The sequence below is a fragment of the Cebidichthys violaceus genome, unplaced genomic scaffold (genome assembly GCF_023349555.1).
Source record: "Cebidichthys violaceus isolate CVI_PGR_0920_01 unplaced genomic scaffold, fCebVio1.0.p SCAF_24, whole genome shotgun sequence".
Classification (NCBI taxonomy): domain Eukaryota; kingdom Metazoa; phylum Chordata; class Actinopteri; order Perciformes; family Stichaeidae; genus Cebidichthys; species Cebidichthys violaceus.
The window spans coordinates 4,670,931-4,815,109 of record NW_027176417.1 but is presented as its reverse complement, the minus strand read 5'-3'; the positions used below and the strand labels follow the sequence as shown (position 1 = coordinate 4,815,109).

Genomic DNA, 144,179 nt, shown 5'->3' with positions numbered 1-144,179 from the left:
CCCCTGATTGAGCAGGTGGCAGATCTACAGCAGAAAAAAAAAATAGAAACACGCTTATGTTGTGCTATTCACATGACTTAACTGGAAATGTGACAGATTAACTAAAAGCACTGGACTGAAACGAAGGAACACAAAAGTCACTAGTCAGGTTTTTAACCTTTTTCACAAACTGCTGGTATCAATCAGCCCACACTTTTGAGAGATGTACGTATGATCTGCATCAATACTCATTCATCTCATCTTTTTATGTGTGTGTGTGTGTGTGTGTGTGTGTGTGTGTGTGTGTGTGTGTGTGTGTGTGTGTGTGTGTGTGTGTGTGTGTGTTAGTGAAATGTAATCCCCGTTAAACCCACTATAATCACCCACAACATTGTGGAATGTAGTTAGTGTGGGGAAAGCACACCTGTAGATTACAAAATGAATGATGGCTGAGTTTCATTAAGCTGCTTCAGCTTCAGGGTCGTGTTGTTGTGCATGTTGACTCACTGTCACACAGTCAAGGCTTACTGGAATAATTTAAGAGAACGGGGTCATAGGTAATATTCGTGACACGTGTGCTTTACCTGCCGTGGCAAAGTTAAAATGTCAAAACACCTCTTTTTCTTCTAATGTAATTCCGATAAAGTCAACTTGGATGTCCAAATGCCAAAAAAACACTGATGTGTTTCTTCTGTCTTGAATTTCTGTCTGTGATCATAGAATTAGAGTAACAATGTGGTACCATCACATTTAACGGTGTTCAGTACGCGCCGCTTTAATCAAGAATCAAAGTCTTTGTTGCCATCTAAGAAATGTTAAAACACAGACTGCAGATTCATATACCAACTGGCCAGATCTTAGAAAGGCTCCCAAGACTCTTTTTTTTCCCTATGAAAAAAAAATCTCATTGATGTCCCATGATTATAGAAATAGCTACGTTTCACCAGAAGATTATGTAAATCTAATAGCTGGACTGAGTCTGCCATAATAACGTGGATGACTTTGTGGTTAAATATGTGAGCCAAAAAAAGAAAAAAAATTCTCTTCCACACATGCAGTCCAAGTCTGTCTTTGCTATTGAATTCATTTCCCCAGACTCCTTCATTATCAGGGCAAAACTTTTATATTTGTGTTATTGTTCTCAAACTTCTCCCATTAAAACGACCGAGGTTTGTTGCAAAAACAAAACAAAATACATAATCAAGGGGGATTAATCATATATGCATCACCAGATAGGACAATCATGGGCACAACAACTGAAGGCTACTTTGTACTAATATAGGTTCTGCCTTTTATTATTCTGTTTATGGAGGTAATGATTGATGCCTGAGGCAAGTCAGCTGCTTGATACAGAATATTTATTTCCAAGGAGCAGAAGTACAATATAGCATGATCATGATTGATTATTTTATCGGCAAAACCTCCATCTGGCTGATGCGTTCATCATTTTAAGGCACTGGTGATCACGGCTGATATCGCAGCGCTAAGTGGCTCTGCATGTGTCGGGCATCGTGTTTTACAACTGCATGTTCCAAACCAATTTCTGGAAGTTGATGGTGCTTTTGATTCTGAGTCTCATCATATTTGCCTCTCAAATACCTATTTCTAGTGGGTGAAATATTGATTGTTTACAAAAACACATGGTTGCAAAGAAGCAGCACCTTTTTGAATCCTTAATTAGACATAGAAACCTGGATACTCGAGGAATGTTTTCAGCCCTTTGAAGTCAAACCACTCCGGGATAGAAAAAAATAAATTATGAAATATGAAAAAAAATAAAAATGGAGTGCTTCTCAGAGGAATATAATACATCAAGAGCACACATTCCTCTCACTCTCCCATGTTCTCATAAGCCATGGGGGACACGCTTAACAGTATATAATTACTTCAACCTGCAGCTTTGTGATGCCGTCTGAAAGGTAAACTTCCCAGAAATTCCCTGTGAGAGGCCACCTTACTTTTGTTCTTTGAAAACGGGAGTTCTTTGATGGTGGGAACGCCGTCATCTGCGCTGCAGGTATCCTGTTTTAGAAACTTCCTATCAATCACAATGGAAATACATGAAAGTTTGTCTCGAGGCGAAGCCAATGGGAACGTGTGTTTCTGGTTAAGTACAAAATTAGTATGGGATAATTGGAGTGCGACTCGTATAGGAGAGGAAAATCTTTTACTAGAATCTACTCCAGACACTTTCAAGTTTTCAAGTGTTGCTTTTGTATGTGGGACTTAGTTATTTCACAAAAATACTCTCCCAACACTGCACAGCCCACTAGTTAATCTCCTAGGAGCCTCTCCTTGGATCCTGGTTGTTTGAGTTTTGCTTTAGGAGCCCATTTTGCACCTTAATCTGGTGATGCAGCATTAAGCCCTGATCCATTGTCATTTTAAGTAGGAATGGTGGAGAAGAACTCTTGTTAGCACTCAACTTCTCCTCTGGGATCCTTGAGGACTCAGCTCTTGGCCCTGTGATTGTGTTTCTTCTGCCATGTACCATTTCTACGCTAACAACACTTTTTTTCCTCATTCACTGTGAGGTTGAGACCATCTCATCAAGACCGAGGTGGTCCTCCATGATTAAATGTATTTTTTTTTTTTTTCAAGTTATAAAGTACCCCAGGGGTCTGTTCTTGGCCCTATATCGTTTTGTGTATATATATATATATATATATATATATATATATATATATATATGCTACCATTTGGGCCTTTTAACTTATAACTTATATATTCTTTCACTTTTATGCGGGTTAGTTTTACGACTCTCAGCTACTTGTCCCTAAAACCTATCTCGGCCAACGAAGTGACCTAAATCCTGGAATCTACTAGAATAAAAAAAGTCCCAAAACTTCCTTCCTTTACTGGAGTTTTATTTTGATATGATAAAATTGTTTCAGCAGTACTCCAATGACATTGATATGCAAACACCTACAACCAAACTTTCACAACCAAACTTTCACAACCAAACTTTCACAACCAGATTTGTGACATAATAGTTTCCTGCTGAACTAACAAAACACATTTATATCACATCCTAACTTGCACCTCTTCCTGTCCCAGAAAATAGAAGCCGGTTTCACCTTCACCATCCCTAAATTGCTCCTTACATTCCTCCTGGCAGCCCAAGTCTGATTGTATCAAATTCAGATCTGTGAATCTGCACTGGCATGCCACTTCCAAGACCCAAACCCCCATGGTGCCTTTTTGCTCACACGCGCATCCTCTGCCACTCCTGGACACTTAGCACTCCCTCTCTCTGTGCTGACCTGTTCATTGAGCCAATCAGTCATGGCCCCACAGTCTCTTCGGGCTTTCTAGCGGTGGATTGACCCTCAAGACTTCAGTCAGCAGAGTCACTCACTTCTCAAGAAAGTCTTTCCATCAGCTCCTCCTCGCCAAATCACTCCCCCTCTCTCCTCTCCACACTCTAATTGCCCCCAAAAGTGTCTCCTATCCCTCTTCAGCTCGTTAAAGTTCATTTCCTACCAATCCTTGCTTAAATTCTGTGGTTGCATGAATATTGTCAAGATAGCATGGCTGTGAGCCTTGTTAATGTGCGTGTAATTTAGGTGAAGTGGGAGGTAATATCAGCAAATGTATTGTTGAATTTGTTGAAAATCTGTCTAATAAAAGCATTGTTCCGGATTTTCTTTAAAAAAACCTTTTCCCTGACCTAATGTTGCTGTATTATATTGCTTCCAATGCAAGGTAAGACTTTCGAACCTGCCATGGCATCGTGGAGTTAACTTCCATTCCGATTCCAAAGTATTAGCTTTGGAATAGTTTCATTTCATCACAGTCGCTGCAATATTCCCTCAGGGTTTTTGTCAGATGCCAAGGTTTGGTGCAAAGTTCCACATCAATATCAAGTAATAATGTAAAAGCTGTAATTAATTTACATCTCTGTGTCCCGGCAGGTCTTGGCACTTCTTTAAATCTTTGAGATGAAATGCATGAAGTTGCACTAATTTCCAAGGCAGTTGCATCATCATTTGGTCAAAGAAAGTCTGCAGGAAAAAAAAGGTGTTACCATGTTACTTCAGGGTTCGTTTGAAAAGCAGGTATATTGAAAATTTGAGATGGTTGTATTCAAACCTACACTGACATGTGGGAAGGAGAAGTAGGTGGTGCGCTGTGAAAAGGGGGTGAATGTGCTGGACAGACAACATAAAGGATTTGTAATCACAGCCTTCATGTTATATTTAATATGCAAACAATGGTCGACAGAGAGATAATTACAAGGACACCGCTTTCGCAGGTAATTGCAAGTTGACTAAAATGTTGATCTCAATGCTCATATGAATATTTAAAAATTAGCACAGCACACAAAATACTGCGTCCATGAGAACAGTGACTGCTGCTTAAAGGAAATGAATGCTTATTTATACAAAGACATAATAATCTGCTACAGGGCCCATTGGCGAAAACGGCACGTTTTCACTCCTCTTGGTCAATGGCCCTACTCTTCAAACTATGATGCTCTAGCTACCCCTGTGGTAACCGTTTTGTCAACAATTACTTGGATTCACACCGGACATGAACAGTGGTCTCATGGGTGAAAGTTTTGGGCCCGTTTGTCTGACTGTTATAATGGCGCATATATGTTTACATTGGAGTTAGTTGAAAACCCAGTGCGTTTCATACAGACGTTAAACAGTGCTTCGTGCCTGCGTCTGTATCAGAACGCCAAGGGCCACTGACCAAGCATTGGTATTTTGTTGGATTAAGTTAGTTTTGGGGGAACACATGTATTAAATTTGAGCACAATATCAATGGAAATGATGAAGGTTTTCACTTGTTTGGGGAGTTGTTTTTTAGTGTCTTAGATAAGTTCTTGCAGCAAGACATATTGCATGCATGTGCAGCATATTTTTAGCTTCCAAAATCAGTTTTCATGAAGTATACCAAAACACCGAAGGCCCCATAAATGCAGAGTAAAATGGGGACATATTCTCTAAAGCAGACATTGTGTGCAGTACAGTTGTAGACAAACACTTGCCCACAACAATAGTACTATTTAATTACTGTCATGAGAGAATGAAGTCGCAATGTGTCCACGCTGTAGTCCCACAACAGCCTCCCTATTTACATGCAAGCATTACATAAGTTGCGCATATGTTGGCCGCCAAGGTCTGGGCCAGAAAAACAAGTATTTGAGAATGTTTTGATGCTGCTGCAGTAGACTGGCTCACATTTGAGTCACATTTATACTCTTTAACATTTCATATATCTCTGAGAGGGGTAAAAACATCACTAACAAGTTTTTCGGCGAGCATCATTAGTGCAAAGGCCAAACAGACATTAAATAATACTTATTTAAATTTGAAGAAAGAAGTCGTATATTTTCCAATATGTTATTAATTGCGTTTATATTTTGTGAGCAGGGAGGACCATAGATCAATGGTCTGGAGCAAAAAGCTTACAGGGACTAATTTGGAGGGCATTCAATCTTATTGTGTAATTTAATAATTTTCGGGGCTTTTTGCAAGTTCATGCAACATATCTCTTGTAAACTGTTTTAGTTGAAGCAGAATGGAAAGTGACATTGCTACAGAGCAGTCTGCTTTCTTGTTCATTGTTTTTACCACCCAGAAGGACATTGTTAGACAGGAGTCAAAAGCTAATGTGAGCCATTGTGATTGCGGCAAAAAGGAAACGGGGAGAAAATATGGCGTTTAGCTGGATCTGTAGGGGCCAGTGTTTGAAAAATACAACAGCTCAACAATCTCTCAGCAGCAATGGAACCTCACAAAGTGTGCTCGGGGGGGTATCAAACGGATGAGGCTGCATTTAATTTTCTTTGAGGTGGCCCTGGCAATAAAGTGTGGCTCATGGTGATAAGCAGAGAGGAGCTCAAGCACATCATTTCAGTTATGTAAACCATTGGAGGGATACAGTGGGCATTCTCCTACAGTGTGTGTGTGTGTGTGTGTGTGTGTGTGTGTGTGTGTGTGTGTGTGTGTGTGTGTGTGTGTGTGTGCGCGCTCTCTCAGCAGGTGCAGCACATTTTTTCTTCATCTAAGCTATACAAAACATTTCTCTCTTCCAGCTAAATACTGTTAAAGAATTTTTACCAAAACAATTCCAATAAAAAAGCAGAAAGCCTCGGTGTCTTTTTAGAGCGTCTTCAAACGAAGCCAGGCGACATCACACCTGAGGGTTTTTAACCATTCAGGTCTGGAGGCGATGCCCTAGACCTGCCTTCCATCACCAGGCAAAACCTCCATCATCATGTCTGCATACAAGCGAGCGCTCAGCGCACAGTGTCCTGCCTCACCGCTGCTTGACCTTGATACCATAAAGTAACCAAGCCCTCCCAGAAGTCTGTTTTGTCAGTCACTCGTCATCCTCATCTCCATCCTTAATCTAGAGTAGCAGTTATTCCCCAAATCCCAACGCAGCCTTCAACCACAAGCCGCCAGCTCACAACACTGAGTCAAACGGAGACGAGATGTTTTCTGACAATGGGAGGAAAAGCAGGGGGAGGCCCGGCGCAAGTCGGAAGCTGTCAGCCAGCCATCAAGTGCAGTTCACATCAAATGCGTGTCCATGTGCTACAGCACCACTGTTATGTATTATCATAATGACAAAACAACATTTTTGTTTCAACGTAGTGCGTTATTTATTCATTTATTCAGAGTTCATGTGACAGATATGATGTCTTTGTTGCCCCACTTATACACTCGCCCATTAAATGTCAACAGTCCTGGCTAATATCTCCTCAATTAAGGCATCCCTGAATGTTTCAGTTTCAATAGCACATTTAATTGTGTTACCTTAAACGCGTGATGTGTTATTAATTTCCAGAGCAATTTTGCTAAGCGACGAACCATATCGGGAGCGCAGAGGCGTAGAAATAGGTCAGCGAAAGCTGATTTAGCGGGGCACAGAGATTAATCACGAGTTACATTTTAATAAGGTCCTAGGCGTTTGCTGTTATTTATTCATTTATTTTGCTTGAGCACATATGTGTGTATGTGCAGTACACTACACAACGCTTTACGTCAAAGTCAACGAATCACCAAAGTCATTGGGATTCATACCATGTCTGTCCACAATTAAAGGCAATACACCCAATAGTTTTCTAAAGATTTTGATAAAAGTACCCCAACACTGTGATCCCAAGAGCTTCTATCACAGCCAGCATGGTTAAAAAAAAGAAGATATATGATAATAAAGTGGACATTTCTGGAACCGCTTTGTCATCGATAAAGAAATACGGTGGCCTGAGTGCTCAGCAAGGTCTTAAACGCATGCAGTCATTTTCCTCCAAACTGATAAAGGTCATGATTTCGATTGTCTACAGAAGCCATTAGGTAATTCAACAGCAGTATTCTGCAAAGCGCATCATCCTGTGATGTAGACTGCAGTGAACATTGGTCCCCAGTCAACAGCATTAGAAATGATGCAGCACGATGGATTAAAATGTTGAAGGCTCTCACAAAGTCTCTGCTTTGGACGATCATATCTGGCCTCACCTCTTATGGAGGAGCAGCAGTATCTCCCCTTCACGCTGGATGAGGAATTTCCAGCAAGATGGATTTTCACGTATGTTATTCCTTTGAAGGTTCCAGGAGCTTGAAGGGGAGCTAAATGCACACTTGTTTGCACACACATGCATGCAGACATTGCATTTAGTATTTGAGGTTCTGAGTTGATGAAAATACTTGAGGAATGACTCTATTTAATTGGTTTGCGAGATTTCCCAAGCTTGGAGATTAATTAAAAATGAAAGAATGTGATGTGAAAGAGCAAGAAGAAAAAGCAAAACAGCTTCTGTGAGTTTTGCCGTCCACTATCCAAAGATATGAACCATTATATTTTCTTCTGTACCCACTGTGACATCATGTGATGTACATTTTCTGATTGTCTTCTACTCATTTTAAATAACCTTTGACTACAAGGAGGTTGATATTCATGCAATATTCATCTCGCTTGGTAACGTATTCTTCAGATGTACATCCCATAGAAGCTGCAACAAATGATATCGATAAATACAACACATAAAATGTAAGTACTGTAAATGAGTATGTTGTGTAGGCCGGGCTGACCCTTGAGGCAAATACCTTTTTTCTTTGTTATGTTCAACTGCAGATCCACATAGAATACGGATGCGTTGCCAAAGCCTGATTTACTATATTACTCTGTGCCATAGAGTTCCATTGTTGTCCAAAAACTACAGAAAGCTGTTTTATTTTCAGCCAATCCCACACACTTCGTCCTGCTGCCACAGTGTAAATACCCTCACATGTACCATATATGTGTTAATCCACGCCTAAAAATAGTTCCTATCCAAGTGCACTATTTACTCTTGTTTTAGCGTTGTTGCTAAAAACAACAGTGCCCACCTGTTTTGTGAAATTACATTGCAATTTTTAAAGAAAATATTTATTTGTGATTTATTATCTATATTCACATTTGCAGAATGGGCCTGGGGCAGGGTGCAACAAACGTGACATCAGAGGCTTGGTTTTGGTCTTTTCATGGGATTTGTTCAAAAGAAAAGTATGGAACAGCTCCACGCTTATCTTTTAAAAGACCAAATTGGTCCACTTAATATTGTTCTATTGCACACTGCCCCTGAGACACATCCGCTGAGTTGCCTTTTCCTCTTTGTCAGTCAAGTTAATGATCCCTTCCTACGGACACAATCGTGCCAAATTCTCTCACCATCCCTATCGCTACCATCTAGTCGGCAAACGCAAATACGTTGGCGTTGTTAATGTTGGCACAGCCAGGATCATAAGAGAGCAAACATTTTAAAATCTGGACCAGGGAGTGCAATTCAAGCACTGTAATATTTAGTATTTTCCTGCTTAGCCCTGCCTGTCCATTTGTATCCATTCCCATTTATCTTGCCAATCTACTGGGCAACCCACCAAGGAAGTGAGCACACCAGCTCGGGGTTTGCATGCTGGCACAACACGTGATATTTCCTCATCACTGGTTTAGTAAGGCAGCATCACCATGGAGGGTTATCTATCCGCTCACAGGGTTTCTAAATTGACCTCCTATTTATTTTGCGTAACACACCTTTTCTACTCTGATACTGTGCCGTTACCTCAAAGTCATTCATGTTTTGTTTCTATTTTTTTTTTTTTTAATTCCATAGGCCTCCGTGGGCATTAACATGTAATTTCAAGTTTTACCGTGCATGACATAAAGCTGTCAGATGTGCTCAAGGAAATTAATTACTCAATCAAAACCTAATGATGAAAGCTCATTCATTTCTGAAACGCAAAAAAATCAGATTGATTAATTGAGATCACTCAAAATAGCATCTTGTGAAGCGGGTCAGTCTCGATCGTCTTTTATATTTCAGCATTGAATAAATTGTTCCAAACCTTACCAAAAACCTTTGAGCATTAATGTGAAGCTCCAAAAAAAACATGGGCTGAGACCAATTAAGCTTCTTTGTTCCTTTCATTGTAATATTTCTCTTTTACATGACACTCTCTCTCTTCATTCCCCTTTCTGAGGCCCCTCAGCGTCTCCCCTCTCTCATTCATTTATTGGTTTACTTTAACCACCAGCACCAAACAGATGGGGTGACTGTGACAGCGACACACTGCTCGGGCAGCTGTGTAAGTGTGTAGACAAGAGTGTAATGAATTATCAGCCACCAGCCTCCAACTGCTTCATATTAATAGCTAGGTGTTCTAATTACATTTACCCAACTTGCTGGGTCTGCGGAACCAAAATGTGAGTCTGGTGGATAACAGAAGAATCGCAGTTACTTTATTTCCGATGGATTTTTCCAGCAGTGGAACACATTTAAAGAGAAGCCCTTTTAGGTTCTCAGTTTGAATCATTGACTTGCACATTCCAACTAATAAACATTAGAAATAAATTACACCACACTGAGGAAAATTGGATTATGCCACAGCATGTTTCGCGCTGTACTTTTTGTTTTCACAAGAGGCATAACAATATCAGACTAACATCCAAGTTAGTCCTATAGACTGTGATACAGTGTTCTTCAAGTCCGCCGCCTGCTTTTGACATGATTGTACTTGTCTCCACTTGGCACCGTGTCCAAGGCGCACAACAACCTTGACGTATTATGTCTCTGAAGGGTTGCGTTGCTTTCTCCCGCTTGTGCTGTAGCTCTGCAAAAAAAAAAAAAAAAAAAAAAATGTACTGCTGCTTATTGCTCTCACTTCTCCTCGCTGAACAGCTCAATAAATCTGGGCCCAGGTGTTGGATGATCCATCAGTGCAATTTATTTTGTACAAGTGTGGCCTATTTTACTTTGCAACGGAGAAACAACATTAAAAAAAACATGTGACCGTTTTTTTTCGGGGGACTACACTAAGATATGTTATCATGTATGGCAAGATATGTAATGTGGATTGTGATGGGCTCGCCTATTTTGTTGCACCCCATTATGTTGAAAATGCTTTAAAATGACTTCCTATTCCATAGTTTTTATTCACGTTTTATGGAATTCTGATGTCAATGAAGGTACAGCATGTAAAAGAGGTAATGTCTTAAGGTTAAAGGAAAAATTCACCCTAAAACTCACCAGTCACAAGGACTGTGCTCTATAAAGATAATGTCTACAAACTAACAGATGTCCCTGTGCAGGAAGTCAGTTATTGACCCACTCCGGCTGCTCCTAGACTGGCTTTTATGTGAATGCAGGGCTTCCAGCTGTGGATCAGAATGTGTCCCCGTGCACCAGTAACGTCGCCATGTCTGCTGTCAGAGCCGCAGCAGTTGCTCCGGGGTTTGCCTCTGGATGACATCATCACTACAGTCTATTGCAGCGCTATTCAGCTTGAAAAGGGAAGCTTGTTCAAAAAGCGCTACCCTGCTTGAGCTCGCGCTTTCCCCATAACTTTGGGTAATATTCTGTGCACAGCTCTTGTCTGAATGAAAGAAAGAAAAAAAATGATCGTGGAGTTGTGTGGAAGTCTCAGCAAGGGTATAGAAAGGTGCTCTTGAGATGGAAGCAAGTGGTGCCTATCTCTGTGACAAGAGGAGGGGATGAAGGGGTGAAGTGTAGCGAGATGACAGGCGGGCTGGAAAACGTCATGCATATGGATGTTACAGTAGAAGCAGATGGGACAGAGGCAGTGACATTGTCAAGGTAGGGAACACCTGTGCAGCGGCTCTCCAGGCCCCAGTAGTTTGTGATCAAAGTGCCTTGTCTGCATTTTTGATGAATGTGCATGAGGCGCTGACAGCATCATGACAAGTGCACTGAAAAAACACGGTCCGATGGGGGTTTCTGACCTGTGAGCTGTGGCGGGATTATATGGTAGAGATGGTGTAAACACGTCGTCGACGTACAACGCTTGCCGCCGATGTGCCGTGTCAATAAGCCAGAGAGAAAGTAAAGTTTATTAAGTAAAGTTTTTATGTTAGTGTAACAATGCTCTTGTCTTGACTCTTAATGCCCATAGGCAACAAATTACCCACTGAAATTAAACCTGCCAATACTGAATGGTGAAGGACCAGCTTGGACATTCAATAGTTGGAACCCGTGACCCTGCAAATCCCCCGCAGCTTCATCTTCACCCAAATGGCCCCATCAAATATGAAATCACCGATCTATATATTGTCTCCAGTAATGGACAGGAGTCAAATCTACCGATCTCCCGTGAGAAGCCTGTCATCTAGCGTCGAGGCAAATGCGGAAACATCCCAGTCACAAATGCTTGGTTTATTTCCCCAAGGATAGAGACGGGGCTGTTGCCCTCCTCCACCGCATTATTTCCTTGATAGACACAGCTGGGACGATGAGGTGGATATGCAGCCGAGGGTGAAAGAGGCAGAGACTTCTAATAGGCTCTTGGATGTACGGGGACGTTTAGCTCCAGAGGCCGAGGTCGTTTGTATCAATCCGTCTAACGTCTCCCTTTCTCTCTCTCTCTCTCTCTAGGGTGTTGCTCATTCACTTTGCCTCATCTGTGAATTCAAACAGGTGACCCTCCAGGAACAAGCTGCCTTTTCTAACATCCATGCCAAAAGGTACAAAAAGCAAAATCAATGTGCTTCACTGATTCTTTGCAAAGAAATATTTGTTTTTACTAAAAGGTTTGACACCAGTTAAACTGATTAAACAGACACAAAAAAAAAAAAAAAAAGATACCGGCGACACGCAGCTGTTGATTATAATTCATCCTGAGAAATATAGCGGGAAAAAACTATTGATTTCCATAGCTGGGTTCAAGCATGGCTTGAATTACACCACGGGGAAGAGAGACAACAGAAATCATTCGCAGATATCAACGTGGCACCGCTATTGTCGAGGATTGCTCAAACTCACCATCGTTATAGACTTGATACCACATCACATGTCAGTGGCTGGTCGGCATTGCGATTTATTCACAAAGAGAAGAATATCCCTGGGAGTCTGAGTGGTCATGTTTCATTGTTTCATCGCTTTCTGGTTTTTGAAAGTGAGGTGAACTTTAAAAAATGATTGTTTAAAATGTGTCATGCAGGGTTTTCTTGTAAATATATCACTGTGCAATTAGCACATCCTGTTGCAGCTGAAATAAGGCGTCTTTCACCTTCACGACCGGTGGAAGTGATCTGTTTTGTGCTTGGATTCAGGCCAGAATGAGAGTTGTCATGCTTGTTTTGTACTCCCTGTGGAGGCAGGAGACTGACACGACACAACCGATCTTTACATGGAGCTGCCATGTGAATTTTGACTCTCATCGGTCAGGATCAAAGACGGACGTGACATGTTTTGGAGCCGCAAAACCAAGTAGTTGGGAGGTCAGGGTGGAAGGATAGGTCAATAAATCGATGACTCTGGGAAGATTGTTTGATCCTCATTTCCCTGACGAGTGTAAATCAAATTTTCTTTGAAGCATTTTTACCATGGATCAAATAGTTTGAGGTTATAAGTCAAAGTCTCCTCCTCTTCCTGTTCTCTGGAAATCAACAACTGCAACAATTTTTTCTCTATTACCCTATAATTAATATTGGATTACATATTATATTTTCTTAGAAATTTCCAGGAAAATTACTATTTATTTCCCAACATGTGGCCAATAAAGAAAACGATAATATTGTACCACTTGACACATTAAAACATATTCAGTTTCTGTTATCTACATAATAAAAAGTAAAAAAAGGACTCACTGACCACTGAAGCAGAGCTCTCTAGTCCTTTCTGGAGGGAATAGGTGCTCACATACACTTCTAACTGAGACCCCAATTTACAATCAAATGTTTTGAGAGGTGAGTCATGAAGATGTTACTAATCACAAACATTGTCCAAACAATCAAACCCGATTGTTCTCTAGATCAATGTATGAGCTGAAATATTCAGGTAATTGTGGCTTTGGCATGATTATAGTCTGCATTCACTCTGAATACATTCAAATGGCAATCATGTGTCCCCTGCAGCCGTTTAGTGGATTCATGTATTTCATCCGTTTATATTCATTATTTAATTATACGGATAAAAGTGTGAATATCGCTGAAAATAAAAGGAGTTCATTATCTATTTGAGGAAAAAAGTTGTCAGACTAGAAGGAGGTAAAGTTCTTTTAAAGAAATGATGCATCTCAGATGAATCTGAAGATATCCACAACGACTTAATAACACAATTAACCTTGAATATATCATTTTAAATGCACACAGTCATGTCAAGGTGTTCTAAATAAAAACCTAATTTTCTTTCGAGGACTAATTTTGCTTTTTTATTAAAGACATCAGTCAGGCTTTTCAATAATAAACTACTGCAGACTTATAATGCTGATATGGTTCTGATGTCTCGGCCTTGGAAATAAATACAATAATATATTATATTAAGCTGATGGTACAATATGGAGTATGCACTTTTATGGATGTATGGATGGGTCAGACTTTCACTCAGGAGGCCGCTGAAATCGTCAAAATCAAGAGGTTACTTCCTTTTCAAAACATTTGCATTCACATCACATTTGACTCCAATCTGTCTCCTTTTCAAATATCTGACTTTTCAAACAAACCGTTGTGAGGAACTTCAGAGCAACTTTCCTTTTGGAAACCGTCGTCATAAACAGTGAGACGGCAGTGAGCCTCTGTTTGGTTGGGTGATTGTACGGATCTCGTCAGGATTAAATATACATATATGCCAGGGCAAACACATCATGAATATATGGAAATTACATTTTATCGGCAGGATTTGACTTTGCCTTTAGTCATGACCGGGAAGTTCAGTTTGTCGGGACTAGAAAGAGATGGCAAAGCCTAATTTGTTTTCCTGAAACCGTTTTCCTCTTTGTTGATTTTGCTTGCGTCAGTTTTGTGTATATTTGACATCTTTAAAATTACAGAGGGATAACGAGTGTAACAAAACGTCTCACTGTTTGCCTTGTGCATTTGTGATAAACAGCAGCTCCGTTTTCTAAATGGAGTGAAATCCATCTGAATGCAGATCTCCTCATGGGCGTCTGCCTTTCTCCCAGACCACCTTGTAAAGTCAATGTCATATTTCAACATACAAGTGTGATTTTTTTCCCACAGGGGTGTGTGTGTGTGTGTGTGTGTGTGTGTGTGTGTGTGTGTGTGTGTGTGTGTGTGTCTGCGTCCGTACGACGTGACCCGCTTGTTCAGGTTTCCTGAGCATCAGCAGGATGCATTCTGGGTCAGGAAAAGGCCACGGATGAAAACAAGGGTAGCTGACGATGACTCCTTCCATGTGCATGAAGGAAATTGGTAAATGTAAGCAAAAGCTGGTCTGATCAGTGTTGCATTGCCGTATTACTTCACAGGGGTTTGATCTTGCCTGTCACATGTAATTAGAAGTTGAACAATAAACAGCCAAGTGTGAAAATTCACACATTTACCAAGCTCAGCTGCATAAATTTGTAATAATCAAATAATCAGCACAAACGGATACAATATTTCCTGCCACTATGAAATAATTTTAAAATTTTGGCAAAAAAAGGTCCAAAAGAAACTAAATTAGAAGGGAAGCATTTAAAGATTCCAGCAACGTGTTTGCCTTGAAATCGCTTTTTTGAAGATCAAGGAGTGAACTTCAAATGCAATTCCTGTAGCGTTTTAAAGAGAAACATTTAAAAAAAAATTGCTGTGAACAGACCTGATATTTGGGTAGTTTTCTTGCCACGGTCGGCTCCGACACGTCTCAGATGTGCCGTGCCAAATGTCCTGCGGGTCTCGAAGGAGGAGCGGGGCTACCGGGTGACTCGCAGCTGTGCAAACAATCAATCACCGGCAATGGCAAGTGGATTACGACCCACTATCTTTGTTCATGTGCTTCTGGGACTGAGGAGGAACACGTTCCCCGGACATGGTGAAACAGACTAAGTGGTGCAGGAGAAGAAAGGCCACTGCAGTCTCACAGGAAGGACTCCATCAGAACATAGGATAACGCATTGCTGCTTTACTGCACAATCGTCCTGAGGGAAGCTATGTTTTATTGTTTCTGACACCGGAAAGTATCCCCCTCGGACTCCACCCTGACCGAGGCCAAACCTTTGATGTTGTGTTGTAAAATGCGCGCTGTGGAAAAGAAGGTGTCGAGCACAGTTGACGAATAATTAAGAGCTGAAGCAATATTCTGCAATGTTTTTTTTTTCGTCTTTTTATTATTTAAATATAAACACTTTGTTACCTTCTACCACAGGTTTAAATATCTGACGTCTTATCACAAGAAGCCTCTATGTGCTTGACATTTAATCACTCCCCACAGTCCATATGAGACGCACCCACTTGCGTCATCACTCATGTCCCCTTTGAAATGCACACAGCACATTAGCAACATGTAATAAAAGAATATGACAAAGGAAAAAGAAATCCGCCTGATGACTTGAAGGGTCAGAATGGCTTGTAATCAGCGAGCAGCAGGGAATAAATGTATTGCAGTGCCAATCTGTTAAAAGATGATTCTGTATTGCACTGGCTGTCTATACAAAGAGAGGTTATTGGCCAGTTACAGTGCCAAACTATAAATAAACTGGCCTGTGCAAAAGATGATTTTAATACCTCTGACTTATTCACTGCCCCCACATGCTGCCTTTTGAATGTTTGGCCTGGGTATAGGTGATGTGCAACAGCACCAATGGGAGAGCCCGTTCCTGAAAACTGCACATCAGGTTCTACTTAGCAACAATTATATCAAAACGAAGCGCCAAAAAACACTCACAGATGACAATATAAGCTTCTCATGATAATGTGGCTCTGTCTGTGAGCTTACAGGCAGCCTGCAGCCACATGTAGCGTTCATGCCGCTCTGTATCATGCCTAAGCATCATCTGTACGGTATGAGATGGGTGCAAAGACGCCTTTTCGGTGGATGTGAGGTACTCGATGTGCAGAAAATCACCATAAAGTTATTGCTACTCATTTATCTTTTGGGTTGTTTTTTTTTTAGTTATTGTCTTTCTTCTCTGTGGTGAGGATATGAGACAATCTCCTCTTGCCATGAATACTGCAAAAAAAACCAATAGCTCTGATGTTAGCAAATGAGCACTGTGGAGAAAGAGAGCGAGAGAGACGCAGCTCTAGGAGAGACTGATTATTGTTTGTGAGAGACAGTGCAGGGGAGACAGACAGGCAGAATCAAAGAACCTTGAGACAAAGAGAGATCACAACATTCACATGAATTAGCATTTAAACAAGAAAACACGATGGTATCATGATGGTTTAATAAGCTGTTTAGCTTTTTATCAAGCGCTTGAGAGCACAAACACGCACATGCATGGACAGTCAGCTTGGTAAAACGACGGATGGAAAGTTGAAAAAAGGAAATGTGCGCACGTGCCCACCTTTTGTTGGAATCTAAAATTAGTTTCACCTCCGATGCGTCCGACTAATGAGTTTTCATTGACTCTTTGTGACGAGCCCTGATAGATAGATATGCTCCAGTTACTGTAATTTCATGCGATCCTTAAAAGAAAAGAGAGGAAGAGGGTAAAGGAAGTGTTTTTTTCGGGGGTTGGTATCTGCTGCCAAACACACTGCCAAACACAGACAAAACTGGAGCAGAGCGGCTCACAGAGTGATGGGTCATGAAAGGAAGAGCCTACGCATTCTTTGTTTGTTATTAGGCCCAAACAATGCCTCTGATTGACTGACAGATTGAGACTAAAAATGCTGCATGCAAGTGGAATCTTAAAGGAATTACATCACCGTGCTGGAAACCGAGCAGAATACTAAAATTGAGAGATACAAAGATAACGTATTGTGGCACTTCTTTCCCAATGCTATTTTTAATACAGGAAGCATAATGGCCATTTACCAAAAGCCATTCTAATTAACCAAGACTATCTGCAACTAATTCAATCTAATAATCCATTATATTATTCAATTTGCTACAACACACATGTCTCCTTCCTTGGCTTGCAGAAGTGCATTTGATTTCCATCACATTTTTTTTCCTTTTATAAAAAGGTAACAGCCATTTTTTTTGCCTGCTTAGTCTGCTCTCCGTACCAAATTCAGTGTTTTCAATGTCATATTGTGGCCCATCTCAATGTCGGAATGGAACTAATTTGGTAGCAAGACTGCAAAGGTTGCATCGAGAAAGACACTGCCATGATGGAATTTGTGCGGCTTATTACAACTCCATCTCTGAGTGTTTTTACTTGCTGGAAGAAAACAATGGCAGCAAATTTGTCTGTTTTTCTTAAAATATTGTATTCATCCAGCGTATTTTTTATGGCTAAATGCATAAAACTGATATTACGTCCCAATCCCTTGGAGACGGCAAAATACGGTAATCTGAAAATGAAGAAAAAGTTTGGTGGAAGGCGGTAGTTTTTTTACCACGTCAGTACAGGAGAGGATTCTGAACGCACCACACTTCACCTCTGTCTTGGCTTCTCCAGCGCTACAGATTTGCATCGATCCTTCGGTGCTCGATCAATAATAATTAGAAAAGCATTTAATGACTTTGTGAACTCCTGACCCTAAATGTTACATAATTGCGCAGCGAGGTGAAGTTTGCTGGTTAAGTAGGTGAGTGTAAGCACAGTCTAATGGTGTCAAGTGTTTGTTGCAGATTTCAAGCGGCCTTTTAGGGGGAGATGAGAGGCAGTGGGGGATGCATATCTATCACTGATGCTGCTCCTCGGCAACGCAGCCATTACAAGATGTTTCTCGGAGGAAAATAATGTTCAAAAACATCTCAAAATTATGCTCTTTTGTTTTATACTGCACCTATTATTCTACATGTAGAGAATAAAATATTTAAAATATAAAATATACCTATTATTCTACATGTAGAGAATAAAATATTTGGAAAACCTTTATTGAGATAAACCGCTTTACACTACCTGATTATCTTAAAAGGGTTCTCACAATATGTGACCTTTAAAGTACAAACATTAGCCACCGGACGCTACTGGTCATACCAGACAAAGCAAGCAGCAGAACCATTGAGTATTTAATGAGCAATTTCAGCTTAATGTAATTACTGAATTTCAAATTGTAACCCTTGAAATAGTCATTACAGACTAGGCTTTACTGTGTTGCATTTCTTAGGACCTGGGATAAGTGATTAAATGACTTTAGAGATGGAATAATATGATACTCCATCATCTGGTACGCGCTGTCATTGCACGAGAGCCTTGTTTCCTTGAAACCAACCAGTCCCACAAATGAGCCGCCCGCAGTGAGTGCCTTGCAGATCTATGATAATTTCTTTCCAAGATCAATAAAGATATGCAGGGCTCGTTTGCATGAAATATATTAGGCTACAAAAAAATGGCCCGTGCCAAAGTTTGCCCTCAAAAGTGATATTTCACTTTGTTAGTGCATTTTCAGTCCGTGCCCTCATATACAGTATGTTAATACTGTGACAAGTTCTACTCTGGAAATCCATAGTCATTAGGCTCTTCTCATCAGATATTACAAACAGGCAAAATTAGTTAAGTTCTAAAAATCAATGCAATAACATTATCATCCTCTGCAGTGCAGTAGTTCAAATTGGCCCAAGAGTGAGAAGTTCATTTGCAAACGCGTCACATTCATAGACCAGAAATACATTGTCACTGATAATATGAGCCACTAATCTGTAAATGAAATCTGTTTGTCAGACATATTCTGTTAACTTTGTCCTACTACTTTTGCCCAAACTTCGTTCTAATCTCGTCATTCCTCGTCTGCTGCCGCGCTGGCATCCGATGAGGCCGATTTGGTGCTGAGCTTCAGATATTATTAAAACAAAACTCTTGGTTTCATTTGCCCGATTTGCTCGAGTGAGGAAGCAAATGCGCTCCGTTGCCAAAATGTTGGTGTTGGCAGCATGGATTGTGTTGCATGTTTCTGTCTGTCTCGACCACAGCTGATGGCTCTACTTATCCAACACTGCTGAGCTCTAATTCTCATGTGCTAAATGATTTCCAAGTGACTTTTTTTCTTCCCTTTCCTTGTTAGAAGGCTAAATATACAACTTGTAAGGATTACAGGTACTAGAACCCAAAAGCACAACTCTGAGATAAAATACAAGTAAAGTTCTTTATTTAGTTCAGGCAGGGTCAAAACCAGGAGGTCCGTCAAACAGACAAACAAATCCAATAAAGGGCAAAATCCAAGGTCGAATGACAGACTGATCAGGAACAATATCTAAGGTACGCTGGAGAGCTTGGCAATAGCACACAAGACAATCTGGCAGGGAACAAGTGCAAGTGAGGGGACCTAAATAGTGAGGGCTCATGAAGGAATGGGCTGCAGGTGAGATGGGGTGTGGAGGACCAGCTGAGGGGAACGAGAGGTGATTGGGTGTGAATGGTAGGATCTGAAATGACAGGAGAGTTAATTAAACAAGCAGACAGGATGAAAACAAACTAATATGAAGGGGAATTCGTGACACAACTATTACTTTAAAAAACATGGGGGAGGTAGTTACATTTGTAACTTTAGTTCAATGCGTTTTACTCAGACTTCGTTTGTTCTCTCAGTACATTTTATATCCCATGAAAATTGACGTAAAAAAGATCTGTGGATGCAAATTGGTACCTCAGGAGCCAACCTCCTGACATGTCACTGCTGCAGGCCACTAAGCAGTTCCATAATATTGATTGCCAGTGGGTGAATGTGAATAGTTTTACAACACCGTGCAGGTTCATTGAAACTGATTATCACTTCCTGTGCCATTGATATGATCCGGACCAGTGTTTTAAATCCTGACATTGTCATGTCGTGCAGTCATGTCATTCGTGCAGCCGTCGTTTATACAGATGGGCAACAAGACTGGCCACTCGGATGGAGGCCCAGGATGGAAATGCTCTTCAACTGTTTGATCAGCGAGTGGTTGAACTAATGCAGCTTGACACAGACAGAGAACACTGAAACGCTCCCGAATGTGCAACTCAAAAGCGGATGGCAAGCAAGCAATGTTCATGAAGTCAGTGCAGGAGCTGTTATTGCTTTATGACTGGGTTGCTGCCTCTCTATTGTGTCTTTTCACTGGTTGTAATTGAAGGTAATTTGCTCTGGGAGGGGAGATGCATTGTGTTTTTTTGGATTGCAAAAAGCCCATCTTAATGAACTTCCAAAAATGTTGCCACTCGGGTTGCCGAGGAGTTAAACCGAGAATATAATATGATACACATAGAATGTTAAGATACTATAATGTGAATGTGAACTATATATACCTAGGTGTCAGTAGACTAAAACAGAGCACTTTTAAGTGTATGTATATCCCCGGCAGTGACTGCTTTGGATATCTGGGGCATACATCCAAAAGGACACAGATGTCACACATTTGATGTGGCCCAGATGTTCCAGAGTTTGCACAGCCACTGAAACATTGGATGCATTTGGACAATAAAAGAGATTAGGATCCTACCCATCTGTGCACACAGTGCCCATCACACAACTGGCAGCTTTTTAGGTGTATGGAACAATGCATGTGTGCAGCTGATAAAAGCATTTACAGTGGGGAAGGCCACCATAATGATGGGTATTACTGTGGATGCATTCTTAGAAAAACAACTGTATAAAGCACAGGCGTCACTGTCTCACAAACCCACATATCTATTCATGTATTCATTCATCATGCATTGGAAGCACTGTGATTCAGGGCCTGGCATGATGGGAATATGTCAAGTAACATAATTTTTTTTTTTTTCAATCTTGTGGTTGAAATTGAGGCCCAGCAAAGAAGACTGAAACGTACAGTATGGCAAATGTGCCAGCTCCTATAACGTAGGTGATAAGCAAATATTAAACACGATGAAACAGAGCTCACTTTTCTAGTTCCGGAAAAAACATCCAACTGTGCTGATTCCATTCCCATTCCCAATAGAGCAACCAGAGAGAAACTCCAAGCCATGTCGGCAATGATAAAAAAAAATAATAATAATAATTTGAGTGACATTGCAAAGCAGAGACATGACACAAACAAAGATGGGTTTGAAATTTCACAGTCTGTCCCTTAATTTTCCACCCAAATCTTTAATGAAATGCAAACCAAACATTCCATGAATTTGATTAATCTCCGAGGGTGGCCGAGGCCTGCTGGCTTGAGCAGTGGGAGAGCCGTTGGCAGTGTTGTTCTGATTTACTCAGCTATTACTCTGCAATGATTAATTTATTTAATTGGGATGAACTTGAAGATTCTGTTTTTCTCCCTCCCCCCCTCGCTTTCCTTTTCGCACCCTCTGTTTCACACCCATAACCGTGCATAGACTTTGCTGGATGAGTTGTTTATCCTCATCAAAGAGGGGAAAGAAACTCGCTTGTCAGTACTCTTTACTCAGATCAGGGGCTCACCTTTGAGATGCTCATTGCACTCATTGAGTATCGGCTTTTCCACACATCAATGAGACAGTCGGATGGCTGATGTGCATCCATTGTCAATCATTCCCTTTTCTCTTCCCACTTAATCCCTCTCGGGTCATTGTGGGGCTAGAGCATATCCCAGCATGCACTGAGAGGGAGACAGTCTACAAGAGTTATGTTAATACCAAGCCAACAAAACCTGACATCCATTCTGTCAAGTGACAAAAATAATTACTTGTTTAATTTTTCATGTGTTTTTTTTGTTGATTCATTAAGGTCCACACCGTTTTGTCAGCAAGTCATGTTGTCAATGAAGGTGAAAGGGAACCAAGTCTCTGCCCTTGCGAAGTTATTTATGTGATGGACAAGTCTGTGCTCTTTGATGTAATTAAGGAGTCGCCCACAGTTCATTTTGTTAATGGTTTCTGAGTATGAGCACCTGATGGCAAAACGGCATCAACATCTGTCCATTTATTCCAATAGTATCAAGCACGTTCAGGGTCATTCTCAGTAATTACTTCTGATTAAAGTCTCACTTAAGGTGCACTGCATGTTTGCATTGACGTGTCTGAGACTTTCAGGCAATTTGGTGCCACCTTCTTGAATGACATTATTTTCAGATGCGTGCCATTGTTCAGAGATAAACTGGCAGTGTAGACACTCTCTGTTTACTTGACTTATACGTTGTGTACTCTTGGTAAAGTGAGTGAAATCTCAGAGGACTTTGGAATTCCCAGTGAAATCCACAGTTCTTACTGTCTTAGATGTAAGCCAAAGTGTAACAGCCGCCGTGTTTCCAATCAATTGTTGAGCAGATTGTTGAGCAAAAAAAGGAACGCAATGACCATCAACTGGTCAGAAGTTGCCTGTAATCAGCCAGTAAACAGAGTAGAAGAAGTAGAGGTTACGAACTGGAAAAAAAAACAAGTCGCCTCAGGGTGCATGTAGGATGTTTATAGACATCACACAATACGCACCCAGGAGCCCGATTGTCGCACAATCTGTCCGTGCGAGCTCCAGAGAGGTCCCCCGGAGCCCCGCAGCAGATGTGAAAGAGAAGCGCTCCTCGCACTAGAACCTGAAAGATATGATTGGTCGAACATATCGTATTACCATGATCTCTGCAAGAGTGCAAACAGCTGTACAGAATCGTTGCAAACGACAAAGCCAGGGGTCAGTGCAGGGAAGGTTGGAATTGTGTGATTTAGTGATCCTGCTGCGTTCTCTGTTAAGCCTTTCTAATTAAGAAAGCTCTGGAATCAAAGCCCAAGGTGTCATTAGGGATCAAGAGGTTACAGCTGAAGGATTACTTGAATTTTGGCACGATGAGGCACACACGAGAGACAGACGGGGGAAATAAAATGTATTACATTAGTATAATGTGAAGTGCTAATGAGTGAGGCCAGCACTTTGTGTGCTGACATTACCACAGACGGAGCAAGAGGACCATCACAGCCGGAGATGGTCAAGCAGGATGATTGAGGCCATGTTACAGCTATAGCGAGTTGGAGTTTTGAGATTGGATCTAGTGCCTTGGCCAGAGTGGAGTCCTTCTCCGCCCTGGCTGCTTCACAGTGAGAGCTATCATCTATAGATCCATCGTCTTCAGAAGTGGATACAGCTCAATAGCTGCTGCACCATCCGTGTTTCATGGAAATTCACAACCAGGCCAATTTTACCTCATCTAAAGCGGCCGCATGCTGTGTGGTAAAGTTTATGATAACAGTTCTAAAACTATGTATTTTGTGTGTCTCATGAAATACAAAGTGTTGAATGGGTTTTTTTCTCGCAACATTTCGGCTCAGACGCTTTGGCGTGTGTTTCACAGAGGCAGCAACAGGGAGGCAGATTATAATGAAACCTGCCAGTTGTGGAACATTTGGGGGTGAAAATAAATGTGTGTTCATGGTGTGCAAGATCTGGTCATTATTTTAAAAAAATCCAGCTATTATTTGACCACTCTGGAACCTAATGGAAACACAAACCAAACTAAACAACAGGCAGCCCTGGACCATGAGCCTACAGTACATTAAATGGAGATTTTTTTTTTTCGCTCCTCTTACACAGCCCTAACATATACTTTTCCAGTCCTGCTAAGAAAAATGTTTCCAAAAGCTGTATTTACAAATACTTGTGGAGTTTAATATGCCACTTTGAATAATGCTACAGCTTAACCTATTTCCAGTGAAGACTAGGGCAGATTCCTGATAAGTCTGGGAGGGCTTAGTGCTGTCCCACTGTGAAATTGGTGTGTGCTTGGTTGTTCTCTCGTGGTTTTATTGAGCTCTTTATGTACATTTTCTGTAAATTACTCACAATTCAGATCCCAGATCACTGAAAACAAAACAAAAATACCTGACAAGAAAAAATGGAAATGAAAATAGCAGGGAGGACAGTGTCACATGAAGGCAAAGCTGGGTTCACAGACATGAATAAAGGCACAAAGGCACTTACGGTGCATGGAAATCATTGGATGTCGTGCATCAAATTATCAGATGGATTTCATCGAAGTGGCAGTCCACACTCCACACAAGGTTTGCTCATGTTCTTATAGTGAAGGCTTTTTTTTTCTCTTTCTTGTCCTCTTCTCTCACTAAATCAAGCTACAGCAGCCAAATCCGTAAAAGCTCCGTTTTTTTCTTTATTCTGCCTGCTGTGCTTTTCTGTCATGCACACTTTAAAATCTATTTATTCTTTCAGTCTGACGGGTCGTGCTTAAACACCATCCTTTTGCTCTAAGCCAAAGGAACGGGGCCAAAGCGACAAAAGGCAAGTTCATCACAGTCAGCACCGAGATGCAAAGAAGAGATGACCAATGTTACTTTTGTAAAACAGCATCTTGTTTCAAATTGCTTTTCAAAGAACTGAAAAAAAAATTAATAAACGAATACAGTCTGAGCAAATGGATCGCAGATAAAAAAAAGAACATCTGGTTCTCCACGCAGACTGGAACGAAAGATCAGAGCATCAGGAGATTTGAAAAAGACTAATTCCAGATAAAACATTTGAAAGCTTTCTGGTTCTTTTTTTTTATTGTAACTACTTTCTATTGTTTAGCCTCACCAAAAGCATGGTTTAATGGATGGCAGTGGTTGGCTCACCAGTATGATCCAGACTGAAATATCATAACAACTACTGAATGAATTGTATTGAAATGTTGTACAGGCATGCATGTTCCCCAGAGGATTAACCATACTGACATTGGTGATCCACTGACTTTTCCCCTGGTGTCACTATGAAGTCAAAGTTTTCATTTATCATCTACAAGTTGGGAGAAATTCATGGTTTCCAGATGATATATCCTAACAACTGTGGTGCATTTTCATCTAGCACCACCACACATATTTAGATACTCCCTCAGTGATCATTTCATGAAGGACATGTTTTTTTCTGAAGTGCAGCCCTCAGGACAAAATTAACGTTGATGCTGGCAAGAGGGTAGACTCTTTCTGATATTAACAACCCATGGCCCTTCCTCTAGGGGCACCTCAAGCCTTAGAGTTGAGTTTAAAGATCATCGCAGCCTCTAGAGGCCACTAGCTGGCCTTTAGATTTCCACTGATGTTGTAATAATGGTCCCCAAGGGCAAAAAATGTCTAATCACTGGTTCTCTGTGTCAAGAAAGTCAAAGGTCAAGGTCAGCCAGTGGCAACTTCAGAGCGGTTACAGTTGCTTTGTGTTGCTCAAAGACACTTCATAATGGTGGATGATTTGTCATCACTGAAGACCGATTCCCTTTCTCCTAATTGCTATGCTACCCTGCCTCCCCGCTGTTTAAAGGAGGTGAATTATTTCAAAATGAAAACTCAAAGTACCTGTTGGGTCAATTTCAAAGTAACTTCATGTCCACCGTGTCAGTCATAAAAAGTCGCCACCCAATTAATTTTATTCCACAAAGTCAGTGTGTTTCTCATTTCAACCAACGCCACAATCGTTGCGTCCTTGTCACACTCACATTGTCATAGTTCGGCACGCACTAAGGTCTGATGTGCCCCTTCTGGATACTCACTGTGTCACTTCTCTTGCTCAAATTGCCAATCTGTCTCAGTGTTATTGACTTTTAAATGTTGGTGCCCCATCTCTTACATGTCAACACAGCAGAGTGAAATAAGGGCTGTCCATCACCGACTCAAAACCAACGGGAGGGAGAAACTTCGTCCCAACATGCCCAACACATTTGAATTGCATTAAAATTGCAGCGTGAGGTGGTGGGTGTGCGGGGTTAGGGCGGTGTATTATAGGGCTGAGGCAAGCTGTACATTGAGGTCAGTTGGGGTCAGTGGAATCCCAGTAGACGCTTGGGTAATCAATCGCCCTTTAGACCTCTGTGGACCACAGCAAAGAGATGGGCCCTCAACACCGCAGACCAAGAATTTTACACATTATCAGCTTGCAGCCCCCTTATGCTTTTCATCAGAAAACTAGTACTTCAAAAGCTTAAATCAATAGTTAATTATATGCTGCATAAATATAAATACAGTTGCAGTCGTTCACTGCGGAGGCACTGGACCAATGCGCTCTGCTTTGTTTCCCCCATACAAGTATTTTTCATCTTACTTTTATTAATCTTCAGAGCTCAACTTTGTGTCACTGTGAGTGAATGTGTGTGTGTGTGTGTGTGTGTTACTGTCTCACTGCCACTGTCTGGTTATGCGAGTGGAACACTGAATTCTAAGTGGTTCTACACACATCATGTCTCAGTAAGTGGAGTACCTGACCTTATCGTGTACAATGATAACATGCAACATTGGAAAATTAAGCACTGCGGTGCCTTTTAAAATCCTTCTCACAATGCCGTCCACATTCTAGACAAAATACTCTTCAAGCCAAATTCAAGTTAGAAACGTTTCTTTTACAGATGTAATTGTATGAAAGTAGTGAGTATTTAGCACCTTAAAACTGTGCTTCATAAGCCTCTTTGGCAGCGGCTGCCACTTCCAGTGTTTTTTGATGTCTCTGTATGAGCTTAGCATATGTAGATTTTTTGGATTGCGTCCCATCATTGTTTGCAGATTTGCTCAACCTATAATCTGCTATCTCAGAGTCACCACATTCAAGAAGCTTTCGCATTGTTCCGAAGCCACTGCAGTGTTGCTTTTTTTAGCTGTCAAAGGCCAACAACTGAGGTCTGTAGGTTTAAGGTTAAAGGTCTGTGTGGTTATTGGTACTCAATGGCTCATTCTTTAAGAATATATCTGACTTTGGCTCCACTTACTGTTCCCCCAGTCCCCCCGAGCGCTCACAGTCTGATGCTGCCTACCACCATGAAGATTTTTTTTTTCTAATTTATCAGATAACCGGATCTTTTGCGTCATGCTGTCAGGATTTGTCAAATCCATCCCAGACAAAGACCGACTTCTGTCCGTTCTCAAGAGTCCTTGTCACCTCTTTGTTGCAGTCTCTTGGTAGTTTTATACAGTTTTGTCCATGGTGGATTCGCTGTGGTAAAGTTTCCAGCCAACTGTCCTCCATGGATTTGAATATGGATTTGAATATGTTTCATTTGCAAGTCATGTCTCATCAGCTCCCAAGGACAAAGTCATTTGAATGCATCCATACTTTGAATTGTCTGTGTAAAAGGCTCCAATACTTACTCATGCAAAATGCAGAAAGAAATAAAGAGAAGCTGTGTTTCCATAACTACATGGCCCATATAGTGTGGGCTGGTTAAAGGACCCATTAGTGCAGAATATTCTTTGAATTAAATCACAAAATTGTAAGGCATAAGAGAACAGGGTTGACAGTGTTCTCTAGTTCCAATGCAAGTCTGCCTGTTAGGGATCCAGGGGTGAAATGATCATTGTTATATCTGTCCTGTGAATCTCTATCATGCTGTGACATTACTGAAGGTGACCTTTCAGAATCTAAGCCACAAAAAAGGGGTGATCGGGCCTTTTTCCATAATGCTCTTAGCTTGTAGACTGTCCTGCAGTTGTTTTTCAGTTTGCATCCAGATGGGAATTTAAAGTTTTGTATTGCTGCTAGGAAGCTGAATGCAAGTAAAGATTCTCCAGTGTCCAATCCAAAATTTCGTGGCACTGACGTGTTGTCATTTTGGTACAGAGGAAATATAGAGAGGCACTGCTGTGGATTTAAACTGTGAGCATTTAACAGTGCCCATCTGTTCTTTTTCAGCCACTCTTCGTTTTCAGATAAGATAAGATAAGATAAGAAAGAACTGTATTTACCTCCAGGGAAATCAGTGTGCTGTTGCAGTACAAAGTAGGAACCCAAAAGCTTTTCTCAGCTCCAGCGAGGGGTCAGAACAAAAACTCACCTGTCAATAAAGACCTAAAGCAAAGTCTGAAAATTTCTGGTGGTATATTTTCGCCCTCATAAAAGCTTCCTCATAGCCTTGTGTTTACCTGCTCAGCCAGCTGATGCCACGGCCTCCTGCTGCCTCTTTTTATTTGCTCCCAACCAACGCCCCAGCATCTCGCTGCGTACTCGCTTCTCTTTGATCCCCGAGGGAGGTTTGCAGCGATCACTCGCGGCACTCTTATCTGCTGCTCAATATGTTTTTACAAGGCGTGATAAGACGCAGAGCACTGATTCCAGAATAAATTGCAGTTTACCTTCTGGCGATAATAAATATATATATTTGTATTGTATTTGTATCATAGAAGTTGTCTGGTTTTAACTTTACTTTGTTTTCAACGTCATTGCACGACTGCCATTCATGCACCCAATTAGAAGTTAATGCCACAATCCTTTACCGTGCTTATGTTTATGTACTGTTAATTTAATAACAAAAATGTTTTAATGTGCCAGTAATAGGAAATCAATGGTACGACAAAACATAATGAAAGGGGCTTTCACTTGAGACACGTACATTTTGTGGAAAACTTCTCTGTGCAGGGATTTTTGACAAGGTATATTTTTCATAAAGACAAAAATCTGAAATCCTCCACACAGCAGTGCAGCTCAATAGGGAGCCGGTCGGACGCAAGCAATGCTAAAGAATCACGTACGAAGAAAGAGCTCAAGTAACAATGGGGATTATTGTTCCACGATACAAAATCAGAAATGTTGACGGTACGCATCCATGTTGTAGCCCAAAATTCACCTCGAGTGCTGCTTTTGCTTCAACATTATTAATTGTTAATGTAAAAGTTGCCTTTTCTCCCCAAAAGTCATACATTTTTATATTAAGCAAAAATGATTACTATTATTGGGTTGTATGGGTTTTCAGAAGGCCACATCCACCAGAGTTAATTTAATACTATTTTTAAACACCCACCCAGAGCCATATCAGCTCTCTGCAATCACACTGGTTAAATCCAAGTAAACATCACTGAAATACCAACACTTAGTCACCGTGGAGGATTATCTTTGAGCGCTATCACTCCTGAAATAGCTATTTCCCGCCCTTCTATTCGCCGCTGAAATCTACTCTGGTGTTATTTCTCTTGTCCCGCAGATTAGTCTCAGCGGGTGTACCGTTTTGCTGCCGTTGGGGAAGAAAGAACCGCCTCTCCAGATCTGATGGATCAAAGAGCTGCTGGGTTTCTGATCATCTGAGATCGCCGGCTGACGGCCTGGTGCGTGCAGGGCCTCGTGTCGGCGTGCGCAAGAAAGACGTCAATGCACCAGCATTGTAGCAGCCGGGAGATTATTTCACCCAGCGCCGGCTTGCGCACCTATGATGAATTATTCCCTGTGTTTGTGTCCGCCATTGTTGAGAGCACGCTGTTGCTTTCTTTGATGTGGATGAACTCTGCAAGATGCAGGAGCTCAAGCAGGGACAGACAGTCTTAATCCAACCCAGTCGTCAGATAAAAATGACGGCATGTTTCTGGATACGGTGAATGTCTTCACATGGCAGAAACGCACAATGCCCTTTCAAGAAAGGTGGCGGCATGTTACAAAAATCTAAAAGTTATTATCTTGTACGAGTTTCTTGCATACGATATGGAGGATCATAGAGACAAAGTAGTTGTCACCTTTTCTACCTTTTTGGACGTCTTTGAGCGTCGGTCAAAGACGAGTTGCTTAACATCTGCATGTATAAACATGAGCTGTACCCATTCTTTTGACGCATCTGCCCTCTCCAGTCTCACTTTCCTTATTTTTTTATGATGGGGCCGGTTTCATGCTAATCGTCTGCACCTGTTGAGAGGTGCTGCCCCTGCCACTCCCTATCCTTCTGCAGATGTCAACCACCCGCTGACTCTGTCCCAGGATAAATGTCATGCAGAAGGATAACGTGGGGGGACAATGAGCCCTTTCTGCTTGCATAACTTAGCAGAATAAAGACCAACTTTCAGCTTTTATCCGTTTCTTTTGCTCGCTTTCTGGAAAAGAAAGTGCTCACATTCGCAAACACTGATTGAGGCTACCGTAGCTTTAAAGGCTGCCAATGTTCAGCTCATCTTGTCCTGTTTTTTTGCTGTTCTCAATACAAATAACTGGTTCTGAAAAAATGGTTTTGTAGTTAAGGAATGCAGGAACATTACATTTGAGAGTCTAATACGGTTGTTACCATCATTAAAATCTGTTTACTCTCCACAAACCTCCAATCTTGGATTCTGCTCCAAATACAGATCCAGTTTTTTGGGGATGTTTTTTTTTCCCCTGAAAATAATGAGACATACCGCTAATGCGGTCCAGATGATGCACTTTGTTGTCTGTTTTTTGGTGTCGGGATCATCGGGGAAATGATTCTCTCCGTCTCTCGGATCACTCGAATGACCCATCTGTCATTTTGCCTGCTCTCCCGTCTTACGTAATTAGGGAGAAATTGCCAAGAAATCAGGATGTGCATGCTTCTTCATCAGATAATCAAAAGTCTTTTGAAATGTAATGAGGAGAAAACAATATCTGCGAAGCATTGAAGATCGTCTGGTATTTCTCTAGCAAGTCAAGGCCAAAATACATTGTCAGTATGAAGGTTCGGTGTACCCCGACGGCTTGGTTGGTGGCCCTACGCTTCAAACTAAGGCGCTCTAGCCTCAGTTTTAGAAGTGTCAGGGACAACATGTCAATCCAATCGTTACATACAAAGTGTCTATTCAAAATAAAGCCCTGTCTGCCGGCATAAAAATTAGGCACAAAAGTGGAATCTGAAAAAGAAGCAGAGAAAGAAGGCAAGGAAACAGCAGATTAAGAGGCGGAGTAACAGGAGAAAGAAAGAATAAGGAGTAGAATGAGAGGAAGAGGCAAAGAGAAACAAAACGAGACAGAAGAGAAGAAGAAGCAGACAGGAGATGGAAAAGAAGAGTTGTGGTAACGCGAAATACATCATTTTAGAAATAACAATAGTTATTAAAAGATAATCACAGTGGAATGAACTCTAAAACTATCAATTAACCAAAATGTGTAAAAAATGACATGGTGTACGAGTTTATAGGCAGATTATAGTAATTCTGTTGTTGTAATAAGGCCTTTTCCAACCATGTAAATTCCGTAAAATCCTAAAATATATTGTGTTTGTCAATGCATGAAGAATGGTTTGGACTGTGAGAAGTTGCCGCTATCTTCCATACAAATGGGCTGTCGAGATATGATGGAGACACTAATAGATTTCCAGTTTCCACTGAATGCACATGAATTATTGAATTCAAGTGTTCTTTCTATTTTTTTCCTTCAATCCAGCATATGATAAATATCGAACGCCATCAACCTCCATAATGATTCATCATTCATCACGTAGCACCAAGTCACCGTGTGTATTCTGTGAGATTATCAAAGTAAAACAAGCTGCTTTATTGTTTCCTGAGATAAGATTCCACGCCAGCGAGGCGAGATAAATCTGTTTTTTTTTTAACTAATAATAATAAGTAAACTGTTTCTTGCAGCCTCATCTCATCATTTTTCGCTGGAGATGACATCCCGCTGTTTACCATTTCTGCCCGTTATTTACAAGTCAGTGTTTGGACAATAAATTGTGCTTCTCCTGCCGCTCCCACTGACCTCCACACAAGATGAAAGAACCTTCAAGATTCTCCAGTTCGTGTCTGCGTGGGCACTCTGTCACACAGATACTTTTGTCATCATTACTGTTCGGCGGGATCACATCGGTCAGGAGCGGGGGAAACCCACACTTTTCACTGATCTGTCCGGGGTGGCAGCACAAGTCTGTCTCAATCAACGCGTGGACGTGGAGACTGCAAAAAAAAAACCTGTAGTAACCAGATAAAGGCAGGAATGCAATTAATTCACCAATAGTTTACTAAGTTGTGTTGAGTTTATAAGCAGTTTTTCCAGAAAATTTCCTCATAAAACTGCTCCATTTAAACTCATGTGCATATCAATTAACTTATCATTCACTATTGGAAACTTCCTTCCATGTATTATGTGTTGAATTATATGTTCGCCAAATGCAAAAGAAAAAAACCTGAAAAACATTTTTACATTTCTAGCTGACAGGCTGCGCACTGACTAACACATTCCGTAGGCTACAATCAGGGTAACTGGGAAAAATTATTTCATTCATTATTTTCTTTATTGTGAAAAATAATAATGACAGATTGCCCTCAGGGTGTTAAAATAGATGCAACATCAAACAAATAAGCATTACCATCTCAGAGACAGTGTTAGTTGACCAGCTATTCTGAACTGCAGCAATTAGAAGCAATATGTGGAATGCAGACGGAGACAGCGAGACAGTGTGAAAGCAGCAGTGTGCGCTGGAAATAAACCGTGGTAGAAAGCAGAAGAGAAACAAAACTATACCAGCTGGATAATCACACTGAATTGATATTTAATTTCCATTCCATATGCAGTGTGGAATCATGCTCGTCATATGTGTTTTCTGTGTAGACGTTGTTATTTTGCCCTAAGCAATCAGTATTGAATTATATATACATACATCCAGCTTCAAAATAACAGCTTTTAAAGAAGAAAATAACGCAGGGACTTTTATTATAAAGACTTAATTGGATCATGGGTTATGCATCACTGAATTAGCAGATCTTTGTTTGCGGCTATTCCTCAATAACACACGTCTACTTATACTGCAGGGAGGAAGAGTCAGCAGCAAAAATGACTTTATAGAATTTATAGCAAATGAAATGTGTCATCCACCGACATACAGACGCTCCTTTGACCACGAAATGTATGGGATCACTATCAGATCATACATGAATTATAGTTTTCAGTCGACCCAGAAGCTAGATAGCAGTTGCTTGGGATTGCTAGCCTCTCACAATAAAGACAACCTGCACATCTTTGTCATTACCGTCCATGCTTTTTCTTCACGGCAATTTTTCTGTCGCCATTCTGGTTACGTGACAAGACAATAACCCCATTCTTAATGTCGCCAACAAAGCTCTGATTGGCTCAGTTATTTCTCCAGTGCAGTACGTGCATTGCTGAAAAACAGAAGGGCACGTGTTTCAGAGGTGAAATTCATCCTGCCTACCTCTAATAAATCAGAACAAGGTGTAGTACAAATGGCACTGGCATCAAAAAAGTGCAGACAGGAACACTGCGCTGTGAAGTAGACAATGATTAATGGAAACATTTATTGAAGCCTTTGCCTACACAAGGACTCGCACCCTGGGCTCCTGCACTACAAAGTGCAGCTAAAGCTCTCCAGTTTGACTACAACAAACCAGCAATACACTAGACTGTGACCCCTTTTGAGGTTAAATATATATATATATATATATATATATTTATATAAAAAGCAGATCAGAGGCACGGAGTGTCAGAGTTTCAACATCTCAGAGCTGCACTCCACCCAGACAGAACCATATAATTTGGTGTTAAGATGTAAGTTCAATGATAGAGACTCCGAGGCTGACTGACTAGAGGAGCTTTTCTTCCACAGGACAATGACATCGCCTCACGTGGTGGGAGCTTGTGAAGCCATTACCTCGGGTTTTCTGTCTAATGAAAGCGTCAAGTGCAAGGGCATGAACGACGTTACGTTTCAAGTCAAGTATCATTGAATTCAGGGGGTTTTCCAGGTCAGAGGGATATATTTTGCGCATACATCATAGTTATGGTGGCTTTGTGCCGTCTTATCTAACAACTCCGGAGACAGATTTAAAATAGACTGAATTTGACCTCATGTGTTACATCTCTGGCATGAGACCAACCAGCCAAGCAGTATATGTGGGAGGATCACTGCAAGTATGGAACCTTTAACATGTTTAAATTAAACATTGTTTTGTGTAACACAAAGTATTTATAGTTGGACTGTTCTCTGCAGGTACAAAGGGTTGAAGATTGTCTGCTCTAGTCCTTGTGATGAACAGAAATTCCGGCAGCCCTGAACTAGTCAAGATTCGACTGAGACATAGGACAAGTCTGAATTGCCTCCTTTCTGAATCAATATATCAAGATTGAACACATCATCAAAAAGGATGAAACGAAGGGCCCTTCAGCGGAGACGCTTCTTTTGAGTGCATTTTGAGGACACAGCTGGAGTGTTTTTTGCAGTCTTTTGTGTCCCCAAAAGTGCCGGGGAACTTGTCATTGTGAGACCTACTAGCCGTAAGTTCATTCAAGTAACACCTTTTCAACAGCAGAACATCACAAAGTGCTTCACATTACACAAAGGCAAGCCCAAACAAGTGGCTCTTGAGCTGCTTTTTAAAAATGTCAACAGGTCTATCATTTTGTTTTTAAAGTTACTTTGTAGTAACTATAAGTACGTCACTGTGAGGACCTTTTGACTGGTTGTAAGACGGATGCCTCAATATGACCTACATCAGTCAGTGAGACGGTTGAAAGTTATTCTTAATACTCGTCATCGGTGCCACCAAGTCAGATCCGGCGCTAAATTATAGCAAATCATGCAGGTTCATCAGAAACTCCTTCAGCTCAGACATCGATGGGGTCTCCGTCAGCCACCAGCCCGCCACGGACAAACCCAGAATTAAAGTTCCTTGTGGTACCTTTAAGAGGTGGTTGAACAACAGCTCATTTGAAATTAGGCTGCCAACGAATTGTTCATCATAGAGAGCACACAAGGATGAATCTAGCAAATTATAATCTTAAATAGATTGTCATGAATGTCATGTGGCACTAAGAGAAGTTTTCACACTGAGAAGTCTTCCGAAGTCTTCACAAGGCTAGTCCTTCAAAGGAGACGGCCCCCGAAATGGGACACAACTAAAGTAGACCAAGTCTTGAGACTTTTTGAAAAGCAGCCTAGAGACCAGAATCAAACACTGCAGCCCTGGTTATAATTATACAACAGAAGATTGGGGGCATCAGTTACTCATTCAAGGCAAAATATCTCATGCAGACTAAAAAAAGAGATGACAGAGGTGACCGGTTCAGTTTCCCCAAACGGCAGGGAAAATGTGGACGGGGGAGGTTAATGAGAAACACGCTCAATTCCCGTTGAAACGTCCTTGAGAGCAACAATTAATCCCCACCAGCTCCGGAGGAATTCCTCTGAGGCTACTAGTTGAAGTCTGAGGTCGTGCCGGGCAGCTCCCAGGTGTGAATGTGTGTAAGTGTATAAAAGTGAAGCGGGGTCATTCTAAAAAAAAAAAAAAAAAAAGCATGCATGCTCAGTGATCCTTCCCGGCATAAGTGAAGGTCGGAAAAGTCTATTTAAGGTTTTTGACGAGGCAGTGAGCGGAACCAAAGTTACCGGGGCTACTGTAGGTCAGAGTCTGACAACAGAAAAGTCCACACAGCCCGTTCTGCCATTTCTATAAAGTTTCACAAAAAGGTGTAATTTCAAACGAACCTTGATTGTTTCAGGGTGAGAATTTGGATTGGATGACACTTCAAAGTTTAACTCACTTATTGTCTGTCTTTTGTGGTGTTATATTCAGTTTTTTACAAGGTCAATTCCATCCAGGCGCTGCACTGCATCCATTCGTTCAAAGGGAAGAGGCAAAAAATAAAGGGCTTCAGAATGACACAAGTTGTGATTTGGAGTGACACAGGAGTGGATTAGAAAAGCCGAAGGGCAAATAGATGACACACGCGACGTGAAACATACGTGTCAGCCGCAATCTGCTTCAACGTTCTATTTTTTTGTATCCAATAAAGAGTGTTTATTTAGAAACTTGGAGATGTAGTGAATCATAAAGTTGGGAAAAGCCTGTGTGAGTGCCAAATGCTTGAAAATGTTAGTGTTTAGATGGGAAAACTAATTACAACCAACAGAAAACATAAAACGATAATAAATCACTCAGGAGGGGGATTTTTGCTCCGGATACTGTTATTGATCAGAAACCCCATCAACAGCCATATCACATTACGGTGATTTTGTGCAATTACTTATCAGTGCTTTAATGGCAATTGGACCGTAACTCCACACGGCCTCAATACAAATGTTGTCTGTTTCAAGAGTTTCATTCCCCTCCCATCAATCTCAAATTGTTTACCGATCAAATATGCGCCGGATATCACCGCCATCAGATGGTTGTATCACAACTTTTTTCTCAGTTTTTTTGAGTGGCAGGGCCAAGATCCTTATTGACTGGCATGTCAGTGCTGTAGATCTGGCCAGTGGGCGGGTGCCGGCCTAATTAGTTCACAGTATAAATAGAATCAGCAAAGAAAGAAAAAAAAGAACTAAATTCATGTGCTTTTTGTACATATTGAAGTATTTCCTTAAAGGCCATGCTCTAAAGTATTCAGATTAAATCCGTAAGTGCTGTGTATAAAATCACGGAGGATTCAGCGCATTCTGGATTAAATGGTTGGAAAGAGGTTTGGGATAAATATTTACTTATTGCTGCCTAAAGGAGTTCACAGTACAAACCTTCACCCATAATGCATCTAGTTATTTCGCATTCTCTTGTCCGCAAAAGGAAGCAAACGGGGTCATTGACGCCACCCTTCCGCCACAGGGCATCGAAGCTAACTGTTCTACTAAAGCGAACCAGGTTCATGTTGTCCCTGAGCCACCACGGGAAACGTTCCACTCAGCACAAACCATCAATTTTAGCTCCTCTCAAAACTACAATTGACACATCCCTGATGCATCCCTGATGGCTGCCGTCCGCCATGCGGCGGCAGATGCGTGCTGGATGGCCGGCCGGCGTATCGCTCCCCGCAATGTGCCCGCTCCCTCTAATGTGCAGTAATGATTTTGTCGACTCATGCAAACAAAACATCAGCAAGGACCATTGCCCCCGACCCCGGTAGCCTGACTAAATGCCAAATTCCCTCCATCGCTCCTGGTTTCCCACCCCTTCCGTGTTATTGCAGTCACAGAATGAAAAATAATCAAAGCCTGGAAACCATTCAGGAATTTGTTGGCAGAGAAAGAGAAAAATGTAGATATGTATTTCCCCTCCTTTTTCTGTCTCTCTCCCCGTTTTCCCCCAGCAGGAAGACTAAAATTATAAATCATCTCCCCGCAGACAAAATTTCATGCTCGATGGGTGAACAACTCCAGCATCTGGTGGGGTCCTGTGATGAGGTGCGTTCCAAGTTTCTCCCTCTCCCAGCTTCCCCAGGGCTGATCCCGAGCGCTGTCAGCATCCTGCCAAACGTACGTATGCAGCTGAAATGATAAGACAAAAAAATACAAAATTTAAACTTAAAAAGGAGATTAATATTTAGCAGGTCTGTTCGCAGTCAACCTGCTCCGCGGGTCTGACGGCGTCGCAAACGAAATCTCCGTGGTGGATTCATGTCACATCACAAGGTGTGTGCACACCTTATGGAAATTCTCCTCGGTGAATGCACACGGGACCGCGGAGTGTGTCCAGACATACCTGTATCCCTGAACAACAAGCCTGGAGAAGATGGTTTGGCTTCCTGGGCTGACATGCATGATATCATTGACACCGCGGTGACTTCAGAGAGGGAGGAAATTAACTTGTTTTATTAAAAGACTTCAAATCCTGTCGGTGTGGAGAACATTTTGTCTCCAACGTCACATTAATGCGCCCAAATTACTGCTCAGGAACTCAGCAAATCATCCTGTGTGGTATTTTTAACCTGCCTGAGTTGTTAGCTTCTCACTGTGGTTCTGATTCAAAACAGTACACTCACAAAAGACTCCTTATGCAGGTCTTCTGCTTGTTCAGCGAGCTTTATCGGAGATGAGTGTGTAATGAATATCTGTCTAATGAAAAGCCATAAAAAAATGTTGATAAATAAATTAGCGAATTGCATATTATATTCATAAAGATGTGTTTGGATGAAAAATTCCCAATTGGCAAATACAATTTTTGGGGGTTAGATGAAAAAAGTGCTTTCATGAAGTTTTTTTTTTTTTTTTTGGCAACTCAAGCCCAATTTGTTGTGGTGTTTCAATTAGACATGTTTTCAGAACAATGGTCCTCATGCAACAACCACTCCTATGGACAGATTTAATAATTAAAAACGAGGCCTATTTGCAGGCCTCAGCTCGAATAAAGATAAGAAATACCTAATTAATTGTATAAAAAAAAAAAAAAAAAAAAAAAAAAAAAAGAAAATTTCATATATTTTTGAGATGAGAAAAATCATGGAACTATCAGAATACATGTTACTGGTTCACATAAGATAAGGATGGAACACAGCAGAACTTGGAAAACTCAAAAGCTCGATCTTGAAAAACAGCACTTTTAGGGTATTGTTTTTTGGAAAGTATGGGTATCCAAGACTTTTAATATGCTGGGCTCTTAGAACAACTGATATAGGCTCTATATACACAGCTATACATAGATACAGTGAAACATTTATGAAATATAGAGCATTTCAAATTAGAAAACTGATCAAATATTCCAATATTTGAATAAAAAAGTATTTTTTAAATTCAAAAACACTCTATATCACTTCTATGTATCACTCATGATGTTCATTGAATCAATAGACCGAAGATTGGACCTTTTTTGAGTGTTTTAAGCTCTTTCTATGCCCTTTTTAGTTATTTAGTTTAAGGTCAAATCCTGCTTCGACTCTCTGTTCAGGGCTGTATCTCAGCCCCCCCTTCTCCGATTTTCACCATTGAGACATCCTTCGAACCGTAGGAGCCAATAGAATTGCCTGGAATTGAAAGCTAGATGATTGACAGCACTATTAGCCAATAAAGCTCAAAAAGGTCCAGCTCTGAAATCTGATTTGCTGAGCTTCCAACCCTCTCAAGAATCCGAGGAGTGTCGGAGAGCCACGAATCGAACGGATTCACACGGAGCACCAGCAGCTGGACAAACATGCGTTGGAAGTACGGAGATATTCCATTTTTTCGCTGAGATTCGACCAAAAGTAAGTACAATATTCGATGAAAGCTGTGTGACTTTTTGTGTTCGAAGCTGAATATCTCTGCGATGGTTTACCGGGGAGAGAAATGGAAACTATGTCCGTAATCTCCGTCAGGCGCTCGTGCTTTTTCATGCTGCATGTTCGTAGGTAGCACGTTGCTAACGGAGTGTAGCAGCCGTTTTCTCCGGTCTGTCCCAGTCATATCGAGTATGATTTATGATATTTTGTTATTTGTTTGCTTGGCTGATGGGAGATGTGTTTGTCTCATGTAGAAGTGACCTAGTTCATGTTGTTCCCAGGACGCTGAGGTTTCTGCAGAACTATAACATCACTATATTCGTTCTTCGTGGGTTCTCTGCCAGTTACTTTTAACACAAAACTCTCTAAGTTTTGATGTACTCTGCGTCCAAATGGGGGACCTACGGGTGTATAAGGTTTTAAGTGGCATGTACGAGGGATTTAGAATTAAGGACATATGGGGCAGGACTCCAAGCCTTATATGGCATTTTTGAAGCATTAATTATGCAAATTTACAATTTTCATCAACGCGTCATTTAGGTGGCGTTCGTCAGGGTTCTGCTGGTGATTGACACCGTGAAGTTAGGAGCGTTTGCTGAATCTGATGTGGCACACGTCAAATACAATCCCTTCACACAAACTACAGTTACAATAGAGCATTCCCCGGAGTATTGAAATATCTGAATATGTCTCCTTAAAAGCACTTGCGGAGTTAAAGTGTACAACAGCTTTTGAGGTCAGGGTTACTTTCATGGTAACAATCATTTTTTGCAACACATCTAACCAAAAAGCAAATGATCCGTCATCATAAAGGTGACTTTGCCCACGCTAAGGCAAAACTGCAACCCACGACCTCACCTGTTGGAACAGTGGGTGTGATGGCAGACATCATTAAGCCCAGGGATCTTTGCTGCTATTTAGAAAAGCTTGTTAAAGGACCATCAGTCACTGGAGAAAGTGCTGCAATGCAGGAGGAATAATTTGGCTGCGAGTATACCCACACTGCAAGACCAACATTTTGGATAAATTAGCTTGCGTAAGCTTCACTGCTTTTGTATGTTGGCAGCGTAGGAACAGATGGCATATCTTACTGTTTTACCATCGGAGGAGTGTTGTTGATATCTAAATCTAAATAATTCTTTCAGATGGGGACTCTTTTTCCCTAAGTGGAAATGAAAAGCAGTCATTTAAAAAGAAAAAGTCTGCAAATTTTTTGTTTATTTAAAAACTTTGCTAAACCCGTATTGATGTGCGGGATTAATGCAGATGGGAAAAAAAAAAACTTCCGCTCAGTCTCTTTTTTGATTTTTTTTGCACACGCACCGTCCCAGATGTCCCGCGAATGAAGAGAGCAAACGCTGGCGACAATAAAGTAAACGAGTCCACCGGTGTAGCGGCAAACTTTTTGGCACGGACACATGCTCGGCTAACAGGGGAAACAGCTTTCCACAGAAGCACAAGCATATGGCCAGCTCCTGTTTCGACGACAAGATGCCGTGTCACCTTGCTGGCCACCTGTAGCCTGGTGACCAGCTGAGAGAGAGGCGGGGGGAGATTTAAGGTGATTCGCATACACAGGCCGACATACATATTTGCCTTCTATTATCCCAAAGGCCATATGCTTATCTTGTTGACCTTTGCGGTGTCCGACGGCATGTCACACACTCTGTCACCATGGCCAGGCAAGCGTGAAAGATAAGCCGGTTTGGGGGGGTCAAGAACCTAAAAGCTTTGGAGAAACATGGTCCTGAGCCTTTGCGCTTTTTTTTTTTTTTTCCTTGCTCTCTCCTGACATCTTTTCCGATGCTGAGCACGTCCCAACTAGCGACAGCGATTTGCATGATGTGATCGGCCTCTGCCTTCCTGCAGCTCTTTAGAAGTGTGTGTGTGTGTGTGTGTGTGTGTGTGTGTGTGTGTGTGTGTGTGTGTGCTGGTGTCTGCGTGCATCTGTATTTGAGTTTGTGCAGGCCGACTGCCAGCCAGCTGAAGCTGCAAGGGAAGGGTAAAAAAAGGGCCTTTGAGCCTATAGATATCTCACAGAGCAATCAGGGAAAATATGCTCAAATACGTGACAGGCGAAGTGCGTCACTTGGCATGCATCTTTAATTCTGTGTGAGGTCTTTTTTTTTGGGTGCTGTGTACTGTAGCATTGCTGAGTCAAGGTGAGTTGTTTGTCGGGATGAAACTAGGCCAGGTTTGGCTGGGTGCGGAGCGTGCGCACACACTTTCACACTTGACTCATCAAGTGCGGAGAGAGATCTAATCAGCAAAGCCGGTTTCCTCTGACGAACGTTCAAAAAAAAAAAACGTCCACAAAAAGTTATTCCTCCTCAAGTGTTCAAAGGATGTTTACCTCATGTGGCTATTTTTTTTCCCTCTCGCTCTCTCTCTGCTGTTATTGCTAAATTATGAAAGCAAGTGAGCTGAAACACACTCTCACATTTCTCTTTGGGAGTGATGAGAAATGTAATCATGAGCAAAAAGCCGCGTGTTTTCTTCCCTTTAAGTAAATTGCAATCGCAAAAGCTAGGGGCCAATTCCTGCTGTGATACATGGAGGACGCGGTACGTTAACAGCGCCACTACACGCCAGCAAGCGTGACGGAGATCTGGGTAATGAGAGCGAGATGATCAGCCGAGGTTCCGCTGGCGTTAATTAAACGGGTAGGAAATACGGCGTACGAGTCGCCGGGCAGAGCCGGGAAGACAACGCCGTAGGAGGTAATTTAGTGTGCACTAGTGAATGAGCATACATGCACCTTTTTGGAAGCCCCTCCCCCCACGTTTGTATTGATTAATAAGCAAATTAGGAGCATTTTCTAACCAGAGAATGAAATGACAATTGCTTGTTCTGCATTTACGATGATCACTTGAGCCAGGGGCCTTTTTTCGGTTATAATTCAAACATTGTACGTGATCCCTTGTTTGTGGCTTTGTTGATTTGTCACATTCGGCAGCGTAATGAGGGATTCCAGTCACAGGCAGCCGGCGAGGGCAGGATGCACTCTGACTGGGAAGGAGGAGGGACGGAAGAAGAAGGCGAGAGAGGGAAGGAGAGTGAGGAATAAGTGGAGCAGTATAGGAGGGTGAGGAAAAAAAACACAACATTTTGGACGGAGAGAGAGGGAGAAAATGGTGGAGAAACTTGTCGGGGGAGGGAGGGTGGAGGTTGGAAGAGGGGGCAGTGCGTTGGGTGAGGATGTGTGGGAGGGGGGCGGGCCTGAAGGAGGGTGTTGTGAGGTCAAGGAAGGTTCCAGTGGGTGGTGTGAGTCGGCGGCCAGCACGTGGCCACGGCACGTTGCAGCGCTCCGCGAGGCAGAGCTAACACTCTGGAAAAGGAGACTCGGCAGGGGGAAACAAAAAGACAGGGGGGGGAGACAAGAGTAGATCTACTGTAAAAGAGGAGTGTTGCTCGGAGTGAGGCTCCCGGCTCACTCTCTCTCTCTCTCTCTCTCTCTCTCTCTCTCTCTCTCTCTCTCTCTCTCTCTCTCTCTCTCTCTCTCCCCCCCCCCCGTCGCATCCCCAACTGGCTTCACAAAGTGCCAATAGCCCGGGTTCGTCCTCTGGCATCGACGCCTCCCTCACTCTAACGGCAAAGCAAAAGCAGACAGAGGGACCACACGGAGCGAGGACATACGACGTTAGCGAGTAATTAAGAAGATATCACATACATAGCGTTCATTCCTCTAATTGATTCACTGACTTAATTGATTCCCAGTGAATATATAATGACAGCAGCTGTCACATTTCCAGTTTAAATGAACTCTCGGAGCAGCTTTATCTGCGAGTCGGTACGGATGGCACTATTAGAATACTTCATTACATCACACACTGGAGTATTGTGACAGCAATGTAAAGCTAATCGTGTTTGCTAATGCCGTGTTTGCCATGGCTGTTGCACCGAGATAGACCATGAATAATGCATTGCTCCTGTTCGTTTCTACACACTTCTTGCTTTTGCTTTGCAGTTATTATTCAGTTTTGTTTGGCTGAGCGTTACTTTTCCGTACTGCGTTTGTCCCTCCAGTCCTCAACACTGACCGCCGTCTTCATGGTGCATCCGAGCATGCTCATTTGTTCGAGCGCGGTTTGATGACGATCATTTTGGCTTCATGTTTTGAGCTTTTTGGATGTGAAAGGCAAGGCCCTTAAAGCAAGTCATCTACATTAAAGTAAAAAAAAAAAAAGAACAGCCCATAATAATCAGCCTTTCAAAGATTCATATAAGGAGTCGAATTGCTAGACTCCTAGTCATCATTGCAAAGCCTCAACAACCCTTCATAGTCGATTTTGAGCCTCCTAAACCCACCAAAAAATGGACCAAAGGTTGTGTCAAGTGGGATTATTGGCTCAAAAAAGGGAAAAGAGAGCAAAAATGTGAATGTCATTTCAAAAGTAGGTTGAGCAAGTCAGAAATAGCTTCAAAGGCCTCCGACTTGAGAACAAAATCCCAAGAGTGCGTCTTCTGAGGTAAGGAGTAAAAAGAAGAAAAAAAGAGAACCCAATGGAGGCTTTTACGCGTTAAACATACCTAAAGCTCGCTTGGCAGCTTATTTATTAATACTGTATCAGTTTACAGTAAATAACAAAAGTGACTTGGTATTTATCAGAGAACAAAGGTAGTTGGTGTTTTGCATTCAAATCTATAGAATACAACATGATTCAGATTGGTATTTTTTATTAAAACAACTTTTTAAACTTCACCTTTTCAACTCTTTTCCCCTAAATGATGAAAATGTCTGTTTTTCAATGATTCGTGCCGCTAATAAATGAAATAAACCTTCACTGCTCGACTCGCTCTTTCTTGGACTTTCTTCCAGACACAAAAAAAAGTTGAAAAGCAACATCTCAAAATTTCTCTCTTCTATCGAGTGCTGCAGGACAGCAGTGCGTCTATGGCTCAGAGAGCCGCCCTCTAAGATCCCAACAACAGAGCAAGGAAAAGGGCAACGTAGAGCCTCCCTGTCCAGCCGCTCCACCACCTGGCCTTCTGGATGAGGGTTCCGGTGCAGCAGCGCCTGTGGTGCTTCCCTGAGCAGCGAAACACTCTGGACTGTGCTCTGCTAATGCCAGTACTTGAACTGAATGGCAATAAAAAAGATTTTAAAAACTATGGATGCTTTAACAAAAGTCATTGCGGTAATCACTGCAGTGCACCAATGCGTACGCCAGCTTCAAATAAAGGCCATAACAATTAACACCTGGAATGCATAACTATGCAAATTTATGAAGAAGACCATTACAATCCAACATTACTATTGTAAATGACTCTTAAGAGGTTCTGTTAGTAAGGTGAATATTTCCTACAACCCTTTTTCTTTGTTACCTAAGTTAATCACTTCCTGCTAGTTTTTATTTTGTAAGTGCCTTTTTACGTTTTGGCTCCTTTATTTTGAAGTCATTCTGGCGAAACCGGAAGCAGATACAAATCACGTCAGCGTATAGTAGCTTGACTTCGGATTTAGAAAAGATAATTGACGGTGTAGACTAAAAGAAAATTGTTATAAAATATTCCTCTGCAATAAGTGTTTATTAATTAACGGTTAAGCACCTAGCTGGAACGGGAACAAGGTATTGTGTGTTTATTGTGCGTTTGATGTATTAATGTTGCAACTAACGTTAGATGCTAATGTTAGCTTAGCAGATATAGCTAAATGACTAAGCTGAAATTTTAAGCTAATGCTAGATTTCGGTTTTTAGATGTGTTTTTGAGAAGTATATATGAGAGAAAATGTTTAATTAATGCTCCCATGTATATTTAAATGTAATTTAAGAAATGTTTAAACTGTTCTATCTATTCTGTAGCTCTTAAGGTGTTTGTGTTCATCAAAATAATGATGACGGTTGAGCATAATTAAAGGCCTCTGGAAACATCAGTACGCGTCACCATTGTCCGGCTGGGGTCCGCTACAACTATTTTTATTAGTCTTACATTTTTTACTATTTTAGTTAACTATATTTTGGGGATTTTTTTTTTCTTTACCACTTCAACTCCTTGTCCATTCTGCCTCTCTGTACCTCCCTCCAGCCACATTCCCACTTCCCCCAGTCATTGCCATTCTCTACCTGTCCACCAGATGGCCACCACCATACAGTTCTACCCCTCTGCACACCTGCTTCCACTTTCCCTCGTCAGGCCTGCAGTAACACTCCCCTCCAGTCCCAGTCACCTGACCTCTGCCGTGCACCTGCTTCCACTTTCCCTCGTCAGCCCTGCAGTACCTAACTGGCCCATTTGAGCTCATTCCCTGCTATTACTGTCAAAGTCGCATTGTTGTTTTATGCATTTGCTTTGGAGCCACATGAACCTGTATCTACATCTTGTACCACCAGAACCTGAACCTGAACCTAATCTGCATCTGCCTGCAAAACCGATCCTGCTTACCCATGCACTCCGTTACCTCTCTTTGGACTTCTCTTCCCATGCCAGTAAGCTGGTGTGTTATTATTATTTCTTGCTGCCTTTTGTGTAATTCTATAAATATAACATAACGTTTTGTTTTTTTCTCATTCTAGACCCATCATTATATCATCAACTTGCCAGCGCCATGCTGTCAGCATCTAAAGGTCAGCAAAACACTTAAACTTGCAAACTGTTTGTCGTCGTCTGCAGTTTGGCTCGCATGAATCGTCTGCGTATTCTCCTTGAATTGCTCAAGTATATGCTATTTGTCTTTTCCCCTTCTTAATTATTCATTCATTATACATTTAAAGGACCATGTACAATATATAAATGTTACCATTTGGTGTACGAGACTCAGCGTAAAGTTCAGTTTTGTCAGCCGCCACTTGGCAGGTCCCAATTAAAACATACACCACTGTGTGTATGTTTTAATTGGGACATAGAACACCACTAGACAAAGGTTATAATACAACATTACACACAAATTATTACACACACCATGTCAGCGACAAGTGTTAGTATGTTGGAAACTGATAGCAAGGATATTTCAGAAAAAAAGTGCCCATGAGACCCATGGGGGTTGTGTACCATCCCAAATATCATGTTGCCTTGAGAGCATCATCATTCCTCAATGGTTCGAGTGAGAGACATACCGTTTTGTTTGCGTTTCAATAGAACAGCGCTAACGTGCAATGCCCTGTTTGTCCATGTGAGGCGTTTGCTTCGGTCCCTAAAACAAATGTGTAAAGTTGCGGATGGGGGTGGTTAACCCTTTTGCGATACGTTTAGGGATGGATTCTCATCTTCCATCTTTGTTGTTGACGTATAGGACTCGCTGTTTTGTGTTTTGATTATTCTGAGAAGAGGAGAGAATTTGGTCTAAGTGCATTATAGCGACAAAAAATAAGATGCTAAGATACGGCTAGAAAGCAATTTAGACCAGAAAAAGACATCCCGATTTCTAAAATGCATCTTGAGAATCGAGGAGCAAGTAAGCTTGCGGAAAAAATGGAACGATAGACCGGTGTAACCGTTGTCTTTTCGCCACCAGTGACAAATAAGAGGCGTAACACACAGCTGGAATAATCTCAAACCATGGAGGGATTACTTTTGTAGTTATTTAAGAAGATCAGATGCCCGATCAAACTTTCTACCCTTTGTTGAATGTGTCTCTTCATATCACTTCTATCATTACAAGAACGTGTACCCAGATTTGTGTCAGTTAGTGGTTTGATTAAACCCCCGAGCGCGCGCGCACACACACACACACACACACACACACACACACACACACACACACACACACACACACACACACACACACACACACACACACACACACACAATCGCACCCTTCCCTGCATTGGCAAGCACACACATCTGAAACATTGCCTTCTCTCTGGATGTTTTTCTCTTGAAATAGTCCCTTGCATGCCTGCAAGTATGTTACACGTGATTCAACTAAAGGCCTTAGAGCTTCTTAATGGTTTCCTGTATAAACCCACTCCTGTTTAACGAATGTAAATGGGAATCGAGGGGCCCTGTAGACTGTGTTGGCACTCCCTTAGTTCTCACCTTCAGGAAGTGATGACAGCTCGTTGTGGCACTGGGTTGCTTCCTGACAGCAATGCCTCTTGATTAAACGTAGAAAGACCTAGAGATGAGGGGCGAGCTGCATGTCTTTGCCATTTCTATTCCATTTTTAAGGTTTTTGTCTAACTTAACAATGAAGACAAATTGGCCAGAATACAGCGCGGTTTTATATATGCATTAGGCAGAAATGAGTCACTTAAAGGCATTCTCACTTTTAAGACGGCTCAAAACCTCTGATTAATCAACTATTTTAGACCTCAGCTATGATTTTGGACGGCAATTGCGTTTAACATTAAAGCTCTTTAGCTTCATACCATTTATCTATTCATGTCACAAGGGTCACTCTGATTGTATGGATGAAAAGGTTGCCGAGGAAAGAGCTGCTCTCTTTGAGAGCAGCATTATTTAAAGGTGTAATCATTGCCTTTGTCAGCGTGATCAGTGTGAATTTCTTTTTTCTAATAATCTACCATACAGCATGTGAAAATACATAATTTGTTTTCAACTCTCACTATAATTATTGGTGTTGTTTTGAAATTACAGTAATCATCACAGTTCTGTCTCAAATACAATTCATATACACCCATGCTAAACTAGATCATCTATAGAAATCTACTGCTCGGACATTTAAAAGAAATACATGTTTACACAACTCTGTATTATTTTAGTAAGGTATACTGTGACCCTGCTGTTTTTGTAGGATTTTAAACTCCAAAAAAAGGCCATTGGCAGCAGCGCAGCTTCTTATTTAGCGTTGTTAGATTTATTTTTTTCCCCAACCGCACTATGCGAAGACCCGCTCCACTCCGCCTCTGATTGGCTAGTACCCCACTTCTCTTTTGCAGAATTTGTTAAGTTTATTGCTGATAAACAAGATTGGTTGGCAGGGTTAATGATTTCAACTCCGATGTGGACGTTTTTATACAATGGCAGCCTTCTTATATAGGGCTCTCATATAATTACAACTTTCTGACGATATGAGAATTGCATATGGATGGAGTAATATTACCATCCTTTAAAAAAAAAAAAAGGTTGCCAACCCCTGATCTAGACCTCTGCCACTGATTCCCACAATTTGCATCCAAAATCCCAAACCGACATGGTCAGCATATGAATAGAATCAGTGTGATTTACACTTCTTACTTACACAGTAATCATGTTTTTAAGTTTTCCTCAACATTGGCAGTTATCTGTTCTTCCTTGGGTACATTTCAAAGAGGACCTACTGACAGATAATTCGGCAAACTTTGTATGGTGCCATGTTTCCATGTTCCCAGTTGTCTCAATTTTTCCCGAGGGGACTTTGAAAACCCCTGATCTGTAGAATGCTGCAAGGCTGGGAATGGTTGCAAGAGACTACGTTTCCATCACTGATCAAAACTGACACCTGAATTTAATTTCTGCAAGTAGGGCAAATCCATGTCCATGTTTAGTTAGGTGAGTGGAATGCTCTGCACTCCTTAGGATCTGATAATTAACAAAAGGGCGCATCACAACCAGCCTTCTTATCATTTCACTCTTGCTAAAAGTAATTTGTGTATTATTGCATTCATCTTTTTGCAGATATTTCTCTGCTCATATCCCTGGGGTAACCTGTACTGCGTGATGTATTAAAGGTGTCTTTAGTTCTGTCTTCATGAAGGCATGGGAAAGTTTTTTTTTTTTTTTTTCTTTTACCAAAATCCTTCATTAAAACTACATTTCATAACCTCCAAACTCGAGGAGGGATTAAATGTCCTCATTTCTTTTCTACTCTTGCAGTCATTGAAAGTCGATCGGGATAAAAGTGTCAGCCAAATGCCTAAATGTAATATTAATGTATTCTTTTTTTCCTCCTTTTCAAAAAAAAAAAAAAACTACAGAGGAAGACTGCAGATCTAGTCCATCATCATAATTATTTTAGTATTATTCCTTTATTGGTAAATGAAGTTGGTTGAAATGACAGCCAAGTAAATGATGATTGGAGTTTAATCATCCTCATCAATCAAGCGAGTCAATCATTTTAATTCGGCCTCACCTCGGCTGTACATGTGAATTAATGCAGGAGGCCGGGCGAGGACATTGGGATTCAGCACATGGGTCCCGCATCGCCCTCTGGAAGTCAGGGCATGGTTCAGCAGACAACATATGTCATGTCACCAGTCTATTTGCTGTGCAGTGGTGGAAAGGCCATAAAAAAAAAAATAAAAAAAAAACTTTTAAAAGGAAGACATTTTTTGAGCCATCATTCTCAAAGTTGAAAAATAAAGAGAGAAACTGATTCTGGTTTCTGCTGGGTTTTTTTTTTGTGTGAAAAAGCAGTTGGCAGCGTCACTCACAGGGTGTTTTTATGAAGATGTCCTTTCATCTTCCCTCGAGTTAGGATTTGCATCAGCCTCATTGTAAATAAACACCCTCTGCTTCAGTTTAAAGAAACTCTAATTGACATGATGTAAATCTATAACCATACGTACGAGTTAAGGCCTCGGCATGCTTCAAACCAACCCTCTCTCTTCGAAATGACGCCTATACAAAACTAATTTACACCTGCAGAAAGCTATCGCTGCCTGGATTATCTTTTTCTTTTTTTATCAACATAATGAAATAACCGTTAATGACCGTTTCCTCATATCACAGCTACTACAGCACTGTGCACTTTTAATTGTTATGTCTAGGCAGTCACAGCATTTAAACGTAAGGTTAGGGAAAAGAAGTGGTCTCGGTTAAAGTCACAATGAGAGGTAATTGAACCACACCAGACACACGTTATCATTCCAAGCGGAGTATTTTTGTATGTCGCAAAACAGAAAAAGTAAAGGTGAAGTGTTAACTGTACATGTGTCTATAACCTTGACCAAAGCAGCCTGGTTAAAGTTGTGAAATGAGTTAAGTGAGATATGAAAGTTCTCTGAAGCTCTCTTTCTCAGTCGTTACATTTTGTGTGTGCGATGCCACGAATGGCGTCTGAGGAGACGATCTCCAAAAGGGATGCACGTCGTGATCCCCGTTTGTGTGATTAATTGTGTCATTACTACAAAGGCGCAAACGACTTGAGAAAGAGATCAGTAACATCACTTTTGCTTGTTCGGGGAGGTCAGAAGACACGTAGCATGTTTGAAGTATAATGAGGTCTTAAGACAGCTGACTTTAATATTTAGTCTTATTTTTTGGTGTTGTGAATAAAGTCAAATTCCTGTGAAACGTACTGACCAATAGCTACATGTCTTTTTTGTAAATTAATGAATTTGCTACAAGATGCAACTATTCTGTAATTATAGATTACAGAATAGTTGAAATCTCTCAAACTTAAATTGAAATGGCTGTAAAAACAAACTAATAAATAATAGAAAGGGACTAGAGACAAGTCAGATCACCATGTCACACAGGCCACACCGTTTAACAGTTTCTCACGCTGCTGACATGGTTGGTGGAGAATGGAAAGGAGGCAGCCAACTAAGCAGCAGCGCTTGTACCAGATGGATAAATTGAAAGCCTCGCTGTTCTAAGTGTGCGGTGACAGGCTGCCGCGGTGGGCGGTTGCAATTTCTGCTTTCTGCCTTGAGAACATGTGACGATAATCAGCGGGGCCCGGTCGAAAGACACGGCCGCATGGAGGGGCTGGGGGGTGGCCTCCCTGTTGCTACGACGATACGAAACAAGACGTGGGGGGGGGCGGTGATTTACCTGCTCACCATTCCTCCTCGTTAAAAAAAGAAATTGTCGGACTGGGGGCGACCTCTGGCTCACCCGGTACACCGAATACTCATCAGTGGTCTGGTTTGAATCCTTTGTTGTGCATCATCACCTCGTTCTCCGGCTGCTCTAAGATGGAGCCTGAAAAAAAATCAAAAGCACCTACTGAATGGGAATCCCCACGTCTGCCACAAAAGCAGCCGTTTTCAAGGTGTAGTTCTTGTTTGTTTTTTTGCGGAGGAGTGGGAACAATCACCCCGGCGCCACATCTTTAAATGCTGCTCTGTTGCACGACAAGCAGGTTGGTGTTGAAATCAATAACGAGATCAAAATCATTGTGTTGTCTTTCTCTCCTTTTTTTTTTTCTTCTTTTTTTTCCTTGTCACCCACACTTGTGCTTTAGGATGACTCACTACGGGTGTGTGGAGCTCTTTGTGTGCAAAACGCATAGAAAAAATTCTGTTAGCAAAACATGAATCACCCTCGTTGAAGCCGGGTTTCTGTTCATTTGGGAAGCAGCTTGCCAGTTTGACCATTTGTCATCACAATGTGGTGTTATATACGTACCTTTAAGCCTGGTGGATGCAATTTTGAATGCATCAGTATCTCTTGTAATCGTGAGTAGAAGGATCTTCAAGTGACGACGCATAGTTCTAACTCGCAAAGGCTCGGTCCTCTCTGGACTGCTGTCCTCCAATCACGAGCACACCGTTGCCCACTGGAACGTTGTGTGAGGGTAGCCAGCCAATCAGGATGCGCCTGCCCAAGTTTCATGAGCATTATTGAGCTGAGCCACAGTGTATAGAAAAGTTTTTAATTAATAAAGTAGGTCTACTTTATAAATATACATGATAGGGTCCTGTATGGCTGTATACATGCATAACAAGCCTTATTTTTACAGTTAAAAATACATACGTAAACATATAATTATCTATTTTCTAAAACATTCTTCTCATGTTCCCAATCTTTGGGATGTTATCCATAATTTTATGAATAAATGGTGTTATTCCGAGAACTGTAAGCCCTGTTAACAAACTTGTTTCTGCAAAAGTTAGATCACATAGTGTAGCAGTGCAAAAACTGAATGTGTGAGCAGCATTTATTATCACACACACACATATAACATGACCTCTGACATGTCTTCTCTGCATTATCTGTGAAATGCACAATTCCGCCCGTCACTTTCCATGTCAGTCATCCAACTAAAGAAATGCAAACGGACGCTTTATATACAGCATTTTATGCAACACAGCCCTCATACCGCTGTTCTAATTAGCATCGCGGTTTCATAAATCAGTATCTATTTGTGAGGATGAGGGTGTGAAAAGCCCATAAGGAACGAGGGTAGCTGGAGGGTTCTTCCTCTCTCTATTTAAAAACGGTCTTGGCAGCAGAAGCTTCCACCATGGGAAGGTCAAAAGGGCACGCTTCACGGCGGTCGGGCTAATTCAGAGAGTGGGAGCGTTTAAGTCAACACATATGGACACGCGATTGCATGGAAAAAGGAACGCACTTATGCATGCCCATGTGAGTTCATATGTAACAGGTGATGATCCCGCCGTTGCACCTGCAATCAAATTCTATTTAGAATCACTCATTTCTAGTAGCGGAATGATGATGGGTCAGTGACCTCCGGTTTCTTTAAATGGCTTTTTTCTCTCTCGATCTTTGATTCCATTTAAATAAAAAAACGGCAGTGTGTAAAGTGTAATTACGAAAGAAAACACAACGGACCAAAGAGGTCTTCTTTCCTTCTTCACATTCCGCTATAAAAGGTCATTATTAAATTCATGTATTTGTTTCCACAGCCAGAACACAGAAACATACAAATAAACACATATCTGATGTAACCACTAGACCAAATCAGGACGATAAGCTTTACTTTCATTCAATTTAGTAAGATTATTTATTGATATTTTATGGATATTTCTTTTCATTGCACTCTCAGTAGGTAGTGCTACATTCCTGCTGATGTACAATTTAGGGCTGCATGGTATTGGAAAAAACAAATGACATTGGAAAAAAAAAAGTTTGCAATGTATTCTAGGAGATATATATATATATATATATATATATATATATATATATATATATATATATATATATATATATATATATATATATATATATATATATATATATATTTTTTTTTTCTGGAGTACTTTGAAATGAAAATTAAGAGGCTCAATGAACAATGTTGCGCACTAGTAAATCATTTACTCATAATGGATGTTGTCACATTGAAGTCTATACATTTCTAACACTTTTATTGCAGACGAAAGTCTAAAATATAGGTTTATTAAGCGAGATCTGTAGGGCACAGTTATATGAATTGACACGGGAAGTACCACTGCTACTAGGAAGAGAAACAGCACCTTTATGATGTGTGAACCTGGCTGACATAACGTCCGTTATTAAGGGTTAAGATTATTGTGTGAACGATGACGGGGCAGCAACCAACCTGGATAAGAGAACGCTACTGGAAACCGATGCCTCACTGCAACGCAAAAAGCCGTTTGATACGTCTTCACTTCGAAGGATTACTTTAAATATACACTTTAAGAACATGAGCTGCCGGGTTTTGAGATGTTAATCATTCTAATAAGAAAAACATATCCCATCCAAGCAGTATAAACATTAGAAATCACAGTCAAACGTCCCCCCCCACTCTCTGCTCTTATCCATCCACTCTGGTGAGACGGTGAAGTGTTGGAAGAAAAAAAAAAACAGACAAAGACGAGACAAAGAGCAGCATCAATCCATTCGGTCACGGCCCTTTTTTTTTTTTCCTGCGCTGATCCAATATGTTTTCTGTAATAATACCAGGTGAGCTCGCATCCTAAGTGGGAGAATATCGTTTCGACCGTCAAACAATCTTCAATTATTCACGAGCAGATATTGCTTATGCATGTCTTTAGAGCTCCGAAGGCGACGCCTTGCTGCTTTACTCAGCATTCAGAAGTAGATTAGAATCAAAATGCATGCACTACGCCATAATGTACTCTTCTTTTTTTTTTCTCGCAATTTCACTGTTGAAGCATTGTGAAAATAAAGGGATTTGTTAGTTTAAAAAAAAAATTGAATTATTCTGCATCTGGGTGCTAAATGGAACGCAGTGGTTCGATGCAGAGTCTTAGTGTCACTTTGCGTTAAATTATCAGCACGTTGAACTCGAGCTGAACGTAACGGCTTAGGGTTAAAGTTATGAGGAGTAAGCTATCAGAAGAGTTAAATGCAAATGTGTTTTTATTTTGCTCTCAGAATGGGAGCTGTCACAGGCAATCACTGTCAGAACTTAGTGACAATCACTGGCTCACTATTACACTCCTTACCCACCCAGAAGTGTCTGTTTGTACAGGGCTTAACCTGTCAGTGCAATTATATACATATTTTAATGCAGTTTATCATGAGGTCATGCATGCTCTTTATCAATATTGTATCTTAAGTGAATGCACTTAACTGCTTTTATACTCCACAATTTGTCAATAGTGCAATACTTCTGATGACCTCCTTGGAGTATTCACTTCAAAACGTCCAGAAAAATCAGCTTCCACCGAGGGCAAACTTTTAATTAGAAGCAAAGCCGCCGCCGCCGCCGCCGCCGCCATGGACGACAACAAACGCAGACTTCTTTTATACCCCCCCCCCTTTGCTTTCTTTCATCCTTATCAGAAAATCTCTCCTCAACCATTCCATCCACAGAGCCCAGCCCCTCCGACATCGCCTCCTCAGTCAAGCATGATCCCTTTGTGGCGGTGAGAGAAAGCAGGAGAGAAACGGAGAGGGGCGGGATGGAAAGAGAGAGATAGGACAAAAAAAAAAAAGAGATCCAAGAGGCCCAAGCCGCCTTTCATTTCCGCTGCTCGGCTGTGCGGCTTCGCCCCGCTTCCCCGGTTCTGGCACACTCCGCTCCTTCCCCCTTGAGAGGCCCATCTAGACCACAATCTAAGGCCTTGTAATGCAGTCCCTGACCCACAATGATAGATCGCACTACATGTGGGATGGTATTGTCTGCCTCGCTGATAAGCCGGTGGAGTCGGAGAGTGTACGTACAAAGCGCGTGTGTGTGTGTCTGTGCGTCCCCTCTGCGTGCACGATTGTAGGCGTGCGCAGGGTACATTACCATCCCTGTGTGTTTTTGCATGCCGGTGACAATGCGAGTGTGTGTGAGATCTCTCTCTCTCTCTCATCGCTGTCCTCCGCCCACCTACGGGAACCCAAAACCAAGGCTTCTTGCATCGCGTTGTGTGCTCCTCTCCGAGGGCCCGATGCTACAGAGAGAAGCTAAGTCACTCCCTGTAAAAGAGGCCTGGCCCTGCATTAATAACCAAAACAATGTTTCCTGTAAGAAGGACTCTGACGCAAGAGGCATTCACTAAACCATCCTCTTATGGTTTTTGTGCATGCAAATATGCGCAACGTCCTTTTTGTACCTTGTCAGTCACTTTGTTGACACATCCATCCTGTGTGGACGTGCAGCTCTAAATAAAATGTAGAATCTGACGCAACTATTTTTGATTGCAGGACCATTACACCTAAAAAGAGATTTACAAAACTATTCAAAGATGCTGCTTTTTGAATGAGAGAATAGACGGGTAGCTGTTTCAGCTTGAGGATAGTCAGAAAGTAATTGAGCTTTTTCACCAGCAGGGGCGGTGTGTCACAGTTCTACGTCACCGACTATACATGTTGTAAGACATTTGTAATGTCTGCAAAAATCTGTATTGTGAGTTGATCCAGAATATTTTCCTGCAAGTCAAAATCTTAATGTTAAAATGGGTTTAACAGTTTTTGCTCCTGTACAGTCAAGGGCGCTCTAATGGTAGTTAACTTATCTATTGATGAAATGTCATCTGTTTGATAAAAGAAGCTTCGCTGAATGAAAACATATACAGTTTTCATTCTCTGATGATGTTTTGGCCTTTGTGGTTCATGCATTTGTTACAGTATTTGAATAATTCCTTTCAGCCCATTCAGAGTTCTCAAACAGCGACGGAAGAATCAGAAAAGTTAACAATATAGTTTGGCTTTTAAAAGCTTTTTTTCTTTTCTTGCTGAGCAAAAGATGTAGTGATGTGAGAGCAGGGGCTGCTGTCTTTATTCACCCACACAACACACTCTAACAGTCTGGCAGAGGGAATGAATGAATACCTCATTTATTAGTACAGCGGGTGTGTAAATGTGCATCTGCCTCGGCGTGTGGCGAGTTCCTGTATGATGACTGCGTGCGTCTCTGCCCAGCGCGTTCTTGCGTTCGCCCCAATGCGGCTCGGCTTGTGTGTGTGTGTGTGTGTGTGTGTGTGTGTGTGTGTGTGTGTGTGTGTGTGTGTGTGTGTGTGTGTGTGTGTGTGTGTGTGTGTGTGTTCATGTGCACGCAAACGCACGGACCTTTTTATTTGCTCGCACGCACGGTGCATTTACAACAGCTTCCTTCCTGCCTCCTCTGGCTGCCTGTGATTCGGGTTGGTCTGAAGGAAACCTGACAGCCTAAATCTCGCTGAAGAGCCAGAAACAGATGTTAATTAGCTTTAATTTGCCTTTTGTTGTTCCGCTGCCAAGGCAGCACCAAAGACACTGTTTTGCTACACTCAGTATAATGTTGCACTGCAGCTCATCCTTTATTATCTAAAAAAAATGGTCATTTTGACCAGATTAATAGGCATTTAAGAGGTTGTTTGTTTTCCGAGGTTTACAGCGCACATGTGAGGTCTGTTTCACCATTTATTCGCTCAAATGCCAGTCTGTGCTTCGTTCCTATGTCAAACTCAAGACGGTTTCATTCACTGTGACAGCACACATGGATGGAGGGATTACTGTGTGCAGTGGCCCCCTTAGTCTCAAAACACTAGTCTGGAAATGGTCATGACCTCTTTGTGAGAAAAACGCAACATGCTGTCTGTTTTCTTCCCAAGTTGAAATTGACAGTAGTAGTACTCCCAACTCCTCAAATATGGCAGCTGGCTGTGGCGGTATTAATTATGACGCAAGGAGGTCGGGGGACGTTGAAAGTTTTGCGTAGGGAGGATGGATCAATGGGTCAAACAAGGTTCTGAAAAGTGAACCTGCAGTATTTCTAATGGCCATCAGAGGGCGACTCTTCTGGTGGCAAAAATAAGTCCAATTGTATTGAAGTCGATGGGAAAATGACCCTACATCTCACTTGATTTATTAGCTCAGTAAACATTGTACAGATACTACACGGAGGAGAGAGTCTTCATCTTTGAAGACATTTCTCTTGTAAAAATATAAAAGATGACAGGAGGTTGAATTCCAGATGTTTTGATCCCTGATTCTAAAGCAAAGATGTGGTTAGACATGTTCAACTGGTTTGGATTCAATATAGATTTGTTTCCTCTGTGGCCGAAAAAAAACATTGTACACAAGCCACCAGAAAATCAGCTTAAACCGGACTGGGAAATTATTAAAGTCTTCTCGTCAGTCTGCCCCACAAGGCACTGCAGTATACTTGAATTATGCGTGTATGTATTCACCGGATGAAAAAACAAGGACGCGCACCAGAAGACCAAAGTGTTTGTTGAACAACTACTGCACCAAGGACACGCGCTGCTGGTGTGTGTTTGCACTGCTCATCTCCAAGCAGCCCACACGCAATTACACGACTAAGCAGACTTACTTCTAAGCCGTGCCCGTGATATTTAAAGCATCCCCGTACTCATTTGTGGGAAGGTTACCGCTGTGACCTTGTTGCTAATTCAATCTCAGATGACTATCATATTTCAATCAACGTGTATCGGCAGACGGGGGATAATTCGCAGTGGTAACTGGATTAGTGTTGATACACTGATGTGGGAGATTGGACATGTGGCAGGCCGGTAAATGCATCCGTATTGTTTATGGGTGTGGAATATGCAGCAACACGAAAGCCTTTCGTTTGAGTTATTTATTGCAATGAGAGAAGTCTGTGCTTCGTATTGTCGGTGATCATTTGATGTTTATTTCCACTATTTTGCTGAGGGTTTCAGTTAAGGTTTATCTTATTGTATCTCATCTTTTTACCATTAGTAATACAAATGGCAATCAGTAGTTTGTAAATTGATTTATATACTTCTGGACTCGCTTTAACTGAACTGCTATATTTGGATCCATTCAGTTTTGTTGTTTTTGTTGAAATGATTGCCATAGCATCAAGAAAAAAATGAACCACAAAGGGAATGGGATGAAAAATAAAGTATATTTATATAAAAATACAAATGACTGCATATCTCAAAAGACGCTGCGAGGCGAGAATTAACGAGATCTATATCTCACCATGTGGTCAGAGACCAAAAGCCCATCGTAAAGCCGGAGTGAGGGACAGAAGCGAGAGATGTAAGAAAGGAGAGTGGCTGTAAAATAAAATGACACAAACAAAAGCGAGCTTCTCGTGCAATAACTTCAGTTTTCTGGGACATCGCGGTAATTAACTGCCATCAACATCAAAGCTGAAGGAGGGAGGGGAAAAAGAAAGTCTGTCACGTCAAACTTGCTGTATAATTTAGCCACACCGTTCCCGAGGAGTTCTGAGAGACAAAGATCTTTGAACACATCAGTAGATCCTAATCACTAACAGCAAGCACACTCTGTTTTTTTTGCTCTGTTCTTAATATCAGAGAAAGGTGTTTTTTCTTTTGTTGCACATACTCCATCATTTAAAAAACAGCTCCAAAGTTCTAATGCAGCTTTGTTTGCAAATATCCCACATGCAGAGTGCACAATCTGTGCATCAGAAGTTGAAATACGAACTATAGAAACTATTTTTCTCTCCACTTATTTATTCCTGCAAGTCGCACATGGCTGGCATCGCTCCTCGTCTCCCGCCACAGCGGTGTGAAACGGAGAGAGTGGGTCTCACAGATACAGCCATGCTAATAACGATGTGGTTATGTGCAATGGGAAAGCCGGGCTTAGAGTTCTTTGTGCACTTAGAAGGCCCCTCTCCATGGCTAGCTGCTCTTTGAAGGCGTATGGGCTAAAGTGGCAGTGAGGGGGGGCGGCCGGCGATGCCAAGGCAATCATCTCTCCGAGTTGTACTCCTGCAGGGGAACGCAGGCGCTATCAAGGAAGGGAGGGAGGGCGTGCAGATGACCGACAGGAGGTCACCGGCCGCCACGCCGCGCAAACGCCGACCGCCGCGGAGCGGGGTTTCAGTCGCGCAAACATTTCTCTGTATACATACAGTCCATGTCATGTCTTACAAGTTCAAATAATGCAAATCAATATATGATGTGTGAGCTTCTTGGCACATCGCATGGCGGTGGTGGTTACTGCTGTGGAATTTACAGCTTTAATCAAACCTTCCTCAATAGTGTGGGATCCAACCGGTGTATATGTAAACCATCACAACAGTTACTGCAACGTAAACAATGTTGTTTTTTTTCCCTTTCTATTTCAACATCACTTATCCGGTGTCAGTGGAGCAATCCCATTCCCTCTTTCTTTGCTTACTATGAACAATAGTCTAACTAAATATATTTTTCTTCATAGTACACTTTCTAAAGTACCTCATATGGACCTGATATTCTGGTATTTGTAGCAACACTTTACGTACCATTTACTGGATGAGTTCCTCCATCAATCATTCCCTCTTTATTTCCCCATAGATATGTCCGTTGTCTGTCACCGCTCCTTTATATAATGCCATAACTCAACTCAGTCTTCATCACCAAACGGATCTGGCTCAGGTGGCATCAGGTTGTCCTTTGTGGGGTTACTCAATCTTTGAAGTGCGCCAGCAGAGAGTCCATTGTGACGCTGCTGGTGACTTTGAGTTAGAAGTGAGTGAGCTAGTATGTGGACCTTGAGTGGATTGCAATTCCTACTTATTCCAACATCAAGAGCTTCCAAACTCAAGAAGTTGCTCCTCATGTGTTCCCCGCTCATGCAGCGCTTCAGTCGGAATTGTCGAGCAGACTTAGTGTCGTTGGAGTGATTTTATATTAAATAATTGACTCGTGTAACGCTGTGAATGTTGGAAGGTTTTACACTATTTCCTCAGTGATCTAATGGTTCAAAGACATTCATGGGTTCTCTCAGCGTGCCACCTTCAGCTGAGCGCAGAATGACTTATACATTACATCTGATTCAGGCTTGACATTACTTCTGATTGCAAGAGTTGACTACAGGCTCTTTTGAGTCACACGCTCAAAAATGTCAGCGTCGTGTCAGGAACAGAGTAGAACACAATGGCTGCCAGAACTCGGAAGTAGTGATGAGCATTAGCTTCGGGCTGCGCTTTAGGAAAAGGCAAGTGGAGCTGAACTTGATTTGTTTCATAGCGAAGTTCCGCTCTAATGCCATCGTGACAAACTACTGTATAGTCATTGTAGTGGGCAAATAAAACTACTGGATAGCTGGTTTGAATGTCCCTTGTGGTCTTTAATACTAACTATTGGCGTGTTGCGACGGCAATGAAAATATGAATAGAATCTTTTTTGTGCAATATACAGAATTGAGAGCATTTTTGTTGCCTCTAAACGGCTCTCAACATGGCAACTGATGAGCCGGCGGCTAGCAGCTAACGGTGCAGATAGTGCCAACAATGGGAAAAGTCTCAGATAACAACACACACAGATGGAGAGGTACACGTTACTCCACTATACCTTTTAAATAGCAAATAGTTTACTGCCATATTAATGCTGTGAATCCCATATATTGCACCTTTAACGCACACGTGTTGAAAGCATGCTGGAAGTATAGAAAAAGCATATTAACATAATAATGATTTGCATATGGAATAAATCAATGTCTACAATGAGAACAGCAAAAGAGAGCAACTCAAATCTGTCAGTTTGGTACCAATTTGGATATTTTAAGTGCATACAAAAAGGTAAGAAACCTTGGGAATATTTAACAAGGCAGGCAGCACAAATTAGTAAATGCTTTTCCCCTTGTTAAGTAGAATTTCAGGGGAAAATGAAAAAAAACATGCCTACCACCACTTGCTTGTTATTATTAAATACTTCTGAAACTGTCTGCATTTTCATCCTCCTCTCATACCGCAAAAAAACGCCTCTCTCTCGAGGAGGGTTAACTATCCTTAACAAAGGCACGGCGCTATGAAGCTCATCGGTTGTGAAACAGCCACCGAGGGGACACTGAAAATGTGGTTTTGACTTACTCTTAAATCAAGTGCCGGGCTCAGAGAGTCAGAGTAGAGAAGGAGTAAAACCCGAGCACTAAGCACTCCATGAATACACCACATACTGACAACATTTGGGTATCTGTCAGAGATTCAGGCTAATATTTATGCGCTTGTAAATTTGATGGAAAGGGTATGCAAATGTTCCCTTTTTTTTGCATCATCCTCTCTTGCTGTGATGATGCAGGCATTGTTATCAGTTTGGGCTGATGTATAAGAGCTAACAAAGCAGAGCTGTGAGGCATTGTGGATCATTGCCGAGCGGTGAATGGAAATCCTCTTGTTTGTTTTACCACGGCTGCTTTTCAGAAGTCATTTTAAACCCCGAAGTTTCAATCTCACTGGGTGATTGATAGTCGTGCTGAATTACATCATATGTTGAGGAGAAACTGGCCGCTGATCTGAGACCAGCACTCCCACTCTCAATATGCTTCACAAGTGTTCTGCACGCCCGGCCCTCTTAAAATAGCAACACCGTATGTACGTATATGGGCAGGATTTGGAAATGCATTCACACATTTATTTTTTTTATCTTTACTATATGTATTATTCCAGATGTATAGAAAAACAGTAGCATGGCTAGATACAAGTATTTCAATTTGTTTAAATTCCACTGTCAAAATATGACTAAAAGGAACATGTTTTGTAGCATTTTAAATGATCGATTATACCTCAGTGACAAATACATTGTTTCCTGTGATTGCTCCATAATAAAAGCCGCCCCATGCCTCGCCAGTTCAACACTTTCTATGTGAAGCAGCCGTAGGAAATGTCTGGTTTGCTCGCGGGGGAAAAATTGGCGCTATAGAAGAGTAATTTCCAAAGACTGGGTCAGGACCCGCAGGTGGGTCACCAGATAAAATGGCAGAATTTCTACTGTAGTCTTGTTTGTTATATTGATATGTGCAGTACACCTTTGAGCCACATGAGGGGCTCTGAATGTTCGTAACGTGCTCACTTCTGTAGTCTACCTATAACATTGAATCTGATATGAGAGGTTTAACATTTTTTATAAATGGTATCAAATACAATGATTTATTTAATTACAATCTCAAGGATTACAAGTTTAAATAAAACACAAGGTCTGTGCAAACCGATTAAGCTGCACTTACTGAACCTTATAGCTGCTCTGACATTATTTCAGTGTATCAAATATTCAATTCAGTCTTTCCCCCCATTTCATTATGAAACAACTCTATACTACTAGTAGTCTTGCCATTCACACGTTGGAGTAATTGTGTTGCCAAGTTGCAGGAACACAAGTTCATTTGCAGGTCAGACACACGCCCGCAGCTAACCAACTTAGAACACTCGCTCACAGCATGTGCTCGTCATAAATCCTTCACTTATGAAGACGTTTGCCTTCTCAGCAGCCTCCCCAAAATATGAAGCTGTGTTCCATCGGGTTGAGCCGATCTGGGGAATAGATACTCGGATAAATTACATATTCCACCAGCGATGCCTTCCTAATTTCCTCTGGGTCTTAAAAAAACAAGAGTGAGATGGAACCGAGGGAGGCAGGGAGGGGCCGGGGGCAAAATTAAATTATGCCTAATTACCAGAGCAATCGATAGCCAATTGAGTTGATATGCATCCTTCATGACTTAACCAGATATCAGATATCAGATAGCAATGCTTTGTATTGTAACATGAGCTGATGGGTGAAGGCGATACAGAGGCACTTTTCATGGTAGGAGTTGACGGAGTGAGTCCTGAGTTATCTGATCTGTCAGGGTTTCGGCTCTTAGTGGTTTGGCAGCTTTCCCGATTCCAAAATTGAGGGGACACAGGGGGGAAGGTTGTTGTTCTTGTCAGGGGGTACCGTACCTTGTTGAGGCTGTCATGGAGCCAAAATGCATCAGAGCACGATCGGGGACGTCACTGCGAATGTCACTTTTAATTGAAAAATAAATACAAAAGTGGCATCGCAGGCGGCAACAATTCAAGCATATCATCACCGTCGTATCTGGTACATTGTCGAAATGATTATTCATCAAAAAGTCCGGGGGGGGGGTTGAAAAAACGGTTTTGGCTGATGTGTACTTCCAGCTTTTTTTTACGCCGCCACAAGTCCCTGAAGTGTACACCGTCCTGCCCTTAAAACAAGGAGATGGGAGACAAGCGAAGTCACCCGACCTCTCAGCGTGACAGCTGATGACGGACAGCCAAAGTGATACCGTGGGTCACGGCCGCTGTTTTCGGCAGAGCAGCGCGCCCTGGTAATTAGTCGGAGCACCTTGCAACCAGAAGGTCGCATGTTTGATGCCTCTGATGACCGACCGAGTTCATCGCTGCTGAAATGCCCCGAAACTAAACAGCGATGCGCCGCTTGAGGATGACCCCGGCACCCCCAACGCCCTGCGACGTGGAGCGTGTTCGCACGTCCCCCGACTGATGGAATGAGAGAATGGGTAATTGTAGTTTCTGCAGGGAGCTGGTATCTTTGGAAACAACCGACCTAATGGTTGTACAGATGGGAGGGTTTGGAACATTCTGAGCTCCGTTGGAGGCATTTTTAACAGCAAAACGCATCACTCTGCTGCATTTGAAGTAAACATGCCGTACACATTTCCCTACACAACGCATGCAAGGAAACACCTTGAGAACAGCATGTCTACGCCTGCAGCGATATAATGCAATGTGTTAACATCTCTCCCCTCAGTCTTACTCTTCTGACTCTTGCCTCCTCTTTTTCTCTCCTCGACGCGAATGATTACACCTCCATTTTTCCCCTTGTTAGAAAACTAATATTATCCCACGATACATCACAGCCGTACTAACAAAAGATCAATACACCATGGGAAAACATAATGCATTTTGAACCGCCGCATAGGCGGGTGTATATGCACTTATAAAATATAGAGGAGCACAGATTAAGTTACTCTTGTTTAACACACAAGCTCAAATAAAACGTCGACATTCATTGTGAAGCTAAGCGGTGTAATTTTGTTATACCATTGTTATCTAGCGGAAGAACTAGCTGGCAGAGGGAGCTGGTGCCGTGAACCGACTCTTTATTCATTCAGGCAAATGGAAGGTTCTTTGTTAGAACTAAAGCATTTCACAAGCAGTTTTTCCATTTGCGACAATGGAAACTTTACAGCCATTTACAACATGGCCATAACAAATTTCCCCCTGGGGATAAATAAAGTATACATCTATCTATCTATCTATCTTTACCGGCCAAGTGTAACTTAAGTCTAAATATTTGTATCATTCATCCTTTTTAACCAGTTCTAACATCATGTATATTCTGAAAAGTAAGAGTTCCTTGTGTGCTAACGTGTTTTCTGACTCTATACGAGCCGTCCTTTGACCCAGAACCAATTAGGTGTGCTCCAGCTACAGTACATCACAGAGATTGTCAGGAACACTCAACCAAACACACCGAGCGAACGTGGTCAAGCTCAATTTGCACCCCTGCTTGAATCAAAGCGTAACCCACACCTCGTGAGCGGTGCAAATCTCCGTGGACAGAGTTCATATTGGCGAAACATTAGGGGCAACGAGGGGAGGGGGGCAGATATTTTACCTTGAAAAAAATATTCAATAGAATATATTCGGGGCATGTTGTGGCTGCTAAGAGGGTTTGACATTGAGATGATGCTTGCGGAATTCCATTGAGTAAGAATGTCGGGAGTTCTGTGTATCAATGCCACTGTGGTAATGCATCAGGGCAACACATTCTCTCTCAGGTATGCAGTTGTGTTTGAATGTGTTTCCAGGTGTGGCATTTACACTTTTTACTGCTCGTTCGCTGAACTACTGCAGTATCTTTGCTGCACTTGGAAATCTTGCTCAGCTGTTGGAAGTTGCAGGGGGAAGGTCCTATAGCTGGTTTTTGTGTTACAATATGCTAGAGCGGTCTGCAGTGCTGTTGCATGGTATTTTGGGTGCACTGAGGGGGCCCGCTGACCACCTTGGAGAATGCATTTTAGTGCACACCGATGTGTCAGATCAGATTTAGCAGAGAATATGTTGCTTTATGAGAAAAACCCAGCCAGCATATTGCAGTTACTCTCCCTGAGCTTGAGCCACGTGGCTATTTTTAGACATTTGAGCACAAATGAAGAAACAGAGGGAGCATTACATTTGCTTTGCCTTTGAAAAAGTACGTCTCCTCTTTATTTTGCAAAATAGTTGTGGTTGATGAATCCTATATTTATTGGCTCTATGTGCAGACATCCACTTCAATATTTAAGGCGGTACTCACCTTAAATAATTAACTCTAATTAAATTCTAGGTTGAATTATTAACATTAGACGGCGGTCTTGCTCCAGTGCGGTTGGACAAGCTGGAGCTTCAGCTGTCTGAATGCACGCTGGGCTAACGAGAGTCCCTGACATGCTCACGCACCTCCACATCTTCTCATTGGAGCTGGTCAGTGGCCAAAGGCTGTATGTGTAATCCAACACCCCCTTCTTCCAAGCCCACACACACACACATAGAATTGCCTTTTTCATTATTTATTTTATTAACCGTCACCCCGATAATGTAAACACAATTAAAAGCCTTTGCAAATTCAATTAAGCTCTTCATTATTGTGTGTATTTCTGTGAAAATCAGGATTGCTTCAGCATTTGAATGAATTTCACACAATTTGTCAGATTTTATTTGCTATTTTAGAAGAGAGGCTATTCTCACCAAAATGCTGCACATGCTACTAATAATAATTAAAAGATAACACTGTGCAAATGCGATTTTGAACAAAGAAACAAATCTCATTAACGCCAAAAAAACTGCAGCGCCAACTCGATCACACTGTATCTCATCTGTTTAAAGTTTCCTCTAAAGTGATTACGTTTTGCTTTGTTCCTCCGCCGTACTCTCACCCGTGGTGCCGAGAAGTGATTTCAGATCCAGAGGGTCACGGGCTGAAAACTGCCAAGTCACACCCAGCAACAGCACTCCGGGGAGCAGCAGCAAACACACACACTCACACACACACACACGACTGGCACACAAAGACACACTTAAGTGTTTCGCAGGCGTTTTGTCTCCGTCCAAAAGCTTCATCTCGCAGGTGGGCACAGGCACAGATAACAGAGCGGCAACATATCAAACCAAGGCTGTGCCCCGGCGGTTTGTGTTTTCTGCTCTGGCTTTTTTCTTCGAGGCGTTTAAAAGCCAGTGGGTATTATTTTTAATGATTGTTTATTGAGGCTAATCTGCCACCTTAATCAAAGGGACCTTTGCAATCTGTGCGTCTGGCGCTTTTCCTTTTTTTTTTTTTCCCCTGTTGATGCTGCTGGCTGTTTACGTCGTGCCTAAAAAGCATATATCAGCCAAATGCATTTTCAATCACGCTCAGACTGGATCAACATAATTATGTGGAGAGGCACAACCCATTTGTGCCCAAATGTTGTGCCCTTGAATCGTCTGAAGGTCATCAAAAGGGCAGAGTTAAAGGGACACAATGGAGCAGACGAAGCAAAGACCGCGTCTTTAGATGCTGAATGATTCAGAGCAGTGGCAGAAGGTGTGACTGAGTCACTTGGATGGATTTGAAAAGACATCACAAAATTGCGAGGTTCTTTTGCTTTGTAAAGACGAGCGAATCAAGAGGAGAGCTCTCGTGTATTAGAGCCTCAGGGGGTGACTCACGAACACATTGTTGCGGTGCAGGAGGCCTCGTCGCACTGCTTTTGTGTCACGATTGGTATGCTGCGAAAGTCCAACGCCGGGTCGCAATGTTTTATGAGCATGGTTACCGCAACGGCACCGCTGGTATTGTTTTCACCTCGTGCGTCATCTTTAAAAATCATGTCCTCGACACACCTGCTGTAGCAGCAACTATCACAGAAGAGTATTTTGGAGTATTTTGCCAGATGTTTGGATGCATCTGTGGACAGATTTCGACAACGTGGAATAGCGAGAATAGGGGAATTATCATGCTCATTTTCAGGTTCATACTGGTATTTCATAACTAGAACGTATTTCCGTGGTATGGTATATTCTAATGAGCCTGCATGTGACACAAGAAGAGGAGGTCTAATTGGCTTGTTGAATCACATGTTTTGTGATCCTGGCAGCCCACAACAAAGCGACTGGGACGTCTCATCTCACAGTTGGTGGGCACACATATTGAGATGTATGTGCGGAAGCACTGGAAAAGTGAGTTTTTCGCGATATGTCCCCATTATTGAAAGTTATGGACATCAATACTGGGGTCTATAATGTTGACACTACCACATCAGTGACAACTTATTACCCTCTTTACACATTCAAATAACTCTACCCTGAGAAATCCCCATAAACCCGCCACCTTTAGTACGCAGGTATAAATCAAGAGGGTAGTTTCAAGAAATGTGATAAAAACTTTTTTTTGGAAGCTCCTTGGCTGTCCTTGGTCAAGTCAGCCCGTGATGAATCATGCGTGGGGGCGCCCCCCCCTCATTCCACCTGCTCGCCCCTTTATTGTCGGCGGCCACAGGTTGCCTTCCCTCGAAGGATGTCGCCACTGACCCCGGCAAGACCGAACCCCGCAGAAGTGTCTTTTATTTAGTCTTCTCCACGACAAGTCTCTTCCTCGCTCCGCCGCGTCCGCAGCTGGTACTTGTTGGCGCCCATCTGTTAAGGGTATTGTTTATGTGGTTGGTGATCCAGAACTCATTACCATCCCCCCCCTCACTTATACACTATTGTTCTTCCTGCTAATATGGAGGCTCTGATGCAGTCTGTCTTGAGGTGCGGCATGGCTTCGAGCTGAAAAGCATCTGAGGGATAAGACGCCCTATTCCAGATGTTGAGATTTGTTATCAGGGAACAGTTAGAAACATTGACGAAGAAGTTGGATTTGCTTTTCGAAGTCCTGCAAGACCTTGAAGAAGCCACCAGCGCACTCTTCATATATAAAAGGCATGTGTTGAGTAATTGCACAGATGTACAGCGCTTCCTCTATTCTGAGAAAAAGAATGTAAGTGTGGTGGGCACAGCTGACTGCCATGCTGCATAATGTATGGGTGCTGGAGTTGTTCTCGCTGCAGCTTTACATCTGCCCTTTTCTTCCATTTAGCAGAACATTTAGATTGCAGAGCAGACGTTAATTGGCGAGCAGTCATGTAACAGGGTCCACGTGTTTATGTTCTTTCCTTACATACATTTTTCTAACTTTTAATCCAGTCGATGCCACCATCTTCAACTTCAGTGTAACTTTTCATCTCGGAAACATGGCTTGCATCTCATTTAAAGCAAGACAGGGACAAACTAATCAGCAGCTGCCACCTCCTCACCAGTTTGACGGAGATGTACGTCACAGCGCACAAATGCCGCTGCCATTCCACTGCATTACCTGGAGTCTTCCATACATCGGTGTTATTTCCGGGAAATTCTGCAGGCCACGTTTAACCACTCGTCGACAAATTCTGCCGCTCTTTGATTTGGAGAAGCGTTCTTCAGCAGCTTCCACCGTACAGTATTTCTCGCGTCATATTTATTCATGTGAGCCTTGTCAGAATGCTGCTCAGGCTTTTAGCTCTGCCGGCACCCAAGCAAGGCAGAGAGCATGCATGTTGCCAGCTTCAATACATTTGGAATGGGAGGCAAGAAGCAGGACTTATTTCATATACGATGCTCATGCGTTGGACATGAGGCAGCTTCCAATTTTTCATATTTCATAGAACCATAGTTGCATATGTAATTTATATTTGTTTCATGGGCAGATTTAAATACATTTGTTGTACCTTTTCAAACAGAAAGAGATTGACAAGTTGTGCTCCCACTCTCTGTAGTTGCTTAGTATGATTCTAAATGAATTGACATTACTAAAGTGGGAGAATGCAAATATTTAAAAGGCCTTCAGTCAGGATCTCAAACTCAAGCTGGTAATATAACGGCTAGAGTAAAGATTCAGATTGAGTAAACATTAAATGCTATGTATGCTCATCTACATTCCCACGGTGGTTTGTTGACACTCAACCCAACTGCATACGGATGGAGGTACTCTCGTTTGCTTAATTAGTGCTGATGACAGTAATCAACCTGAACTGATGGGCTTATCGGAAAGTGAACTGCGGCACATTGATTAGCCATCTATGTTGCATTTGATACAGCATACCAGTCACTTCATTGGCAGACTGCCATTCTTACCAGCACTGTTTATGTGCGTCCTAGCAGAGCATAGTGAGCTTTCTTTTAATGGACTCGGCTCCTTTTATATTTTTTCTCCTCTAAGAAACTTCTCGATCTATTCAGAAATCAACCATTTATTAGCACCATTAGGTTGTTGTCTGCAGCCCCAGCTGTGTGTGTGTGTGTGTGTGTGTGTGTGTGTGTGTGTGTGTGTGTGTGTGTGTGTATATATATCTATATATATATATATGTTGTTGTGACCACTCAACAGAATGCTCTCAGAGCAAATTGCCTCAGTAAATACCGTGTGTATATCTTAACAGGTAATATTTAAAATTCTGCAACAGCAAGTCACCCAAGCCTTGATAGATGTGTCTGCCTGCTAGGTCGATGAATAATGCAAATCAAACTAATTCTTCCCGACCTGGTGCCAAGCCTAATACACATTTATATGCTTCGCTGGTGAAAGATGTGCGAGATTCCTATTATGGGAAGGAAGCAATCTGTATTTTAATAATGGGCCTGATAGACCTTGGCCTTCCTTTCTCTGAGAGTTCTGATGCACCTTATGTGACTTCTTGTATAATTTACCAGCAACAACTGCTTCCCATGAAGACTAGGTGCGTGTGTATACAGTAGACCTTTTATATATGTGTTTTTTTTTCCATTCACATTCAATGAATTCATGGCCAGACTTATTCTGTTCAACTCTTCATAACTGAAGCCAATCTGTCAGCAGTAATGAATTAAAAATCAGCATTGTTTTGCCAAATACTCTAAAGTTCTATGCGAGCATTTACAATAGATGTACATCCTCACTCTCCCTGCAACAAATCTTTCTACTGCTTGTGCATATGACAAATTGAGTCATATTCAACCAAAATTTGCCGCAGATGTTTCGACTCCTCTTAGATTAAAAAGAGCCCAACCATAAATATCTATTAGATTGCTACATTTCCGAGAGACATGTGGACATAAATCTTTATGGTGCAGGGATGTCCCACCTTCACAGAGGAAGGGGCATATAATGAAAGTCATGTTAACTTTAGATTGGCAAAGAGCGGCTGCTTAATATGCAGAACGCCTGCTCCTAATCCCCCCCACCCAGTGCTCAATCTGAAGCCCATCCATTTGCCTAAACAAATAAAGGTTGTGCTTTTGAGTGAGTTCAGGTGGTTTCTGCAAGTAGCTGAATTTAGAAGTGTATAATCTAGCAAAGGTGTACTCCTACTCCTAAAAAATATAGTTTTTTGGTGCAAAACGTTTGTAAAATCTTAATGAACTGAAGGTTTCAAAGGTTACAGTCTGCCATTCCCATATTTCAATTGTATATTTTGGAAGTAGAATGTGTTCCTCCTATAGAATCTATTGCACATAAATGAAACATTATAGTCCAAGAGTGTGATGCCACAACACTACACTCGGTTGAAACCTTGGACAGGTAGCATCTGTTATAATGATCAGGCTTAAGTCACATAATAGCATCATATTGCCAAGCATGACTTGTTTCTGAGCCTGCATGCCTTACTAGCCCTGGAAAAAAGAAACGTACACCAATGTTTGACTTTTTGTTTTGAGAAAAAAGATTGAGTTTTGGTGGAACCAATCCTAGAAAATGTATCATTTCACTATACCAAACTGAGCTTTAACCCAAATTGTGAACCGGCAAATTTAACGCCAAAGTCAGGAAAAAATAGGTTTACGGTTTAACTTAACCGGTGAGATTATTTCTGCCCCTTTAGCAGCACCCCCAAGCCAAGAACTATCTCCCAACTCCATGCTCGTAACCTATTGGGTACACAAGCTAAAAATAGCTCCATTCTTCTGCCTAGTCCCATTGGCGTGAACATGAAATACAAAACAGTATGCAAAGTCAATCAATGTCAGCCTAGGAGCAACCTGTCAAGAATGGTTTCCGTCCACTCACCTCGCCATTTGCTAATGGCGTTTGACAATCTCAATGAGTTTTCCAACTTAAGATTCCAAACCAAGTATCAGCACCTCGCCTCCCTCCTAATTCAAAAAGCATGAAATACATTTACAGCAGCCCACAGTGACTGCAGTGGTTTTCGCGTGGTCGCAGTATCTCTCCCCACCCGTTCAGCTGGGGCCTGTTGGAGGGGGGAGGGGTAATTCAACTAGCACTCTATAAATTCTATTACATGGCGCTGGGCATGGCTGTGAAAAGTGCTGTGTGTAATGAAGAGCTTGTACTACCTGACAACCTGCACTGACTTTCTGTGCTGCAGCACACCGGAATGGTCGTCTGCGGAGAAAAGAAAAAGCTAGAGACGGGATGCATGAGCGTGTTGGAGAGAGACAAAGTGCTAGCATGGGTTTGGACTTTGTGTACTGAACATGTTGGCTACTGGAGCTCTTAGTGTCTCGGCCACGTCAACATGGCTCTGCTGCGCTGTGGACTTAAGTGCAGCTGTTTCGATGTACCGTTCAGTTGCTTCTTTTATTTAACACATTTGCATTTCTTCTGTACACATTTTTAACGCTGCAATGTATTTATGTATAAGTCAAGACGAGTGCATTATGTATTTGCACGGCTCTGTGAGGCCGGCAGCAGCATCTCCTCCTCCGGCTAGGAGAAGATTTTCACCGCCGGTTCTTGCTGGAAGCCGACACCAACGCCACAGTGCAGGAGGTTCAGGCCGTATCGCGGGGCTCGATGGAGGGGTGGGAGACACTGGGGAACAAGAACCGGGACTGCGCGGAGCCGCCTGTCGGAGCATGCTGCAGTAAAATCAGAGGTCTTCTAAAAAAATTCTGGTGCTCGGAAACATTACCACTTTTGTCCACAGGGGCCACCAAAATCAACGCAAAGTTAACATTCCTTGTAGCAGCTTTACGTTACTTACACGATCGGAGTTTGGTTGCCTACGCACTGCAGGGGCTTGCACAGGTACACTGATAACTCATGTTGATGGACATTTGCAGGAAAACACATGAAAGAAAAAAAAGATATCATACAAACTGTTGTACAAGGACTCTTCGAACATCGTACAGTAAATTGAGAGTTGCAAGCCCCCAAAGTTATTTAAAGCTTTGAATGGGTTGATTGGCTTCTGGAGGTGTAGTGACAGCAACAGTTCTCGCCCCGTGGTGGTCTGTGTTGGTGAGGCCTACAATCCTTGGCAACCCCACGGATGGCATATGGATTTTTTATTTTGACCTGATCATGCTACTGGGAAATTAAGTTTTGTTTTAATCCAATTCAGCAACATTTGTGACATTTTTTTGATGAATGATAAGAAAGAATAGCATTTTGGAAAAAGAAGAAAACCCAATGCACCACCGGTCCATGGTTTGTGGGTAGACCAGACTTGCAACACAAAATGACAAAATAATGATTTTAACATTAATAAGTGAGATACAATATTAAAAAACGACATAACCATACACTCGTAACATTGTGATCAATTGAATAAATCCCCACAGTAGTAGGGGATGTCAGGGGAACCGACTAACACTGCCTTCCATCAACAACTCCAATTGAGATGCCCTTGGGCAAAGCTCTCAATCCTCAATTACTCCACTGGAGCTGTTCAGTGACCAACAGCACAGACAGCAGCTTTCAGGACTGTGTGTGTGTGTGTGTGTGTGTGTGTGTGTGTGTGTGTGTGTGTGTGTGTGTGTGAGAGAGTGCATTGCTGACAGAACAATCTCTATTAGTTGTTGTTCCTGCTGTTTCACACAACACACAGGTTATAAAGATGCATTGTCCTTTCTTTATATTTTAAGCCTGTACAACAGGTCAATCAGTAATGTCAAAGCTTGTGTTTTCAATCAGTAAGGAGCCATTTGGAACGGAGCAGCAGCTTTCTTTCCGTCTTTGAAACCAGATTGCAGCGGTACTGCAAGTGCATGAATTGGTGGGATAAACCTCAGCTTGCTGGGCCGCTAAATGGCCCAAAGTGATTTTAAAGAGGGCGTTTAAAGTGCACAAATGCATTCCGTAGCTCCAAAGTGGAAGACGTATTGAAGTGCAAAAATCAAGTGTCTTCTTTGTGTCACGTCCCGACATGCTGCAGTGTCACGCCTGAAGGCATTATGTGATTTGACGCAAAGGCAAATAAAGTAGATGTTGGGGGAAAAAAGGGTATGGTTGTCTGAAATGATAAAAATTGACATTTTGAGCGAGCGACAACAATAATAACTAAAGACTTCAGAAATCAATGCGGTTTATTGTCCGGACATTTTCTGTGACGGCTGAAGTGAAAACGGACGTTTGAATTCAACCCGCGATGCCGACGGCATGCAATACTCAGCGCTGCTTAGGCCTCTAGTGACCGAGACTGCATGCAAATGTTACACGCTCCCCTGTCCACGGGGAAGAGTGACGCATCAGGCCTTCTGCCAAAGCTCTGTGGCATTAAACGCACAATACACACACACACACACACACACACACACACACACACACACACACACACACACACACACACACACACACACACAAAACCCCTCACCAGTTGAGGCAATGTAAATATAAAATCAAAAAATGATTCAAGAGGAAGAGCTGTTACCGTCACGTCTAACATTTCACATTTACTCTTTATCCACTGAGCGTCAAACCAACAAAAGCAAGAAAACAAATTGGCCTGACTTGCACTTCGTCAATAATTAAACCCATTTTTTGCTATTCTTATAGCAAACAAAGCATTCAAACATGCACCAGCAACCAACAGTGTGCTTCTAAAACGCATTCTTTCTGCATTGCTGAATGTAGTTCCCAGGACATCCCTAGTACAGTGCGTGCTTCCACCTGTAAAGAGGAGGCACATGCAAAAAAATAAAAAATTGCAAAAACCATCAAATGCACACACACACACACACACACACACACACACACACCGGCTGAGTCAGCTTTTTCTATGCTGATGGTAGGCATAAACACCCGGGAGGACGAGGTCACGTTGGGGTCATGTCATTAACCTACCCATGCGTATTTCCGGATCAGCTGCTTTGGAAATCTCCGCGGGAATATCAATCACAAGGAGCCGTCCAGTCGCTTGTGTGCGTGTGACTGTGTCAGAGAGTTGCATGGCGTAGCGTTGGCTCCCTTCCAAAACAAACCGGACATTGTCACCTTGATTTTTCTTTTCGTGTGCCGACACTTGTGTTACAAAACACGTAAATGACAGGAAAAACTGATGAAACACTTTAAAATAGCATTTAGTTTTGACGATATTTTTCGACCAATTTTTGACCAATGTGTAGTATGGGAAGTGTAATATGTATAAATGGTTCTCTTGCTCTGTACCACATGAGTGTTGAGTATATGATAGATTTCAAAACCTCCGTTCTTTATGAAAGGTTGTCTGTGTGTCGCGTTCCACTGATAAACCTTCTGAAATGTGCTCTACCGCTTCAGTTTAGATTGGTAAGGAGGGGCTCTCTTCTGTGACTGTAAATCAGCGCTCCGCTCCAGCCCTCGGTTTGACGGCTACGAACTCAGGCGCGATGAAACGAAACATCAATACTCTGTTTGGAGAAGTTTCATTAGGAGATGTGGACGCCGGTCAGAAATTAACACCAACTCTCTAAGAAATGATTCCTGGTAAGACAAGTCAATATTAAACACGGCTGCAAACAACAGCGCGTTGCTCGGGATGTAATCAATTGCACTTTGCGAATATTTCACATTTCACAGTTGAGGTAATTCTCTCAGCAGCCGTTGCTTAATTTTTGGCACAAGAATCGCAATACACCTTCTGATTAAACACCGTCACTCCATTCTAGCGTGCTCCGCTCTGATTTTCCCACAAGTGACGTCACAGAATGCAGTGAAATTACCAGGAAAGGTGGGCAGGAGTCCACTCGCACCCGATGAAATGCCAGGGGGGATGAGGTCACCGCGCCCTCAGCTTCTAGTCCTATCAAAGCAAAGTGCATTAGCCGACGGTGGGGCCGTCGCTCGGCTCCGTGGCGTCGAGCCTGTGACGTTTATGCAGATGGATTCATGGACTCAATTAGAACATGTATGATGCTTAAAAGCCTCGGTGGTAATCTGTTAAGAGCAGCAGGTCACGATCTCATAAAATCCTAGAAAAGGAAGAGCGGAAGGGATGCTCCATAAGTGACTGACCTTAACACAAAGAAGCTCAACCTTTATTAATAAAGATGTAGAATCAATTGAAATGTGCAAGTTGTAAATGGGAGTTAATTTGGAGCTCTTTTGGAGAGTCAGGAAGTCAAAGGGACAGCAGAGGACACATGCACTGTATTCATTTTTCATTTGAATACTGGGACAGTCTTTTTATTTTTTGTATGCCTGTCACTCTCTGCCGCATGCTCTTCAGACAAAGCAGAAATGGTTTAACATATCTTTAAAAAATGAGAGAATATGAGGCCCATTATCGAACCACATAACACAAATGTTCCCATTTTGTGCAATCAGCACAGAAAAGAGCGAGCACTAAAGGTTATATACTTGACTATACATGAAAAAACATTTCTCCTCGTCAACACGCAGCATTGCGGAGATTCATTTTTGTCTCTTCGCTCTCATCCAAAATTGATCATCGGTAAACAAACAATGTACCTGTCCACAGTGGCAGTGCTTGACAGAAAACGAATGCGTTTGGTGATTTCCCCCCCAACATTCCAGGTTCAATACTTTGTCTTGAAGATGGATGTAGCTTTTTACAAATCGTCAAACGTCCTCAGGTGCGCCGCGCGGGCAGTTTCGCTTTGTTTGTATCTCTGATGAAATGAAGAAACTAAAAATAAATCGGCATACTGGCAGACATCCGGTTGACTCCGAATTACTCAGCTGAAGTCTCGCCGGCAAGAGATGAGCGCAATCACTGTTGCATTGAAGACGTTCAGATATCAAACGCTCCGCAGGAAGCTTCCCCTCTCTGATTTAACGCGGCTTTTTTTCTATCACTATATTTCTATCATTTTACTAGTAGAGACTGCTGTGTAAAAAGCATCAGCAATGATTGTTTTAGTGGGTAAAAATGTGATTTATGCTTGTTCAAACCCCCCCCTGTTCATAAATAATGCACCCCCCACGTAATGTTACAGAGGCCTTATGTAGTGCAGACCATATAGGAGAGTTCCAGACATGTATGTCATGGGCTGACATTAATAGACACCGCGCACAGTTCATTTATCGGCAAAGAGTGGAGTCTGATTCATTGGATTGCATTTGTCCGCGTGTTTTATGAGACACACACACACACACACACACACACACACACACACACATACACACCCGAGGTGGCGGGGAAGCTAATGCTGCAATCATTTGCCAGTCATCCCGGCCCACCTTGGTGTTAAGTGCAGCACCTAATTTCTATTGCCCTTCTGAGACCACCACGGCGGATAACCCAATAACGTAATTGACTCGGCGCACAGGGCTTCGGGGAGTGGAGCTAGCTGCTCGCAATTTGCTTGGTGGTGGTGGAGGGTGGGGGCGGCTGCTCACGGCTGTGTGTCTGCAGCTCGATGGGCAAACGGGCCCCCTCGGAGCAGATCGCGTCCTCGCGGCGTCGCTGTTTTGCGGCGCTCCGCAGCATTTTCTGGCAGATTGTTGCACTCTTTGTCTTTCAGAGTTCGTTTGACTCAAATTCATCATGCTCCTCTGAGTTTTACATCTTGGCTTGTGTGGCCTCTGAGTCACTTCTGCACTTTCCCATCACAACTGAGGATAATGACCCCAGAAATGCTCGCTTTTTGGGTATGCTGAATGCATGGCTTTTGTTTGAATCCCCTTGCTCCTTATTCCTGATTGAAATTTAATTTGAAAACAGAGATTATAAAAGAACTCAACTTAAAAACACCACATGATGCGGCATCACTATCCCCCAGGAGCAAATGTCACTTAATTGGAAAGTATTGATTCTCTAAGAGCCATTCTCTACTCTCCAGCCACCAATGAGAGGGCAGTTCCTGTGTCCTGGTGAGGATTCCCCTCATAGATCTCGATTAGTGGTTTTCGATTAATTGCTGTGACAACAGGGAAAGTGTCTTTTTGAGGTTCAGATTGATCGACCAGGGCAAATCGGTAAGATGCGTTCAATATGATGCATTTTGATCCCTACGGTGAATTTCTTTAACAAATTTACAACGTTTTTTGTTTGAAATAATGTCAATGTACAGAAAGAAAAAAAGGAAACAAGAAAGTCTTTTTTGGTTTGAATAAAGTGAGTTTAACCCCCAACACAGAAGAGTGTCCTTTAGATAGCACATATTAATATAATACAATAGAACACAGGGACATGTTTAGCTTTTTTAGATTATCCACTTCTGAAAGGATGTAAACAGTTTTGACTTATATTATTGACATCTTAATTCAAGGAAATTATGAATTGTATGTTTTCAAGTTAGAAAATGCTCTACAGCGCACACATGTCTATCATAGGATAAGAAACACACAGTCTTAAATAAAATGTATTATTATTACCAGCAATATAAAGTGTATAAAAGAGAAAATATATATATATATATATATATATATATATAACTATAAAGGATAATTTGATGACATGAGGGTTCAAAAAAAGGCTTCCATAGTCAAGTGAGGTGTGACAGAAGATTTAGAGGAAACAGACTTTTTTTATGGTGGATTGTCATCGTAGCCAACAAGAAAACGTGTATTCACTTTTTACCGGACAAAAATATAAACATCAAGCCTATAATTAGCAAAACTTAAAATGAAAAAGTAAAAAAAAAAGCCAACAGAACTATGAAAATGCATTTTAACAAACATAACATTGGATAAACATATGTAAGGTTTATTTTTCATCTCAAGATACATATTAAGATGCGACCCTCTTATTTAGTTCCACCTGTGCTGGCTAAAGTGGGCGTCATGTGACCACTGAACGCCCATGTAAAGAAGGGTAAAAGCAGCACATTTGTTTGCCCTGATGGAGAGCCACAGAGAGGCACAATGCTGCCGCAGCGGTGGAACACAGTCTTTTAGGTTTTATCTCTCTTTACAATAGCATGATGTCAACCAATATACACGTGGCTGAACCCTTGATCCTGTGCTATGCTGCATTGGTCCCACAGGTCCTGAAGATTCTTAGTATTTTTGGCCATTTAAGTTTTTTTTCCTGGGGGGTTGGTTTATGGGTGGCTTTAAGTGAGAAATGAAAAACACAAACCACTCGCAGCGGCCGCTTACCCACTCCTGAAAGTATGTGAACCCATCTGGCAAGGAGGGTGCAATCAAAAATAGTCATCAAGCTTCTGTTTGTTCGGTAACACATATAGACACTCATGTATCGCTACGCTGCGCTTTGTTTATTGCAGTCAAGTAGGGAGTGTGAGTGTGGGAGGGCTGAATCATACCCAACTGTGTGGGAGGTCAGAAAACATGAAGATAAGGTGATGGTACCTTGTTGGCCTGCATTTGAATTGCCACTAAAAAGCTCCTCTTGAATGAGTGTATTCTGATAGTGTTCACGTATGAAGAATACTCTCATAATCTTTTGGGAAATTGGGAAATGCGCTCCTGACCTGCACTCGTTGCCCCTCTTTTCTCCCTGGCAGACTGCCTAGCCAAAGCACTTTATGAAGTGGTAATATATGTGTATGATTCCAAAAAACTGCAGGTTCAGGGAAAATTGGACATTGTTCACACACTGAGGCCTTTTACTGACCTCTTAAAAAAGAAAAGAAATCCATTGGACAGCTGTCAGCTGTAATCATCAGCTATCAAATAGGCCTCAACCCACCGGGTCGAGAGGTGAGAGGTACCTCTCAGCAGCCGCGGAGGCAAATTTGGCCTGACATATACAGACGGCTTTTAGACCCCAAACCTGTCTCCTGTTGTATGAGATCGTTATCCATTAGGCCATATGGGGGACAAGCTACTCTGGAGGGTGGTAGAAAAAGAAAAAAACAGACCCAAAATCAGAATTTCCTGAACCAGAAATGATGAAGGTTGTGCAACCCTGTCACATAAAACAACAACTTGATTTCAAAAGTGAAGTAAAGAGATTAGGTGTTGGGATCCGGTTTTCTTTGCAGGTGATGGATGGGGACCAGACTCCATTCAAGAAACCAACCGGATACTAACAACCACTGGAAAAGCTAATTCTTAGTACCCCAAAGCGACCTCGTTAAAGTGACGACAGCGTCAGCTTAATGCGTCGTTTCTTTCCGAACCATCTTTCTGCTTCTCGTTATTAAGCAATTTGAGTGTGTGAAAGTAGGAGTTCAGTGTCACTGACATCAGTGAAGTGACTGAGGATAATGAGCAGAAAAAAAGAAACGGCTGTAGTCAAAAGACAAGGCACTCTTGTGTTGGTGTGTAATAGCACACTGATAATTAGGTAAGTCAGCTGTTGAATAACCTGTGGATCAAATGTCTTCCCACTTTCAATTTGTTGAGGTGTTGTGACTGCGAGGAATTAAAAAGCCTACCCATTAGCCACGTAAAAAAACCCAACACTTTTTTGTTTTACATCTTATCCACTCCGCTGCTACACTCGTACTCCTTGAACCTGCTTGAAATGTATTTTATATCTGCATGACCGGGACCAAGTAGGGGTCTTGAATTTCACACATCCAAACGCATGAACGAATGAAACAGTGGAACGTTGAATCACAAGGTGCATTCATACGTGAAGGCCATCTCCTCTATTTTATTTATTTATTATTTTTGTTCTTTAATCCGTCACAGAAGTGTTGCTAAGCATCAAGGCTCTAAAATGGTTTGCATTTAAAAAATCTGTTGGTTTGGCCGCTGAAATGAATGCTTTACTGAGAACATTGTCGTATTCCAGCGGAGGCTCGCAGGGTTGGGGCTTTACAGCGAAGACAATGGCCGCTGCGCCTGCTTGCCTTTAACCGACGACAGCTGCCCTTGAAGCGAAGCGCCTCACGCCGACTTGGTGTTGGCATCCGATGTAATGTTGATTGGATCCCCGCTGCGTCCGTCTTCTAATAAATCAAGCCCACCGTCCCCCTTCCTTGCTCTCACCATGGTCCCTGTGGTCCTGAAATATAACTGACAGCTATCATAATTGTGGCGCCATGGGGTGAAGGCCGTGAAATAAATAAAAAAAATGCCTTGAAGCTAATCTCAAAAACAAAGTCATCATTGTCTTCTGCTGGAAAAGCATTTGAGAACTCTATAAACTTTAACCTGCGTTTTAAATGAGTGGCGGAAAGGACATCTCTTCTTTTGTTCCCCTCGAGACCAATCGGTGGTCCCTTTGGTGGCTGATGGAGGAAAAGAAGGAAGGGAGGATGGATTGGAGGGAGGGAGGGAGCGAGCGCTTTTTGCAGCGAGTGATTGTGAGAGGACAGCAGTGGCAGAAGATGTCCTCTGCACAGTGATTAATTCCAGACCCGATGTGATTCATGGCCCCACCACGGCTGTTTTGTAGGTCACTTTGGTGCCACATCACTCAAGCTGTGCAAACAACAAGTCTGATATCAGTGTTGGTTAACCGTAAAGGAGGACACACATGCGCCCGAGTTGAAAATGGAAATGTTTTGCTTTGAATTTTGTATTTGCCTGTGAATTTTGGGAAAGTATGAGTGACTCAGAGGGTTGGGGAAGCGATGCACTAGAGAGACTGATACAGAGGGAAGTAAATCAAACACAGGACAGACTCGCAGTCCCTCCAGGTTTCTATCTCATCCCTGTATTTATACCGCATCGTTTGCCTATCTATTATGATTGGAGGAAACATATTTTCTGCTTGGATGATGTTCACTCGCACATATTGACCATAGACCATAAACTCATGTTTACAATGTTTACTGAGGTAATAAATCAAGAGAGAAGTAGAGTCATTTTCTCATCGACTTCAGACCTCTTATTGCAACCAGAGGAGCCATTAGAAATAATGCAAGTTTAAGACACTTCTGCATTGGCTTCACTTTGTAGACCTGGAGGTTGCCGTTTGGAAATACTCCAGAGGGTCAAACAGGGAAGCTCAAAATCAAAAATGCAAAAATAAACACCCTTAAACATAAAAGACAACAAAGACAGCAGAGACATGTTCTTCAATAGCTGACTCACTTTTACCCTGCTGGTTACTTGTGTGGAGCAATTATGCAAGACTGATGAGAATCTGTCAGTAAAAAGTAGGGAAATGAGGCCCAATGAAGGTTAATGACGACTACAAGTATGATTTGATAACTTTGTGATGCAAACAGATACAAAAGCCGTCTGGCACCATTTAGAGCAATTGGCCCATGAGCAGCAGTTGATGAATTTGTCATCCACTATTTAAAGTTATATATCGACGACTCGCACAAATTTGACTTTCGCAAGGTGGGATGAGAAAATTGGCGTATGATTTTGGAGTGACTTAATTGACTGAAATGAAACCTGCTATTAAGGGGTTGCCAAGCAACATCAATCCCAAATTCCATTTCTTCAATTATTCTGCCGTCGTTAATCCTCTTCTTCGTCGTGGAACTGGGATTCTTGATGCAAATTTAAAATGAGAAAAGGAAAATAGTGAAGTCATCAGAGGGAATAACTTTGTGTAGAGATGTCCCAATTGCTTTCCAGCAACACTTTTTTTTCTGGTTCAGCGGGTTCATTTTTTAATTACAGCAGAGCCAATCGCGTCGAAACAGTATTTGTAGATCAGTGGCATCTGGACTATATGTTCCCTTTCCTTGATCAAAAAGAGATGTCAGTTTTTACTTCCTGTTCTGATTCTGCCCTGCTCCTTATTTGAAAAGACTGGGAGGCAGAGTTGCTGCAGAAGGTCCAGTTCAAGTTAATTCCCATTTTGAGGCACTTTGGAGAACACCATCAGCAGACTGAAATCAATTAGACACAGAGCTGATCTTTAACTTTGAATCAGACCTTCTTTTCATAAGCTCCTTCCACCTGCAAGATGTTACAAATGAAGCATGGGGCAGAGCTTTCATGTCCATGGCCTCTTTAGTCAATCTGCAGGGCTTTGCTCTTTAGAGCCAACTGATGTACGAGGTTATTTATTTTGGAAATATTTGAAAGTGGCACTTGTTGTCGAGCCATAAGCCAGCCACGGTCACCCACTCTCTAGTGAGATGAGAAAGAGATGTCACAAAAGAAAAGAGGGAATATGATTAACATCAATTACCGGTCACTTGGCTTTGTTCAGACACAGGCAGACATCAGTACCACAGAAGCAAAATGAGAATTCTTTATCTTGCATACTTCAAATAAACTGATTGACAGCACTTTCTATAATCCCCTTCACTTGTTGTCATAGAGACGCATCATTCCCTCCAACATGAGAAGCTGCAGGTGGATTATTTTTCTTTCTTTTCATTGGTGCACATAACTCTTGAAAATAGTCGGGCAATAATCAATTGTTGCAATTACTTGAGACTACTTGTTAAGGGACAAAACTAAATGGATGTCCCTTTTTTTAAATGAAAACTGCTTGAACCTCCTGACCAAATGATAGTCAAAGGAAATAAACAGAACAGCGAGGTACAATTTTCAGTGAGTGTCTTTTACTGAGATGTCTCAAACAAATATAGGATGGAGCGCCATGAAATGACAAGTAAATCCCTGAACTGCATAAGGTCACAATTTTGATTCGGGCCAATACTTCGGTTTATGACCAAATCTGACAAAATGATGACATTCCCACCAGCGCTAAATGGCAAATGATGACATGCTAACCAGACGGCTCCATCGTGATTGACAGGTAGCTACCACGGCGACCGGGTCTGGGTGTTTTGGTCAGCCATATTCAACGTTTGGTTATAGTTAGCTCAAACCCCTTCTGTTTGGACAAAAACCAAGTCGCCGGTGGTCAGAATTAGCTTCTTCTGATTGTGCTATTTGCTGTTAAGTAAATGGGGTTGTTTAGGTCAGGAGGGAAACTGTGTACCCTGCGGCCACTGTGATGGAGTTCCCTCCCCTCTGGATACAAGATTTATTTTGTGATTCAGAATGATTCAGCCAGAGGACAGCGCTGAAGAAAAATCATTCGGGCCTGAGAGATGCAAAGCCCGAGCATCTTTCTTGGCGGCTCTTTCTTTCCCTTTTTAGCTGACTAGCAGATGTTTGTTTGCCCAGGTGGGAGACCCGCGCTGGAATGCAGTTGGCTTCATTAGCATAGTCTGCAAACCTCTATTTGATTGCATAATGTATACTTAGTGGAAATAAATTCAGCCATGCATGGTGCTTGGGCATTGAGCTGCAGAATCATAAAAAGAAGCCTTCGCCGGTGTGCTTCCATAGTCCTCATCATTTTGATTGTAAATGCTATATGCAATATTTAAAGCATGATTCAGGTTAAAAGTCAGAACAATGAAGACAGAGTTAAAACCCTCATATGAATGACAAAGATTCCTCCTTCAGGACATCACACAATGCAATAAAAGTTTGAAACCGAACTCATTTCTGCTGTAGAATTAAATAATTTTGGCTGTCTTCAGCAGTACAATATTTCCGCTGACACCCTCGGATCAAGTGTCTCTTTGAGTGAATTTCTGAGAAAAATACCCGTCTTGACTTTGCAGTGACACAGACGGAGGAGATCTGAACAAATCCTCCAAGTTCAGGGATCATTATCTCAGTCCACAATCCAATGACCAAGTGAGACTGTGACGTGATAAAAATTGGACAGCGCAGAGTTTAAAGAAAATGTCTTAACTCTATCGTAAGATTCAGTGGGAGCATGTTATTTCCATCTTAAACTGAACGGTTTTTTTTTAGAGATCACAGTACCCAGTGCACTCTTTGTCACTGTTTCCCTCTTGTTTCCTGTTTAAAGGCACATTAAGTCTTTGTTAACCACCGATCAGATAGTTTGTCCTTCCTGTCGTACTGTGTGTTGTTTTGTGGGCTTCATTCGGCCTCATTGTGAGTCACCAGTGGCTCGAATGATACTGCTGCTGTGGATACTGACCTCACTGTGACCCATTGTATAAAAACTTGTCCTCTCCACATCCCTTGCTTGATTCCTTCATGGATTTTGAAGAGGCATTTTTAGCTTTTATCTTGACCGCTGAATTCAAGTAATTTCGTCATTTAAAGCTACAACGAGGACTTTTGATTTTGGTGTTTCTGAGCACCAGAGTCCAGTTAGATTGTTGGAGCGGCGAGGTACTGCCCCTGGCCGGAGGAGGAGATGCTGCTGCCGGGCGAGGAGCTCTCCCCCTCCCCGCCAGAGCTCCGACTGCAGGTTGAAGGGGGCAGCGAAGCCAAATTTGTGTCTGTCCGCGGCTGGCTGATGGCTGCTGGAGGCTTTTCTGGTGAACGCTCATGATGTCTGAGACCATTAGTCTTAAACATACTAGCTGATTATTGCAAAAGTAAATAAAGTTGATCCCAGAGTTGGGGCACAAAGCAACAAGACGATAGCACTCGAGCCAATCAATCTTTCCCACTGAGACGCCTCAATTTTGATTAAGCTCTACCTGACTGAATTGCTGAATAACTGGCTTTATTACATCATACATGTTCTAGTTACGTAACCTGTCTCTCATACTGCCGTGTCTCTAATTGTTTCAGAGCTGGAAGTGCTACTCTCTGTATTTATTTTGCTGTATATTTTAATGATAAATAATCCACCAGAGGGCGAGACAGTGTGGGGTCAGCAACGGCATCAAAAAGCAGCAGATGCTCAAGTAAGCCTCGTTGCTCTTCCCTTTAGGCGGACCATATAATTGGAGCTACATTACAAGCCTGCCTTCACACTGCTACAGAAACCACACAAAAAAAAAAAAAAAAAAAAAATACAATAAGCACAAAAGCCCCAAAAAAGTTCCAGTGGCAGATATCTGTCTGGCTCTGCTGCTGTCTCTGTAATGAGCATCAGCAGACTTTGCTGCTACAAAAGCTTTAAGGACTGCAAATCCTTCAAGAATTGTGAAGGAATCAATCGCGTTGGAACTGAAACCAAACTCTTCACCTCTGGTGTTTCAAACCAAGGAACTCTCTTTCTTACTGTGTTTTGAGGCCAATTATTAAGACTTTTTGTTAGAATATGACACATCTGCTGCCTTTGGACTTCCAGCTCTACATCAGCGTGCAGTAAATGAGTGTCCCTGGAGAGTCGGATAATTAAGAATGACGCACCAGAAGACCCTTTTTTTTTTCCCCCTAACTTTTGAGTCTCAAATATAAAGGATCAAATATCCAGAGGCTCTTCAAGTCGGGTGGATAGAGGGCAGTGGAGTGAAATTTAATCAGCTTGAACATCATTTGAAGCTATAAGAAGTTTTGGAAATACAGGAATAGGATATGACCTATTTCACAAGAGGTACAGAGAAATGGATCCAAGATGGCCGTTCTCTAACGCTGGACGGCACTGGCTTTGTCCTGGGGAGCGTGAGGCAGCAGGAGCGGTGAGTTACGAGCCTGCCATCTCTCGACCGACCCATGCCTCCTCGTTTGCCATCCCCCCTTAATGAAACCACAAAGGCACCACTTTTGGATTTCAAACTGCCAACTCCAAATGGTTCCCTAATAGGAAACCGTCCAGCTCTACGGATTCAGGATAAGTGCAGTATTTGTCAAATCACAGGCGCACGTGTTTGAGGGCACAGTCCCAACTCAAGCCAGTGGTAATGTTTAAAGGATCGGAAACTTTTTGAGACGGGAAGGAACGAGACAATATTTATCTTTAATATTACAATCGTCTGGAGCTGTGCTGAGATGCCTTACAGTGTGAGTCATAACCCTGCGTTTCTCTCCTCCTTTGTTCCGGTATCTCTGCTCATGTCGAAGTAGACAACTGCGCCTAGTATGGTGTATTTTATTCTCTATTTTTTCCCTTTGGCAAAGATCATCACACTTTAACAGCATCCATCCACTCAGGGTGAGAAAACAAGAGGTGCGGGGGGGGGATTAAATTTAGGCTTCCAACAGCCTTGAGAAAGTTATTGCCTCCCACAGAATTCGATGCCCTGAGTATTTACAGCTGGCTGTTATCATTTAATAACGGTCACTAGTTCGAAGCCTGCAGGAACTGCCGGGAATATAATTAGCAGCATTTTGTGTTTGATCCTGTGGTCGCCGCTGTCATTTCTGGATAAAAAGACATAAGGGTTGAGCAAAAAGTTTTTTGGAAGAGGACAAATAGCCTCTTAGCTTAGCTTGTCTAGTTTTCGCATGCCCCTTTCAGGACATTCCATAATAGGCAGAATTGTCAGAATAAAGAATTAGGTAAAAAAGATACCTGGCAACGCTTTCACCTCGTGTAAGGTCAGAATTGGCGCTCGAGCCCTGAGAGAAAGGTCTGCAGAGTCTGCAGCGAAATCCAAAAAGGAACCTTTCTGCCCCAGTGGAAGTAACTGGATTCACCCCCCCGTCACAGCTAATCCTTTCCCTAGGCTGGAAGAAGAGCCAAAATAACAAGTGGACATGGCCAAAAGTGAAATACAGTGCTGCACTGTGATTGCACAGCCCTTAATTGAGAGCAGCGGTGGGTGGTTAAAACAGACCATTGATGTACGACATGTGCAAAGTTACAAACTGCTGCCAATAAAATCTAAATATATTTTAAAATGCGGCATCAAGCAGATGCCAGGTGAAAAAAAAAATATATTTGAAGGTGTATATTCAGTCTGGATTAACTCAAATACTTCAAGGTTCCTGGGATGCAATTTCCAGTTTGAATTCAGAGCACATAAGAGGTGCTGAATGGAAAGTGAACACAGTCTGTCTCCAACCTCAGAGTGAGGGATTGAGGTTATAACCTGGACCTCCACTGCAGATGGTGGAGGTGGGGGTGGGTGGGGGGGAGGTTCTTTTTAGTGCACTAAGCTGTTCCATTGCAAGTCTTGGCGAAGACTCAGTCTCTTCGCATACCTGCCTCCCAGGAAGCACATGCCACTATATTTGCAGGAGGAAATCACATTAATATTCATGTTATGACAATATTAGGGACTTGTGCTTCAAAATTGATTTGCGGTTCACATTCGGATTGTCTCAAAGCAGCTCCTCTTCGAACTGCATCGTCTGGCGTGTGGCTGGTGTAGATTTAATGAGGGCACTCGACAAGAAAAAAAATACAACAGATTCATCACGCGTCCGACCCCAAAGAGTGAACCGGAGCACCGCAGTCCTGAGTCATTCCCGCCTCCTCCTTGGACCCGCTCTTGATAGCAGCAGCCGACAGTGACGGATTGAGGCTGTGACCCGGTGATGGACTTCCATTGCAGCAGTCCGGGGGGTCTCTCCCTGAAGCCAAGCCGTTTGATTTCTGTCCTGGTCCCGGATCAAGTCACCCCGTGTTGGCCTCTCGGGTGGCAGTGCAGGATGTCGGGTTCTAAGAAAACGGGACGGCTCAGTTGTGGTACAGTTACTGCATTCAAAGTTGCCCAAAAGACAATAAAACACAATAAAAACCTGTTATTGATCTTTTCTGTTTTAGGTTTTTAGTTTTTTATGAGACAATAACGACAAATCAAACTCAATTTAAAGGATAAAGATGGCATTGAAAGAACAATTTATCCGTCTCAATATATGTCTCCCTATATGTGAACCCATTGCATCACATATATTTAATTTTTCTAAAAAAAGGCTCACTTATATACTAAAACAGCTGGACACCGTCGTTTGTAGCGCACCTTACTAAAACAGGGCTAAATAGTGCATTTGTTTGGGGCTATTTTTAGCTGCGGATGAATACACATTTGGTGCCTTAGTGAGTATTTTTTACTTTAGTCGTGTTTGGACGACAGTGGAGCTCTTGGGCACAGAGGAGGACGCTACACTGGGCTTTGGCTACACTTTAAAGAATCAAGCAATCAGGTCATTGTTCGACTTGGTCCTTTCATGGGATATGCCGACGATAGTACATATCATCAACAAATATATATGAAATGAGGTACAATTAATGATGTAATATTACCAGCTGTATCCTTTTAATCACTATGGAATCATTTGGTGACCCCTGTCCCTTCAAAACTGTCCTTGGCAGGTCTCCAGGCCCAACGCAGGCAAACGTGGATTAATTAGGTGAGACTCCACTGAAATGTGTCCTCAAATCACAGTTTACATAGTAGAATAAACAACTTTAATTATGTGGTCAGTTGACTGGAGCTTGGTTGACTCAGCCCGTTTTATTGATCAGGATTCGTGGTTGCTTTGTCATTTGTCCTTTTTTTTTCTTTTTCTTTTTTCGCCGTTAGAAAATGAGATATCCAATAATTGACAAATACAAGCAGAGTTAGATGGATTAAAAACATTGCACAATATGTGTGTGCGTGAATGAAAGTGAAACTGGGTTTGGCACGTACAGGCGCACGCCCCTCCGCATTCACAATTCACCAAGCACTGCACTCACATTTCATCTACAGACAAACTGTTTGGTCTCCAAAAGGCTTTTGGAGAGATTACATATCTTTCCTTTCATAAAGATGCCATTAGTGTCTGGGGAGTAATGGGATCCACTAATTTGATAGTCTGACCTTAAGCGATTCATCAGCTCGGAGGGAAGAGAAGAATAGATGATGCGGGAGATCACATTATAATTTGGCTACAGGATCCAATAGTCTAATGACAGCATTAACTCAAACAGCTGCAAAGAGCATGTTTGGAGATGCGGGGAACGAAAGGCTGGCGTGGCGAAGCCGAGCAGAGCAGGCAAATCAGTCACGTAGTCCCAACTTCTCAGCAGGGAGCAAATATAATATTCACACAATTCCACAAACGGGGGAGACGTCCTTGTCGTTGTTTCTGCCTGGCCCTCAAGCAGCTCTTAAAAGTCACAGTAAAGAATGATAATTGTTTCTCCAGAGAATGGGCTGAGGGTAGCAAAACTAAATTGCTCTTTTCTTTTATGCTGCCATAACACACTAAGGTTGTTCCCTTTTAAATTAAAAACAACACAAGTCAGGAGTGAGAGTGGAAGAGGGGGTGGGGGTGTGGGGGGGGGGCATTTTAACACTAAGCTAAACTGCTAGCACAGGTGTTCTCACAGAGAGGTCAGGCTGATGAAGCGGATCTGGTCACGAGTCTGAGCAAATAAACAAATAATTGAGAGCAGTTATCCAAATCCCCCCTTTGTTTGGATCCCTTGAACATGTGTGCAGCATTAAGACTGAAACAGGGCCAACATGCAAATGAGACGAGAGCGAGGCAACGGTTGGCTGAAATGAGATAATGCCGGGGCTTTACACAGCGGCAACATCAAGATAGTGCGTTGAGAGGATATTCAGATTTTATTTTTTGAGAGCACGCTAAACGGTTATGCTGGTGTTTTTGGCGAATTGTGAGCAAAAGTTATCGTTGCTCTCCCACTGACAGGGTTCTGAGTCAAACCTCTCACTCCTTTGTATCCATGGTCCATTGGTCCATGTGTCTCTTTAGAATATGGTCATCGACATAGAACTGTATGAGAAATGTGCTGAGATGTAGTAAACACACACACACGTGTGGCCCTTTTACATGCCTCGAGTTAAGCGATGTCCCATTTGAGTTCACTTCCATTGATGTTTTTTTCTGGAAACGTCAACGTGATAGATATAAAAGCGCGTGTCAAATGCACAAGGACCACATGTTACCAATTCTACATAGATCCGGAGAACCGGTTGTGATAAATCTCCCGCCGGTACGGTTTATCCAATCCACAAATCCACCGTTGATTTCCCCTTTGCTGGTGTCCAATTACAGCAATAGATTATGTGTCCTTCTGCAATGTGCAGAGCGGGGCCGAGCACTCTCCGAGGGCTCCGAGACACTCGTACGGCCGTCTATCATTACAGACAGCTTCCATCGAGGCCACGGCTCCATGCCCACTGCCGCGTTGATGAATCTGCGGCCCATTCAAAGCATCATTTGGACGCCGCTGGCTGTGCCTTCGGATTCCGTTGACCCCGTCGGGGTCAGGACCCCCATTTGGTCAGCGAGCTCTTCCCTCTTCGTTCATCTGATCTCTGGAGACCTGCAGGCGCTGGGGACTGATAGATGCACAGGGCGCGGAGGGGAGTAATGTATTGTGGTCGTTGCAGGCAACAGAGATGAGGTTTAAATGATCTAGTACGCAGCGGTTTGTAATCTTGCTGATCAAATTTGCCGGGGATCCTCTTCGCTACTGCCGTCTATATATGGAGAAGTAATGGAGTCTACCAAGAGTGAACACAGGAGAGCTGTACTCCATCAAGGGCCTTCCGACTCGCCGCATCGTATCTGAGACTGCTGATCTGCAGCCAGTCACTGACGCACAGAAAGCACTTGTAACCTAAGAGCAACTGCAATCAAAAACGTCTCTAATTTGTTAAAAATGTGTTTGTAAAACACAGATAAAGCTTGGTATGGGAACCATATTAACATTACATTATCCAGCATGATTAAATTATATTTTATGACATTTTTACACATGAATGAGAACGTGTATGTATTCAAGATGTCTAGTTTGACAAATGATGTGACAGATTCAGGATTAAACAAAATGAAAAATGAAAAAAGCCACGTAGACGGTGTGTGTACATGTGGGTCAATTTGAATTTCATTCAGCGTTACAGTTTAAGCCGTTGGTTACTTCTTCTCTAATTTATTTTCTTATCTATACAACGGGGACAACGCACATAACACTTAATGCACACGTGCATCACGAGCACCCAGCAGAGTCTCGCTTACCTGCACTGGAAAACATTGGAGTGGTTGACCTTTTCACTGCTCCTTGTGGCATTTCCAAGTCCCTGCTTCAGCCTCTCGATAAAGTAATGTACATCCAAAGAGTATGTAAGCCGCCGAACATTTGCCCTCGCCGCCAATTATTCTAATTACATACTTTGCAACAGTGCAATTTTGTGGAGAGGCTATTATGTTGGCGAGAGTCGCGTTCACACCGGCGCTGCTTCCATTCACTCCTGAGTGCCTCGGTTCGCCGCTCGGAGGAGGGGTGCCTGCTTTGTGCGGTAAACAATTTGTTCAAGTGTTTCCAAAATCCTTATTTGAGGGTGTTTTTTTCAATAATAAACAAGTGGGGAGGATTATGCTTCACTCTTTCACTGTTGGAGGTTGGAGGAGCGAGGCCACGTCGGACAAATCCCAAAGCTTTGCCGCTGACATTTGATTAAGCCAAATGGAAAACAATATGGACATCACCGAATCTGACATCCGCAGTTAAACTCCGGGGAGCTTGTTTATCATCCGTCCGTCTTTTCTCATTTTTAATCACAATCAGATTGGAATAGTCTGCGCTCCCCCTCAGACCGCTACGTGGTCCGAGTTTAATTACGATGTCACTCCGTTTGTTTCTCCCCCCCCCCCCCCTTCATCCAGAGAAAATAAGGAGGCAAAGAAGAAATGAAAAGCAAAAAAAGAAACAAGACAACATGATCAGAACAATAACAGAACAACGAGGGCACAAACAAAAGGAAGTGCACGCACAGGCGACTTCTTCGCAGGAAAATATTTCAGCATAATACCTAAATAGCACCAATCCTCTTCTCTCCCAAACACTCCGGAGCTCCGCCACACTTATCTTGTGACCCTAAAAGCCACGTCGCAGGCTTTGAAGCACTGCAAATGGCACAATCCACTTCTAATGACACGATTCCATAGTCCATTGAACATTTTTTTTTTTGTTCTTTTTTTTTTTGTTGAACTCGCTGCCACCGTCCGCTTCTCTCTCTTTGGAAATTCCCATGCCGGTGTTGTTTTATCAGCTGTGTTTTATGTTTCCACGGGGCTGATTCTATCATCAAAGATGGCTTTGTCTGGCACCGCTTTGTGCTCGAGCTGGACGGCAACAGCCAGGAGAAACAATAATAACAGCAACAGAAATAATCAATCAGTAGCATTCCAATATTCTTTTATTTCATCCCACAAAAAAAAAGATTGGATTTATTTGCTGAAAGAACTAAATTAACAGCAATGGTGACTTGTTCCATTGGCTGATGCATCTGCACACATTCAAATTCATTTCAATTCCATCCATTTAAATACAGTCAAAGGAATGCAGCATTCATCTATAATACAATCATGCCCCACCAAGGGGAATGTAGGTTGACAGACAGGAAGCTACTGTAAATAGAAGATTTGAGGTTATGATCCATGTTTTACATTGTGTTGGTGAAGAGATCTTGGATTTCAATCACACGTTTTGTTAACATAACCTTGTTTTTACATATGGTGATCCATGAGACAAGCGCCACGGCAAAGAGCGATGGCATGATGAAGGCGATTGCTTCTGGCAGCGTCTGTGTGTTGTGGCTCCAACCAAACCACGTCCTTCACCTTGGCTCGGCGTATCGGCTGAAATACCAACACAATTTCCCATCTTTTTATGAGGTTGCCGCAAACAATTTGAGAACTCCTCCACCCGTACGGCGTGTTTTACTGCCTACCCTTGCTGAATAAAATCAGCCCTGCTCGTATGCATCCTTGAAATTTACCCACAGTCATTTCAGACAAATATCACAGCATATACCAGCGGCACTGTCAGGGCAGCGAAACAGGACACAACTTTGAGTTTCCCACTTGATTCCTGTGAGATTTTGATTCTTTTCAGCAGTGTTCTAAAGTCTGCCCCCCCCCCCCCCCCCCCCCCCCCCCCACCACCACCACCACCACCACCACCACCACCACCACCACTGTCGTTGCAGTGCAGTCCTAGTGCTTTTCTTCCTCACTCCTGATGATCAACACCCAGGTTTCTGTTATTCCTTTCTGCTACATTCCCCCAAAAGCCCTCAAGCGCGATGAATAAATGATCAAAATGTGAACAGCAGTAACTGTTGAGGTAAGTCACCTCTTGCATTATCGAGTTTAATGACGGGACTTAAGCTTTAATCGATAGGGGTAGTTTCATCCGTGGATAAATATGGAGCTTGATGACGAAAACCCAGGGGGATGGATGGAGGCGCCCCCGTAAATGATTCCTTTTGAACGACCGTGATGCTGTGGCGTATCCAGGCCGTCAGATTTGTTTGGAAGTCAAACATGTTTGCAAATCAACCAAACACTTTCTCAGCACGCTTTGAGTCAAAATCGCCAGCTGAGCGGAGCAGAAGCCTCAATCCCAGCCAAGTCAAACGTGTGCAAAAAAACCAACAACCACTTCAAACAAAACCTCCATGACAAAGACATACAAGCTATGAGAAGACACACACAATGCATGTTTAGGGTTTTGAAAGCCGTCACGGCTTTTGTGTTTCTTGATCAGATGTGTGTGTTTTTGTGTAGCTCTCCCCCAGAGCTGTAAACAAGTCAATATTCACACAATATTCAGGCGAGCTCTCTCATTCTTGCTTGTTTGGCTATTTAGTTGTTAGACTCAGTAAGATTTCTAATGATAGGATACATAATTGCTTGTATTTTCAGGGCAATAACAATGTAACTCCCTTGCAAATATAAGCAAACGTAGAGCTTTATGTTAACAGTTCGGAATAGTCAAACGTATGCAGCACTTCTGTGTTCATCTTGCAAAAAGCGATTATAAATTCACGGAGCTCTTATTGTGAAAAGCATCAAGCATCATTGCTGTGAGGAACCACCATTCACCATAGTAATCTGAAAAGCTTTACCTTATTTCTTCTTGGCTTCATGACAGTAAAATAAAATAAAAAGGTAGAAGAAGACTCAGTTGGACCCACAGTGTTTTTTTTTTTTTTCCCCAAATGTGTTTCGATTTAATCGGGCCAGTCTGACGCAAGCAGAGGAGAGGTCAGACACCGACCCCAGCCAAAGTTTGACTCATGAGGGAAAGAGAATTTACATGAAGCATCACTTTGAACAAAAAAAACTTCCTTTCACACTCTCACAGTGCTGCTCCACTCTTGATAAGTTGCTATACGGATTTAATTGAAGAGATAAATCACATGGAATGTATAATATGGCAATGTGCCAGCATCAGTTCAAAAGAAGTTTACAATTTAAGTGAAGTGAAAGTCATCCATTTCCCCCAGTGCACGTTGTTTTTATGTCGTCTGAAAGTCGACAATATCTACAAAATGCACTCGTATCCATAAGCATTTTGTTGGGGTGTGTACATTTAAATATGTTTTACAGGCAGGGGGGATTCAATGACTACACTGAGTTGCACCCTGGGAAGTGTAGGATCCAAAAATGTTGCGCTCGCGAGTGAGGATAACTCTTCTTCGCCAGATTTGATGCTTTATCTATTTATCCATTAAATTTTGTTCTATGCAAGTTTTCTTAACGTTTCTAAAACTTTAGCTACGTTTTAATTATTGTAACAGCGTTACAAGAACAGAGTTGTTCCTTAATTTCATTGTCAGGTGATGTGAGGGTTCAGTTTGACACGTCGTCCGTAGGCTTTAGCTTCTATCTTTTATCTTCTCTACCTCTTTCCGATGCAGTTTGACATCCTGCATGTATCCTTCAAACATGTATTTTAGAGCCTTCTCTCTGAAATGTCTTTTTCAGCTTTCCAAAAAGTACATAATATACATTTGTAAGCTACAGTGAATATAAACTATAGCCTCTGTGTCCTAGACCAGCAAACGAAATAAGGCAAATGCATCAAATCATGCATGCTGTACATTACTGGTTGAAAATATGCTTTGCACTCTGACACTAGGAAACATATAACTGACTTACAATCATTGTCATATAGTAATGCAGCTATAAGTTTGGGGAATTCAGAAATGCATTACCACAAAACAGTGTTATGACTTCGACAAAAATAAATGCAGACATGTACACAATTCTTTGCTAGTTGAAATTGAAATGTAGCCATTTAGTTCAGGGACGTTCAGGGGACAAAACAGACTGCAGGGTTCATGATACAGACGCTAAAAGATTATATTTCACCAAAGAAAGTCAATATCGGAGTCCCTGACTGGAGTAAATTGCAATAATGGCTAACTTTGAAACATGCAAGGTCGAGTTGATATAAGGCTACGGTTATATAAAATGGCAAGATGGCGCGATACCGTAAACACATGTCCACACTTTTCCCTCTCCCTGTCTGCTGCTATTTGCCTTGTGACTGAGCAAAATGTCAGAACGGTCCACCTGGAGAGCGCCGGGCAGATGGAGAGGAGTCTCTCCTGGAACTCAAAACTCTTGACAGCATGGGAGTTCAGGAGATTTGCACAAAACGCCTAAGGGGAAGTGAACAGAAGCCCGAAAAAAAAAAATCTACCCATCAGAACCTAGGTATCCGCAGTGAGGTGCGTTTATGTGGAAGAGGAGAGTCAAAGGTCTGAAGGCAGCTGAGTGCATTTTGAATGTGTTTTCTTTTTTTTGTTCATCGTTGATTACCAGACGCAGAGGGTTGGTAAACAAACAGGGGAAAGGTGCGCCCTGCTGTGGTTGGACTATCACTTTCCTATGAAAGCAGTTCTTTTGAAAAAAAATTCAGAAAAGGAAAAAAATAATTCTATTGTTCAAAATCCACAGTGGATTTTGAACATGGCCATGGACGCTGAAATGATGCCTATGGGGATTTTTTTTTTTACGCAGAAAAAAATCCTGCTCATGGTTGAAGGATAGAGGATGTAAAAGCACACAATGATATATTCAGAACGTGGGTCTCAAAAGATTTTTGATTTGAGGGTGTTGGAAAGTCCATTGGGATAACTATGGCAACAAAGATATTCACTCAGAGAGAGCTTTTACCTTTAATGTTATGTGATCTGATTTATACAAGTAGTATTCTTTCCAAACTCCTGCAGCAGTGCGTCTTGAAATAATAAAGCATATTTTCTGCATAATCTTCAGATATGGTTTGTTAAAAAATATTTTCACCTGTCAGCATACCGTATGTACTGTCGATTTTTATTGTTTCTTCATTTTTATTTCATTTTTTTATTGTTTCATGTCAAGTTAATTGGCTCTTAAAGATGACTGATGGAAACGCCACCTGCTGAGGCGCGTTGTAACATTCCAGTTCATAAGTTGCCCAAGACTGTATCTCTCTATTGACAATATGGATCAACGGCAATATGTTCTCATCTGCTTTACATGGTCGTAAGCACTCTGCCCCCGTAAGCCTTTTCCTATTGTTGTTGTTGTGGAATTAACCACTCTATGTTGGTGTGCTGGCAGGCATTATTTTTTTTCCAATTACGTGCAGTGGAGGGAAGTCTGTGGGGGCTCAGGTCAAGTTCTGTAGGTTTCTAGCCCTTAAGGGCTTGTTATGGATCTCAAACTCATCTCTGAGAGCTGTCTTAACTCCTGCAGTCCACACAGCTTCGACCTTTCCGTCCAAGAGCACCTCTTTTTATGGGACGCCGTGGGTGCATACGGTGTGGGGGTGTTCTATTCCTATTTATTTCTTTTTCACCAGCGCTGCATTTATGTTGACAGTTAATTTAAGCGGATCAAGGTGTCCAGTTGCCTTGTCTAAAGCAAAGGCTTAGTATGACAAATAGCGGGGCAGTAAACTCCAAAGTCTATCGCTTCTGCTGCACTGCCCACTCCCTGTCTGCAAAGATTAACCTCTCCGGCTCTGGTGACACGGTTTCGATTATTTCCATAGTTGGCGTGAGCAGAGAGTGCAGCCTGGATTCACAGGATCCTGACAAACATCCCTATTTTCAATTTAGAATAAAAAAAAAAGAGAAAAGAAAAGTGAGACCCAGGGCTGGAGAGCAGAGAGGGAGGGAAGACGACTGCTGCCACGTTCAGCGGATCAATTAGGACTGCGTCACTGGATGTTGTCTCTTCTTATGCAGGCGGAAGTGACTTGATCCGTCATTTCTAAAGTACAATACAATTTGTACAAGTACAGGTTTGAACATTGAGTGGCAGAAATTAGAAAAGACTATCATTGTTAGTAGATTCATTAACAAAGAATACCTTTCTTTCATCCATCACGGTAAATTGGATTAACGCTTATTTGTGACATGTTTGGTATTCACTTGCACCTCAGTACCTTTTTCTGTAATGAGAATATATTAACTGCAGATTGTCTTTGTCATTAATTGTAAATTTGAAAATTGTATCACAAATTTTGACGCAATGCTGCCGATGATCACCTACATTTGCACGTGATGTTGTGAAACTAAAATTGTATAAGACGCCACACGAACCCACTCAAACCCACTCAAAGCCACTCCAACCCACTCAAAGCCTTCCACACAATCGACCAAATCTGAGGCTGAGAGCCTTGGCCTTGATTTTCATGAGAAACAAAAGTGCTTACTCGTTCAGTGGCCTTCTCCTTCCCAGAGTGTTCTAAACATGGTGCCGGCTTTATCAGTTTCCAGTCCACTCCAGCCAAAGATAATTAGGAGAAATGTAATGGGGGCTGTATTGTGCAGCTTTTAAGGCTCCTTGCTGAGCTCGGCGAGGACTATCCATTGAATCAGCACACCGCTGCTGGTATATAATGCCATATTATATCTTAATAATGAGGTAGCTCTGGGAAAATAAGAGGGGATTGTTATGTGTTGACAAAACCATAAGGTCTGGGAGGTCCTCACACAGCATCATTTGAGAGTGATGCAATTATTTTCTCAGTAGTGGAACTCAAATCACTCCCAGGTAGTTATCAGTGGATGTTGTCAGTGTTCTGGCAAAAAGCTTGCAAAAGCTCATGGAATTATGTATAAAATCTGAAAAGTATTTTGTTATCTTTTATTCATGAATGCAGTGTATTTTGCGAGACAACCAGTGGAGAATCCAGGAAGCTCTCTGCTTCCAGTCTTTGTGCTGAGCTTAGCATACAGACGTGATAGTGGTATTAGCCTTCTCAAGAAAGTGACTCGGGATATTTTCCAAAAGGTCAAACTACTCCCTTTAAGGTGTTCATTTCAACAATAGTAAAAAAAAAACTAAATACAAGTATGAATCTGAAAAGTCCAGTGTAAAACTGTGTCCATTAAAATCCAACTCTAAGGAGATCTAAAACAATACGGAAACACAGATTTAAACCTCAGCATGAATCCAAAAAAATAACCCATATGTTGATTCATTTATACCCCCCCCCCCCCGATACTGATATGACATAGCAACAATGTCCTAACATTATTAAATTAGCCTGTTTTCAAGACAGTGTTACATAACGACAGTATTAAAGTAATGCATGACAAACATTAACCATTAACTGCCGTCCGTATTCTAACGCAGCTTTTAAACAGACATGGTTTGTCAGCTCTAACCCAGTAGTCCTCACACAGGTCAGGGAACACTGTAAGTAGCAGATGACACACGGGGAAATTATGGGGATTACTATGGTTGCCTTTGGCTACAGTTAATGTATTTCATTTCTCATCATTATTCAGGGAACATGCTGTAGAGAAGATGATGTGACAACTATCAAAGTAGGCCGCGTGCCAAAGGCCCAATTGGTATACATGACGATATATAGAAGCAGTATAATCACATACTGGGGAGTGTGCCTTTCAGACGCTTGTACATGAAAATGGAAACAAACCTTTTAACACCATCAAAAACAGAACCTTGGATTTAATTGATGTCAAATGGATGTCTGCTAAATGAAAGAGCTGTCAATCAATTTGAGAGGCAGCTACAGGAAGTCGGCCATAACTGTCCCGAAAAACGGCACCGCAGCTGCAAATACCGTAACACTGCCGTTATAGCCGTCTCTTCTCTCAGTACAGTTGGATTCAACTTTTCCTTTACAACAGCAAATGTGAATTCAAACTTTGAAGTGCCTTTTCTTTCCTGTTATGTAACCACATGATTGCAGCACAAGACATAAGAACATCAGTCGCCACATTCCACTGCTTTGTTGCATCTCTGTCATTAATTTCTGCTATAGTTGCTAAGTGCAGCATTTATATTGTACTGCAGATGTAGCATCTGGTCCTTGTGTGGGTGGGTGTTTGTTTTTCACTTCTTTGTAAAAAAAAAAAAAAAAAAAAAAAAAGAAAGCCTGAATGTGCCGCTTCGAATGAACCGATCAGCTGTCTAATCCTTCAATGAAATGGTTGCTCTTTAAAGACTCTGCTCTCCCTTCCTCATTGGGGCGCGATGCACTGCGAACTTTCAGATGCCTCACGGTGACCTCGGATAGTTTGACCCCTCAAATCATAGAAGGGTCCGTGCCTTTACTTTACACCCTTCTCACTTATTCCCTAGGGTTTCCTCCTTTACCTTATCCCTGTCCTCCAGTAGACGTCTTTGCTCTGTCACACATTTCACAATTTCTCTTGTCCTCACACTGCCGACGAAAGTCTACTTTGCCATCATCCTCTCTCTCCCGCAGACGCACAGGTCTTTGCTTGAAGCGTTGACATATCAAGTTGAATGTCTGCCTGCCGCTTTAAGCTTATCCTTTGTGACAACAACATAGTGAGTCCTGCCCGGACCTCTAAGCATCTCGGTGTGATCCCTGGCAGCAAATTGTCATACGAGGCCCCTCATCGCAGCCACAAAACCTTCCTGCAAATGTCTGCTCTTAAAAAGGCACTGGTCAAACCTGAATATTCCCTCACCAGGGACACAGAACTGCTTGTCTGATCTCTAATCATCTCCTGTCTGCAGCCCGTGCCCATAGGGGCTCAGATGTTCTACAGCTACTCATGGTCTTACATGAGCCCTCTTTGCTCTGCCTACAATGTAAAAAACCTGGACAGTGTCCAACTTAGCCTTGGCTTTTTTTTTTTATTAAAACAGTCCTTTGCTAGAAACTAATCTCCTTAAGAAACCCTCAACATTTCATGTATTTTTTCCAAAGCGGTGCCAAACTAATTGAAGACCGCTGCACTGGCTCTCCATTACTTTTAATTACTCTATTTTTCTTATTCTCCATTTGACCCTGAAGCATGCTTAGAAGAAATGCCACACAAATAGCATTTCTATACAATTTCTACTGCTTGAATGTCACAAATTGTAAGTGAGGTGCAACTGGGATGTGCTCTGGTGCTGAATCCCTGAGGCCATTAGGCCACCTGCAGCCCACAGAATCTACCAAGTGAGCCGCTGGGTTACTAAAGAGACTGTGGCGGAGGAGGTGAGAGATAAAGACAATATAGGGCAAAAATGGAAGAAAAAAAAAAAAAGAAGACAGCCTTACTTTCATTTATTGTCATAGGGAATGTGGAGGTGCTGGCTAACAAGATGGATGAGCTGTCTGCATTGGCCAGGACACAGGCTAGTGGGACTTTAATGTTCACTGAGATGTGGCTTTAGCCGGACTTTCTGCACTGAACTCCAGTGGGAGCTTTCCATGTGAGCGGACTGATGGTATAATTCAGGGTATGCTATATATTACCTGCTTCTATCTGCCATGGCTGTTAGCGCTGCGTAACACCGCCCACTGAGATCTTGCGGGGTTTACAAACACGGTATCCCTGCACTGTGACTGAAATGACCTTTTGATTCTTACCATGGCTCTCAATTTGATCAGGCATACGGGTCTGGACTAGCTGTTGGCTGATGGTAAAGGGGGCATTAAGCTCCACTGGTTTCCACCTCTACAGATCAAACCGCAACCTCTTCCATCTGTTTTCAGATATGTGCCAACTTCCAAAAAGCTGCACATTAACCTCAAAAGGCTGCGTTTTTCCTATTCTATGGCGGTTATACAGTACAGGACTGGCTTGGCATTCAGAATACGTGAATCCTTGAATTGTGACAAATATAGCTCACACTAGCAAGCAATGTGCTTCCATGGATATTAACAAAATAGGAGTGCAATCTTCAAAGCCTGGTGATACGTTGCCAGTTTCCTAATGCCTGGAACTCACCAATAGGAATGGGGCCCCAACAAAAACCTACGCTACCCCTCTTTAATTATAGACTATGGATTGGGCTTCACTCCCATGTTGAGAGGCTGGGAGGCATGGTTATAATAAGGATTTCTCTTTCTTATTTTCGCTGCTTTCAACATTCATTCAACTACAAACGTCCCAGCTTTAAAATGACACTTTGTAACTTTCAATCGAAGAAAAAACATGAGTTCTCTATCAAAAGAAAAATAGAAATGATGAGCAATAATATGCACCTTTCCTCATTTCAATAACCTTTCTTGGTCTGGCCCAGTAGATTATGGTGGCTAATGCAATGCACAATGCTAATTTAGCAATATGTTTGCAATTTCAGCTTGAATATTCCTTCAATTTTCAACAGATTATTCAAGGAATCTGTTGAAAAACACCCAGTAATGGACCTTTAGTGATTACGATCTTGTTCCCATCTCAATATCAGGATATTTTTAGAGGTAAAACACAGTATGACCAAACTCATTTGGTTTTTCATCAAATTACCAATTGGATGTGGATGGGGCTTTTGGCCGGCAAGGACTTGATTGTCTACCGCTCTTCAACTTGATGGAAAGCTGGTAAAGGACGAGAGACGAGTACTATAATCACGAGGGGTGTAATGACCAATTATCCAGAGACAGAAAATGGTATAAAAATGCAAAATCTTGTCTCTAGTCAAATTTTAGATGTATCAATACAAACTAAATGCATGAAACCAATACATGTACAACGGTTTTAGTGCCTCTAATATCAGCTTTCATGTTATTAGCATCTTCAGTCAGTCCCTAAAACGCTGCTTGTCTGCCTTCTTCAAAAAGAAGCAGAGGAACCTTTCGCTTTGACCTCTGTGGTCATACAAGTTTCTCAGAGACTTGTAGTGCTTATATCACATCCATCACTGACCCCTGGATCCACAGCAGTTTGCCTGCAGAGCCAACAGGTTAGTGGAAGATATTGTTATTATGGGCCTGCACTTTACCCGACAGCAGCTTGACAGCCCGTGAACCAACGCCAAGACACAGTTTGTGGACTTCAGCTCTGGGTTTAATACCAAGCCCTCCCAGCAGACTCTGTCCAATCCCATCTGTTGGTGGATCACCAGCCTCCCAACTGGTGAGACACAACGAGTGAAGCTTGAAGAGCAAATGTTGAACACGTCCTCCACAGCAGTGGCCCGCTGCTCCTTCTACACCAGTGGCTACACCTTTCAAAGACCTTTCTATGACAGCACAACTGTTCGGTTGTTCATCACATGATGGGGAAGGGTCAGTGTGCAAAATAAAGGGAAACAGCCGTCTCTCTGGTTCAGCCAGAACAACACGGGCCCTAAATACAAGACCTGTGGAGATGAGGGAAGAATTCCTCTTTTTTTGCTTCACATTGTGGAAACAGTTCCTTCAAGATCTGAAATGGAGGCCTTACATCAGCTGCACTTCTCTCTCGCAAGACATCGAGAGCATCACATCACCGAGTCAGTGAAGAAAATCATTGCCAGCAACTTGCCCTCCCTCCAGGACCCCGAGAGCATCAGGATTAGGAAGCAGCTCTCCTCCATTTGGATGACGCTTATTCCACAACATGTCGACCACACAAACAGCTTTTTCCTCAGACCTGTCTCCCTAATGAAGAAAGATCTGCCTCCGCCCCCCCCCCCCCCCAACCTGTCGCCCATGTCCTTGTTAAAAAGCACAGCAACTCCTTAAGACAAATTCCTTTTTACGCATATGGAATGCAAAAGACTGATTCTAAAGAGGACCCACAACATTATATAGTTTGTTCTTTTTGAAAGGGTTACACAAGTTTGGTGCACTCAAGTGGATGGAAGTGTTGAACTACAGTTCCCAGAAATCTCATGACAAACCGTCAAAAGGCCAGACTCGCGTTTGTTAGTGTTGTCATTGCTAGATACCATGATATGAGAGGTAAGAGGTCTAATAGTGGAGAGTCCAGCTGTCTTCTGGGGACGCTCAAAAACTCGCTGCTGTTCAGGAAACGGCAATTAAAACTTAGTCAAATATAAACTAATTAATAACTCCCTGTGGGTAGACAATTAATACACTACCCAACAAAAGAATTTCACTTCAGCAAATATGGAAAATCTGCGGGGTCTCATTAAGTACAGATGGCAAGCTTGTCTCTCTTCATTTACACACACACACCAAAAAAAAAAAAAAAGATTTAGACCTGGTATTTATTCAAAGACTACATCTATTATTCAACCAAGGATTACTCCTCCTCGCTACCAAGACAGCATAAGATTCATTAATTTCTAAAAGAACAATGTGTCTATGTGGCTCTGTTGTTGCTCTTTAGATAAAACAATCTGGGGATTTAGCTGTAAGCCAGAACTGATCAAATCAGATGGTACACCTGCCGCCACATCCGTATAGCGGAGGGGACTATTACATTTAACTTGAGAACAACTGTAGGACCAAGACCTTCATTCTGTGGTCACCATTAAAATACAGTCCGACTGTTTCATCGCTTCCAGGCCAACTGAGAGATTTTGCAGGAACTCTTATTCTTATTGTTTCGCCACGTACAGGATTGTCAAGTAATATTTGCTCCACAGCTTTCCAATGTAATAAAAAGCACCGCCTTTATGAAGTCACAGTCCATTTCTGTGCGTTAGTGATAAATGGCGGCCACCTTTTCCCTCGGTAAATGACCAAAACAACTCTGAGGGGAATCTCAATGCTTCCATTCGTCATGATTCTGTCCGTTTATGTTGCGTACGCCGTCTATAAATTCTGCATACAATATGACAGCCTTTACATCACTAATGCACCATTTTCATTCTGCTCACAATCGACGTCCACATTGACATCCCCGGTGAGTAATGACGTGCAATGGCTCGGCGTTCATTTGGAGCCCTTGGGTGTCTTCCTCGTTTCGCCCCACGGGGCCCTGGGGGAGACGAGCAACGGTGTCACCCATTAACATGAGAGTGATTAATGTGGCCAGATGAACCCTGCACTGTAAATCATTCTTTAAAAAAAAAAAAAAAATTGATGCACGGGACGCTGTGTAATTACATGATCACAAATGACCCTGACAAAATAGTCATGGGAGTGCACTGGAGCTGCTATTTAATGTTGATTTATGATGTTGTGCTAAGTGTGCTTGTCTCACTCCTGAATGATGTGTAGAGTTTTGGGGATTTGGGGACCTTGTATATTTGGGAGCCAGAACAATACAGTCATAATGGCAACAAAAAAACAAGAAAAAAAATGGCTCAAATTACCAATATTTCAATTAAAAACATGTCGTGGACTTTGAATGGTAAATGAGAATGTCTTTAAAATAAAAATGTTAACTACAATACATAACTACATTGCTTTGCTGAGCTAATTAGTTTCCAGCTGAAGTAGCTCATACTTTTTACATCTACTGATTAATGTTATGGAGATGTAAACCATTTATCAAACGCTATCAACCGTTCTTAGTAAGTTGTTGCTCAGGAGCCAGCGGCCTCCGAATGACTGCCAGTGTTTCACAGTACTACTGGGGGGTGTTTCGGGTGGGTCCACACCAGAGACCCAGCCGCTCCATGTCCCACCCCGTGTACAGAGGTTGTCTGGAAATCCCGGGCCGGATCCTTTTGCAGAGGCGTGTCCTTCGTAAATTCCTGAAGGCCAGGTTGACTCTCTGTCTCCTCTGAAAATGACACCGTCTAGCCTGACAGACTGAAACTAATGATGCAATCCAGCCGCCTCGGTCAACCCATAATGTCAAACATGTAAAAGTTTATGAGCAAACATCCAATGGTGTTGAGGTGCCACCGCAAAAGTAGGGCATGATATCTGAGTTTACAGTAAGAGGTGTACAGTATGACATTGCATTTCCTGTAATAGCTTGTGATTAACAGCATTTCCACACTGCTAACGAGCCCAAAACTGTGGAGTTTATCACCCCCATTATTTACGCCTCTCAGTGGCTTTTTCATTGGTCTGGTTTAAGCGATTATAAAACCGCTGATCAATGACCACCTGGGTGCAAATACCTGGTAAATGGAATACGTTCACATGATATTTCCAAACTTTACGAGTTGAGGAGAATTGCCTGACTGCTTCATTAATTAACTGGCCGGTGCTCAATGGATTATTGGATGCTGAGAGCCACAAAAGGATTCACTGCACGTGTCCTCCAAACTAAAACAAAGAGGAGTTCCTTCCTACGCACATGAATTGGGACAAACTTCTTGACCTTGACCCTTATAGTGTATTTGGTCTAGAAATGCAGACCTTGGAGTATCCAGGCCCTGCATTTGGACACGAGTAGTGTCCTGAACATGAGATTTAGTCTTTAGAACTGCAAATGTTTGTGTTTAAGGATAAGGGTACGACACATCCTCATACAACGGTTCGTATCATATCTTATGAAGAGTTAGCTCTCTGTTTTTCGTTCATTCTTTGTTCTCCATTCTCTGACATAGTTAAGTACGTAAGCTACATAGCAAAAGTAAGGTAACACAACTGTTGTACTTGAATTGCAGTACATTCATTTCTATAGGTATCAGCACCAACGGTGAATAAACAGCCTGACGTGATGCGTGTTACATCTGAGGCTTAGGAAACTCACATCTACTTCCTTAATTTGATTTGATTTGATTTTTATCACGCCGTTCACGCAATCAAATTAGCAAACGAGAAAGGCTTATGAAGGGACCGACAGATGGACAAAATGAGAGAAAAACCAAAGCAACCCACTGACAGAAAGCCAGACGAGCTGAAATGACTGACAGGCTGTGAAACGGGAAGGCGGACGTCTGCTAAAGGCATATAATAAAATTTAATTGATGGCACACAGGTTCCCTGGATATGTGTGGAAGCGCGGAAGCTCCGATAACCAGCTGGTCAGCTTCAACTTTATCGGGGGCCTCCAAAAGTTGTAAAGGGAAGGGAATGAAAGAAGCGCTCTGCTGATTGTCATTCAACTCTAGATTGAGCTGTTTATCTGAAGAAAAGTGGAAGTGAAAGAGAAAAATCGGGGGGCTGAGTGAATAAGTGCCGTTGTCTTATGACAAGCTCGCCTGGGTTCCTTCGCTCTGTTTTGAAGATGCAGCGGCGCCACCGACTTCACCGCTGTATCAAACACAGCCGTTTCTGACAGGGACAGGAAGCCGCTTAAAGCTTCCATCGCACTATTGCTTCAGTGTGGGGTGCCATTTCGTGCACTGTCGAAACTGGCCTTTGCAGTGTGGCTGCACTTGATCTGAGAGGTCGCTTAAACGCCTCCTCTTGTCCAGGTGTAAAAAGAAAGTGGACGTAACGAAGGCTGCATCTTTGCTGGCACAGATTTATGATGCAAAGCCACGCATGCACATTAAGATAGTAATAAAATGCGAGCAAGGCTAATACCCATGCAGTCTTGATAAAATCAGACGATTAAAATACCATAAATAACCAATTTGACTCCACGACAGGGTCAAGATTTGAATTTGACCCTTAACAGCGGCTCACAAGACCTGCCCAGGTGTATCCAAAAGAATAGGTTTATTTTTTGCCTGTTTTGTTCGCATTAAAAATAGATTCGGTGATTTGTGACCTTATGTATTATTCAAGTGCATCAGCAGCTCCGCGAGCGGACACATGTTGTGACTCTTGAGTAAACAATCAGGTTATCTGTGGAGTTAAGGTCGCTATAGGATGATGCTATCGGGGGCAGAACATTTTACTCCGTTAAGCCATGCATCATTCTGACCCCTGCATGATTATAAAAATACAAATATATAGCCGTCACATAAGCTGTCCTTCTTCTGCGCCGGCTTGAACATCTCTGGGGGCAAACCAGAGGACATCAAAGTGTCTTTATAGACCCACTCTGCTTTTAAAGCGCAACATGCCCACGGCGTCTCCACATCAGACGCTCGTGTGATGGGTTCTCTGTCAACAAACACGAACGCGCAAGGTTACTTTTTTTTCAGTTCTGGTATTTCACTAAATCAACTTCAGCTTCACCCTGAGAGCTGGCTGCATTCCAAATATGTGGTGTTTTTTACGAGGTGTCGTGGTCCCCCTAAAACGCAGGAATGAAAGACGGCGTCCTTCACTATCCATACCACTGTGAATATCTGTCATGGAAATAGTATTTAATTAAAGAGTAAATTAATAAATTAGAATGCTCGTTAATAAACCCTTTGTGTCACAAGTCCTCACAAGTCTGTAAAACGCTCAAATGTCGCTACCTAATTCTCATGCTTTTGACCACAATAATACTACTAATACTGATAATACATAGTGTTTTTATTATTTCTCATAATGTTAGAATAATAATGTATTTTTAGTTGTTAGTCCTTGCATAGATGTTCATCATGTTCTGTTTCACTCGTTATTACCCAACCCCAAAATGTCTGTGTGTCGTTGTCGAGCCTCTTTCTAAAACAACCTGTCAGTGCGCTAACTATTAGCTGTCACGCTGAAGAGAAAGTCTGCCTTTTTTTTTCTGAAGAGCTCGTCAAGTATCCGGCATCGAAAATGCAGCGTTCTGCACACACCGCAAGAGTGCTATGTCAGTCGCTCGCGGTGAAAGATCACATTAACAACAAGCGCTAGCTGGCAGAGAATGCGTCACCGCCTTCCATTTAACCACCAGCCTGCGCTTGTGCATGTATTCGCACCCCCCAAACCACGCAGACTAATTGTATTGTCCTTTTTGTTGGTTGAAACAGCTAGTCAATCTGTCTGTGTGGTCAATGTGCTGCAGGTGTGCAGCTAAGCAGCAATGGAGAGAGGAGTCAACAAAGGAGACGAGCGCCACAGAAATCGAGTGCAGTGGGACGCCATTCGACACGGGACACTTCTTCCACAAGGAGGAGAGGAGACGGGACGTCAAACCGTGAGTCGGACACACCTTGTTGTTCAGTCACCTGTTGACTGCGTGCGACTTGTTTTTGTGGCCTGATCTGCTCCGCTGCTGTTGGGAATATTTTCTTGTTGTGGAATGAGTCACGGCAAACTGGAACACCGAAGGGCTTGCGGGCTGTTTTTATTGATAGACAATCTTATGGATAAGAGTGTGTAAGTCATGTATTTAAAACATGCATTGATGCTTTGTGATGTGAACAGAAATGGCAGTATTCCACACACTCTCTCTGTCCTTTTAACTGTTCCGCTAATGGCCTTTTTAAACCCCAGAAATCGAGCGCGACTTGCATCACACTGTTCCCCCTCAAATAAAAAGGCCCCACGTCGCATTTTTGACTCCCGCTGAGGGGCGGGAGCCAATAACCGGCCGTCCTTGGAGGCGTCCAGACGATTGAAGCGGCTGGGAATGTTGCATCTAGCTGCGTGAGTCATGAGCGCTTTGATCAGTCCTTGAATGACCTGCAAACACTGACTCACTCAGCGAGTAGACGGCAGTCGCCGGGAGCTGGATTTGCTTTTTTTTGTTTTTCATAAACCTAATGAGTGTAACGTTCCTGACAGTCTATTTCGAGTCCCCTCAGATGAATGTCTTCATAATGTTTCATTCTAAATGTACTGTACTGTCTTGATGAACATTAAGCCAATTCTCTGCCAGTAAATGATTATTTACGGAATATTCCACGTTGGCCTGCGTTGGTAAACACGAACAAGCAACTAAAGCTCATTGCTGCGGAGTGAAACAAACAATGTCAATGTGATGAAATGAATCCGAACGAGTTAAATTTGGATCAGACAAGCTCATCTGCATAATTAGCCAATTGTGTTAGGAGAGTGACTCATTTAAATCTGCTCACTGTTGAAATATGCATGTCTTGAGTCATTTAAAACAAGGGCTTATCCCTAATACTGTACGCAGGCAAACTGTGGCTCCTCTGGAGGTAGAGAGGCATCTTTGGTCTGTGAATCCCGCTGAAGCCTGCAGTATACCCATGATGCATTGCGTGTCATTCGGTATATGCACCGCTACACCTGCACTGTCACATATATGTCTTGTAATTGTCAAATGGACACATCGGCATGGCAGTCGATGACAAAGACATGTGGCTTCGTCTGCTTTCCATATCCTTAAAATAGTTCTCTTCTTTTTTTTTAATCAACTCAAAGTAATGCTTCATTGAATAACGTTGATGTTATCAACAAGAATCTGAATAAATCACGTTTGACTATTATATCAATTAACTTCACGGGGCGATTTCATGTTAAATCCCGCCTCATCTTCCTGCCCGCTTTTTTTAATCAGACTGCTGTTCATGAGATGATGACATCGCTCCGCTCTGTATTTGTCTTCAGCCCACCTCCAACATATGGTAAACTCATTAAGCGAGATGGGGATTACCTATTAACGCTGCAGGTATCTGTCAGGTTATCCCAAATAAAGGTAATTTACGGGGGGGGGTGAGCCACAAACAGCTGTCGGCGTCGCTTGGATCTGTCTTCAGGGTGCATCGTTCCAAGCATGTCTGCGGCGTTTCCTTTGGTTCACTCGGTTGGACAAAGCCATTCAAATTTGGGTTACACACCAAACTGCCCCGCTGAGATCGCCTCAGTCTTTGGTTCTCTTTCAGGTGAACTGAGGTGAAGCTCATTAAGGAAGAGAAGTGTGGAAGATTGATTAGCTGTTGACACATTTGTATTATTCCTCCTCAGGTAAATCATCAGGAAGAGCAACAGAGTAGGGATCGTCCAATGCATTTTAAGAACGTGTGCCTAATCGCCATCATACGACAGTGTGCGTCTGTTTACACCTCTGATATGTAAGGAAATAAAGTTATTTATTTTTATATTTAATTAACTTTTCCCCCATTTGTATTGAATAGAAAAGGTCAAATGGACATCCGTAGAACACAATAAAAGCAATTAATACTACTTCAGTGTATTCTAGGAACAAATATTACCGAGACCACATCTGACGGCATTACTTTTTTCATAAAATACATGTGAACTTGGCTTTATAGATTATTTGAGACTGACTAACCAGAGGAATGATGCCAACGGCTACAAGGCTGGAAGTAATTAATTGAGCGCTGCAAAAAATGAGTTGTAAGTCTGCGACTGTCTGATGGCGGTGAGGAAGGTGAGGAAGGTGAGGAAGGTGGCACGATAGAAAAAAAAAGGCCCTGCAGCCCGCTGACTTCTCTCTGACTGTACTCTGAGAGCGGAGCGCACGAGATGGGATCAAGGTTTAAGGAGATCAGACGGGCAGGAAGGGGCATGCCCATTTCTAAGTTTGTAAGTCATCAAAAGCACCTCAGAGTCTGATCTGACATGGATAGTGAGCCGGGGAAGAGAAGCAAAAATGATCCAATTTTCAGTCTTTTTTTGGTGAAAAGTTCTAGCTGCAGCCCTTGGACCGTTTGAAGACTTGGTAGTAGATAAGTTTGGGTCTCTGTGTCAGCCATGGGAAGAACACTTTTAGTTATGTTGTATGTGGGGAAAAAAATGCAATCTTAGTGATTTATTTAATATACTTCCGTGTTCATAGGAAACGTACAGTGTTCTCAAAATAAACTTCCAATGTAGGTTTGCATAGTTTTTAGTGTTAATTCTTGGTTTGAAAGTCTGTGTTAAATGCTTCAGGGATTACATGAAATAAATCTACATTCTAGGTGTATGAACCCTGCCAGTTCTTTATGAACGTAGAATAATGTTGAGAGAAAACATGTTTAATATTTACCTTGAAATATAAATTGTTGGTTTTGAGTTTAGCGTTATTACCGTAAGGGTTAAAATTCAATCTTATGCCTTTTATGTTACTGCTATTTGCTCAAGCTGTGTCCATTCTGTTGAAGCTTAAAGTTCCAGAAATATGATCCCGGCATTCAAAGCCGTCTCTTTCAATTCCACAAGGAATACAGCTCCAAACCAAAATGTTGCTGCCCTTCACGAGTAGACTTTTACATTTTCTAGCCAGGCGACTTCCATTAGCGTCTCAAAGCTCAAACAGACTTGACAATTTTAACTTTGTATGTTTTTGACTCCCTTCCTGCAAAGTCATTTCTTTTGATGAAATCTATGTAGGATGGTGCACAAGCCCAAAGCCTCGCTGCCCCTTTCCACTTTTCTAACACATTTATTAAGATCAAGGACAGTTGGTTTTCAAAGCCATGTTTTCTTTTTGTGTGAGGAAAGGCATCCCACTTCAGCAAATGTAGTGTTCACTCTCTTTACTTTTATATTCAACATTCAAACTTTAGCATTAATTCCATTATACTCTCTCCCTCCTCCACAAGCTCTGGAAGTCACTTACCATGCAATGCAATGTAAATGATGTTGACTGAAATTATTTTCGTATCACTGTGCAGTTCTAACAAGTACTAAAAGTGTGAACTTCAAAGCTTCCATTCAGCTCCAGTAAAAGCACAAGGCCCACTCTTGTGCAGCACGTCTTTGTTCTTGGACACCGTGCTATAAATCACTCAGAGTTGTTATGAAATACCTGCTTAGTGCTGAGACTTAAGTGTGATTAAAAAGGCGGAGGAAACACAGACTTGTATGATCCGGGAAGCAGAACGTGTCGCATGTTATCGAATGTGCAGCTATGCATCATGGTGTACACCACATTCTCTGGTGCCTCTAGAATATAACGTGGGGGGTGGGGCTAATGTTTGCTCCGGTATCAAAGTGACAAGTAATTTAGTGTGGACCCAGTGATCTGGAGAGAGAGCGCGGACATGTGGCGAAGACCCAGGAAGCGTCTCCAATCTGGCGGCGTCCATCGCGGGCAGATGGAGCGGACGATCGGCCAAGCGGCCTCCGTTGGCGGCGGCGGCGGCGGCGCATAGCGACTCCGCGAGCTTATTGGGAAATGAGACACAAAGGCAAAGATGAATCGCCCTCACCCCGCTGTGTAGCATTAAAGGACACGTCTGCTTTTTCTCCTCTCAAACGACCACCCTTCGGGTGCATTTTTTTTTTACTACTTGTAGACATGACAGATGACCAGGAAGATCAAAGAACAGGGTGTCAGCCGGTCCACAGGGAGGAGAGTCATGCATGGGATTGAGAGTTGGCCTGTTTACACGGCGCAGGCTGTTAATACAGAGGGGGGTCGCAGCGAGGGAGGGAAGCAGGAGCTGTTATACAAGACACTGATCCCAGCGGGGGAACTCTAGCAGTCAACACTTCTTTAAGTCCGGAGTATGTTCCTAAGCCCAGTTTTCTCATGAGTTGCCTCCATGACCTTGAAGTAGAAATAATGTTTTAGCATGGACATCCTTAATGGCCACAAGTATGTGGGCACCCCATTTATCCTCTGTTTTACTCTTAATGGGACCATCATCTACTAATGGAACATCATGCTGTATTAAAGAAGACTTGAAACCAGCCGATTAAGACCATAAACTCAGGGTTACAATTTTTACTGAGGTAATAATTCAATCATTTTCTCATAGAATTCTATACGATCTAACTTTCTTTTTGCAACTGGAGTCTTGGAGTTTAAGGCGCTTTCACATTGGCTTCACGTTTCAGAACCGGAGGTTGCCGCCTTGGACGCCAATACTTGTGGGTTTTGGGGCCCGGGTGGACTGTGGAAGTAGAGCACTGCAGCAGCGTGCAGCAGAACATTAAATATGCGAGTAGCATCCAGCAAATCTTTAACTCTATGACCTTTTATCAAAAGTAATTTTCAACAGGGGATTTTATCAGACTCCACATGGACTTCATGCATAAAACACCATTGGTTTACTGGGTTCAAGTCATTTTTCTATATTTCTCCAGAAAAGAACTGCATCTCTTCTCTGTGCTTCTTGTGTTGCAGTTTGATGAGAGTGAGGGCTGATGTTGTTGTTGTTGATGCTGAGCAGCAGGCAGCATCAAACCCATCGGTACAGCCGCGGTTCTCACTTTTCCACATTTTCCACCTTTGATGATAAACGGTCTGTGTGCCAATCCAGTGGGGTAATTGGCCGTACATCTTCGCCAGTGAAAAGGTCAATTAGTGGGCTATTATGTGGGTGATTGAAAGCTGTGATAAATGATGTACTGGGTTTTACTCTAGCTGCAGTGTGCTGTAACCAATACTGCTTGGTTATTTGGGTTATTTGCTTGTATGGTAACACATTTTTCACCATCATCTTACAAGAACATATAATTAAGTTCATTTCGACTATGCACACACCAGGCGGCACCGCCCGGTCTAGTGCACGACCTCCAGACCTGGATCAACACAAACGCAGCGACGGGCTGCAGAAACAGGCATATGCATTTCAATATTTGGGATGTTAGGGGTTGAAATAACTGCACCGACTCACTGTCGCTACATCTGCAGAGTAGCAGAAAAACACACATACTCCATTAGTATGCTGGTGTTTGTGCAGCCGTACCAACATAATGGACACGTTTCTCCACCAAGCCCATGACTCATTCACACGTACGGTGCCGCAGTACAAGGTGAAGTCAAAGAGATCAAAGCTATACTGTTAAGTGTAGGAATATGTCCCGTCTGCATTATAGATGCAGACACACATGTGAAACGCATGAACTCAGTCACATACACAGACTAGCAGTTTATCTTTTATACAGTATATTTCTCACGCACTTTGGGATAAACTAAGTAAAATATATCCTGTAGTCCTCATATTGAGTGTAATGATGATAATGAATGCACAAGGCTATTCATTATTTATGAAGACAAGCTTTGTTTTTCTATTTGAGACATGTATTGAGCAGAACCTTTCATTCTATATCATAATATACTACAATAAATACGATTCAAAGATTTTGTGATGACCTTCCGGTTTTTCCCGCTCTTTGGAAAATGCAAAATCTCAAACAAGGCCTTGTTTCCAAAATATGTTAAGACCTCGTTCATACTGCTAACCTGCTTTATCAAACAGTGACCTCTCACTGCTGTTTCTGAGCTCCAACAAGCAACGCTGCAGCTCTGAAGACTTTAACTCCTCACCAAACCCGATCACTTGTCTGGTTCAGTCAGCGCCGCTTTAATGAACTAATAACTGTGACAGACTCTATGTGATGAACCCACTCCTTCAATATGGTTTTCCCTAAGATGTCGGCATCCCAGCACTCCATCCTATTGTTGGTACCGGCCCACAGGCCGTAAACTATACATAATTGTTTGAATCTCAATCATGTAGGCAGTTTGTAATCTCCGCCAGAAGGGGACATCTTAATCACAGTGGGGGGGGGGGGGGATCACTGTCAACAGACGTTTGTCTTCCACGTTTGCAATCTAAAGCCTCGTTCACTATCACAACACAACCCACAGGAACAACACATAGGGACGAGGGTGATACAAACATTTTTCATGCTGCTCATATGTTTCCCTGATTCAAATTTCCATAACATCCTGTGGGGGAATCATTCCCATGTATTATTCATGTCAAAAGAAGAACCTGAAGCATTTAATATAATTCCGTGTGAACACACACACACAGGTGCAATTTTAGATAAGTACGCATGTTTGTAAAGAACAATCTCTCTTTTATTGAAAGTCATTATGGCATCACCGTTCGTCGTTAATCAGGGATAAACCAGACAAATTAACGGAACCCGGACTTTGATCCAGAGTAGCCCATCAAAAGCCGGTGCGCTGATACCCCACAGCCCTGGGCAGAGCTGTCATCGTCATTTAAGGCTTGCGCTGACCAGAGGTCGCCACGCAAAGTAGCATGAAAACAGCGTCCTAGTTCACTGTTCTGTGCAGTGCTGCCCTTAAGGGCACCTTAGGGGGCGAGTGTTAATGGGGCGCCTCGCCGCCACCAGCAGGAACTTCAGGAGCAACTGGGAAAAACATATATAACTCTAAAGCAGCCCTGTAATGCTCATTACTGTTGGATTTAAAATGGAGAGATCTTACTGAGACATGTATCAATATGGTCGGACTGACTTTTGTATGAAGTATGAAGTATGAAGTTTGAATTCATGCTAACTTTATTATTATTAGGAATTATCTTTATACTGTCAAGGTATTAAGTATTGCAATAACTGAAATCTGCTCTATGTATGATGATGTGCACTGATATTGTTTGCCAAGAGAATGTGTCGGCGCATATAATCAGTTTCCAGTTTATTCAGTGCACCTAATATGCAGCCTAAGACAACAGCTCCACAATAAATGTGACCTTTTGAAAAGGTTAATATGAAAGAGTTATTGGTCTGCAAACGGTCCACAATCTGCAATGATTGGGGCGAAGCTTGATCAACAGGCATCCTCGATGTTAAAGGACAAAAGAGGATTATTGAGATTAAAAGTTTTGCTAGTGAGTGATGTGGCATTTTTCAAAGTCATTTTGATGTTTGAATAAAACCTAACGACGCTTATTGTTCCGAGGCTCTGTGGTAATGGACTTGAGAACCGTGTAATTAACACCTCCGGGTTTTCAGGGCGGGGTTGGTAGCAGAGCTCTTGGCCCGACTGTGGATAGCAGTGGTTGATACCGGAGCTATCGGTCCAGGTCCTTCTTTTTGTTTGAGCTTTTAGAGCTGGGATGAGACAGCAGCGTGGACAGGATGAGAAGAATACGCGTCGACGTTTGCCCCTCCCTTGTGTGAGCTACAAGGAACCACAGAAGTATCCATTTCTAGACGGAAGATGTCACAACTGATCATCAATATCATCACATTTCAAGACGTAAAGCTTTCTGGAGGAAACCATTGGTGTCTCTTTGACTGTGCCTCATAATCCATTAAGGGTTGGTCAGATCTTTGAGCACCCATTTGAGTGAACACTATTCTATTCTATACTATACTATACTATAGGGACAGGCGCAATTTGTTAAAAATGTCCAAAAAGACACTGCTCATAACACCAGAAGTTGCCTGAGAACCGTCGTGTTTTTAATCTTTCTTGAGCATCAAAGTGAATCAGTGATAGATGTCTTTACATCCATGGCTACATCGCAAACTGGGGCTTCTAATAGCTAATTCAGCATATTTGTATTGGTAACCATTTGCCGAAATGTGAACACATGTAGGTTAAAAACATCTGTTATAGCCCACAGCATACCCCATGGCAACATTAGACTTCCTGCTTACATCTCAACCAAAAAGAAATTATGGGAACTGTAGTTCCAAACGTTTCTGTTGTGAGTGGACAATGACTTTGTTTCTTTCCCGCATATTCCACCTCTAGAAACAGGCCTTCACTGGTTACAATGTTAATTCATTTGGCTTCGCTGCCATATGTAATATTTTTTCATTCTAATAATTAGTGGGGCTTTCTTCATTCCAAAAAAGTCAAATTGCAAACAAGCTGTTGGTGGCGTGGCATTGTTTCAATGGGGGACGCCAAACTGAGGCTCGTATGGACGGCGGCTCCACCAGTTGTCTTTTGGGCATGTGACGCCTCTCCACTGTCCCCATGGCAACAGGACATTTCAAAGGAATTAAGAGGAATCAGGAATACAATGGTAGGACAAAGTCCGGGGGGCAGGATAGAAATCCATGACAAGTCAAGAGGAAGGTATTTACCAGAGGAACGGAACACTTGGTCGATGCAGTTTTTCCGAGGATTTGAATTCCACTCATGTGCTGCTCTCAAACGTGCAGTATACCTTCATGTGCTGTGTTTCCCTGCTCAGCGGAGAGGAGCCGTCCTCCGGCGGCAAACTTTCACTCGGCATTCAACACAAACACGCTGCAGCAGGTTAAAGTCTCTCTAACCACCACATCCTCTTCAATTTCACGTTCCACGTCAAGCGCGCATCTAATTACCGCGACCTTATCTCGTCATCGCCTGCCTTCAAAGCCCAGTCAAAATGCATATATGCTTTTGATCCAATATCTCTGCCCCCTTTATCATGTTGCAGCGGGATTATTGGGATCACTGTCTGTCGGAAGCAATCTGAGGCCCCAGATAGAAGCATGACCAGCCAAACTGTTTTTCTGCTTGGTTAATCCGACAGCACCTTCTGAGGGGATCCAATTAAATCTCCCCTTCAAAGAATATGTGACTGCCGGAGCATAGACGAGATGAGAGGAATGGGCGGGGTGGATGGGTGGGGGGGCTTGAGGGGAGGACGGGAGGAAAAAGGGGGGTCTCTTCTGTTTTAATCATTCCAGATCAGTGTCACACTATTTAACCAGCCCCTGCACGGCGGCAGGAACGCGTTTGGGAGTAACAGTGGAGATTAGATGTGCGTCCGCGAGCGCCGCGTGGAATGGATGTATGCATGCAAGTCGCAGGAACCGATAAACACATCATACATCTGTTGATTAGAGGTGATAAGAGGAATCACACCTCAGATCCGATTTATCAGCACCTTTTTAATTACAGAACATTTCACGGTGACGCGCTGTATTGAAACCTGCTCACAACAAAAACGTGCATCTTGTTTTTTAGGAAAACTACAATGATACTTTGTTTTATTCAGACTACATTCATCATGCCAATTATGAGTTTGAAGTGCACTTATGATCATGAATGTCTCTTGGACTATTTCTCGCTGTTCCTCGTTAATTTACTGCATTTTTTTTTTTTATCAGGGGGAATCCGAAATAAATTGTTTTTGCTGAATTGAAAAAAAAAATATTCCCCAAACAAGACGCCCATGCATTATGTTAAATATATCAATATGAGAGCGCTTGTTTGAATTTGTTCCAGAGGCTCGTGTTTACTGAGACACACTGTGGTAATACAGTTTTATCAAGTCTGTGGCTAATTGTTTGGTGGTGGGATCCCGAGGGAGGGGAAGCCTGTTGGGAAGCAGGGCAGCGAGGACGGCAACCTCCTTGTTAACACAAATGAGGATATGAGTTTCCCATCTCTGGGAAAGAAGAAATTAGAAACGAGGAAGAAAAACACAGAAACCGCTCATCACGAGAGCGTCCTTCATGGCATCCTCCAGTCCTGTTGCAGTCAACAGTGCATGCCGGAGGCGGCCTCCGCCAGAGTGAGTGGCCGGTAATTACAACACACGCGACAGGTATTTTCCTGCTAATTAATTTTAGGACACGCAGGCAACCGTGCATGTTTTCCACTTTATTAAGCAGTGGCGGTAGTTAAAAAGTGCGCCCTATTTCTTTTTCTCACCCTGCCGGGATGGGTGGATGATGGATGGATGGATGATGGAGGGGAGTCAGGGGTGGGGAGCGAGGTGATGAAGGGTGGACCCAAACTTGCAGATTACAGAGACGCAGATGGATCGACGGATGATTGCACATATTAAGTGTATCGTGAGGGGCCCAGTGTCAAGTTGAACCAGTCAAAGCTGAGATTCCACTACAAAGTATCAAGCCTCTAAAGCACCAGAGGTGCTGACTCTCCCATAATGGTGTTTAGACCCTCTCTGCCCTCATCCTCATCCCCATCCCCACATTTGTGTGTGGGGGGAAAAAAGCCTCTTATGGCTCAAAACCGCTTTAATAGAAACTCCTCTTTTTTTTTCTTTTTTTTTGCTGGAATGCACACTGAACACTTCGCTACGGCTAAAGAGATCCGGAACACAAATGTAATGGTTTCCCATCACAGCGTGACAGCCGCTGCGAGCGACGCGCTGTGACACCCCGCAGAGCGGATAGTCCACAGTGAAAGTGACCCCCCCCCCCCCCCCCCCCCCCCCCCCCCCAAATCTCCAAATAACCTCTAATTGTCAAGAGTGAAGTGAGCGCAGTCGTCCCGGCAGTGTGTGGCACGCTTACAGTGCGTCTCCCTTCTATTAATGAGACGCACCATCTCAGATGTCTGTGATGTATTTGTTGCACAGACAGATTTAATTCATAAGGGCTTCAAACGGTAATTCCCATTTTACATTTGTAGTTTTGGCCGTCCTTCCTGTTAGCGATGGCCAACATTGTACTTCAATTCAATGGCTGACATCCGGGAACACAGAAGAAGTCGCTGCAGTCAGATGATCGCAAAACTTATTGAAGGAGTAAAACTAAGGGATTTCTTCTTTGTCTTGTAAGCAAGGAAACAAAACTGTTCTTGGTTACTGATTGAATATATTTAATAAATAGTCCAGAGTTTATTCTACGTGAATTCTTTGAATCACAGAACAGTTTATTGGCTACAACACGGCAGTAAAGAAGCCGGTAAGAGTTTATTTTTTGTTAATGGAAAATCAAGTAATGAGTTATATCATCACACTAATTCTCAGCTGAAGTTGTCGCCTCACTTTGCATAGGGGTTTATGTAAATGAGGGCCCGCGTGCGGCACAGGTACACAACATGCGCGGGCTTCGTCGGGCCAAACGAACCGCAGAACGCGCGTCAACTACGCGGCGTGGACATTTTAAGCATCTTATCCCCGCTCGCACGCCAAGAAACATTTACAGGCGGGAGAGTTTGAGTTAAACCGCGGTGACTTGAGGCCGTACTGTACAGCAGCCATGCCTTTGTTCGTCTCCCAAACTTCTGCGCGATCATCTTCACCCAAAAACGTACACAAACACAGTTTTGTCGCCGCATGAAAGGAAGTCTCTGTTCCAAGACAACACAGTGATGCAATCCCCGCCCTCCGCGAGGCTCTCCCCAGCTCCTCGGCTGCGAAATGACGGCACATTTGCATGACAGAAAAAGAAACACGGGTCTCTTTGATATGCCTCCCATCGCAGTGCCTTCCCCCCTAGATCCTCCTGCAGGCCTCGCTCACCAGGGACAGATAATTATCGGGAATCTTGCTCCCTCTTCCTTCTCATTCCTCAGCATGCAGGTAATGATGGCAAAGCCTTTTGAGGTGCAACAGGTCTAGGCAACCAATTAAGGATTCTGAGTCTAGCTGGCTCCAGAAGGGGGGGGGGGGGGGGGGGGGAAGCTGCACCGCTGCATTTTGTTAGGTAATAACGCAGAAATTAGCTATTAACAGTGGAGATCTTGCCCTCGATGAATTTGGGCGATTCTTTTGTGAGCAAAGCCGCCTGGGTCGCCGGAACCAACTAATGCGAATTGTTTAATTACAAAGGCTGCAAAATGAGCAGATGATAGGAAATGAGGGGATTTTTTTTTTCTGCATTTTGCGCAATACAGTTCGAAGCCTCTCTCTCTGCGTCTCTAAGCTAGATAATCCTCTAAATCAAGTCAAACATGTAGCCTGGTCCTCCTTCTCAAAGGGAGGGAATCAATTACCAAACGCAAAACCATAATCAGGGTTGCTCCAAAAATCTTTGGAACAAATGGGTCAACATGTTGTGTTGCATGAGTAATGGCGCACTCGCTGCATTCCTCCTCACTCCCCCCCGACTGGCTCGCCTCTCTCTCTCTCTCTCTCTCTCTCTCTCTCTCTCTCTCTCTCTCTCTCTCTCTCTCTCTCTCTCTCTCTCTCTCTCTCTCTCTCTCTCCCGTGCACTCGGGAGTGAAAGCCTCAGCTGCAGATTTCCATCAGACTTGTGAAATGAGTGCCAAAAACAAAGACTGCAGCTGTGTTTTTAACCAAGGGAAGCCTTTTGTCTTAGGGACGACTTGTGGCGCCGTCCCCCCCCTTCTCCCTTCCTCCCCCTCCATTGTCTCACACTAGTGAGCAGCCCGGCTCCTTTTTGCTGAAAGATTCGTCTCCTCGGGAGACACGGAGTCTTAGTGTTCCATTCCGACGCTTACATTTTCACCAAGGCGTATCGTGCCCGCGATAAGGCCCTCGGCTGCCACTGCACACAGGAAATATTGATTACCCTGCACGGTAGCGGGGACAGGAGAGCGAGCGGCGGGGAAGTGTGTGTGTGTGTGTGTGTGGGGGGGGGGGGGGTTGAAAAAAACAGGGTCAAGTTCACTTGAAATATCACAACTGAGAGAGTTGTCGAGCACAGTCTTCGTCGTTTTCTTCTAATGCAGAGGAGTGTGTGCTCTGTAAGTCGATGCGTAAACAGCCCCAGATGATGAAGTCCTACCTGCCGCAATGACGTCACAAAGTGCAGCGTTCCACCACTTCAAACCTGCGGTCGTGTCACGCTCCTTCGCCACACGAGGTCGGGATCTTTGTCCTTCCTCAGAGACAAAGACACGTGTCGCTCATCATTCCGCAATTAGCCACAAATCTTTGTCAGATTTGCAGATTTATTTATTTTTTTTGCATTAAAATGTAGCTGGAACTCACTGGCAAGCCGAAGCTTCTCCTCTGGGGAGGATGATAAAAGAAATGTCCCTGAAAGCAATAAACACAGACAAATGCAGGTAGCCCAAATTGTTCACAGGGGGACGTTTTTTTTATCTTAAAATGTCAGATACTTCTTAGAAAGTCATCAGTCTCCCAGACAATAATGGGAGAAGAGGAAACAAGTGAGAATAAGCTTTACCTATTCTCACTTATTATATGGTGAGAAGAGGTCTTGAATGTATAATGAGAACTGGATACTGAACCCCAAGAAGGCGCTGTGACCACTCTCTAGTGGTTCCAGAGAGCCCAAAAAGTTTCCTAGATTCCGGGTTTACTTCTGTGGTCCCACTGACGGTGCACAGAAGGGTTGTTTTCCTACTGGCCACGCCTGCTAGTTCCCATCAACTTTACATTGAGATTACATCACCAATTTTTACATCACTTTTTTCGGCCTGTAGAACAAATATGAAATCTCCATGGCATCAAATATGCACAATTCATAATTGACATTGTTTGTAGTTAGAGGTGTCTTGTCAAATGTTTTACATATGTCTCTTTTACAATGGTGGCCTATCGGTAAATAGACTTTTGGGTAAATAGACTTTTTGCTCCAAATTGGCGACTTTTTAATACCAGATTCTGTGCAGCCCTCGTTTAACAAATAAAAGTAATGTGATTCTTTAAGAATATAAATAGTTCCTCTCGGGGAAGAATCAAGCCATTTTAGAAATAAGATCCACTCGACTTCAAGTAGTTTCAAGGTAAATTAGACGGCACAAGTATCTTCAGGGACATTAGAGGTTTCCAATCCAAAGAGAGCTCTCAATTTACTGAAGAACTCTTGAATAATTGAGCGTTGAAATGACTTTGGTTCGAGATCCGGCCACAAAGCCAACAACCAGAAGCCATCGTTGACGCACAAATGCACGGAAAGTTTGGAGTGTTTGGAGTTTTATCAGCGGCGGCATCAATCACACTTAGAATCGACGTCTGCAATAAGAGTCCCTGCTGCTCTCTTTCCTAATCAACATATTGCAGAATGCGCGGCCTTGCTGTGGGGAAGGTGGCGGAGGGGACAGCCAGGCTTTGAGCGGAGGCGGAAAAGAAGTGAAAGATCTTCAAAGCATCTGCTTTACAAGTCTGATATATTCTCACTAGCTGGCTTAAAATCCTTTGTGTCTCATTAGGCGGCGAGTTTGGGACGGTGCCTTTGTGCACTGGACAAATTCTGTTTGAAATGCAAGGGGGGAAGAGAGATCTCTCTGCTGCCGGCAAACCCATGGGCTCAGGCTTTGTTAGTGCAAAGAAGAGGGTCACTTGTCTCAACCAATAAACGGCTGATTTAATCGTCCTTTAAGACGACAAGTAATTCATAACGGCGATGATTTAGGGAGAACACAATATCTGTGTCTGGACCTGAAAGCTGCGTCACGATTAGTTGCTGCTAAAGATGCACATTTTGGTATAAACAGTGATTCTCATAAGAACAGATGGCAATCAATGATTTATGGACCGTTTCAATGGAGTTGCATTGCTAGGCAACAGTTTAGGTGCATGTTTGCCGCCCGTCATTCACGCGCACTGTGACAGGAAATAAACTGGGGCAAAAGTTTGGAAAGTTTCCGTTCACAAAACGGCGTTAACGGCCGCGTACCCGTGCGGGAGGGATCGTCACGTGAAAGCACGTAGTTGTAAGAATGTCTCAGAACTCAGAGGACAATGAAACCGCAACTACCTATTTATTCCAGGAGAAGTCAGTGTAATTGTCTGTAATCTTCTAGCTGTGTCAGCAGGAGTAGTTGTGCTTGAGAATATATTCTTTACACAGTGTATAAATGGAAAAAAGAAAAGTAATAGAGATGTGGGATATTTGAGACCAGCATGGTTTAGGTACGTATGAGCACCATGAACATACCGTTTAAAGGAAGTTGTGAACAATGTGCATGCCTCTGTGGTTTGAATCACTTTGACATGAATTGCTCCAGAGGCATACAAAGTATACAATGAAGTTGTACTCAATAGAGAGGACAACTTTGTTGTAAGTTCATTCTGCCGTTTAAAAGTTTGCTTTAAAGCGACTGTTTAAAGCGACTGTTTGATAGAGTTGAAGAGGCGGATCATTTCTCTCATTCACATCAGTTATGAAACCGTGCTTTTCAACAATTCAGATGGAAATAATAAATGATTGGAATATCCTTGAAGTAAAACGGTCCTGAATGAGCGGCCCACTGTTAAGGCTTGAATGATGTTGATGACGAGTCAGCGCGGAACAGAAGAACCGCAGTGGGAGTGCTGGCCTTTACCCAGCACCAGTTCCTCCAGAACGTGCATTTTCATCTCACCGTGAGCTCCGTGGTCATTTATTTTATGAAACCACAACTCCTGGCTCACCACTCCTGTTATTAAATCATGGAAATTTGCCCCGATTTATTGCATGTTAATCACAATTCTTTTTGTCCCATAATGCAAACAAATTGTGAAGTTGTTCAAAAGGCATGTAATGTGTTAAAAAAAGAAGAGACAATCGCTGCTCCAATTAGTTTGCGGAGACACCGTGAACCTGCCCTTTACGTCTCCTCGCTGTTCGTTCGCCCCCTCGTCTTCTCTAATTTGCGAGAAGGCAGGCTGTTCATTTATTCACATTCAGTAATAAGGGTTATAATTGAGCTCAAAAGGACGACCCGGCGAGGTTCACTCCCTTTAAGGATGTCTTCTCCTCTGCTCTTTGTTATCACGGTGTGTAACCGCAGCCTGAATTCACACAAACCCACACCTACAAACCCATGAAGTAACATGAGCCTCGTCCCCGCGAGCAGCTTGTGTTGCTTTTTAGTGAATGTTTCATGAGTCATTCACAACAGAGACGTGTGTGCAGGGCCGCTGTGAGTACAAGAAACCATCATAGTCATTATCACCATCCCTCTAAGTCCAACAGCTGAGGAGACGTCTCTGCTGCTTTGAATGTATTTAAAGCTCACTCAGAGGTGGGGGATTAAATATCATCCTGGAATCTGAACAGAAATCCGTGATGGAAATGATCGACACATGGATGTGCATTTGGGCCCCAAAGCAGCTTGAGAGTTAACCTGTCCGATATGATATGTTTTCATGAGCCAAAGCCTTGATTCGAAGATACAAATTTGCATAATATACCTCATGAGGCTCAGTGGCCTCGCGTCGTTTCTCGAGAACAGGAATTATGGGTTCGCGCGGCACATAAATTCTGCGCTTGTTTGTCTGTTTCATGCAGAAGTTTTACATAACTTTGGGTGATGATTTCATTCCGTTCCAACCGCTTTGACTTTTACTTTGGCGGTCCTTGCTTTAACCTGTAGCTTTGCACCTCAGCTTCCTGCACACATCTGCACATTATCTACAGCACCCGGGACGACTCGGGAGCGCCGAGTGTAAGTTTATCAAACTTACACTCGGCGCTCACAGCCGTCCCACCGTTCAGGAAGATTTTTCTCATCTGCCAGTTGACTGACGGATGCAAATGCTGGAGCCGTGTATTTTAAAGCCGTAGGCGTGTTCCCTTAAAGACGCAGATTTCGTCCTCGGAGACAAAGAATGGAAATTGCAGCGCTATGTTAACTGCCACTGCATTTAGTGTGCAAATTACAACAAGCAAAGCATTCCTTTTGGACAGCAAACTTCTATTTGTTTACGTGATGGATGAGTGCATTTTCAAAGGGCAGTGCCCTGCGTTTGCGTGTGCGTGACACGTCAATGATCTCCTGAAGCCAACTGAAGAATAGATACCCCGGTTTATTTGCCTGTTTTCCGAGCTGCGCACGAACTTAAGTCTTCTCTCAGCTTTGATTTATCTTTGATGTGCTAAGTTCATTAGCGGCAATCACTGAGGCTTGTCAGAACCGCGCTGAAGTGATTTTGTTAATGACTCTGGAGATGGATCTTCCTGATGTATGTAGGCGTCTTGCAAGGAAAACAGAATAATGTGGCTGCACTCGGTACTCCGGCTTCCATAGGCTCATCGAATGCACACTCAGAACAGTCGATACCTTCTCATTAGCAAGGGAAACATGAGAGAAGAAAAAAAAAAGAAGTGGCAAAAGTACAGCATCGCACTCACCGGCTTGGTTGTAAAGGTTGAATCGCTAAGAGCTCCACCTCAGAATATCAGAACACAGAGAGAAGAGAGAGAATTCTTTGAACCTGCTTTTCAGTGTGCAGAGGTATAAGAACAGCAGTCGTTTTTTTGAGTTTTTATATACAGTGTATATATATATAAATATATATATATTTTTTAATTCGTCATTAGCAACGTTGGAGACCTATTTTCTATAATTCAAAATCGAATTTGTTCTTTTAAACACTCTATTTTCATGAGATCCATTCAAAGCGACTCGTCTGGAGTAGCTCTGTCTAAGTAGATGATACCTCTGAATGTATCCCACGCGCAGCATTCGCTGCTCCATGCTATGACCCATGTGGAATGAATGGACTGGCATCACGCTGTTGTTATCGATCAGAATGTCACAAAGAATAAGCGTCTAATGCCGATGCGTGCTGAAGTGTTATCATGCTGGCCGCAAAGGCCCCGGCAGACGCACAAGGCACCCAAGGGTCCTGCTGTCGAGAGTCTACAGCAGCCTTCCCAGAGCCCTCTCTCTCTCTGAGAGTGCAAACCAAGTCCTTTAAATTGCATCTCTCACTTGCGTCTTAGTCCCTCCAATGGCGAGAACATGACAGGAGAGAAGAAACAAGGAGATGTGTTGTCATTGAAATGAGACATCCTTTCCTCAATTCACACACATGTTTAACTACATGGTGAATCAGAGATCAAATCAAATACTTGGGAGCTGCGGAGTCCAATCAATATTTGATGTTCAATAAGGGGGGGGGGTGGGGGGCGTGTCGAGGAAAGAGGAAACATCAAATAAAGGACTCGGCGTGCATCCTCTGTCATACCAAGCGTAGCGCTGGCTCCCAGGGGCCTCCTCCACATCAGCACCACCATTAGGCTGCTGCATTGATCTCCACAGCAACACAGACACATCGCAAGCAGCTCGCCTAAGAAGCTCAGCCCCGCTGCAGCCACTGTTGATGCAATTACTGTATTATTTAGCAGAATCTGTGGTTAGAACATGCACAATTTGACTATTTGTGAGGCACAATATGTGACGCTGTGGTTTCCACGGGGAAGGAAGCGAGTGTGAGAACACACTCTGCAGCACTCTCTAAATGTTTTTATGTCTAATAAATCCCCACGGGAAAAAAATAGGCAATAAGCAATTCAGGGCAAAATTACATAAATCCCGAAAGTCATACATTTTCTCAGCGTTTGTGATGATTAAAAAAGAACCTCAGTGTTTTGATTGGACGTCATGCAATGTGTGGTGTGTCTAAGAGAAAAGGGCAGGGAATTGATTTTTACCATAGCACAGTCGACTGTTTAATTTTCACTGCAGGCCTGGGAAAGGCTCCTTGTTAAGATATCGATTCCAGCTTGGCAAATCATGAAAGCATTTATGACAACTGCTTCTTAGCAACAGCTCGTAAAGTTGTGGTCACACGGCGCAAAGCGGTGATGTAAGTCGGTACCGCCCATTTTCTTTTTAAATCCTAAAATTTGGCACAAAAGTCCACTTGGACTCGAGGATGAACTGTTGAGAATTCGGTGGTCAAAAGGCCGGGTTGTCCTTTTAACCAGAAGGTTGGCGGTTGGCTCCTTGTTCGCATGTGAAAAGTGTCCGTGAGCAAGACAGTGACCCCCAAGAATGCTTTGGATGGGTTCAACGCAGAGGCCACATTTCATCTGTGTATATGACTATTTAAAAAAATAAAAAAAAGTGATGACGTGAGGACATTTTGGACATAAATGGAAGCAGGTGAAGCGGGCCTGAAACGGTCTTCAGAGACTTCTGACAGAGAGCTTCCGTGACTTCTGAACGACAGAGCAGTTGACTGCAAATTTGTTTTTTCACCCTCTCGAATGCCAACATCATTAAAGTGGTCATAAAAATTATGTGATTATCATGTGTAATATTGAAAAAGCTCCTGTAGGCGTTCAGCTGGCTTACGATCTGTTGACTGTGAAGGTTAAAGCAAATCAATCACATGTTCACTCCCATAAAACCATTCGCTGCCCAGTATGGAAGCACCTGCATTTGTTGGGTTTCTACACATTTATTTATTTTGGCCCACAATCTTTTCCAATCCTCTTTCGATATCTGCGCGCTTTAAGGACACATGAGAGGAAAACACTGACAGCTGTGTATTCATCTTCCTCTCTTCCCCTCAGACAGGAGATAATTCCATTTGAACGGTGCGCTTAAGCACGTTCCTCATCAAGACGCGCTCGGAGACGTCTCCAACACATACTCACCTGTCTCGGAGAGAGAGAACACCTGTCAGGGACAGAGACGCACTCGCCCTGGAGATGTCTGAATGGTGACAGTCTAATTCAATTGCAGTTGAGCCCAAAGGCAACACGGCGGCCTCGAAATGTAATTCGTAATCAGCTGCACAACAGCAGCTCAATAGCGCTTGATTAGAACCCTTCACTTAAATGTGTTCAACTCTGTGTTAAAACCACCAATCAGAGTGACACATTAGACTATATATATATATACGTATATGTATATATGTGTGTGTGTGTGTGTGTGTGTGTGTGTATTAACTTTATTTTCTCTTTTTCACGTCTTGAATTGATTTTCTGAAGAGTTGCAATCTGATCTTTTGAGCATATCCAATGTCTGGACAAAAGCCTTCCACATACAGAGTGCCATGTAGGAAGAGGGGCGTTGACACTGATTGAATGTGCATGGAAAAGCCCCTCGCCGCCTTGCATTGACGGCGCATGTAATGAGAATAATTGCCGAGCTCCAGCCCCACCTACTCGTTGCTTCTCTCTTTCCCCCGTGGACTTTATTGAGCTGAACGACCCCGGCTGTGATTTTTAGAGGATGGAGGGCGTTTTTAATATGATTGAAAAATATGTTACGGCTGCATTAAAATGTAGCTCAGGCCGTTGTCACATGACACGGATAAATGTCACTCCGACTACTTTCCAAACTAATGAACTATGAATGAGAACTAATGAAAGTTTCAAGGATCGAGATGAAGGTAAAAAAAAGTGTCTTTGCTTCTCCTGCCCTGCAGCCTCTTCTCTTTATATGCTAACAAATGCACAGCCTCAGGGCCTGGATTCCACCAGAGACCGGTGGAATACTTAACTAGCCACATTACTGCCACCTGACACACTTCGGCTGACACTTACAGTAGCAGGGCTCGAGACCGCGACCCAACACAAACCTTGACTTATGATGATCTTTATCATCGGTGGCTCCCCCCGCCGGCACTCGGTGCCCTTCGCGCCGGCGTTTGATGTGACGGCACCGTGGCCGACGAGCTGAGGGATTGCTGCTGTTGTTCTGCTGAGCACATTTTTGATATTTTTTTTCCTTTTTAGATTATTTAAAAGACAAAATATCGTGTGTCAGCTCCTTGCAGAGACACTTAATATTGAGATTAAGATATTTTGATGGCACCACAAAAAGGGTCCGGCAGAATCATGTGCTGCTTTTTGACAGAAATAAACTCCAGGAAAAGCTAATTTGGGGATAAATTAACGGCTTTCTGGTAGGAAGCCCCGAAACCTTATTTCTCCTGTGTTCCTGGTGCGACCAACTGAGGAAGTCGATGGTATAAAAGTTAGATTAGAGGAATCATTAAGAAGACCGCCGAGCATTCGGTATATTTGCATTTTCAACATTCGTCTCATAATAAATTGCAGAAACACCTGAGTGACTGAGTCCATCCGATAGACCGTGAGACGGTTCTGGATCAGGGCATCTCCAAAAGCAACCAACTGATCTTGTATTCTTCCCTCCTTACTACCTGGCGCACTGCTCTGCATGTTGAGCAGAGTAACGCTTGTGGAAAACAGCAACCGGCCCCTTGCTGATAAATTGGGCAGCAGTCACATTAAACTCCATGAAAAAATAATGAATCATCGACCTCTCTTGAAGTCGTCTGCGCTCCGGGCCCACCTGTCTTTTGGGTTTAGAAGGATGCTTTGTTTTGCAGGAGCGCATTGGTAAATCAGCGCGCTGCCGTTTTGTGTTGACATGTTGTGCTCTGAGAGCAGAGGCAGTTTGTTTGCTTTGTTAAATGTGAAATGAAGAGCTATTTTTTTGCAGCTCTGCAAACAAAAAACAAGTACTTCAAGAAAAATAAAGACGGAAGAAGAACCTAAGAAAATTCTGATACTGATTCTGATGTGTGGGCCATACAATTCTAAACAGGTTCACGGCGTCGGGAAATTGTGGGTCAGATCTACATCCAGCTATTAAAAAAAAAAAAAAGGTTAACGATAGCATTAATAGTTAAAAATTCGTATTAGTGGTTAACGATTAATAGTTAACATTCCCAGTTCAGTTTTGTGGTGTTTTAAATCCAGAAGCGTTCATTTCCTTGATTTTCCATTCTTCACCCAGATGTAAATGCCCACTAGTTTTTGCCACAAAGTTCATTTGACATCCCGACGTAATAAGAAAACTTCAATTTAGAGCTCACTCACTTTCACCATTGGACTGCTTTGATCTCACTTTCAATCGAATAATTATAATGTTCTCCTTCTCCATTAGTGTCCAAGGTAGGGCTAATCCCTAAAGATCACTGTGTTTGAAGCTTCTAAGATACCAATCATGTATAATTTACAAAGTTTACACTCATAAAGTTTGTTTCCTGCTCTGAAATGGCAGCAATGGATCATTAATAGTAACTATTCATCATTCAGCCGGGATTTTAGGTCAAAACACTGCAAACATTGCCAGTTGAGGTAATCAGGTAATCTAGATGTAATATTTAAAACCCTGGTAGTTTCATAAATATAACTTCATTAACGGTATTGAGGTCTAGTTTTGGGAAGAGCACCCCAGAGATCCAATTAAATCCCTTAGAAAGCTGTATATTAAACATCATGATCATATACCTCGCCGACTGTACATTGAATTGAGCTGTCAAAATGAGGATTATATATATATATATATATATATATATAAAAGTAAAAATAAAATGTACAATGATTTTGTTTAATGACCACAACATTAAATTGAATTTAAACATTAAAAACAGTGACCAGTAATCACATTATGATGCATAATAACAGTGATTATGATTCATTATAAAAAACTTGACCTTTCAAGTCGTTATAAAATGCTTTATAATAATATAATGTGTTATAGTTTTATTGTTCTAAAACATTGTGAATATTTATGAGCAGGTAACTATGATTAAACAGTTCTATAAGCAGATTATAACACATTATAAGTATGTTCATAATGCATTATAGACATGGCCGTCAAAGAAAGTGTAATGGATTTCAGTTTGCTACATATGCTGCACTGTTATGACTAATTGATTTTCTATTGATGGATTTAAACTGTTGAAAGGCAATTGTCTTAACTCCCACTGTCAGTGTTCTAAAGGAGCACCATGTCTGTGAAGGCCAGTTATGTATCATTCTCACCTAGCTCCATAAAACCACAAAGGCATTGTTTTCTTTTATATTCTCAACTATTTTATACTCCAACGACAGCCACTGTGGTCGATCACCTGTAATCCACTCGTCTAAACGACGTGGCATCTTTTCTCCTTCCACTCTTGAATCTTAAGGGCGCCAGGTGCCTTAGCAACAGCACTGCGGTTATTCCGCCAATATTTCCTGCCAACCCCAGTGTGCCACGGCGAGCTGCTCCAACAATTGGGACTGAAATTATTGAAAAGGGACCTCGGCTCTCCTGCCTCTGTGAGGCAGGGAGCGAGTGACAGCCTGCTGGGAACTGCACCGAGGCCTTTATTTTGGTGGGTTTAAAGCCTGTTCTATCAGATAACCTCAGCAACAACAAAAAATGAACTTTTGAAATGAAATGTAATATATCTTGCATCGGTTTTCTGTTCACTGCAGTTTTATCGGCCCCCTTTGAGATGGTTTTGAGTACAATAATAACGGTTGAAGTGAGACATCTGTATTAGCGGCTAGCGAGGTGTGAGCGGTAAAAAGCTCTTCCGTGACCTAAGATCGCCTGTGGGTGTTCTTCCTTTGTGCTGATATTATTGATTTAGATTGAAAATTCGAGAGCGATGCTCTTCACCCATAACAACACTGGCTTCTGCTTTGAGCGAGTCATTATTACATCACAAGGAAGTACTTGCATTATTACAATAGCATGCGCAGACTGAGCCTTTGCCCCTTTACACATAAGAAAGCATCAATCAATGAACATCACCTTTTTTTCCACATCATAGAAAACTCTGCTGTTGAATGTAAGGCCTTGGGAATGTTGCGTCATTAAATCAGGCGTCACAGTCAAGTTAGGCTTATTCAGTATAATCATTTTAAAGGCAACTACAGTGAAGTGTGGGCTTTATCTTCAAGCGTGTTCAACATGTTCTGGGTGATGCTTAGAGAGCACGAGAGCAATAACATAAAACCTGTGTGCGGCTGCGGCCACTCCGTCTGTTGACAGATGATTTACAATGATTCCTTGTCTGGGATGTATTTGGGTCTTTTATGATGATTCTGGTGCAAGTTTTCCTTCTGTAACACCGGGCCAACGGAGCGTTCCCTCCTTATCTTCCCGAGCTTGAGTTTCTTCTTTTTTTTTTTTTTTTGGAAAGATGTTCCCTTTCCTCCATCTAGTTCTTGTTCAGCCATGAAGATAACGGCCCCCCCCCCCCTCAGCCTAACACCCGCTGACACATAATCACAACCCTGACTGAAGTGTGTATCTCTAAGAGCAGATTCCCATGCTTATAATAGGAGGGCATAGTGCACACGAGGGCGGATGTGTGTTTTCCTTTGAACGCGTCCCGGGCAGCTGCCACAGCTCCCGGTGCCGAAATGCATTTTCAAAGGGAAAAGGGGGGCTTCAGCGAGACTCGCCGAGTACCCGAGCTCTCTTCAGATTGAAGTGAAAGAGGAACACACGCCGTCACTGTTGGAGATGTTGTTTCCTTTCATGAAAAGCCCCCCGCAGCTCCGTCGGAAAAAATAGCGGGGGCCAACGACCGGAGCGAGATTACCAAACAATTACCTGGCATAATAGACGGTCCGAAGCCGCTGGGAGGGGACCAGGTGCTGCTAAATGGGAAGCATTTGGTTGACATTTTCCTTTGATTCCCTGGTTGGGCAGGCGCAATGTGTGGTGGTGGTGGTTGTGGGAGGGGGGCAAGACAGACGCAGCTTAAGGTAATGCAATAACATTCGCAGCTCGCTCACAAACCGCATCTCCCTGCTCCGCTATGCATGTATTCTCTCAGCCGCTCCAAGCCGGCGCGGCAGACTCGTCCTCGCCGAATCTGGTATTCTGTTTGTGAAGCGACAGCGTAGCTTACAGCGACACTTAACCACTTGGAGAAAACATCAACACAGCCCCCCCCCCCCCCCCCCCCCCCCCCCCCCCCCCCACCCTGTTCTTCCTCTTCCTGTGAGTCCATCGAGATGAAAAGGTCAAACAAAAAGCAGTTGCCATGTCACCCGTGGGACCACAAGGGAACAACAACAACAAGATATGTTAAAGCGTGGAGTGTTGGGGATTAATTCCACCACCTTAAATCCCATGTCGACGAGCAGATGTGAGATCTGTCCTTTAACAGGATCAACTCAGATTACTTTCACCAGATGAGATCTAAACAGAGCGGATGAGAATCAGATGAATAGAATACAGAAGGGAGTAAGAGCTCAACTCTTTGCGGTGCTTCTCTAAATGAGTTGGTCAGTCGGTCCGTCAGTTGCTGGAGGTCGTATTGCTGGAGAACCAGAACCTGGACTCTGCGAGGCAAACGGTCAGACCCTGCTGCGGTAAAATGAGAGGTTTTCTGAAGGGACACTGGTGAAGGGAAACTCCACTGCTTTTGTCTTTTGGATTCAATACTACACCTGGGCTTGAAAAGTCCACCTTTTATATAGCTATTTAATGATTCACTTCTGGCCTCTAAATAATAGAATTTGAATTACTGGTGAAATTGAATATATTAGATAATGAATGAAATTTGTAGGTGACTGCCATGCACATTACATCAAGCATCTGCTGTCAAAAAGATGTGCTGTAGAAAGCAGGCACACACGTGTCGGGCTTTGTCATGACTGCAAATGAAACGGCACTTCATCCCACAACAGAGGCTGCCGCTCACTGAATTACTCATGGGCGAGATGGCGGGGGACATTGAGATGATTCTTAAGAAGAATCCTTGAATGTCCACTCTAAGTTCAGTTGCTCACTGCAAAGACAATTAAAAGAGAATGAAACCGCATGTCCACGAGTGACACACCACCACCCCAAGGCACACTCATTTTACACTGAGGAGAAACCGTCGATTTGAAACAGAACGTGACCCATGGCATTTGAAAGGTGTCTCCCGGCTGAACTCTGTCTCAACTCCACAGAGACGGATAGGAGAGGGAGTGCGAGCGAGAGACTCGGACAGTCGCATCACCAGCTCCTGAGGCGACGCTGTCGCGCCTCTTCAAATTAAATCACACTTACACCGGGGCCCGAATTAGTGCCCATCACGTACCCGCACGGAATCAAAACCAATCAAGAAACAAATTGTTTAGAAGAAGATTCGTCAGATCCCTGTTAATGCAATGCCTCCATTCTGCATCATTACAGCGGTGTTGTGCACTGCGCCAAGGCTTTCTGCATGGATTGCCTCCAGGGTTGGAGAGGGCACTGCACCCAGGCTTGCACTGTGGCGAGGGAGGAAGCAGAGGTATTGATTAAACTCTGTAAGCCACCCACCATAGGTATCCAGGAGCTGTGGACTGCTTCGTTTTATCAGCCCCCCCCTCTGTGTTTGTGGAAAGATTTGGATCAATTTGGTATCTGCTTAAGCCATCTATACATGAGTATTGCCCGCAAGTCATTGTTCTATACATGCAATTATCTTAGCATAATCAATGCTGCTGTTATTTGAGCAGATGTGCACACACTTTTTATGATATTAAAAATCTCTTAAGCCCTTGTTCCAGGGAGAGTTCCAGCATGCTATGCTCCCTTAATGACCTCTAAGATGATTGTCTTTCTTGGCGATACATCTGATGTGAGCATATTCGGAAGCAGCCTCGCAGGCTTTACATTTTAATATTCTACCTGCTGGATTTTCCTGAGAAACTCAAGAGATGTGCTGTGCTGAAAGCAACAGGCGGCCTTTTCTGACCGCGCCTCGGAAGCTGTACATCACACGGAAAGACACGATGCAGATACTTCGCTCCGATCATACAGTAAAATGTCAACCGTCACTCAGGCTGTGGTGGTTCACAATTCAATCAGGAGAGACAAGTGAATGATTAGTAGTTAACATGTATTATGACAGATGCTGCGTTAATGAGTTACACAGAAATTCTTCGCCGCATGAACTCGACGAGGAGATTTGTGATCCAGTTGCGATTGCCCTGAGTGGCAACAATGAGTCCAGACACTGGTGGTGATGGTGGCTGATGAGGTTGATAGAATGATGAAGCTGATGAATCTGAGAAGACTATTCAACAGTTATAAAAAAACAGCCAAACTTAGCTGAGGAAGTGCATTAGTGATTGCGTCTTTTAATGCTGCACTTTCCCAAAAAAGGTTCCCTTTTTAGAAAGGACAAAAAAAACAAACTACTTTCATTTGACATCAACATAAAATGCTGTCGATGCATTTTGACTTCCACTCCAAGGCTGAGTGCCAGTTCACTGTGTACCATTTAAGGCTCTGGGACCCGCTCACTCCCCGCATGATTTCTCAGAGCTGTACAGAGCTACGTTCTTTTAAAAAAAAAGAAAGTGAAATGTTTATTCCACCGGGCAGGGGTAAACATCCCTTGGGTCCATCAGTCACTGCTAGCTGTTTGAGTCCACTCCAAGATGGCCTCCACACACACCAGCGCCCCGCAGTGAGAGCTGGGAAAACCTGCATACCCCATGTGACGTTCCAAACGCTCCCGTCTGCCAAGAGTGGTCGGTGTGAATCCAACACTAAACTCTCCCTTATTTACCGAATTTGTCATTCCACTGGGAGACACGCTGGAGGGGAATACCTGCTGTCACATCACGGGGAGTAAAGCCAGGCCGTGACCATCCAGAATTCAAACAATGTCCCGTATTGGTGGAATTGAAGGCCGGATGGTTATGCAACAAGAAAGCCGACACTTTGGCTGAAAGTCAATCTGTCTCTCAGTCATCAGCTCAAACTCCAGTTCTTGAATTTGCTCATTTAGTCATTCAAAATTCCATCTATTCACCCTTCAATATTTTATCCATCTCATCTGCCAGAAATACATTCATGCATTTATTCCTCCACATGCATTGAAATAGTAAATGGTGGCAGAATTGACTGAGTCAATGGATGAGATTTGCCTATTATATTTCTGTCAAATGTAAATCTGCTTCCATGATTGTTCCAGAAGTGGAAGAAATGTCACATCTATGAATATATCTGACTGTCAGCTGCGCTATGCAAAGGGAAGGCAAGTTTATTTGTCTTTCAACAATGAGGGGATTCAATGTGCTTTACATAAAACACAAAAGGCATTACGAATACGAGCCGTCATCACAAGCTCTGGCAGCTACAGGCAGGGCCTCCGCCAGGGATTTGGGGCCCCATGAAAAGATAACACATGGGGCCCCACAACCAGAGGCCAACCCAGCACGATTGCTGTAACTACACCCCTAGAACCCAAATCCATCGGAAGCTTTCATTAAGCCTCGTAGTTCAATACTTACTGTATGAAATATCATGACAGGGAGCTGGGATCATTTCTACTGTGCCGAGATGATTGATACCCTCTATAAGAAATATGCTGAATGCCATCCTTTACGGTCTAAATGTCATTTTAAATGCTAAAATTCTTGAATGGAAAATTCTCTTAATACTATTTGATACCCTAAAATCAATTAACTTCACTTAAACTGAATGATCATCTATAGAATGATATAAAAAACTAAATACTAAAATCAGTAGCAGGTTTTCTAACTTAATATATATCCTAACGAATTATACAATAAAATGCCTTTTGTAATAACATTATAACCAACATTTCACTGCTTGGAAGTTACAGTTTTATTAGTACGTCGTGAATAACATATTGCATTAATGATGATATGTACTTAATGATGACCTAATGAACTAATACATTTGTTAGGGCCCCTGTCAGTCACAGGCCCTCCAGGTACCCCTAATGAGAGGAAATGAGACGTCCCCTCATTATTTGACCCATGTCTTGATTATATGACCACATTTCACACACTTATTAAGACGCCTCAAATCACTTCACCAAGTGTGGTGCACTCAGGGGAGGAACATGGCCTTTGCATTGAAGCCAGCTCACATATTTCACACTGTTTCATCACTGTGTCCATTCACATCAACTCTCTTGTTCGAAAGATGACACCCTGCTCTGTGGAATAGATTCCATTATCTTCTTATGGGAGTGTTTGCATTATTACGATATGATTTTTTGATTTTTGTTTGGTCAGATGCTGAACAGCTTTTTGTTGTACTGGTACTGTGTTCAATGGACAATTCATTCATTTGTAATTGATCTGACAGCCCCTATTGGCATGGCAACATAGTTTTCATCACCTTCTGAAATTGCCTCAACATACTAAGGTTAGGGCACAAGAAATCCTTGGATAAAGCTTTCTTTCCGAAGGTAAAGTCTGGTCACAGTTAAACAATACCAATGTAAACAATACGCATGCATACTTCAAAAATCCTCACGCTCCGTACGTCTCTGCTGTTTGAAGCTTACTGAAAAACCACAGATGCGAAAGGAATTACCATAACAAAGAAAATATCAAAATCAAGGAATTGTCATCCGGAATTATTTCTCTCACGTTGGCGCTCGCCCCACTCAACTGCCGGCGTCTGTCCATCAAGTGAAGTGTGATTTTGACTGTACGTTCATGAATGGGTGATCAGTGAAATAATCAAATTAAATCAGTGAAATAATCAAAGAAAAACGGAGGAAATAATGACTGATTGTATAATTGCCGCTTGTCAAACTTCAGCCTTCCAGTTTGATGGTCTGGTCCAATTTACAGCGGCTAAAAAGACAACAGCAACCAAACGATGAGAACGGAAAAAAGAAAGTGAATACAGAGCAGACAGCTAACATTGATTGCTTGTTTTGTTTGACCAGGGACGTGCGGTCCCTGGTCAAACAATGCTAAAATAAAATAAATATTAATATTTCTCTACTGATCTGTGCTATAAATGTCATTTTTGTATGATTACAATCATTTCAAGCATTTTTATAATCAAAAAAAGTGCTCCGCTTCTGAAACGCTCCCGGTGGGGCAGATCGTGGGGCAGATCGTGGGGCAGGTCGGTGGGGCAGGTCGGTGGGGCAGATCGGTGGGGCAGATTGTGGGGCAGGTCGGTGTGGCAGATTGGTGGGGCAGATCGTGGGGCAGGTCGTGGGGCAGGTCGGTGGGGCAGGTTGGTGGGGCAGATCGTGGGGCAGATCGTGGGGCAGGTCGGTGGGGCAGATTGGTGGGGCAGATCGTGGGGCAGGTCGTGGGGCAGGTCGGTGGGGCAGATCGGTGGGGCAGGTCGTGGGGCAGGTCGTGGGGCAGGTCGTGGGGCAGGTCGTGGGGCAGGTTGGTGGGGCAGATCGTGGGGCAGATCGTGGGGCAGGTCGGTGGGGCAGATTGGTGGGGCAGATCGTGGGGCAGGTCGTGGGGCAGGTCGGTGGGGCAGATTGGTGGGGCAGATCGTGGGGCAGGTCGTGGGGCAGGTCGGTGGGGCAGATCGGTGGGGCAGGTCGTGGGGCAGGTCGTGGGGCAGGTCGTGGGGCAGGTTGGTGGGGCAGATCGTGGGGCAGATCGTGGGGCAGGTCGGTGGGGCAGATTGGTGGGGCAGATCGTGGGGCAGGTCGTGGGGCAGGTCGGTGGGGCAGATCGCGGCGCACACGCTCCCAGTGTAATCAAATATGTACCTTACCTATGTGTGTGTAAAGAATGCTGATATGAAAAACAACCAGTAGTCAGTGTGCAAGCTGCCAATTGAATGTTGATTTAAGCTCCTCTATTGGGTTCATATGTTTGTAAATCTGACTTATGTAGAGTCAGTGCCTCACCAGACACGAACCTCACCGCACGTCACTGTGTTTGACAGCCAGGTGAAAAACAAGCTCAAATTCTATAGCATTTTGAACGGCATGATAATCAAAGTGGTTGCAATGGAACACCAAAAGTATTTTTCTTTTCCTCTGGCACATGCTGCACTTGGCAGTGTTTCAAGGTAGGATTCCAGAATTTATGACAAAAGCACTCAGAACAACAAGAGCGTGCCGAGATTCCTTCTGCCATTCGAGTGCAGATTTAATGGCGTGCACACACACACACACACACACACACACACACACACACACACACACTTGAATGCAGAGCGAAGGGCAGGAGCCTAACCTTATTTGCAGAGCTGTGGAAGACTTGAGCGACAAGCTCATTATGCAGTTCGGGACATACTGTATCATCGATTAACATTCATCATGCTCGATCTCCCTCAAACTCGCCCAACCTGTGCTGCAAATGCAAAGCTGCCCCCCCCCACTTCACCACTGCCACAGCCACGTTTATAGACAGAGGTTAATGGGACTGGAGCGCTGTGTCACTGCATTGCCATGTATTTCGAAGACCTGCTGCTGGAAAGTTCAAGACGAGTGATGTTTACCCAGCGATACCGTAACAACATGTCAGAGTGATTCGCCGCTGCCCGGGTCAGGCGGTGGGGAACTGCGTCGCGTGCCGCTCCCTGGGGTGAAGGCGGAGCAATAAGCATGCAGGAGGAGTTAAGTGCTGCGGTGAGGAACGGCATTCATTTCTGAGACCGGTGGCTAGCATGCATTCAACAGCATGCTGTTTAGTTGGTAAGTTGACTAGAGTTGTACCCTTAGACTTTGTCACTGTGACGTCATCCGTTGATTTGTGGTATGAAGTCAACTAAAATATGCAATATCCAGGACAATAACAAAAAGGTTTTAATTCAGTCTGAAAGGTGGAAAAGATTCCAGTAGTTAAATACTTCCTGAGTTTACCTGACCTTTCAGTTTGCTGTTGCCCAATTATTTTGAAATCTTTCTCCAAAAATAGAGGCAGGCACAAAACTAAGCATGTCTGCTTAACTTCCAAATGGTGGGAAGTTAAGCTTGCAGCACAGAAGTTTGCCAAAGGTCATGCAAGGCTGACGTACTGTACTGTGGGAAATGGAACTGGAAAATGTTGTTTACATTGATGCCATCCAACGCTCCAGTGTGCAACATCTTCAACACACAGTTTAGTTTGAAGACGAGGAGAACAATAAAGTTGTGAGAGAGAAAGAGAGTGAGAAAGACTTGCAGTACGGTAGAGAAAGGTCCATTTTTATGTGGTTGAGGGCCAGAGTGGGAACACATTATATACAGTCATGCACACATACCGAGGTTGTTTTTCTTTAATAGTGGCTCCAACAAAAAGGTAAGCTAGGTTAAATGGCCCCTATAGACTGCCTGACTGATTTAAAACTCAAAGGCCACCTGCTTGGCACCCTCAGGCCTGCAATTGCCATCACTACACTGACAGCTAGAAAATCACACATGAGAGGGATTATCTTGTGGCCAAGGTTCTTGTGTGCAGCAGAAGCGACACGGTTGATTGCGTTAAGGTACCCACGGAGCCCACCCCCCTGCGGAGGAATGAAATAAAGAAGCCGTAGTGGCTGCATGCTGTGTTTCTATGCTGGTTTCAGTTAGAGACTGCTGTTAATCAGCGGTGACGGAAGTCAGAGATCAATAGGGAATGGATGGAAGTGGTTTACAGGATGGAGACAGAGTCAACAGTATGTACACTGGCTTTTAAAAGGACAACAATCAGACATTGATAATGAGAAGATAAATCTTACATTCAATTTGTGTCATGTAGATGCTCTTTCATAAAACCACAGTACCAGTAAGGGTCCTGTTGGACAGATACCTACAAAGAAAACCTGCAGCATTTATAGAAAGAGCTCAAATGGTGGTGAATTGGTTGCTCACAAAATGCTGCGATTCTGTAAAGTGCTATGGAAATTGCTATTTTGAAAGTGATGCTTAAAACCCCCCGCAAAAAAAGATCAAAAGATATTGTCAGGGTTTCCTCTGTCAAGTGCACAAATTGTTGGACCTTAATTGAGTAGTCGTTTTCCTACTCTGTGAGTAGCAGCAGAACTGCACTCACAGACATCTTACGATCTCTCACCTCCCCACTCCAAGGCTAGCGAGCCCAATAATACACATCTTTACAACTTAGCATAATTCATGCAACCCCTGCAAGAAAAAACAAGACATTTATATATTTCTGGTTTAGGTGACAATGGGTTTCATTAAACACTTAACCGGGACAGTCCAGAGGAAATGATGGAGGTTGTAGAGGGCTTGGAAAATAGTTTGAGGAAGTTTGTAAATCCAAGACACAGCAAAAGGCCCATTTTATATTACCAAGTGAAATGTATGCAAACTCGTTCAACCATTGGGGAGCCGAGTTCTGCAGAATCACTTCCGTCCCGTTTCCTCGAGAGGTGGATTATTTAAAAGCACTACAAGTTGCTACATAAAAGCAACAAATGCCAGCATGTTGTTTTTTCATAATCATGTAAAAAATGACATTCATGAGATAACAAAGAATCCATTAGCCACAAATTCCAATGCATTAACAAGCTGGAAATGGTATTTTCCAGCAATTTACACTGACCTTTCCATTGTGTTTTTGCAGACATTTCCTTTAGCATTACACCGTAAGACCTAAGTTACAGTCATGATTCCTTCAACATTTCTGTCATCAATTCCTTTCTTTTCGAAAAAAGAACATGTGCTAACTGGATAATGCAAATGCCTTTGCCGAATAAATTCTGAACATTTAACAAATGCATGACCGATCGTCCGTTTCTACCCGCCATGAGGTGTGAATGCTCGGCTTTGCCAAACCACGCAAGAGCAGAGTTTACTCTTTTTTTGCGACATTTCAAAAGTTTGTTTGAAATCCGCTTGACAACACGTCTGTCTACTGTTTGCCTCCTCTGTGTAATAACGCCAGCAATTGGCAGACCAGGATGATGTCACCTTTATACCACACATTGCCTAATTTACATCCCTCCTCATTGTCTGCTTTGGTCCTGAATCTTGTTTGCAGTGTCCACTTCAAGATCTTTCACAAGTCGCAACACTGAGCTGAGGTGACATAAATGCATCTGATCCCCATGGGTGATAGCGGTGATAGGTTAGCCAGCTGAAGGTTTGCTGTTAAGCCAAAATTATACCTGGTCGCATAAATTCACATATCATTTACAGACTCCTTACTGCAGCACTCGGCCGCAAGCCCATTGGTTTTTTATCCAAGATATGAATCTTTAATAACAGGTCACAAATAAATTGTTTCATTTTCAAGAAAGGCAAAGTAATTCCTTAATACACAGGGGCACGGTAGTTTACAGCAAACATGAGAAAACGGTGCATTTGTTGGGGACTATTTTGGGCTGCGGTGTGTGTGTGTGTGTGTGTGTGTGTGTGTGTGTGTGTGTGTGTGTGTGTGTGTGTGTGTGTGTGTGTGTGTGTGTGTGGGATCAGCTCAAACTAAACTGTAGTGCAAGAGTGTGGTGTACTGATGTGTTCTTAATAGCTTTTGGACAACAATGGAGCTCTATGGCACGTGGGAATAAAAGACTTTGGCTTCACAGTCAATTCTTGATATATTTTGGTCTTTTCATAGGATTTTTTTGACAATACCAAAACTAAAGAGTGCCACCATACTCATCATGTAATGCGGTCGGCATGTTCTTGCTTTTTTGTTAAAATGCAACCGCAAACAAAGGCAATGTTAGGCCGCTTCTTTTGCATTTATTTTGAGCGTTTTTGTTGATCTAGGGATGAGGAATCTTGGAATCACTAGCTTGGAAGTTGTTCCTGTATTTGCATTTCCAACGGTTCTGCGGATTCTTTGTTACACCCAGGATGCAGCAATGACGTAGAAACATCGCTGTGCCAATTTTAGCATTGCGTGTACGGCTTCATTGTGCAAGCACTCTTCCTGCAAAAAAAAAAAGGGTTACATACATGTACCCACACTAATGCTAGATGCGTCAGAATACCTGCACTTAAGTTTCTTTCCATCTATGACATTAAATAGATGATGAATGGCGGGATGATGTGGGTAGGAATGAATAAGACCATTCAGTGAGCAGCCGCAGAGGGTCATTATCTCAGTACATCACGATGATGAAGGAAAGATTAGACTTTTCTATCAAGACAGACACTTCAGATGAGTTGACTAGAACACACTGCTGTACCTCCCTCTCTCTATCTGACACTAGAGGATGCTCCTCTGCACAGACATCAGTATGTGATATTACACCACGGCAGATGGCAAATGGATCACAAATTAGTGGAAAATGCAAGACCAGAATCTGTTTTATTCAAGGTCACCACATATTTTGCCTTTGCACTAATTTTTGTACTGTCGCTTGCCACACGAGTAAAAAGAAAACGTTTGCTTTAATAACCCTGCATCTACTGAGAGCTGTGCATTGGCTGGCAGTGTGTCTCCGATTCAACATGACCAACAGAGTTTTCCATGAATGCAGCGTGGATTTGTTTGCATTTCACTCAAACAGAGTTGTTGGCCCGCAAAGACTACAGTATGTTTAATTCATAATGTTGACAAGGCTTCAATATTCATTCCCAATTTCAGCACAGTAGTGAGGATCAAACAGCCGCACATCATGTTTAACAGTGTTTGGTTGCCTCACCAGTCACTTGTCATGGAGTGAGGAAGAAAAATCCCCAAAAGCGATACCCACTGCCAAAGTGTCAATCGGACGAATGAGTCAGATCAATCTAGTGAGAGGACACCTATTCCCTATCGCATGTCCATTTAAGCTGATAAGACGACTCTATTTCCCCTCACATATTTCTCTTAAGCTGTATTCGATCAATAAGCAGTTTGGTGTGTTGGCAGAAAGCCGCCCCCGTCGGACTTATCCTCTGGTACTTCTGTATTACGTGCCCAAATGTGCCGGGCCACCAACACCCAGGTCACTCCAGGTCCACATCTCCTCTGTCAAGCCTGCTGGTTTGTCAGCTGCTTTTCTCCAGACACAATGCAACGTTCATGGATAATTCAATTGAGCCTCAAGGGCACTGAAATATAAAAGGCACTAGAGGCCACTTATGCCATTGTTACACTGCCAACTACTGCAGATGTTAACAAATGTACTGCCCGGACTGAGATTGGGATTCCAATTACCTAAGGGAATATTCCGCAATGGCCGTTTTGTAAAGGGGGAGGGGGGGGGGGGGGGGGGGCAAAATTGGTGCACTTAAGTATTTCTGTGACCTAAGAAGGTCATAAGGAGACGCATTTCTCAGAACAAGCCTCAGGTCTCGACGTGATCAAGCAAATTTCTTTTCTTTAAATCCCTGACCGAGGCCCAGTTGTGAACGGCTATCATTGAAGCATCGTCGGCCGTCTCAGCCTCTCAGCCCTCATTCACATAAATGGACATGGTGGTCATCACCGCTGCAGGATGTACCCTGGGGGGTTCAGTTGAGGTTTGTTTGAAAAGCAAAACCCCCTTTAGCTAAATTAAAGTATCCCTCCCGAATGGTGCAGGTGCAGCGTTAAATTTAATTACAATTCTCGCAGCCTCGGTTGAATTATTTTCACTCGCGCACTTCGGAAATCAAAATAAATAAATGTAGGAAACGGAATGAAAGGATCCCTCGCCGAGGTTCTCCGCAGGAACACGTGTCTGCCATCGTTCCCCTCGACCGGCATTCTTTACGGCAGGAAAACTTAATGAATTATTTTACCCCTTGTATCTCCCACGTTTGAAGATGTGAAAAAAAGAAACTTTTAATTGACACTCTGTCTCACCTTCCCTAAAAGAGGACCCAGCATGTCGTTCTCGGGGGGAGGGGGGGAATTTACATTCTGCAGGCAATGGGAATGTATCGAGGCAAAAAAAGATAAATAAAAAAAAAAAAGTCCTTCAAGAGGCATAATTGGAGCAAAGAAAATTGTTGAATTTTTTTTCTTACAGCGTGCAAAATGTACCTCTGTGTCCTAACCCCGAGGCAACCCACAGATGAGTCTGAGGTGACTCACAAAGTGCCAAAATGTACTCATCGTAAATTAGATGAATTAAGCTGCAAAGAATAATTAGTGATTTCACTGCCCTATCCGAGACACTTATGGGAGTGAAAACAGGACATCACCATCCTTACGAAGTGGGGGATTGGCTGAACCTCTGTGGGCTAACATGATGCCGAGAGACACCGCTCCAGCCATTGCAGCTATGCCGATCTAATATATGCAAATAATTAATCAGCCCTCTCTCTTGATCTCATTCGAACAAGTCTCTTTTGACACAGACGCAGTTCCCGAACGAGTCCATTAGTACACTTGCCTCAAATTCATCTTCAGCGATGTTGACATTTTTGCAGGAGAAGGCTCAACCTGAACGACTCTCTGCCAGGGGACTTCCTTCTTCTAGCGGGGGCCCCAGATACACACACACACACACACACACACACACACACACACACACACACACACACACACGGCGAGGCAGAAAATGATCCCACGTCCCGCAGCATTAGCATCTCGGCGGACGTCAATCACTGCAAGTGAGCGTGAACACCCCTTGAAAGGCTCATTGACAGCTTCCCCGCAACATGGAAATGTCCAGCCTCATTTCAGCGCCGTCACTGACAATCTCGTGTCGCCGTCATTAGCAGTAATATAAATCAACAACATAAAAAAAGGCTAATTTCAGATGCTTCTCCCTCGTTAGATGCCAGCACTGGAGTTGCATAATGGAGCTGGGCGAGGAGCAGGGATTTTGCACTGCATTTCAAATTTGTCTAGGTTTTCTAACGAGTTTGCACACATACTCCTCATGCTCCTTCTACTGAAACGGTATATTTCAGCACCGTCCAAATCAGTGTTCTTAGATGTGCGTCGCAAATCAATCCGCCTACCTGTCCACTTAGTTTACTTAGGTTTCAGTCTGGTGATTATCTTCTTCC

The 144,179-nt window shown here is 42.7% G+C and overlaps 1 long non-coding RNA gene across 1 annotated transcript; it reads left to right on the top strand.

Moving 5' to 3' along the window:
- Positions 1–45,145: 45,145 nt before the first annotated feature.
- On the top strand, positions 45,146–107,029 carry LOC137878917 (uncharacterized). The gene is made up of 3 exons (XR_011103667.1): positions 45,146–45,233; positions 45,321–45,371; positions 106,919–107,029. It is a non-coding gene; the product is annotated as an uncharacterized lncRNA (long non-coding RNA).
- Positions 107,030–144,179: the final 37,150 nt, after the last annotated feature.